At 37.1% G+C, this 144,179-nt stretch overlaps 1 protein-coding gene across 1 annotated transcript; it reads right to left on the bottom strand.

Annotated features, from left to right (window-relative positions):
- Positions 1–128,850: 128,850 nt before the first annotated feature.
- On the bottom strand, positions 128,851–129,285 carry LOC127666875 (60S ribosomal protein L27a-like). Its single transcript, XM_052159869.1, has one exon. It carries the CDS (start codon positions 129,283–129,285, stop codon positions 128,851–128,853), a length of 435 nt encoding a protein of 144 aa, XP_052015829.1.
- Between the last annotated feature and the right edge of the window lie 14,894 nt (positions 129,286–144,179).

Here is a 144,179-nt window from a genome sequence, read left to right on the forward strand (position 1 = left end):
CACAATAGCCACAAACAATATAAAGTATCTTGCTGTGACTCTAATCAAACAAGTAAAATATATATATGACAAGACCTGTATGAAGATGACTTCAGGTCTCTGAAGAAAGAAATCAAAGAAGATCTCAGAAAATGGAAAGATCTTCCATGCGCGAGGACTGGCAGGATTAATATAGTTAAAATGGCCATCTTGCCAAAAGCAATCTACAGATTCAACGCAATCCCCATCAAAAATCCAACTCAGTTCTTCATAGAGTTAGAAAGAGCAATTCTCAAATTCATCTGGAATAACAAAAAAACCAGGATAGCTAAAACTATTCTCAGCAGTAAAAGAACTTCAGGGGGAATCAGTATCCCAGACCTCAAGCAATACTACAGAGCAATAGTGTTAAAAACTGCATGGTATTGGTACAGTGACAGGCAGGTGGATCAATGGAATAGGATTGAAGACCCAGAAATGAATGCACACACCTATGGTCACTTGATCTTCAACAAAGGAGCTGAAAACATCCAGTGGAAAAAGGATAGCCTTTTCAACAAATGGTGCTGGTTCAATTGGAGATCAGCATGCAGAAGAATGCAAATTGATCCATTCTTATCTCCTTGTACTAAGCTCAACTCCAAGTGGATCAAGGACCTCCACATAAAGCCAGACCCACTGAAACTAATAGAAAAGAAACTGGGGAAGATCCTTGAGGACATGGGCACAGGGGGAAAGTTCCTGAACAGAACACCAATAGCTTACTCTCTAAGATTAAAACTTGACAAATGGGACCTCATAAAATTATAAACTTTCTGTAAAGCAAAGAACACTGTCAAAAGGACAAAACGGCAACCAACAAATTGGGAAAAGATCTTCACCAACCCTACATCCAACAGAGGGCGATTAACCCAATATATACAAAGAACTCAAGAAGTTAGGCCCCAGAAAACCAAATAACCCTATTAAAAATGGGGTGCAGAGCTAAACAAAGAATTTTCACCTGAAGAACTTCAGATGGCTGAGAAGCACCTTAAGAAATGTTCAACATCATTAGTCATTAGGGAAATGCAAATCAAAATAACCCTGAGATTTCACCTCACACCAGTCAAAATGGCAAAGATTAAAAACTCAGGAGACAGCAGGTGTTGGCAAGGATGTAGAGAAAGAGGAACACTCCTCCACTGCTTGTGGGACTGAAAGCTGGTACAACCACTCTGGAAATCAGTCTGGCAGTTCCTCAGAAAACTGGGCACGACACTTCCAGAAGACTCTGCTATACCACTCCTGGGCATATACCCAGAGGATTCTCCAGCATGTAATAAGGATCCATGCTCCATTATGTTCATAGCAGCCCGATTTATAATAGGAGAAGCTCGAAAGAATCTCAGACATCCTTTAACAGACAATCCGATCTAAGTGGTATGCAGGATAGTTTTAATTGCCATGAGAATGTAATCTAGAATCCCCAGAGAAGAGAGTCACCCAAGCACATGTGTGCACTAATCCACTGCTCTCTGCTTTAACTGTGGATGTAATGTGACCAGCTGATTCAAATCCCTGCCGTTTTGACCTCTCAGAGTGCTGGTCTGTGAGCTGGAATGTTGAAGTGCATAATCCCTTTTACCTTGCAGTTGTTTTTGTCTGGATATTCTTTTTGCAGAAACAGGAAAAGAAAGTAAATTAAAACATATGGCAACTTGGCTGCTGGTTTTCAAAACTCAGATTATATATAACATGAAGTATATTGCCTTCATTCTAGACCATGACAGAGAGCTTCCTTCTGACTGAGAAAGCGGCAACTCTGGACTTTGTTTCTGGAACTCCATGAGGATGGATCATAAGCTAATAAGGAACTAGACTGACCCAGTCAGAGAGACAGTTATACAAATAGATGAACTGCCTTTAAGTCTCTACCCACAGCTATGGGGTTTGAGATCTAGTTGTCCAGAAGAGAGTATACTGAAGTCATAATGGGTTCTATGAATTTCATAGTACATGAAGCTCTGCTCTCGACTGTTCCTCCCGCTTCCCCCCCCCCACTCTCTCTGTGTCTGTCTATCTGTTGGTCTTCACTGATATCAGAAAAAAAAAGCACTGTTCAAGATTTTCAAGAAATTCCATGCTGAAACATACTAACAGGGTGTGGTACTAATGTAGAGTCTCTGTGTTGGAACGGAGCTGAGCTCCACAAAGGGGGTAAAAGTGTCCTGTGTTCCCTAGTCTCTGGCTGTCACTTAAGAAATTGTTTGACCTGAGGCAATTCCCTTGATCTCTCCATTTCTCAATTGCCTCAAGCATGAAATAAAATAATACCCTACACCTGCATTTTTAATCTCACAGGGACTATGAAAAGTATCACATAAGAACTTGTAAGAAAGCCTTCACCTTGAAGTGGTCTATAAATGCACAGCCTTTGAGACTCCGTGCCTCTTACACTTCACTGTATTCCTCTGCTTACTTTCATCCCCCTCATAAACTCAGTGAGAGAACCCAGTGTTTAAAGCATTTTTCCCATGTAATAATAATTAACACCGCCACCATGTGCCGGAAGTCTACATTTTGTAATCTTTCACATATCTGATGGAGGATGTCACTAGACTCTACTAAACTTCTCTGGTAAACTTTTGTCACTGACTAAGGGAAGCCCAATGACTCAAAGGTCACATAAGGGTTGTCGCCTTGAGCTTTGCAGAGCCATTCTGGTCCCTTTGATAAAACTTAACAAGGCATTATACACTTGCTTCCTGGACTCAGTAATATTCTTGGTAGATCTACCTTACTTGTCTTCTGCTTCCTGTGCTCTGTCCTTCCTTAGCTAATTTCAAACTGTAGAACAGAACCACATATGTAGTACACATAGGGTAAAATGGCTCCTGAACTAGATAATGTACTCAAGCTGTATTTATATGCAAAGTTATTTTTAAGAGGTAAGGTTGGCCTGGGGCTGGAGAGATTACTTAAGGCTTGCTTCATTTGGAGAGAACTGGAATTCCATTGCCAGCATCCTCACTGGGCAAGACAAAAATCACCTCAAACTGCAGCTCAAAGGGACCAACTGCCTTAATTTGACTCACATGAGCACCTGTACACACATGGCACATACTTATACTGACACACATATGCATAAACAAAAATAAAATGTGTAGCATAGACATAGCATAGACAGGTGGATGGATTGTTGGAGACATAGATGGATGGATGAATGGATGGATAAGTGGATAGAAAGATAAATAGATATTGATAGATGATAGTAAGATACAGACATGCATATATATACATATACATACATTATGTTTTAAAATAATTTGGAAAAATAATAGTAATTAAAGAATATAAGGTCATTAATTTGGGAGATAGAACATGGGAAAAGTTGGGAGTAGACAGAAAAGACTGGGAGTAAAACAGATGCCTTGCTCATGTATGACCTTACCAACATAAAATATGTACATAAAATATGCTGCAATTTCCTTAGAAAGCACAAAATTTTCTCCAGTTTTCCTATACAAGTTATTATATGATTGATACTAAAAGCATGATTCTGCAGTAGAGAATATCTTATGTGTCTTATTTCAACTGTATTTTAGCATCTTTTATAGCCAATTTTTCTAGTGTTTTCACTCTTCAAAGCAAAAATAACACCTTAAACTTTCAGGTTCACTTTAGACTTGTATGGATTCTTGACAGATTCTTTCATACAGTGTTTCTGTTTGAGAATAGTATGTTTACTTTAACTTTCAAAATACCATGGCATTCATATTCAAATTTAAATAAAAACGAACATAAGATTGCATCAAAAATTTAAAGCTAACAGAACAGGTATACCACTTATTTTTGATAGGTTTAATGTGGCAAAATTGGCCTACTCTGGTATAGTATTTATGTTCTCTCCTGGGAACCTTCAATCCATTAAGAAATAAGAAGACTAAAATTTGTATCAGATAGTAGCACTCTCTATTCTCCTGATCATTTGCTTATTGAAACCCAATTTGAGTCTCTTTATTTGTGTCTACCAAAGATCCACAGGAAACAATGTCCACACTGTTTAGCAAGAACATAGTAGCTAAAATCTGTCATGGGAGACTTTAACTGACCATAAACATGACTTAGGATGTTCAGGGTGTTTTGTCACTCTCCTACCTACCTAACAGCAAACAGTTTTGGGCATCATCCCTTACGTTCTTCCCCACTTGAACTGCCTTTGGATAATACCCCATTGCCATATTACTAAAACACAGATGAACACACATTCTGAGTTTCTTATGTTAATACTAAGAACACTTCATGCAGTTCAAAAACAGGATCCAGAAAGTCTTGAGCAGGTTAGCATGTGAATGTCTCCTCCCTGAGGATTAGCTTTCATAGTACCAGAAATCACCATGTAAGCTTTTAAATGAGGAAGGAAACAGTCTTACTCAGGTTTAACACCTGTAAACCCCATTAATGAATGGCATGGTATGATTACCCTAAGTATGTAGTAGTAGCATATCTATTTTGGAAGTAACAAGCAACTCTTTAATTGGATGTACCCACTCGACAAGTGGGAAAAACATACCTGGCACTGGAAACCTAGCTGTACTGGTTAGTGTTATGTCTTCTTGACAGAAGATAGAGTCATCAATTGAGAAAATGGCTCCATAAGATTCAGTTGTAGGGCATATTCTTAATTATTGATTGATAGAGAGCTCCCAGCACAAATGTGGATGCTACCATCCCTACGGTGGAGATTGGCTTCTATAAGAAAGCAAGTGAAGCAAGATATGATGAAGAATTCAGTAAGCAGCTCCCATCTACTGATTCTGTATCAGCTCCTATGCCCAGGTCCCTGCCCTGTTTGAGTTCCTGTCCTAACTTCCTGATGATGTACTGTGATATGGAATTGTAAGCCAACCTTTCTCTCCAGTTTGCTTTAATCATAGTGTTTTATTACAGCAATGGTTACCTTACTAAGACACTAGCTAACTGTTCAGAGCTTACTGGAGAAGTCCTAAAACCATTAATTCACTAAACTAACATAATCCCTAACAACAGCCCATAAACATTTGCCCTCATACTCACAGATAATTGTAGCTTTCACATCTAACAAAGTAAACTTCTCTTTGCAGTAGAAAATAGTACAACAGAAAACCATAGACAATTAAAGTGCAGAGTTGGAAAGTATATTGCTAATAGATAAATATGCAAAATACTCTTTCTTTTTTTTCTTTCTTCATTTCTTTATTTCCTTTATTAATCATTTTATTCATTTACGTTTGAAATGATATCCCCCTTCCTGGATTCCCCACCACCACAATCCTCCCATCTCATTCCCCCTCTCCTGCCTCCCCTTTACCTCTATGAGAGTGGTCTTCTTCCCACTCACCCATTCCTGCCTCACCACTCTAGTATCCACCTCAGGCATACACAGGACCAAGGGCTTCCCCTCCCCTAGCTCTTCCAGTGGGGTCCCTAGGATCAGTCGGAGTGTTGGCTGTGAGTATCTACGAGCATCTGTATTGTGCAGGTGCTAGTAGAACCTCTCAGGAAACAGCTATACCAGGTTCCTGTCAGCAATTTACACATAAGGTTCAGGGGATATTGTACAAGAAGGAGGATTAAGGTTGTAAGAGTCAAAAGATTAGGAAGTTTGTTGTGAGATTGTGTCTTCTACTAATATCAGAAGCGACACCTGTAAAGTCTCATCAACATGTCTGCCTGAGTGGAGGCTGAACAAGGGTGATAACAATGAATGTGACAGATTGAGTGTGACAGCCCATAAGGCCTTAACCCTACACTAAGAACTACCGGAAAGTGAAGACATCTCAGAGTGGAAGAGGTCATCCTTGCCAGGGAACAGCATACTGATTGGTTGTCCAGTACCTTATAGTCACCTCTGAAAACATACAAGAAACATTATAAAGATCAAGTAGTTCCATATATTTAGAATTATATATGTATATAGCAGAATTATGAAGCTCATTGATAATAATTGAATCTGTAAAGCACTCATATCTAAGGTTCAGGAACATTGTAGCATCATCATCAACAACAACAACACACACACAAACACACACACATCATATATATATATATATATGCAAAAATAATTACTGAAAAGGGGGCCATATATGTGAAGGAGAAGAGAGTATGGGGGGTTTGGATGGAGTAAAGAGAAGGGAGACATGCTGTACTTATGATATAATTTCAAAAATACAATAAATGATATTTTAAAATAAAAATTGAATTCAATAAATTGCCATCTGCCACAATATTAAAGGTATAAACTATAATCAAACACAATGCTTCACACTTCTAATTTGTTCATTATCTTACTGAACATGTCTGTTGTGTACAAAGCATCCATTTGTAAAATTTAGCACTAATTCATAACCTTGCTTTAAATAGAAATAATATTCTGAAAGAAAACTATCCAACTCTGGGGTGCTGTACGCCTTCCATTCTTTATAATTTGAGAAAACACTCCTATGTAATCAGAAAAGAAAGTAGAGAATAAAAATCAATGATCAAGACTTAAACATGAGGGCATTGTTGGGCATGATCATTAGCACTGACAAGAGAGTGCCAGTTCTGATTATACCTGATTTATGATGATACAAATATGAATGAATTACTGGTGTGCCACATTCCTTTTGTTCCGTCCTGTGAACAAAAATGTGTGTGATGTACTTTAAAGTTTTATTTCACTCAGTAGTGAAAGACACTATTGTATTATTGATACTTACCTCCATGAATTTCACTCTAGCTCTGTATCTTCCAGTACTAAATGCCTTGTCAACACCTTCAAATTAGATGCACTCAAAATGCTGCATTTTTTTTTTATCAATGTCTTGTCTAGGGATTTTTTTTCAATATTTTTAACGCATACTCTATCTCTTAGGCTAAACATAGTCTCAATCCCTGACCATCAGGACCATCAGATGACAAGGTATTACTAAATATAAAAGAAAGAAAGAGATACTTAATTGAAGTATGTGTAAAAACTGGAATTTTAAACATTTAATTGATGAAAAGATAGTAAGATATGATTTTACCAGGCATTTTTTTCTTAGTTCCTATTAAGGCAGGTAAAAACAGTCATCACTTAATTCCATCTGGGACACTTTGTGTGCATAGAAAGTTCATTATTTATTGTAAACTGATACTGTCCTCTGACATTCATTCATTCATTTATTTATTTATTTATTTATTTATTTATTGTATTCCTCAAAATTATCTCTAAACTTCTGAAACATGCAGGATACTATCAGAAATAGCTTCTTCCATTTTTATATTTTGAGGGCATGATATTCAAATATAATATTCAACCAACTAAAGCTATGTTTGACACCAAAAGGGGACACACACACATCTTCTGTGACCTCCCTTTTAAAAAGAAGCAGTGGATTGTAAACAACCTTAAAAGGCTACCAAACAGAATTGGAATCTATTCTACCTTAAGCAATGGCTCACTTCTCTCCCTTCAAAATAGGAAGTTAGCATTAACCATGAAAGGTACATGACAAAGATTGTTGTGCAATTTATAATATAGTGAAATTTAAAATAAGTTTATATAACATAATTTATAATATAGTAAAACATAAAATAATTAATAATTAGTATTAGATTATAACTCTGAAAAAGGGAAGAAGAGGTTCAGAATGTCATGAGAGCAAAAGGTAGGAATTTGACTTTTACAAAATGGTTAAAGAAAACATTAAAGAATTCACCTTGGAAACAGTATAGAACAAAGAACCAATATTCATCAAATTGACAGGAGCTGTGGTGATTTTCTCTTTATATAAGAACTGGGTTTTCTGTATTCCAAATGAATTTGCACAATGCTCTTCTTAACTCTATAAAGAATTGAGTTGTAATTTTGATGGGCATTGCATTGAATCTATAGATTGCTTTCAGCAAGATGGCCATTTTTTTTCTATATTAATCCTGCCAATCCATGAGCATGGGAGATCTGTCCATCTTCTGAGATCTCCTTTAATTTCTTTCTTCAGTCACTTGAAGTTCTTGTCAAACAGATCCTTTCACTTGCTGGTTAGAGTCACACAAAATTATTTTGTATTATTTGTGACTACTGTGAAGAGTGTCGTTTCCCTAATTTCTTTCTCAATCTGTTTATCCTTTCAGTATAGGAAGGCCACTGATTTGTTTGACTTCATTTTATATCCAGCCACTTTGCTGAAGTTATTTATCAGGTTTAGGAATGTTTGGGTCACTTAAGTTTACTATCATATCATCTGCAAATAGTAATATTTTAACTTCTTCATTTCCAATTTGTATCCCTTTGACATTCTTTTGTTTTCTAGTTACTCTGGCAAGGATTTCAAGCTCTCTATTGAATAGATAGGGAAAGAATGGGCAGACTTGTCTAGTCTCTAATTTTAGTGGGATTGCTTCAAATTTTTTTCCATTTAGTTTGATGTTGGCTACTTGTTATGTGGTATATTGCTTTTATTAAATTTAGGTATGGGCCTTGAATTCCTGATCTTTACAGGACTTTTACCATGAAGCGGTGTTCAATTTTGTCAAATGTTTTCTCAGCATCTAATCTCAGCTGGTTTCTGAAGCCAGGACAGTTCTAGTGAGTATTATCATAGTAATATAAATGAACAAAATCAGGAGATGCTTAGGACATAATCCTCATGACATAGGAATGGAGAGTGAGTTCATAGTTTCCATGAAGAGGTCTTAAAAAGACTTGGGCTTCATTATAAGCTGTTATATTTGAGTTCTATTACCTGAGATAGAGGAGGAACCAAATTTGGGATTCAGCACATGGGAGAAAAATAAAGATAATAATAATAGTATTGCATAAGGTTAATTAAACATAGGTATTCAGTATTGATTGGGTATGGTAATGACATGGAAGACCCAAAAAACTCAGATAGGATATTACTGTAATAAATGATATGCTAGAGCAAGCAGGAAGAAAAGGCTACCTATGTGTTAAAACCAATGAGAAGGCCACATTTACAAGTTGAATTAAAATGTAGCTATATTTTCAAAATGGAAAGAGAGACTTTTTAGACAAAATTTATTAGAAATTAATCCTTATTTTCCCCAAGACAAGAATAATCTTTGGGATTCTAAAATGCTTTATTGTAAAATATCCAATGCAAATTTTAGTAAATTAAAAGGTTAATTAATTAGTTTTAGAGTTTGTTTGGAAGATCAAGACAGAGAATATGTTGCGCGAGGTAGTTAAGTCCCTTTCTGTGGCCTTAGATTCACTTTCCTGTGCCTCTTCCAACATCAGCTACCTGGGGCACATGATAGCTGTCTTACATAAACCAGTAGGAAGAGGAAAAATTAGCACATGCTAATATAGATCTGCTGTATATTCAATCTATCACTAAATAATATTGTATATTCATATATCACTAATATATGTATTCTTAATTTTTTATTCATAAGAAACCTATAAGAAGGGTTTTCTCTCCAATTATTAAAAAAATGGACCGAAATTTAAAATAGAGTTTAAAAACCATTTATGGTTCACATGAAATAGTGACACCTGGTAAGTATGACAGTTACTCTCCAGGCACAGGGCCAGGCTTGAGATCAATGACAGAGTACAGAGGACGGCAGACATGGAAGACATGGAAATTATTGCGTCAGACAAAGTCATGACACTGACTTTTCAAATCTGTAATTCTTATATAAGAATTACTTTTCTATGAGAAAATAAATCTGCTTTTGTTGTCGTTTATCTTCCTTTCTCAAACTAGGATTATTAGTTCATGCCACCAAGTCAGCTGGATTTACCCTTCTTCTTAGGCCCAAGAAAACACCATTGTGTATTCTATATCAAAAATTTTAATATTCCTCTGACTTAAATGTAAACAGTTTGAGAATTTCTTAGACGAGCACTGTATTTACATCCTTTATAATCCCCTTGTGACCCCAACCACCCTGTCTATGTCCTCCTACTATCACTCAAATTAATGACTTCAATGACCTCTTCTTCTTTAATCATTGTAAGACATATATGTATATATATATATATACATATATATATATATAATCATGATAAATCCACTGTGTCACTTATTTTTAAGCCATTTTAATTTGAAGCTTTCAGAAACATTTCCATGTAGGTTGATTATTAAAAAGGGTGCTTTTTATTGCCCCTCTTTTCTCTTAGTGCTATTCCTAGCAACTGACCGATGTATAAATAGTAGTGTATATATATATATATATATATATATATATATATATATATATATATATATATATAATCAATTCAGTATTGTGATTTGAATCATATACAACATTTATTTGATTTGCAAGAGAAGAATTAAACATTTATAGAAGACCTATTACAAATCCATGAACGCAGGAATTCAAAATAATTCAGTAAATTTATTTGAAATAGCCTTTAACCACTGGTGGTGAATTATTATAAAAGCATGCATCTTAATGGCACATTTTGCATACACGCCTATATCTATATTCTCTTGAGAAAAAACATTATGAATTACTTTTTTGAATTGCAGTGGTGTGTGTTTAATATCTAATGTTACTTCATGTCTTCCTGTAGCTGGAACAATGAACATAGACTTCACTGCACAATAATAGGTTTTACAAAGCATCGGGGAGAAAATACATTCAAAGAAAATGGTTTTCAATGTGTGTTAGACTACGATTCTAAAACTAATTAAGGATAGGAATGGTAACATACACCTTCATTGTCAGCACTGGGGAAGCAGAGCAGGCAGATCTTTGTAAGTTCAAGGCCAGCCTATTCTACATAATAAGTTTCAGGACAGTCAGGGCTCTGAAGAAAGACCTAATCTCAAAAATTCCAAATAAATAAGTAAGTAAACAAGCAAATAATTGAAATAAGTAGTAATTTAATGATAACTCAGAAACAATGAGAAAAATTGAACACAGAGATCCACACAAATAGAGATGGTATAGCGGTATAGAGGAAATAACAATAGAGAATCAGAATGAAACTACAGAAAACTAAAAGCAATTTAGCCAGATCTATAAAGACAAGTCACTGCACTGAACTATGACTATCTGCAACTCATTTTGAGAGTATTAACCTTAAAGAAGTGAAATTATATTATGCATTTCCCCCACTAGAAAACTAAGAAAATTCTAGTAAGCCTGTGCTATAAAATATACCAAGGAACTAGTATTTACTCTCAGAATTAAGCACATTTAGGAGTATTTCTTCTGTTATCTAAGTACTTCTACAATAATCTTGATTTTGCTTGTAGGCTCAGGGAGTATGTAGTATTTTATATAAAATTTGGTCACTCCTTTGTTTAATGATTCCTGGAATCCACTTGGTATAGCAAATAAATCAAGCAATCAAAGAAACAAAAGCCTTATTACATAAACTCCCTAACCAACCACACAAAGCATTTTTAGTTTAAGTGTTCCATAGTTTTCCTATAGTACATTCTACCAGCACCTCCATTTTGCCTTGTTCTGTATGAATACAGAGACAGTAAAAAGACTTAAGGAACCAGAGTTTAGTGTCCCTCCAGCTCCTCCTTGTTTCCCTCCACCAATCCCTTTGATATGCCCTCCTCTTCTCCAGTTGATAGCTTTTATCTTTGCTTAGTATTGTTACACATATGTTACATATGCAAGCACATGTATGCACAAATATATAAATACAATCTACTGAGTGCACTTGTGTCATTTGCTTGTATAAGGTTTTAGGGATGACCACTCCATATTAAACATTGAATAAAGAAGCTCACCCGTTGGACAGGCTAATTTTCCTCCTCTCAGCAGTCACTTTTGCCTGTAGCTCTTCCTCTAAGAGAGGGACCCTGCAAACCTTTCTTCTTTCATGTTAGTATGGTCATTGATAAGGCAATTGTTCCAGTCTTGCTTAGACATCCATATTTATGAGAGCCTATTGTAACCCAGACTTCCTGCTATTCTGGCTTACTATTTCCCATTCCCTCTTCCTTGATGCTCCCTGAGCCATAGACGCAGGGCTATGGTGTAGATGTATCCATTGAGCATGCGCTCCCCATGACATACTGATCTCTGCACTATGTCCAGTTGTGTTTTTTCTGTAATGGTCTCTGTTTACTACAAAGAGAGGCTTCTTTGATGCTGGGTGGAAGCTACACTTACTGTGGATATAAGGATAAGATTTAGAGTTAGTAAGAAATTATGCAAGTCCAACAAAATAGCACTAATAGGTTCCTTTCTAACACCTATGACCCCACTAGCTCCAGGAAGCTGTCTAGGTTTACATTACCAGACATAGTTTCCCTCCTGTTGAGTGGGACTTCAGTTCATCTGACAATGGTTGGTTACCACTGGCATGCTTCACACATTGCATCTTTCTACATATCTTGCGTTTAGGTCATTGTGCTTCGTAGATGTTACAGCTGGATATAACTATTGACTGCTTCCTTTCCTTGACTTGTGTAGTATTTCCTGGTACCATGAAGGCTGGACCGTAGGAAGAAGACTTTCATTTCAAATCCAGCTCAAATCATCTGAGTCTAGCATCCTGATTGTATGATGTCTTCAACAATATGGTCCCAACCCCAATCCCTAGAGAAGCAGCAGCAGCATTCTATATTTTGGGGGGAGGATTTGTGTGTGTGTGTGTGTGTGTGTGTGTGTGTGTGTGTGTGTGTAAGTATACTCCAACAGGAATATGGTGGGTTTTGTCTTATCTTAGAATATTTCATTTTGTTATATTTTGTCATTCTCCCTTGTTCTTTTCCAAAGACAGGCAAAAAGGGAGTTCATCCAGATAAGAAACAAGGTAGGGAAGGACTGGGAGGAGTAGAGAAAGAATAAACTCTGATCAACATACATTGTATGAAAAAATAATATATTCTAATAAAAGGGAAAATGCTTTATCCTTAATGCTTTATCAAACAACCCTGTTACAGAGTCAAAATAATTCCTAAAGTATGAGAAGAGGTTTGAATTTAGATATTTATTTAATTATTATCAAATATTTACCTTTATGTAATTATAAGGTCTGAGGGATATTCTGAAACTATTTCATCTAAATGCTTGAAATTTTAGGGAAATATGGATAATAGTATTTGGTTCAATTGCAGTATCAAATAAAATGTAAAAATTGAACCTCATATCTGAGCAGTGGGATTAAGGAATATGAGCTGTGTTGGTCACACACATTTTGAGATGTATACTATTTCTAAATCTAAACTAAATTTGATTACCATTTGATTACTAGTTACTTAAATTGGATTGCTAGTTACTAAAATATCACAATCATGCTTCATTCCTCATATGAAATATAAGGGATTTCAGGAGGAAAGGAGCCCAGGAAAAGGCAGAAGAACCACAATCACTTGCACACTTAAGAATCTCATAAAACACAAAACTGGAAGCCACTATATATATACACAAAAACCCTGCAGGGCAGAGATACATAAAAAATGAAATATACAGTTTTGTAAATAATTTAGAAACACTTAGCAATTGCCCATGATGTAAACTGGATATAATTATTAATGTTACAGAGAGATGTATATTCAGAAAGATAGCTCTTAAAATCAGTATATGCACTTAGAACATACACATACTTTTGTATTCCTATTTGTAAGTTTTTCTGCAAACATTAAATAAATGCTACTGAAATGTATCATTTTAATATTGATTCTATCTTTTTAGTATAAAACAAGGCTAGGTGAGTTTCCTTAAACTTGGAAGCAAACATCTCTGAGAATAAGATGATGCATCCTTATAAATTAAATGTGGTTTTTCTATAGGAACAAGGAAAGCCTCCATTTTACTTCTAGTATTATGTAACAAAGAGCCTATGACCATGAGAAAAGACTCAGCAATGAAGTATAAGCATTATGTAGACAGATTATCAATTGATTGGATATAACCTTTTGAAGATTTCGTGTCCTAACTAGACCTCTCAAGTTTTACCTTTGGCAGTGCATAAAACACTTGATGGTCTGTGTTCTGAACCCACTTTTGTGGACATCCATAAGCAGTTAGACCCACAGAAGGCAATCAGAAGTGCCAGGAAATTGACACTTTCTAGACGCAACCTGCAACTGACTGATAACAGCTTGAGGTTTATGTACCTTGAATCTCTTGCCTTTCTGAGGTACATTTGTGTAAATTATCAGAGGTCACAGAAAGATTGAGGTTTGTATTCATAAAGGGGATTCATCATTTTCACAAAAGGTTTCACCTACATTCTTCAATAGCTTTCTTCTCTTCCCTATCCTTTTTTCCATTCCTATTTTTCAACAAGTCTTAGGGAAAAAATTATTTGTACCTCTATGTGTCTCAGTGTCAATTTCTTGGAGAAGCCAACCTAAAAAGGTATCACATAATTTGGGCGAGAAGGAAATCACAATTTCAAAGTTTAAAGAATGATCTTTAAAAGGTCCCATTTTCAAAAGAGTGACACTGTAAAGAAAGATAAAAGAGGAGAAAGAGTAAGGAATGGGAATTAGAGTATGACAGCACTGGAGTGAAATTGAGCAAAAAATAAATTTCAGCTGAATATCAGAAAAATTGTTATGATGAGCAAGTTCTTTAGACAAAAAGAAAACGGAAAGAAAAGAAAATGTTCTTGGCACAGTGGTAGAAGTCTATCGCTTGAGGCATTTAACTGCAGATGCAACAATATGTTGTAAATATAAGAATGCCGGACAGCAGTGGATGGACATGATAACCTAATAGGAGTTTTCTGGCTCTAATATCTATGATTGTGTGATTCGATTCAAATACAGCCGTTTACTGTATCTCGAGTGTGTAATACACTTCAATTGTGAAGTGCTACAATTTCAATACTAATACATTTGAAGTGACAGACATGTCACCTTAGTACCTTGTAGAGTTTGAAATGCAACAGAAAGCATACGGTCCTTTTGCAGAATGTATTCCTAATTCTCCATTAGGCAGACAATAATAGCTATAAACAGTTGAGGTTCATTAGCAAGATAATGTCACACCCTCAATGAGCTGAGGGATACTATTTCAGAATGAATTAAAGAACCTGACTCAGGCTAGTTTCAGGAACAATACTAGTCTGTACTGGCAGTGGTCAGCACTAGACACCAGATCACAAGACATGCAGCTCCCTGCACTGTCACAGGAAGTCTGTCTCTATCAGCATCAAAACCACTGAACTGAAAAATCGACAGTGTCTAAACGATGTTGGGAGCCTCGCTCTTATGTCTCTATTTATTGATACAACAGATGTGGCTAACCTCGGATGTGTGCCAGACATTTTGTCAGTCTATTTGCAAAGAATAAGTTCCCTAGTAGTTGTTCCTCTGATCCAGGGCATGCAACGTATTCCCATACACTGTCAGCTATGAAATGTAATTAAGAAATTCACGACTGACTGGTTCCTGTTTGATTGCTAATTAGAATAAACAGGCATAAAGGGGAAATTTGCAACTACCTTTCATTTTTGAAGTCTTTAAAAATAAATATCTGCTTATTTGTTGGCTGAAAGAAGCTAGTCTTTAATTGCAGCACTCAAAGACTCAAAGAAACAAAGAGATATCTCTGCGAGTTCGAGGCCAGCATGGTCTACCTAGGGAGATCCAGGATAGCCAAGGGTACATATTGAGACACACATGGACACAGAGACACAGAGACACAGAGACACAGACACAAACACTCAAATGTGCTCACACAGACACATACACACACACACACACACACAAACCCAGACACACAGCACACATAAACATACATATACATATATACATGCATATATTTATATATATTATATATAAAGATATATGTGAATGTGTGTGTCTGTCTGTCTGTTTGTGTCTGTATGTGTGTCTGTGTATCTGTTCCCTGGTACATGTGTGCAGAGGAGAAGTTGGGGAATCAGTTCTTCCTTTCTACCATGTGTCCCAAGTGATCAACTCAGTTCATCGGGCATCATAGCAATAGCTATTTTATCCACTGACCAAACGTCCTGGCCCCAAAGTACCTGGAAAACTAAGGAAGCATGAGAAAGCATAACTGGAATATTTTCATCACTTTCCTTTCATAGCAAACCTGCTTGAGATTTACCTCCCTCAGTCAATACATTTGTTAGCCAGAAGATGGTATGGCCAGTTCAGGAGCTCCATAAAAGTTCATGAGCCTTAACTTGTAAATACCAGGACATCTATTCATTCAGTCCTGAGCCAATATGCAAGAAATCCTATCAACTTGAGGTTTCCATACTCTGATCCTAACGACAAAGAAGAAACAACTTAAGGTACCCTGTTAGCAATTCAATCCATCCTAGAAACAAGACTTGGTTCACACTCACACAGGTACTGTACAAGGCAGTGAAGAAATCTCCACATTACTATAGCTTTCATTTGTCCCAATCCTTTGACCATAATAAACATTGTAGAAATTAAACAAAAAAAAATCCATCACTATTAAGCCTTTCTGGGTTCCTGAACTAAAGTCAGAGAGGAAAAAAGAAAGGAAACGGTCAGAAAGAACAAAACAGAATGCACGAAAGCATAAGAAAAGAGAAAGAGAAGAAAGAAATGAAGGTATAAGAGGAGGGGGAGGGGATAAAAGAGAAGGAACAGAAGAAAGAGTAAACTGCAGAGGCCGAGAGAGAGAGAGAGAGAGAGAGAGAGAGAGAGAGAGAGAGAGAGAGAGAGGCTTTTTGCATGATCTGCCAAGAAACTCATGGGAAATACTACCATTACTTATTCAGTCTTACCTTCCTCAGAATTGCTCAACTGGAGTGAAGATACATATGTTAATAGAACATTTTTATTAATTATCTGTGTTTTGATCACATTCATTTCTAATCCTTCCCCTTTAATACCTTCCTGATCAGCCCCACCTCCTTAGCCCTCTCCAATGTCCTGTCTTTTTTTTTTCCGTGTTATTATCTAATAATCCATTGACTCTGATTTCTGATATTCATGTAATTGGTGTGGTACCAGCCACTGGAGCATGGTCAGCCTAACAAGGGACATACTCTTAAAGAAAACTGGTTCCCCCTCCCTCAGAAGTCACCAACTGTGTATCCAAACTGACGTTCCTGACTGCCTTCCTACATCAGGATAGAATGTAAACTGACTTGGTTTGATGCAGCTAATTACAGCTGATATATGTTTATCTGGTCCTGTAAGATCCAAAGGAAATAGTTTGGCATTGCTCCTTGATGATCTCTGACTTATACATTCATCTACTATCTCTTCCAGGGTTGTCCCTGAGCTGTAGGGAGGGGGCATAACAGATGTGACTGAGCATTCCTCAGTCCCTTTTTCTCTAGACTTCAGACCAGGTGCAAGTTCTTTCAAAAATGTGAACAAGAGAGAAAAGAACTTTCTTTAATTTATGATTACTATTTAATAATCTTGGCAAACTAGGAAGTGTGGGGGAAAACAAAAATTAAGGGCAACATTGAGTGCAAATACAATCACAAAGGGTGTTCACACTAAAAAGAACAGTGCCTAGAGCACAGGATTATAGTGATGTTCACACCATCGCAACGTGGAGGAGAAGTCATGTGACATCTGAGTGGAAAGGGGGAACACTGGGGATGGGAAACGGAGTGAAGGGAGATAAGGCAGAAGCGCAGGAAGATGGCCATCACAGGCATACTGAAGAAATGTATGGAAATACTGGGCAAACCTCCTACTTTGTATCCCAATATAAAAAAGTAAAGCATGTAATAAAGAGAAAAAAAGAAAACATTTTCTGTTGTGAACAAGCCTCTTAGTGTTTGAGAGCTGTATGTCTGGATACAATGTGTTTGGATCAAATCTAGCCCATTCCCCTACAGTCACCCCCTCTCCCATTCCTTCACAGCTTTGCTCTCCTGAATGAATGTACTTTCTTTAAACATTTGACTTTGGGTTTTTTTTGATAGTTTTATACATGGGTACTGTATTTACATCATTTCTACCCCATATTCTCTCCTCTGCAACTTCTCATGCACCTGCTACCCTATTCCTTCTCAACTGTATTGCTTCATCTGCTATAATTATTTTACACACACACACACACACACCACATGTATACATAAATAAATACAGCCTCCTGAGTTCATTTAGTCTTACTCATTTGTATATTGTATAGAACTGACCACTTGGGATTGAATAGCCTGCCAGCGGGCTCATCCCAGTGGAAGACTGATTCATCCCCCATCCTCTCTCTCACAACAGCCATTAATTTCCTGGGACTCTCTATCTGGGTGTCAGGCTTTTCAAGATTTCCCCATTGTGGGTCTCTATATCAATCACCATCTGTTGAAAAGAAGTTTCTCTGTTGAGAGTTGAGAGAGTTGTATCTTTGGGCATAACAGTAAGAATTTAGGGGACATTTCAATACCTTATCCATTTAGCAGTATTAGGACTCCCCTGGGTCCTAGTGCTGATCCAGTCATGTTGATTTTTGGCCCAGTGAATAATAACCGACATGCAGGGAACTGGGAGGGGGTGGGAGGGAGGACAGGGGAAGAGAGGGGGGCTTACGGGACTTTCGGGGAGTGGGGGGGGCTAGAAAAGGGGAAATCATTTGAAATGTAAATAAATTATATCGAATAAAAAAAATAAAAAAAATAACCGACATGCATTATACTTGAGGAATGGTCTTAAATCTTTTTTTTTTTAATTTTTTTATTCGATATAATTTATTTACATTTCAAATGATTTCCCCTTTTCTAGCCCCCCACCTCCTGAAAGTCCCGTAAGCCCCCTTCTCTTCCCCTGTCCTCCCACCCACCCCTTCCCACTTCCCCGATCTGGTTTTGCCTAATACTGTTTCACTGAGTCTTTCCAGAACCAGGGGCCACTCCTCCTTTCTTCTTGTACCTCATTTGATGTGTGGATTATGTTTTGGGTATTCCAGTTTTCTAGGTTAATAACCACTTATTAGTGAGTGCATACCATGATTCACCTTTTGAGTCTGGGTTACCTCACTTAGTATGATGTTCTCTAGCTCCATCCATTTGCCTAAGAATTTCATGAATTCATTGTTTCTAATGGCTGAATAGTACTCCATTGTGTAGATATACCACATTTTTTGCATCCACTCTTCTGTTGAGGGATATCTGGGTTCTTTCCAGCATCTGGCAATTATAAATAGGGCTGCTATGAACATAGTAGAGCATGTATCCTTATTACATGGTGGGGAATCCTCTGGCATATGGCTCCTTAGGAACAAATAGGTGCCCAACAAGACTTCTTAAAAACTACTAAGACAAGTTTATATTGAAATTGTATTTTGTCTTAAAGGTAACTAAAAGGCTGCTGAGATAGCTCAGTATAAGAGCTTGTCCTGCTCTTACAGAGGACTGAAGTTTCATTTCCAGTACCCACATCAGGTGGCTTACAATCACCTTTAATTTTTCCTTGCAGCAATTTAATTTTAACCATTTAATTCTATGCATCAGTTGATAAATATATTGATCACTCACTAATTTATTTTTCCATTAATTTATTTCTTTATTTACTTTATATCCTGATCACAGTCCCCAACTCCTCCCAGTTCCCCCCTTATAGGGCACCTCCCCCATTGCTTCATCTCTGAGAAGGGAGAAGTCCCCCTTGGGTACCAACCCACCCTAGCACCTCAAGTCACTATAAGACTAGGTACATACATTCCCACTAATGTCAGACAAGGCAACCCAGTTAGGGGAACAGGAGCCAGATGCAGGCAACAGAGTCAGAGTAAGTCTCCATTCTAATTGTTGGAGGAGCCCCATGAAGACCAATGTTCAAGGTGAGGCAGGGGGTGGGGGGCTAAGATCTGCCCTTTGTGCTCTTTGGTTGTTGTTAGGTCTTTGGGAGTTCCCAAGGGGCCAGGTGAGTTGACTCTCTTGGTCTTCTTGTGGAGTCCCTTTTCTCTTGGGGTGCCTGAGTCCTCCTCCAACTCTTCCACAAGACTTCCCAAGCTCTGTGTAATGGTTAGCTGTGGGTTCCTATATCTGTCTGAGTCAACTGCTGGGTAGAGCTTCTCAGAGGACAGTTATGCTAGACTCCTGTCTGCATCCACAACAGAGTATCATTAATAGTGTCAGGGATTGACTCTTGCTCATGGGATGGATCTCAGGTTGGGCCAGTCATCTGTTAGCCATCCCTTTGCCTGTGCTCCATAATTTTGTGTCTAAAAGAGAATCTAATGATTCTGGCCTCTATGAGCACCTATACTTACAAGCATATACCAACACATATATACAGACACAGACACAATACAAACACACACACACTCAGAGAGAGAGAGAGAGAGAGAGAAACAGAGAGACAGGGAGACAGAGAGACAGAGAAAGACAGAGAAAGACAGAGAAAGGCTGGGTGAGGGGAAAGACAGAGTGGGGGAGGTAAAAATAAAACAAAACAACCACAACATATTTTTATGTAAATAGAAAGCATTTGAGAACCAAAAATCCAAACTCTGAGCAGTCCGTCAATTTTGTTTTTCTTCTCATGTAGTATGGGAGCCGAGTTGTCTCAGTAAACTATAGAAACCTTCCAAAGCACATAATTATGTGCTTAGCTTCGTGTAACATAATGTATATTATCCTGACTAATTCAGTTTCTATTCCTTGCTCTTCCCAATTCTGGTTTACCAACTTCTTTTATAAAAGAAATAAATATATCTGTAAGTCTGTATGTAGAGATTGTTCACTTGATAATCTGTTTAGTGCTATCCTCATGGTATAGAAACCCCCAATAGAGTGCTGAAATGAAAAAGTTGTTATAAAGAGGAATAAATCTCAGAACTGGAAGGTAATTTTGATCACTTTAAAGACAAGCTATGCTAGGTCTCCAAACAATTGGTTTCCCCATGAATTATGAGGTTTGAATCTATTAATATTTTGAAACATTTCCTCTCCCTATGGGGTCACTATCATTCAATTTCTGTCTTTTCCATGATCCTGTGACTTCACTTTCTCTGATTCTTCATTTCTTTATGACACACACCACTATTTCTCATTCCATGACTAATACTCGCATTACTCTTTCCCATATCCCTCTAGCCTTCAATTAAGTTTTGTTCATCCATTAAATATTGATTTTGTAAGTCCTACCTTTCATAAATAAATTACTGATAGAACCTTTTGCTATTATTTTATATACAATGCCATAGATGTGAATATATTACCTACACACACTTCAAAATACTTTTCATACTCACATATAGTTCTTTTTTCTCATTATTTCAAGTTACTGAGTCATTTATAAATACATAGTTCTTTTCTTGTAAAAATTTCAATCCCTCAAAGGAAGAATTACACACATTCCCACATACTCTTCACTCAGCTCCAAAAGTTCTTAACATTTAACCAGACAGATAACATTTCTGAAATTTAAAAAGTATAAGCATTGTCAGTCACTTTTACTGACTTTTTTGATATTCAGGATATCCTTTTGAAAAGCAAAATTATAATTCTATAAATAAACGTTTCTCAGTAATGGTTGCCATAACCCAATTGATGTAGATAAAAGAAAAAGAATTTGCATTTTTCTTAATGCATAAGTGGAATGTAATTTGAAATGTTTGATAAATTAAATTTTAATTAAGATCAAATAAGTATATTAAGTATCATTTCCATGTTTTACACAACTCTCCTTCTAAATGGCTCCACATCTCATATTTGTATTCAACCCCAACTGATAGACCCTTTCAACATACCTGAATGTCAGAAAAAGTATTTTAATACGTTTTTAAGATGTTTATGTCTATGTGTATGTACGGATGCATGCACAAGTACATGCGAGTGCCCACAGAAGTCAGGAAACAGCACTGAACCCCTTGGAGCTACAGTTACAGGATGTCCTGTGGCCCCTGGTGTGGGTGTTCTTATTTTCTCAAGAACAATAAGCACTCTAAACCACTCAGCTTCTTAAATGTATATTTTATTAGCAGTTAAAAAGAAAAATAAAATTTAGATTTTCTAAGATAGTAGCTCCAAAATGGGGTGAAATCATGGATTTGAAGTTTTACCTAAGATAGTGTACATGCGTACATTAATGATAGTCCCTGTCCTCTGTCTGTTCAGGATGATCTGAAGTAGGGCTTCAGTAGTACAAAGGTCAGGTTTTATAAATATAAAGCTACATTTTAAAATTAAATGCATAATGTAGTCAGGTGTCATAGAACACAAATCTATAGTTCAAACTACCAAGAGGCTGAAGCAATACCACTACCTAAAGATCTAGGCCAGCCTGAACCACAGTGTAAGGCTTTGTCTCAAAAAAGAAAAAGAAAAGAAAAGGAAAAAGACAAGGACAAAGAAAAAGAAAGAAAAAGAAAAAGGGAAATTTTACTGAACATTATTTCTTCTTATATATATTGATTTCTCTGCCTCTAGTTATATATTTTTGTATGAAATAAATGTTGAACAGGCACAAACAGCCATCAACAAATCAAAATTCTGTAAGATATTTTTGTGACAAAAGCAAACAGGCCAAGAATAAGTTAGTCTTCAAGAGACTTTGGTACATATGAGAGGGCCTGTGACATTAACCATTTAAGACTTTAACAATTAGCTGGGCGTGGTGGCACACGCCTGTAATCCCAGCACTTGGGAGGTAGAGGCAGGCGGATTTTTGAGTTCGAGGCCAGCCTGGTCTACAGAGTGAGTTCCAGAACAACCAGGGCTGCAGAGATAAACCCTGTCTCAAAAAACAAACAAACAAACAAACAAACAAAAGTCTTTAACCAGTAATAAGAGTTTGTAGACTGAGGGCTTCCCATTATAAGCAGATGCCTTATGAAAGATCCCATAGACATTTTCAAAGTTTCCAAGAGACATAGACCTTTTAAAGCAAAGTAAAATACTTTATTTTAGCTTTGTTCCTCTAGAATCAAGCACCCCCTTTAAAATTAGAGAAATATCTCTGACAGTAGAAAAGAAAGGAACCAAGAGCTATCTTTCCTTACATAAAAGCAGTGAACACATAGAACTCTTAACTTCATTAACTTGTCAGTTTGCTTTAAAATTTTTTGAAAATAATCTAAATGTGTTACTTTATACCCAAAGTTAAGTGTAGCCTTCACTTCTCAACAAGGCAACTTCTCTTTGCAACACATGGAGAGACCGTTAGAGAACAACCAGTCAAAATGCAAGGTTGTGTACCCAGATACCAAAGGATACATCTACAAAACACTCACATCTTCTCATACGCCTGAAGGATCAGGGAACATCGTGGAAGGGAGGGCAGGAAGACCATGAGAGCCAGAGGATCTGGGAGTTTGACTGAGAGTGTATCACCTAGCACTGACAGAAGCAACAGCAATAAAGTCTCACCAAAGGGAATGTATAAAGAGGATCTGAACAAAGACAGCAAGAGTGGACTTGCCAAAGTGGATGAGGGAGGCCCAGCATGACTCAACCATGTACAAAGAACCCAGGCAGCTAAAGATTGCTGATTGTGGGAGGAAGCACCTTCTCCAGGGAAGACATATCATCAATTGGTGATCTGATACAAAACCGCACAGACAAGCATTGAAAACATGCATGTGTGTACCTTTATACAGACTAAGCAAGTTATTCATAGGAATATGTATGAGTGTGTGTGTGTGTGTGTGTGTGTGTGTGTGTGTAAAGAGCATTCATGCAATAAGACGCAATGAATAAGAGGGGTATATGGAAACTCTGGTGGGAATATGGGAAGGGAAAAATGATATAATTATATTGTGAATGTCGAAAAGAAAAGAAAAGCAAAACAAAAAGAATCTTGAAATCAGAAAGAAAGAGAACAACTAGAGAGCCCCGTCCTGGCTGGGCCTCCCGGCACATTGTTTATTTCTACCCTTCCCTCTCCAAACCAAATTAGAGCAAATCAGGTTATCTCTCTTTTGATAGCAACACTTTGAAAGTTATTAGACCTCATAGATTAGCCATGTCATCCACATTATAGCATGGTCTGTTTCTTATATCCACAGAGATAGTAAGCTAATATTCTAGGCCAACAGTATCAAAGTATGGTCTGGTCTTTGAGAGCATTGTTTAGGGCCATCATATCAAAGTTGTTTTATAATACTTCTAAAAAATACCTATTGTCTCACAAGTGTAGAGTGGAATAGTTTCTATAAACTGAAGCATATACCAAAACAAAGCAGCCATTATTAAGTTAGTTCTTAAAGACATTAGTAGGCTTTCAAAATTCAATTTTCTGTTTTGAGAACTTAGTTGTTTTATAAAAATGGGCCATGTTATTATGTAGTGATACATTTTGTACTTACTGAATCAATAAATTATTCTTTTCATTCTAATTTCTGAATAAATATGTTGTATCAATTAATGAGTTAAAAAGTTTTCTGGGAGTTTTGAATATAAAAAGAATTATGACCAAAGACTTTAAAAATTCATAGACTTATAAGATGTATGACTAATCATTATTTATTACGTGGAACTAATAAGTTTACTTGAAATGAAATATAATGAAATACCAGGGTTTCCTAAGTAAGTAACCGATTAAGACCAGGCAAATTTAAGCCTCTGTTTGTTTTGTTCTTTTGTTTTTTTGGTTTTTATTATTTTGTTTTTGTTTTTGTCATTCTGATTTTCTAAAAGACTTATGTCTCAAAGGATGTCTTCTCTTAATCCACAGCTGCACCCAGCATGTGGAAAGGTGCGTGTTCTTTTCAGGTACTGCCCGCAACCTACTTTCTTTCTAACCTATGACTTCCTTCCCTCAGAATATTGATAGACTGAAATTTTCCAAGTACATAAACACACTGAGAACCACATTGCTCCAACTCTCTTATCTCCGACAGGGGTAATGAATTGTTTAATTGGCTATGTCACTGTAAAATGAACTGGAAAATGGTATTTGTTGTTCTGCTAGAGGAAAAGGAGATAGAGAATAAATTTTGCTGAAAATTGTGAATGTAAATGTGTTCTTGGATAGATGAGATGTTGTAAAGTTTCTTCCTGATATGGAACAAGAGCATCACTGTAAGAAGACTTTGTATTAAATAATAAAGATACTTTAAATTTTATCATGCATTTATTTTGTTGCATGAAAGATATAAATGTAGAGATTATTGTTTGTTAAATGAATGTAATGTAATACACAAAATATTGTTTTATTTTAAGCCTAACCCCTACACAAAGAACTACCGGCAACTAAGGAATGCTGTGAACAGGAGAAATAGTCTTCCTCAAGAAAGTGCATACCAAATGGTTATCCAAAACCAAATAGTCAGCCCTGAAAACATATATAAGCAAAATTATACAGACTGAGCTTCAGGTTATATTTAGAAACATGTGTGATTCTGCATGTTTGTGTGTAGATATATATGGGAAGTACAAAAAGGAAGGAAAGACCAATTAGTTGATATTGATTACTCGACTGATTGATGGATTTGGTGACCTACCTAAAATATTACTTGTACTGACTATTTGACAAGCATGACTTCACTGCAACATAGATCAGAATGACTGGGAGACAGAGCTACAATAACTGTTCATGGCCCTTAGCAACCTGAGGACTGCCATCTGTGCTTCTCTACAGTCTTGCTAGCTTGTCTGCCCCACCTTGTGGTTTTAGATTAAAACTGGATCCAGGATCATAGCCTTTCAGGAGTTGTCCTGACTATAGTTTAGTGGTCTCCTCTCTTCCACTCTCATTTACGTTGGAGTGCTTATTGTAGAAAGGAGTCCCACGACACAGGTAAGCCCAATTAATAGAAAAAGAGACCATGAATTAGGAAGAAGAGAAGGAAGACTCATGGGGATAGAGAGGATAGGAAGAAAATTGCATAACTACATTAGAATCTCAAAGGAAAAATACCTTAAGGATGTCCTGACAGCACATGCCTTTATTCCCAGAACTCAGGAGGTAAAGGCAGGAGAATATCTGAATTCCAGGCCACCTTGTCTATGCAGCAAGCTCTAGGACTGGAATAGATCCATAGGAAGTTCCATTCTTAAGCAAAATTATATGTATTTCAGATACACATAGCTGACCTATAAATTACAAAATGCTTGCTTAAAAGTAAAATCAGCTGATCTAAAGTGTATAAAATCATTCTAAAGAAGAATAATTTCTCTCTGTAGCTTTGCTATTTCTAATATCCTGAGTGGTTTGTGTACACCTTTTGAGAGATTTTGTCCACATCCACCAAAATAAACTATACATATTTGAGATGAAAGTGGCAGAAGTGGTATACTTATTTGGCTCATACATGATAATTTACATTTCCATTTGCATTTTTCTAAAAAAGGTTGTGGACATCTTTTAGGTTAACATAAAATATAAATTATTTTGTTGAAAGTACTAAAATTCCATACATGATGATGTAATGCTCTGTATATTTTTGTTGATTGACTTAATTTCCTCAAGATAAATTTCCAAATTAAAACAGTTAGGCTTAATTGTTTTGCATATGCAATATTATGTCATACATGTAATATTGATATTAGTAAGTCAATTCACAATGATCATAGACATTTTTATTTCCACCAGAGTATGAAACCACTAATTTATCTGCTACTAGCCTGTTTTACTTTGTGTTGGGCATAGAAGGCATGAAGCCATTCATTTCCTCTTTAATAAGCCATTGTTTTATGAAAGATCTCTTATTATTCTTATTTTTTTTACTCCTGTTTGCTTGTTTTTTTAGATGAATATCTCTCCATAGCTCCTAATTTTTCTTGGGGTTATATCTATTAATTTCTTACCATAATCAGAACTTAAATGATGACAATTCTTGATTTCTTTTTAATGATAATTAAAAAAGAAATAATTCTATTAACTGAATTCACTTAAAATTCTTAGGATATGTGTGCTTCATCAATTTTCCCTTTATCTTTCTGTATTTCTGGGTTGCTCAAAGTGCCACCGCACATGCAAAATTTAAAATCACCTTTTATTATTTCATTTTAATAAATATTTTAGTTTGATTTACAATCACTGGACAGCAGTCATGCATGCCTTTAATCCTGGAATTTGGAGGCAAATACTGGTAGATCCCTGAGTTTTGGCCAGACGTGTCTACATAGTGAGTTCCACAGCAGCCAGAGAATCTATTCCCCATTCCCCCAAAAGGATTGTTCTCATTGAAATAAAATTAATGCTATGGGGGAAAGCATGTGTATAAATAAAGTTAAGAATTCAGTTAGGACTTAAAATTTGGTCTTCCCCATGGTCCTGCAGATACAGACAAGTATACAAATATGAGTTCTTCCAGAATCAGCTCTGAATATGATGCAACTCTTAGGAGTTTCAACAGCATTTGTATTTTTATGCTCTTTGCAATTTTATTCCTTGTCATGAGAAATACTTACCACAATTTAAAATTTTATGTTTCCAGGAAGTATCTCCAGAAATGTCAAATCGCCATCATAGATGATATAGCAAAGATTACTTCTTCTGTGTCACAGGAATGTTTTCCTTTTCTCACTAATACTTACCCCAGTGGGGAGATTTTTGAGGGTCGTTAATGGAGGTGTATGCTTAGGACACAAATAAATTAACAAAAGAACAAGTTGAGGGACAGCGGGGAGTGGCTGCAAGCCCTTCCATGCTCCTCTCCCCACCCGTGTTCTTGCTTTTCCTTCTGCACCCCTTCTTCTGCTCTACTTCTTTTCAGTAAGCAAGCTCTGCGTAGTCTGCTCCATGGACGGAAGCCGCGGAATTTCATTTCAAATGGCTGCTCACATATTAACATTGTTCCAGTCTCTTTCTCTCATAAATACGATGTACATGTCAATTTACAAGTTTTTATTCATGTCTCTGATTACTGCTTTCAGATATATTCCTAAAACTGGGAGGGAAAAAAAAATGAATGGATTCACAATTTAACACGTTAACCCTGGGAAAGCCAAATTATCTACTGTGGTGTCATTTTACCACTGGCCAACCCCTTCAAATCTTCCACAATGACCATGGCCATGACTTCTTTAAAATTAAGATTCAAAAATCAATAAAAACAATATATAGCTAAAAACCTTCCATGCACAAAATTGATTACTAACATTGGTGGTCTTCTGCAGTTGATAGAAGAGATAGGCTCATAGGCCTGTAAGTTCTATGAGTGCACAAACTTCACATTATTAATTAAAAATAAATTTGAAAATCTGTGTTATCTTGAGAGCTGCAATACATTGTCTTATGGCCCTTCAAGTGTGTATGCTAATCACGTGCTAGACTTGTAAGCTCCCCATACCTACTTTCAGAGTCCAAAGCATCTTTCCCAGGCTTCCCCACCCACACCCTGGAGTTCTCTTTTTTTGTACGTGGTATACATGAGTTCTTTATAAGCTAGTTTTCATTTTATCAACTATGTTTTCTAAATGTTTTACTATTTGTGGATCAGGTTTAAATATGTTATTATATTAGCTCTTATTTGTAAAGGACCAATAAAGGTTTATTTTGTCCACAGGATTGCTTTACAGAGTAGTTGTCTTTAGTACCATTTTAACACTTTAAATTTTCTTTAAAACTTGTGCTCTGTTATTCATCCATGAGACATGTTTCTTTAATATGCTAGAAAGCATATGATCTGAGGTAGGAAGCTACAGATCTGTTGTTACGATTTTATTTATGATGAGCTGTTTTAGAAACATTTATTAAATAACTTTTCTACCCAATTCTTCTTTCCAATTTTTCTCATTAAAACACCAAATCTAAACAAGTTTTAAAGATTTTAGGGTTCAGATTATATTTTAATGCTGCAACAAACCTTATTCGCTTGTAAATATATCTGAAATTTCTTTACTATCGTAATCATTCATATAAATATGTAATGATAGTCTCTATAACCCGAAATTTACTCTGACATTTCCCCCCAGCCCAGAACTGTTATTTTAATGAAACAATTCTAAAAATCTGAAGGAAAACGGTTACTTCTACACATTTATAAATTGTTTAATGGACAGCCAAGCTCATAGATAGTGTTGCAAATACAAGCCTACAACACAGTCTCATTAAGATCTTGTCATTGCCATATATTTAAGGCATTCAGTTCTGATCTTAGCAATAGCAATAATTTATTAATTCACCATATTTTGCTGTGTTTTTATGTGTTGATTTAGTCAACTCTCAAGTGTTTTTCCTATTTTAGACAAACAATGGGGCGAGATGATTTGCTGATAAAACTGACAATTTTGCACCGAAGTGATAGGAATTCTCCTTTCTGTTTTCATTTTCACAGAGCTTACATTTAATATCACAAGAAATATATACATGAGGTCCAGATGAAATTGTATTCAAGTTTAGTAGAGCTAAACACAAAAACTTGAAAACCATGTAATCTTAGACTGAAATATTTTGTTTGATGAGGTAAAAACCATAGATATAATCTTTTTATTGTTTTATTGTGGGAATTAAATTTCATACATAGATTTCAGCCATTTCCCCGAACAAATAATTCACAAAAACAAGCATTTAACTGCTTTTATTATTAATTAGCTTTTAAGGTCTCTCTGCCATGTGTCACTGGGGAGCACCACAGATCTCTCCAATTATAAAAAAGCAAGTTTATTGGTGCATGGCAAGCATAAACCTATGAAGTCCCTGGCAACAGGAAAATGGCAAATTAAACCAAAACCACACACGTAAGAAGAAGTGAATCCCTGGTCAATGCGCATTCAGGAAGGGACGCCAAGCAAATAAACAGCCGGTCCATTAGTTAGTTATTGCCAGCACTAAATGAATAAAACTATTGAGAAAAACATCCCAGCAGCATGGCGACAATCTGTGTTGGGTTTGTAGAGCCCGGTGGAAATGGCTGAAAGATGTACGTGGCTGCCGTGAAACTGAGGAATGCAGGTACAGCGGCCAGGCTAAAAGATGCCTCGCCTTGGAGGGCAGCCGATGAGCTCCACTCACTTAACGGCATCCTGAAAAACAGCTGGCTCCTGCCCTTCAAATATTGATTTAGCGTTTACAAATCTGGTCCAGTTTCTAGGCAAACAGCTTCTATAAACACAGCATACCATCTGGTTTCACGGCTCAAGGGCTACAGTGACGCTTTTCCCCAGGTGTGGGGGTCCTTGATTAATTTTAGCAATTTATAGTATGCCTTCGCTTCCTGTCAGGTAGTTAAAACCCAAGTGTACTTGGATACAAATCTGGGATCCTGAGAGCATGAGATTTTCCATATAACTGTTACTAGCAAGCGAAGCAGTCGCTGCCAGCTACGCTCGCGGTTCCAGAAGGGAGGTGATGGGTCTAAACACTCTAGAGCATAAATTTGCAGGGCAAGAAGGAAGTAGATTTTATAAGCAGTGTGTACTTTGTTATGCCACATTTACCACACATTATCAAAGGCAAACAGAGGGAGAGGAGAGGTTTTGAGGGGACAAACAGGTTTTGGACTTTAAGTAAACAGCCATCATGGTTTTAAGGGTGGTAGCCAAGCACAGACTAAAAGTGGGTGTAAGGCAAACCTTAAGAGTGTGGAATTCAGGCAATAAAAAGCACTGTCATTAAAACCACACATTCCTTCCTCACCAATCTGGCCGCTTAGGACACTGTCCTTGCACAGTGCCTTGGAAGGCTACAATTTGACACACTCTTGCTTACGTGAGCTGGCCTCTTCTTCATTAATTAAGAAAATAATTTTCAAGTTTATCAGATGAGGCTGGGAAAGATGTGACTTCACTGTGGGCTCCTCTACTGAGTTGTTAGATGGGAAAAAAAGGTTATTTATGGTGAAATCGGTTTTTTCTTATGTTTTTCATAACTCACACTTATAACACATTTGAGGTTGGTATTGCCAAAGGGCACTGTTTGTATTACTATGAGTAATGAGTGCTTCCTACATGATAAGCACACTCTGAAGTGCACCTTAATTTTTATCTTTCTCATTGATCATTTTCTGACTTAGTTCAAATTAGTTCATCATTGATCTAATTGAGCATTTACTGATATTTCCATTGCAATAATGTGAGATATAAATCAATAATTGCATTATGAGTTGCCTTCAAATATCTCTCAAAAATGACCTCAAACCTTCACGTGACTACACTGCTTGCCATTATATTTTTGATATTTGACTTCACTCCAAAAGGATTTGTTCAGTTGGTTAGTTTTGCTTTATTTCACATCAAGCCCAAGACCTTCTGTATTTCAGGTTAAACCAGTTGTTGTAACTTAGGCCTTTTTTTTTTACACTCAGGTGTTTTGGCCAACTGAATTCTCAAATCATTCAAGATAAGTGAAATTAGGCATAGAAGGTCAAATACTGCATCTCATCAATGAGTGAACTCCAAAAAAGTAGGTCTCATTGAAGTTGAGAATAAAGTGGTATTCCCAGGAGGCTAGGGAGAGCAGGAGATTCAAGATCAGGAGATTCTTTAAGGAGCACCACACTGTAGTTAGGAACAAGACGTGAGCCATGCAGTGTGAGGGGGAGACTACAGAAAACTATGATGCTGGGCGCTGTCCTGTACTGAAGGATAGGATGCTGTGCTTGTGTCTCATAGAAAATGTTTCAGGGGATAATCATGGCTATCCTGGTTGGAAAAATCAACACAAGCATCATAAAGTAACATCATGCTTAATGTGTGTGTGTGTGTGTGTGTGTGTGTGTGTGTCTGTCTGTCTGTCTGTCTGTCTGTGTGACTTCTATTCATTTATGTATCAGGGTAAATAAAAATGTAAAAGTTCTCAAGAAAGTCCATAGCTCTGCTTAAAGAGAGAAACGTTTTGTTTATATGAGTAAATGTCATCAGAATTGCCCTTAATATTTCCAAGAAATTTTCATTTCTTTTAAATATATGTATATGATAAAATAAAGAAAAAGTAGTTATATACTTTCTTTTCTTCCCAAAGGTAGAATAGTATCTCACAAGAGATTTTGATGCAACAATGCTATAAAAAAGACAATCTCTACAATTGTTATGCCACCCACAGTGTGAATGTAATTAATAAGTGACGTCATTCACTTCAGCTTTCTCCTTGTCTACTAAGTGGCACAAGAAGTGAGTGAAACTTATGTGTTTTATGACAAATCTGATGATGTATTTCTTCATTTGGACAGTCATCCAAATATTACTGTGAATTGCGACACAGAGTGTCGTCTCGCTATAATCTCAAAGATTTTCAAGTTAGGAAGGGAGAAAGAGAGCATTCAAAAATAGTGTCAAAAGTAAGAAGGCAGAGAAATGATGGGGGTGGAGGCTTGCCACTCACACTCGAGGGAGAGGCTGAAACTCATCTTTCTAGCAGAGGTAATACCTGAAATAAGTGATTCTGCATAGTGAGAGCAGCATCAGCCAAATGAGACAGACAGAGATGGGCGACCCGTCCTGGGTAAGCAGTTCCATGCACTGGCCTATGAAATTAGCTAACAGTGACCGAGAAGCACAGCACATTGAAAGATGAAGATGGTTCGGATACCATGGAAACCATGGAAAGCTTGAAGAGAATCAAACATGTGCTTGAGAAAGCATGAGTGGAGGTGGCGAGATCTGAAGTCAAATCGGGAAGTGGTGACCATAATCAACATGACCCACTTTTCCCCTTGTGTAACATTTACCAGGTTCAAAACACTATCCTAGGTTGGTATTTTTGCAATGCCGGGCTCATTCCTTCACATGTGATGTTTTCATTGAAACAAAAGAAGGAGCAAACAAAGGGAATGGAGAAAAAAAATCATGTATTGTAGGCTCAGGTGCTCTAGTGACGTGACTATTTGTTCTCAGTTTTGCACTTGCCTGTTAACCCTTCTAGTGTAGGACCCCTCACACAGTGTCCAGTCCTCAAACGTGCCATCTATCCCCAAACACTATATGACGATGTGTCCTCTAAACAGTGGTTCTCAACCCTCCTGATGCTGCGATCCTTTATGTTGTGGTGAGCCCCCAAACCAAAAAAGTACTGTTGCTACTTATATGAATTTAATGTAAATATCTTGTTGTCTGATAATTGACCTCTATGACGTTGAGATCCACAGGTTGAGAACCACTGCCTTAGACACACAATAAAGAAAAAATATCATTACATAGGATTTTCAGAAAGAAAACCTTTAAATAGTAAAGAGATGATATCAATGTTAAAAACAATGCCACAACATTACGGGCTGGAAAGATGGCACCACTGTTTAGAAGGCTCACTTTTCTTGCCGAGGACCCAGCTCACCCCCGGCATACACATGAGAGGTCATAACCATATGGAACTACAGGTTCCTCTGGCCTCTGGCATGAGCATGTAATTCATGAGCCAACATGTAGGCAAAATACTCAGATACATAAATAATAATAAACTAATAGCATTTAGACTCTGAAGACACCCTAAAGTACAGAGTTTCTACTCTGTCTTTGGTATCTATTTACAGATTACTTATGTTAGCCTAAAAGCTTGAAAAAACCTGTCTCCAATTTCCTCAGCTTGTCTCCAGCTTCTAACACCAAGAGTCTAGTTAGATACTGCCATTCAAATATCTTCATTCTAAAAGAGAAAGTACTTGATAAAATCCAGGTAGTTAGAGATGCAGGTTGTCTCAGAGACTCTGAAATAGACAGCCCACAGCTCAACCTCACTATACCCACCAACTGCTCACCACACCCACACATAAGCCAAAAATTCACTCCATTCTTTTTCTTCACTAGACAGTGGTCCCCTACCTTTTCAGGAATCCTGTAACCTTTGGTTGAAAAAGCCATTGTAATATCAGCTCACACCCGATTTTGGTTGTATTTCAGGGAAGCTTTTCACCACATTGTGATGCTCACTGCCACCATTACATTTCTCACCACCAGTTGCTTTATCCATTGGCTGTTTTTTGCCTCCTGTTTAGTATTGTGATTCGCTGGAGTTTATCTTACTAGTTCCCTCTGGTAGAGGCTGCTATTGACCTTCATATATCCCCTTTTCTCTAGATTTACTCCTTTCCAATGATTGAATATTCTTATGCCTTACCTCCTCCAAAGAACTGTCCTTACTTCATAGGAACCATTGCAACCAGGGGTACCCAGAGAATTAATCCTCTGATGTTCCATGACTGCCATGTATGGGACTCCAAATGGTTTAGTTGCCAAACTGCAACTCTCTACCCAAGTACAGTCCAACTCTAATGTTTGACTTGCATGTCACATAAGCACTATATCTTCTTACCTGAAGCTTTAATATGTTCTTTGTTTATTCTGCTTCCCTTATTTTCTAGAAAGAGCTTTTCCTCCAAATTTCATGTGCACTAAATCCCTCCTCAATCCCTACACCTGAGGAGTTCAAACGAAGATATTATCATAGACACCCTCTCTTATTTCAGCCAGAATTGTCAATGCACAAGCATGAATGGAAACGATCTTCAGATGTCTGGAAGCTGTTGCTTGCCTCACTCTGTATTGAACAATAACTCAAACTTTACATGCTCACTAGCCTCCCAGTGTCTTCCCATTCGGAAGACAGTGTGCTCCCATAAAGTTCTTCAACTCTAGGATATTTTGTAGAGCTTCCGTAGCCTATTTAATATTGATCTTCACTTGCTGGGCTCTTGTAATACTGCTCACAAACCCTGATAAGTGTTTAACCTATAGTAAAATGGCTAGCCGTAAAAAGGTCTTTCCAATGCTACACCATCATCATGAGCGATATTCCTAAGACATACATGTAGAACTCAAATTTCCAGAGTTTACAATTAAACTTGGATAGGGCTGACCTATCCAAGTCTTTTATGACCCAGCTATGTCCATTGACCAGGAACATATTAGCATGTTCTCAATATTATATTCCCTTTAGAGAATGTGCCTGTGAAATGTTCCCAATTTTATAGCCAGATAAAGCAAAACAGAATAATGTCTGATGGATAGATTAACAAACAATGCTTTGGAACACATAGAAATACAATATGGTAGGTAAAACTTATTTCATTTGATTTTAGTTGCAATTTTATGATTTGCAATGACAATTGGTGTGTCATAATCCCAGGTATCAAGTTTTTCTCAGTTGGATTTCTCATCTCTAATACGAGAATAAATGCTTGTTTGATTATGAAAATGTGACCATTAAATAAATTGATAGATCCAAAATTTACTAGCAGGAGGGATGGTATTGCAACCCATACTTAAGAGTAATCATTATTTTTTTTTTTGGATCTCTGTTTTAAATATTTTCATCATAACTTCATTCACTAGCTAAGTATTTTCATTCTGATTGAGAATATAACGAATAATGCTCTCAATTTTAGTTTAAACTTTACTCCAGTTACAAGGGAGTGTAGCCCTCATGCTACAGATTGTAAACCTTGGTCCTTGCTATATTTCTTCAGTGTCTTTTCCGTACACAGCAGCCCCATGCATTCCCTCCCCAGACAGCCATCTCCAAAACTGCTATGTGAGTCAGAGTCTGTGGTAATCCTCGCCTCCTGAGAGCCAAGCCAACTTTATTTTCAACATATGTACGCAGGCTTACATACATCTCCTGCCCACAGTGCTAACAAAACGGTTCTAAAGGCGAAAAGAAAAGCAAATTACAGTATGTTTCTCAAAATTTCCCAAATTCTCAAGGCTTCCTGTTTGAATAACCTTCTCAACTTCAGAGCCTGCCTCTCTGTGTTGCCAATGCTTTTCAGGTGCGGTCTATTGCCTAACTCGAAGTGTAGGAAATTAAAATCCCAGGGAACTGATGCAGCAGTAATATCTGTTTGCTCTCTGATTTCTCGGGGCTTCTCTCCATATTCTAAGCATTTCTGTTTAGCAGAGCACAGCGTTTGTTTTGGCCTGGACAAATCTTTCTTTCTTTTGTCTACAGCGTGAAAGATAAACAACTTAACCCGCACCCAAGGAAATAAGAGTCATGTTCTATTGTTTCCCTTGAGGATGGTTGTTTGATGGAGTCTCTTTGGTGGTGGGGTGAAAAAAAAGTATATAAATTCCTAGAAGTTTTAAAGCAAGCTTGGGCACTGTGCCTGAACTTAATTTTTCTTCTTGTCTTGAGTACCCAACAATTCCTCATCACTTTCTTCCATTCTAGCGACCACATCGTGCCAGAATCACAGGACACTTATGCATCGTATCTCCCTATTTAGGAACCCTCCCTAAGCTACCTTCTTGGTCCTTGGTTTATTTCTTATCATCTTGATGGTCCTCTGATTCACTTCTTTTGACGAATTTTCCCATGCCCTAGAGTGAAAGGAACCCCAAAGAGTTCATGCTGGGCATGCTTTCACCCTCCCAACCCTCAGGTAGGCAGGGCAGTCTGCTCCCATCCTGGACTGTTTTCTCCCTGAACCTTCTAATGTTGTTTCTCCCTATCCAGCAGCGTCTCCGAATCCTCTCCAGGAGTGTGAGTTTACATCTTATTGTCATATGTCTGGCAGCAGACCCCGCAGGTGGCAAACAAGGATGGGCTGAGGTGAGTGTGACAGCTGAGTTAATTAATAGATGGGGGTCCAGAGTCTTGTCAAACTGCCAGTGGGGAGAGAGAAGGGGCTGCGGGTAAAAGTCTGCAAAGACATTCTGTAAGGGTCAAAATATTTCTATTCCTTGCATTACTTGGATTGTATTTTCTTGACATCTAGCATTTAGGTAAACTTAACACTTAACCAGTGCATGTTATTTCTAGTCAGTGTTGAAAGGCATTTCCCACCATCTCTCAGTTGTTCCATCAGCATGTTTTCATGGTGACTGTTTACTGGAATAGAGACCGGACACCCATCCTAAGATTATCATGGTATGTAACAGGTATTAGAAGAAGGAAATGACCTTTCTTTTTCTACTCATTTTTTTTAAATTTTTTTTATTCGATATAATTTATTTACATTTCAAATGATTTCCCCTTTTCTAGCCCCCCACTCCCCGAAAGTCCCGTAAGCCCCCCTTCTCTTCCCCTGTCCTCCCACCCACCCCTTCCCACTTCCCCGTTCTGGTTTTGTGGAATACTGCTTCACTGAGTCTTTCCAGAACCAGGGGCCACTCCTCCTTTCTTCTTGTACCTCATTTGATGTGTGGATTATGTTTTGGGTATTCCAGTTTTCTAGGTTAATATCCACTTATTAGTGAGTGCTTACCATGAGTCACCTTTTGAGTCTGGGTTACCTCACTTAATATGATGTTCTCCAGCTCCATCCATTTGTCTAAGAATTTCATGAATTCATTGTTTCTAATGGCTGAATAGTACTCCATTGTGTAGATATACCACATTTTTTGCATCCACTCTTCTGTTGAGGGATACCTGGGTTCTTTCCCGCATCTGGCAATTATAAATAGGGCTGCTATGAACATAGTAGAACATGTATCCTTATTACATGGTGGGGAATCCTCTGGGTATATGCCCAGGAGTGGTATAGCAGGATCTTCTGGAAGTGAGGTGCCCAGTTTTCGGAGGAACCGCCAGACTGATTTCCAGAGTGGTTGTACCAATTTGCAACCCCACCAGCAGTGGAGGAGTGTTCCTCTTTCTCCACACCCTCTCCAACATCTGCTGTTTCCTGAATTTTTAATCTTAGCCATTCTGACTGGTGTAAGATGAAATCTCAGGGTTGTTTTGATTTGCATTTCCCTAATGACCAATGAAGTTGAGCATTTTTTAAGATGCTTCTACCCATTTTTTAAACTATAGTTTTGAGCCAAGAAATAAGTTTCTATCGAAACCTCCCAAGAGACTTTTCTTGGGAGGCGTCTCCCTCTACCCTGCCAAACCTGAGGTTCCCCCAATATTATGCATTACTGTTAAAAGAAAAGGGCACTACATTCCTATCAATAGCAAATCTACTTGGTACATGTCAATTGTTTTTATTTTGTTTTATTTTTCAGACACAATCTCACTCTGTGTTCCAAGGTGGCCTGGAACTCCTGACACTGGCCTCTTTCTGCATTCAAAGGTTACCTCTGCAGGGGTTCCAGGCTCTGCATCCTCAACTAATAACTGGACAGACGCAGGGCGATAATAGCAAGCAAAGAAAGATCATTTATCAGGAAAGGATCCACTCCCAAGGGAGGTCAAGAGCAGAGAGAGGGTCACAGTACAAATGGCACTGACACAAGGTGGATCTGGCTTTTGGTCACCTAGTCTGGACTTCCTATCTCTACTCAGTTTGAGATTTCTGTCTGATTTGTGTAAGGGCAAAATTTTTATTATGTTCTCTATCTGTTTCAGGCAGGTTTATGTACAAACAAACCCCTGAGTGGATGCTTCATTTAGGGTGTGGTTTTAGGACTATGGCGAGCCATAGGTTGCCTTTGCACACGTGGTTGTGCCTCTGCATTGGCGCCAGTGACGCAGGCTGCTTTGGGCCTCAGGAGATACACAACATTTCACTTTGCCAATTTTCATTTCATTTCAAATGAGTTGAGAAACTTTTGTGCAGAAACCTTCAAGATGCTCTCTGTTGCGTCCCCCAGCTACAGCTTCTCAAACACTGGGGTTGTGGCACAAGGATGGAAGTGACTGAATCTTTAATTAGAATAATAAAGAATGTTAGCATGTTTATTAATAAGCAGATTACTTACCAATAGTCAGATAGTATCTAGCACTTATGAACTAACAAATAAAGAAGTAAAGTTTCTACTTTCTACATCTTAAATTTAAATTGATCACTTTGTGTCTTAAAATTCAACCATGTCTCCACTAAATTATTATATGAAACACGCGTGGATTTAAGATACCGTGACACTGAAGATTTAAGGTACGAGTCATTTAAGCACATAATTAGTTTTTCTAACTAAATTGCATTACAAAATGAACAGTTTTTTTTTTAAAGATTCTGTTCTGAATACTGTAGTACTGCACCTTGACCTCTAAACCTGGGCAGCACCATCTTCTCATATAGTTTAGTATACTTAAATTGAGACAGAAAAGAAAACTGCCCATTAAAATTTGCTATAACAAATGTTATGATATAGATATATTCGGTAAGACAAAAGGATAGTAATTTAAAATGAAAGGCACAAAACTTTCCAAAGGATATGATAACAGATCTTAGCAGTCAGTTAGGGTCATAGACACAGTAACATTACTGCCAAGCTATAGAAAACATTTACTGTATGATGTATATTTTAAAAATTTGAGCCTTCTGCATAGAATTTTCTGATCTATTAATACACCAATTCTTTTAAAATGGCTCAAACCCTGAAGCTGGTCAATGGCTTGCTGCAGAAGTTTTGTTCAGAAAGTCTGCTAGTTTCCAGCTTATAGAGAGGAATTTTAATGAGATCACAAAGAGAAAGAGCAGTGAGTGTTTGGGAAACCGAGTGAGTTGAAATGAGTGGACTTGGACATAGGAGAGCATGATAGTCTGAGGAAGATGAGAAAGGACCCCGTAAGTCCAGAGACAAGGGTACAAGCTATGGTTAGAAAATTAAACTTCATCCTGCAACATGCCCTGAAGGATGGTGAATGTGGCAATCACAGTTACTTCAGAATAGTCAGACCATCAGAAGCTGTTAAGAAACCCAGGGCATGGATGACCAATTATGCTTAGGAAGAACCTAGGACAGTGTTTCTAAACTGGTGGGTCATAACTCCCTCAGTGGAGTCAAACAACACTTTCACAGGGGTCACATTTCAAATATCCTGCAGATCCAATATTTATATTATGATTCATAACAAGAGAAAGATTACAGTTGTGAAGTAAGAATGGAAATAATTTTATGGTAGGGGGTCACCACAACACAAAGAACTGTATCAAAGACTCGCAGCATTAGGAAGGTTGAGAACCACTGGCCTAGAAAGTTATCAGCCAATGTTCAGACATGAGAATGGATGCACAATCTTGGCAGTGTGGGTGTCCCACAGGAGGAACTGGGGGAACTGGGAGCTGTGGAGTTCCCTTTTTTTAGATAAAAGTGTGGGGATATCCTATTTGCCTGCCCTGATGTAAGATGACATGTAGAAAACAAATCAAGGACTTGTGTTTTAAAGAAGTAAATGCTGAAAGAACTTTAATACAGAAAGGACCCATTTGAGAGTCCTCATTACAAACAGAAACACACTGAGGGTTGAGACTGTATCTGTTCCCGAGACAGTTGCTTGTCTGAGAAGAAACAAAATGTCAGCTTGACACACCAGCTGTCTGCTTGGGATTTTTTGTTAACTTAACATTCTGTCACATCGGTGATTCTCTTCTTTGCTATTCTAGTGCGCAGACAGATACAGAGGCAGGTTTCACAAATATACAGGAACCAGTAAGGACGGGAGCAGCTAAAGCCTTTAGCATAGCTTAGTGTCAATCTTTGCTTACTTTGCTACATATCACTCTTGTTGATTGTACTAAAAGTAGAGTTGAATTATTTCTGATAAACTATATTCAAATGCATGTATATATTATATATCGCAATAAAATATAAATTACAGTCTTATTTGTGTGCCTCTTTTGTGTGTAATGTGTTTATGTAATTAAATATATATTATATGTATGTATATAATGCATATAACATTCATGCACAAATATGAAATCAGTGAATAATTTATTTTTAAGCCGAGAGATTGAAACTGGACTTCAAGTTTATCTAAGCACAGAGATTGAAACGGGATTTCAAGTTTATGTAAGTACGGTGGCTTCAATACAACATTAATGCATTGAAGTTAGACTGCCGCCTGTCCTTGGAGAACTGGCGGTGCTTTACAAATCTGTTTCTCCAATTTTAATGTATACACAATTTGCCTGAAGGTCTTATGAAGATGTGGCTCCCAAGGTAGAGTCTAAGGTCTGAGAGTCTGCCTTGCTGTTAGGATCCCAGTGTCACCGTGTATCTGAAGTAAGAGCCACCACAGGAAGCAGCTGCCAGCAGAGTGAACAAAGCACCCTGCAAGCCTGTAGCTGCAAATTGCGATGCCTGGGTCTAGACTCCAGATTTGCAACTGGAGAGTGCAGTAATTCAGGAACCGGTGAATGGCTGGGGCATGCTGTTCAATAATTTTCAGAATGTGTGTCAAAATTTAGCAAGATTATCACTCTTCCATCCCTGCCTTAAACATCTGGATTTGAATAAATCCGTCTTTTAGAAATAGGAACAGCACAGTTGGCCACCAGGGGACAAAAAAAGGACCAAAAAAAAAAAAAATCATAGAATTCAAACTTCTCCCAAGTAAATTATTTTAATTGAAATCACAGAAAGTAACAGGGCTGAATTTTAGGCTAAACTACTAGAGTGTGATGCAGGGAAGGTCCTAGGAGTTTATTCATACAGGAAATGTATCGCAATTTCAAGTTGAGTATGAAAGGTTTTCAGGACAAATATAAGGAAAGTCGTATGGCAAAGGTTTTATTCTTTTTTGTTTTTTTTTCCCCCTATAATAAACACAGGAAGATGCAAGGGGCGAGCAGAGGTTGTTTTTAAAGAGCAGACGGCAGGGTGGAAGGGGAGCCTGGAGTGTGAGCCTCGGAGGGCTCCAGGCCTGTGTTGGCTGGGGGATTGCAAGAAAGAGAATTAAAGTTAATTAACCCAGCAGTAGCTTTCACATAAGGGATAATTCAAGCAAACTGGAAATGGCTGGAAGTGGAGCCAGCTTTGCTAAACTACGTGTGGGCCTCCAGCCCTCAGATGGAAAGTAAACTTGATGTGAAATGAAGCAGCAATGGACACCGGACACTGGGCACGGGGTGAAGCGGAAGCCATTGCATCGTACCATACAATGGTATTATCTGTCCCGCGTCCTTTAATCTATTGGCTGTTTCAGTGCATTCACGATTATATAGCAACAATTCTTTAATCAGTCTTAGCAAAATCATGGGTGCTTGCCTCTGTACATGTGTGTGTGTGTGTTTGTGTGTGTGTGTGTATGTGTGTGTGTGTGTGTTCACATATCTCTGATTGATTCTATTTTTGTTTCTTCTAAACCACTGCTTTTTAAAAAGCGCCTTCATGGAGGGTCAGAAGCACAGATGCCGAGTCGGTTTAAAATGGCCTAGAAAGGAAAGCACTCGCCTTAATCTGATGTCTAGGCTGCAGTTTTAAAAATTGGATTGAAAAGGATTAGATTAGATTAGACCTTCTGGATTTAAAAATGTTAAAGCTCTATTTATGCTTTCACATAATCTCTTTCTGCTCTCTGGAGCCACCAAGCAGAACACGGTCTTGGACAGCGTTTTTATTATTATTAAATTTCAGACCCTTTCTTTAAGCAACCTCCCCCCTTTCATATCTATAATAGAAAGAAATCCTGGGAGACTGAGCTAAAAGTTCCCTTAACCTGCTGCTGAAGGGTGGGCTGGGTGTGTAAGCCTTCTGATTTTTAAGTGACTTTCCTGTCTCTGTATACAGTCACAAACCCCCATGAATATGAATGACTAATTTTATATTCAAATACCAGCACACATACCTCATAATACTAAGCATCTCCTGAAGGTATAGCTGTTTGTATAGCAATTCATCATGAAGCTTAATGAGAAAACCTTGATAAAAATTTTTATACCAGATGCCAATTTGACACACGCACCCTTTAGGTTCTATCACTGTAAATACAAAAGACAAAGAACTATACACTGCCCCAAACTACTAAGGTTCTGCATGCAAATAGAACTGCCCCGTAGCTCAGACATTTAGGTTTCAGAAAACAGAAATTTTGGTCATTTGAGATTATATATTCTGAGGTGGAAAGCTAAACATTGTATCTTTTCTTTTTTTTAATTGGATATTTTATGTATTTACATTTCAAATGTTATCCCTTTTCCTGATTTCCCCTCTGGAGCCCCTAATCCCACCCCCCTCCCTGTTTCTATGACGGTGTTCCCCTACACACCGCCCTGGCATTCCTCTCCTCTGGGGAATAAAGCCATGACAGGGCCAAGGGCCTCTCCTCCTATTGAAGCCAGACAATGCCATCCTCTGCCACATATGCAGCTGGAGCCATGGTGGTTTAGTCCCTGGGAGCTCTGGGTGAGTCTGGTTGGCTGATAGGGCAACCCCATAGGAAGAACAATCTATCTTTACATGGCCAACATTACATTGTTTGCAGATTGTATTTGCATTTGTCTACATGTAATCACTGCTTCTCAAGAACTCATCCACCTAAGGGCTTTACAAGTATCCTCAGTTGTTTACTGTTTTAGTAGGCTGTTTGGTTTTTTTAAAGGGGGGCATAAGGGTTGTTGTTGTTGTTGTTGTTGATGGTTTGTTTATTTCTGCATTTTTGTATTCCTGCTCTTGGGCTGACATGTCTTAAAATGATAGTGATTGCAGATGATCAGTTTTGTTCATGCAGCCGTCATAATGCAAGATTTCTGACTGGTCCCAGGTAAAGTGTTATCATTTGTCTTAAACACCCACATCTCCGCCATCCAACCAGAGTCTCTGGCTATTAAAAAATTACTTTTGGCCTAAGTGAATTATTTATCACTAAATTTCTTTAAACTACAAAACACACAGCCAGACATGTAAAGCTTGCCAGCCATGGAGGGATGGACACAGCTTTATGGTAGGCCTTATCTCCACATGCAGAACTGGGGAGAAAGGCTCTCCCAGGGCAGGACCATCGAGAACTGCAGCAGGATGGAAACCCTGAGTAAGTTTTCTCATCCAGGAGATAAAAAATAAATAAAAATCCACTTGGTTTCATCCTGCCCGGTTAGCTTTAAAGTTTCAGCAAAACTTTAAAAATTTTCATTTTATTTACAGGAAAATGAACACTATAGAAAATATATGTTTAATTAAAAAAAAGAAGCAATGGGTAGTTCATCAATCTAGCTTGAATTTTGACTAACAGTGAAAAATAAACTAACAATCGCGCTTCCTTTTTCCATCAAAACTGTGTCCACAAATAACCGAACAATTCCCTACAGGGAGTTTCTTCAAACAGAAATACCCCAGCTAATAAACAGAGAAAGAACTATAAACAAGAATATCTCTGTTTTTCAGTGCTTGTTGGGAAAGAAAACAGAACCACACAAAATGAAAAACAACCATATGATTTGTTGGCTTCCTGATAAAAATCAGCATCATAAATATCTTTGAAAAATTCAAACCAAAATCTGATCAAGCTTTCACACTTCCCAGGCAAGATGTCAGTGGGAAATTCTAATTAGATGGAGGCAGCAAAACTTAAGGGACAGTTTTTCATCTTTTCTTTTTCAATATGATTGGTGGTGAGGATGGTGGAGGTCTCACTGTGTAGCCCCGTCTATCTTGGAACTTACTCTATAGACCAGGTTGGCCTCAAACTCGCAGAGATAAGCCTGCCTCTTCCTCTCAAGCACTGCTTTTAAAGGCATGTACCACCACTACCTTCTTACTTGTAAAAACTTGCTTTTAAATGTGTATCTATTTTGCCTGGGTGCATTTGTATATAGCCCATGAATGTCTGGACCCAAAGAGGCCAATAAGTGCTCTTAACTGCTGAGCTATCTCTACAGGCTTGTTGGGTTTTTGTTGTTGTTGTTGTTGTTTTGTTTTGTTTTGTTTTGTTTTGTTTTCTTGGAGCATTCTTTTTTTTGGAATGCCCAACAGCTTTATTTTTTATATATTTTTTAATTTGATATATTCTTTATTTACATTTCAAGTATTTTCCTTTTCCTGGATCCCCCTCCCTGAAAGTCCCATAAGCCCTCTTCCCTCCCCCTGTTCCCCAATCCACCCCTTCCCACTTCCCTGTCCTGGTATTCCCCTACAATGCTGCACTGAGCCTTTCCAGGATGGGGGCCACTCCTTCCTTCTTCTTGGGCATCATTTGATATGTGCATTGTGTCTTGGGTATTCAAAGCTTGGCTAATATCCTTTTATCAGTGAGTGCATACCATGAGTGATCTTTTGAGACAGTTACCTCACTTAGGATGATGATCTCCAGTTCCATCCATTTGTCTAAGAATTTCATGAATTCATTGTTTCTAATGGCTGAATAGTACTCCATTGTGTATATATACCACATTTTCTGTATCCATTCCTCCGTTGAGGGACTAATGTCAATACTCTTCAAACGATTCCACAAAATAGAAACAGAAGGAACATTACCCGACTCGTCCTATGAAGCCACAATTTCGCTGATACCAAAACCACACAAAGATCCAACAAAAAAAGAGAACCTTAAACCAATTTCCCTTGTGAATATCGTTGTTTTTTAAAAATAAAACTGAAAAAAGGAGGAGACACTGGAGGAGGGAAAGAAAGAAAGAAAGAAAGAAAGAAAGAAAGAAAGAAAGAAAGAAAGAAAGAAAGAAAGAAAGAAAGAAAGAAAGAAAGAAGGAAGGAAGGAAGGAAGGAAGGAAGGAAGGAAGGAAGGAAGGAAAAAAGAAAGAAAGAAAGAAAGAAAGAAAGAAAGAAAGAAAGAAAGAAAGAAAGAAAGAAAGAAAGAAAGAAAGGGAGGTAGGGAGGGAGCGAGGGGGAGGAAAGAAGGAAGGAATAGAAGGAAGGAAGAAAGGAAGGAAGGAAGGAAGAAAGAAAGAAAGAAAGAAAGAAAGAAAGAAAGAAAGAAAGAAAGAAAGAAAGAAAGAAAGAAAGAAAGAAACATAGATGAGGGAAAGAGCAAATAAGGAAAAGAAAAGCATCTATACATGGAGGGACCCATGGCTCCAGGTGCATATGCAGCAGAAGAAGGCCTTGTTGGATATCAAAGGGAGGAGAGGCCCTTGGTCTTGAGAAGGCTCCAGTGTAGGGGAATACCAGAACAGGGAAGGGGGAGTGGGTGGGTTGGTGAGCAAGGGTAGGGTGATTAGTTAGGGGATTTTTTGGGGGGGAGGACTAGGAAAGGGGACAACATTTGAAATGTAAATCAAGAATATATCTAATAAAAACGGAGAAAAAAAAGAAAAGCATCTATAACTCAAAAGTCAAAATTTCCTTCACTTAATTGTATAGACTCCTTTAGCAGGTACACACTTTCCTCAATTGATGAATTTTAAAGTTACATAATTTATTTGATTTTGAAAAACAAAACAAAATTCACCAATTTGAAAGCTTCAGAAAGTGGAACACAGTATTTAAGAACTTCTTTTTCTCTAGAAAAAAATTAAATGTAACACATTTAATGAACTCATCCAGTAGAGATGGTTATGCCAAGTTTCAGAGGACCCCAATTCTTCTAAGCTAATGTGACAGTCACTTACACGAGGCAAATCCTCACCACTTAGCTAGCTTTGAGCAACAAACATGGGTAAGCTCGTACCATTTATCAACAAGAAGTAGCCAAAAAAATGTTGTTTAGAAATACAAATTTATTCTTTCACACAGTGATCTTTCGTCTTTTACATGTATCAGAGAATGAAGATCTAATGGTAAAACCTATAGCCAGATTCCAAATCTAAAAGGACAAAGAAAAAGAGTGAAAAAAGAAAAAAGAAAAGAAAGAGAATAAATCACCTAAATACAACTCTAAAATAAGGCACACTATTAAAGCTTCATGTTAATAAAGAAATACATGGTAGAACAATGAAGTATTAATAAGAGACAATTTGTAAAGTATGAAAAGAAAAACTCACAACAAAAACAAGAGGAGAAATCACTCAAGAGCAAAGGGAAATGAAATACTCCCACAACACATTATGCTAAAAGGTACTTATTTCATTTGCAACTTGTATTTATATTTTTAATATGGAAAAAGAACAGCAAGTGACACATTATGTTAAAAGGTACTTATTTCTTTGTTATTTCTATTTAAAGAAGTAACAGCTTGCTTGAAATGCATATGGATTGAATGTGAATCTGTATTATTAAATTGTACTTTTTTGGGTGAAACAGTTCACTTTTTAAAAGAACTTCAGTAAAAAGAGCTGCAATTATTTAGCACTTTTTATTTCAAAAATCATTAAGATCTGGGAATTTTATGTATTTTAAAAAAGTATCTGCTTCTAGTGTTTCAAGGAAGTTATTGAACATACAATTAATAATTTATCATAGTGTCATGAGTTCACTACTCCAAAAATATAGATAGATCTGTCTGTGTCTTTCCAGAATGTATTGACTAACAGTAAGTGGAGAAGTTGCATAGTATTTGTGGCTACCTACTATTTGCCAAATAACTCCTGATTTCTGGTCATACCTAGCCTGGGTGAACAAAGGTTTATTAATTTCGTTCTTAACCACTACAATTAATCCTCCAATCAGACAAATCATACAGTAAATATGTCTATACCCGTGTATATATGCAGGTGGTAGAATGGCTACAAATGGTTAAAGAGGCCACAGCAGAGTCCTAGAAATTCCAAAAAGCCCTAACTAGAGGGCAGCTGAAAGTTGATGGAATGCCAGGGCAGGGAGTTCCTCTGGAATTAAATAATGAACTACCTTCTCTTTCCTTTCTCATTATCCCCTTCCAACATGTCCCTTTGCTCTCCTGGACAATTTCACTTCTACTTTCTTGTCACAACAGCATATGTGATTTTAGATAGTCTTATAAAATCTAGAAAACAGAAACGAGGGGGAACAGGGATGTTTGACTTTCTGAGACTTCCATGGCTTCCATGACCCAAGCTCAACCTGGCAGAGACCAGTATTCTTTGCTGTCAGCACACAAATGCTTCCAATTGGATTGTTCCATTTCTCAGTTCAAAAGCTCCATTTTTTATTTTTATCTATATATTGTATTTCTTTGCTTTTTTTGTTTCAGAGGTTTTAGAGCACCATTTCTGTTCTCAGCTCTTTGCTTCTCTGCCATCCGAAGTACTTCAGGTGAGAATTCTTTGTTTAACTCTGTACCCCATTTTTTAATAGGGTTGTTTGGTTTTCTGGAGTCTAACTTCTTGAGTTCTTTATATATATTGGATATTAGCCCTCTATCTGATGTAGGATTGGTGAAGATCTTTTCCCAATTTGTTGGTTGCCGATTTGTCTTGTTGATGGTGTCCTTTGCCTTACAGAAACTTTGTAATTTTATGAGGTCCCATTTGTCAAAGCCAGACACTCTGAAGCTAATAGAAATGAAACTGGGAGAAATAGAAATAGAAAAGACCCTTGAGGACATCGGTACAGGGAGAAAGTTTATGAACAGAACACCAATAGCATATGCTCTAAGATCAAGAATTGACAAATGGGACCTCATAAAATTACAAAGCTCTTTGCAAAATAATTATCCCTATCACTTTGTTTCAAATGTCTATTGATTATCCATTCTCAATCAAGTTGAGATTTTTCTCACTCTTGGTATAACAGATAATTGATGCGTGGGATGTTTCAGTATATAAATTCTGGATATCATTTGAATCTCCTGTCTTAGTCGACTTCCTCTGACAATACTATGTGGAGAGTGATGTGTTAGGCGAGTTGCTGTCCACTTTTATGGGAACCCAGGTCCCCAGCTTTACTTTCATTCCACAACTCTCAAATACAGATGGGCTCCTGATTTCTGATGAATATACTAGAGATCAAGCAACCCACTCACTAGTGGAGACAGAAGTTTGTCTACATGGTTCCCTCTATGGCCTCCATTGCCACTGAGAGAGGATAGTATGTATCTTCATTGTTATGGTGTCATGGGGAAGTTCTGATAGGCTTTCTCTGATAAAGCATCAATAAAAAAGATAAGTGAATCTATGGCTTTGGGCTAAACTCCAGGCTGCTCACTTGGTCTATGCATCTGAGTGTAGAGCATCACAATCTCCTGGATAAAAATCAAAGTTCAGTTTCTAGCCTGAACTTGTCCATCAACACCATTAGAAGGGCCATGGTATTTTATTGCATCCTGGCAAAAGTACAAATCTAGGCTCCACATCTGGCCTTTGATGCTGAGGGTAGGGTAGAGATGAAGTGTTTTCAGTGGTGCTCGGAAAGAGTGAATCAGACACTATGAAATGTCCTCACACTGATGGGCCGGCTGGCCTGCCTGGCCCGTGCCTGGGGATACAAAGTTCTTGACTTTCCAGTTGTCCTTGTTTGTGCCAGTAGCTCCCTGACAACAAATTCCAATCTCTAGAGGGACTGAGAAGGCCTAACCCTCCCACCACCCATGGCCCTTTCAATCTCGTCAGCCATTTTCACTGTCATAAGCTACGTTTCCATTTTATATGATATCCAGAAGCTTCAGTGGCTCTATATGCAAAGAACATGAAAAGTAGATCTACACCATTTTCCCGTAATTGGCCATCACTATCATGAGTAATAGCTGATATTTAATACCATATCAACATGCTGAACATTCAAATTCAGCTTTTATTCTTGCTTTGGTTAGATCAGTTTTATACTTTGGAAAAATAATTTAGATTGGTACAAGAGACAGTACTACCAAATCATAAAATGTGCAGAATTTTTGAGCTGAGCATTTTTCTTTTAATTTGAGTCTTTGATCTTCTTGGGCTTAAATTGTACTCAATGATCAAAATAATTTGCATCTCAGAACTAATTTGACACAACTACGAAGTGGTAATGGCAATAACTACCGAATATGATGACTGAAAAATTCACTGTAACATGGCAGTGTCTGAAACTCTACACGAGAGACTTCATGATCATAACATGTGTGCTTCTCTTTAAAACCATTCTTATTTGAAATAATAAATTACTTCTTCCCAGACTACTAATTGCTTCTTTTCTGCTTTACAATATGCTGAAGTGGAATAGTTCCTTTTAAATCTTTTTTTTTTTTTTTCCTGATGTATTGTAGAATCAAGAAATAGAAAGTATCTGAATTGTTTAACAACCAGGGGTGGGCAGAAATGAGCCTACTCTAAACACAGAAAATGCATTTGAAAGTATCTTATCCTTTGGCCCATGGCTCATTCTTTGACATTAATTCTTATCTATAAGGGATTAATGTACTGAAGAATCAATATGCTTTCAGACATATTCTACATCACTGAGTTTCTTTGCTGGTCAGTTTTTCCATTATTAACAACTTATGTCAGCAATATTCCCTGTTCATCCAGCAGAATTTGAATTTATCCTTTCATTTTATTTCTGATTGTTACGCATTACTCCAAAGGTCATTTATAACTTGGTTTTCCTAGAAACCATTTAGGAGCCTGAATGAAGACCCAGAAACCTGGAAAAGAAGCAACTCTAAGAGAAGATACTCTCTGCACACATACCTATGGGGAAAATATTATGGATGGCTGTGCCCTTCAGTGATTTACATTTGACAAACAATATCCCTGAAGATTCTAATATAGTCTAATACAAATCCGTTGCATAGTGTTTTTTCATTAATGATAATATGTTTCAGCATGTTCTACTAGCATCCCATGTTTCAATAATTTTGGGCATATTGTACGAACTTATCTAATGTCCCTTTAATTACATTAGACTTAATCTTATTTTGTGTTTTCATATGCTTTCATTACTGAAGATACATGAGTGAGCTCAGATACTTACCCATTAATGAATCAGGATTCTCCTAAATAAAAGTGAATGAGTCTAGGCGTTCAGTAGGTAAAGCACAAGATAAGCCTAGAATGTATTTTCCTGAAAACAAGGAACTGCTCTGTAAATAAAGGTTTCACATTAACATGACAAAAAAGTCACCTTGAAAAGGGCTCTAGCCAACCATATCCAGAACAATTTGAACATGAAAGTTATTATAAAAACAATGATTCATAAGCTGCTTATAGATTCATATTCTTAATAATATTATGGATATATAAATGGGAATACATGAATAACAAAATTGTAAATGGGGAAAGATCTTACAATATTGACACATAGCAAATATAGAATGGGTAACAGAAGCTGCAGTATTGATTGCAACTTTTAAAAAATGAAGATGTTAAAACACCAACAACTTACAGGTTTTGGAATAGAGCTTTAGAATAGATAATCAAGTTAAAAGTAAGTTATTAAGATGGGTTCCGAGCTCCAGTGCAAGGGCTGGTGTCCCTGTTAGAAAGAGGATTAGGGAACAACAACACAGCTACTCAGTGTGTCCTCACCTCTCAAAGCCACTCCTTGCTCCAATTTTTCTAACTTCTCTCTCTTACTGAATATATATATATATATATATATATATATATATATATATATATACATCTTACTGAATATATTCCTGAAAATAATAAAGTAAGGATATCATCAACATGACACATGGGTCATCTCATAAGGTTTTCATCTACCAAAACTAGAAGTATTTGAACAAGAAAGTTTTAATAAGTAGAATATAAACTACTTGTTTATGAAGAATATGAATTTATATGGAGAATATACTTCATGTACATGCATATAAATATTATATATGTAAGGATATAAGTGGATAAATAAAATAGCCTCACAGTCCATTGCTATACAGCACTAGTATGAAACTACAACATGCCATTTTATTTTAGGATTTACACGGAGCTCACCCTTTCAATGCTTAGGAGAGATATGTAATGGAAATCAATATTTTACTAACTGTAGCTCTCAGTTATTTTGTGACAGTTATTTAGCTTATACATGAGAAGGTCACAAAACAATGCACAAGACTGAGAAAAATAGCGGGCCAGACTGATACAAAGGCCAGTAATTTTAGTTGGTTTGTTTCAAGAAAAGAGGCAGATGTTGTTTCACATTTCCCACTGTGACCAAGAGTTGGTCACTCTATTGACCTGTCCAGGTGGGCTATAAGAATCTTCAGGGTGAATCAAGTAGGGTTTATTTAACTATCTCACAGAAAAGCTACCTCTAGGAAGTTGCTGTATAAAACACCTGAAGGAATCATATTGAGGAACTATTAGGAAAAGAACCAGAAACTCTCAAGCTTAATCCAGACTTAATCCTTACAGTGTGGTTGCCAAGACAATACACTCCCTCAACTGCCAGTTTCATAAATGAAATATAAATGGTTGAAACAACTCTGGTTTTCCAGAAGATTAATTTAAAGGCTACAAAGAAATGTTTATGGATAGTAATCAAAAATTAAATTTGAAATGATATAAAATAATAGTACTAAGAGACTGTCAGAGCTACTGAAATAACCTAATGACAGCATGTTCTTCCTGAACAATAGTTTCAGCAAGATAGTAAAACATGAAATCTCAGGCCAAGTCATTCACAGAAGTAAAAATTCAAGAATTACACATGCATCAGTAATGAGAATTCATAGAAGTGACAGTGTCCTGGATTAAAACAAGTCCAAGATCTACCATATTGAAACAGACAGAAGGATTATTCATTCCATGTTGCTTACATCAACTACTTGACTAAAGCATCACAGGTCACTACAGGAGACAACACTAGGCAGGCATGAGACTCATCCCAAGAAAGGAAGATTATGCACACAGCATTCCATCCTTAGGGACTGTAGTCTGAGGAACTGGGTTCTGTATTATCTCATTTAGGAAATGAAGAAAAAAACATAGCTTAATGGTTTGGATGACTATGGACTATTTAAATGAGATGAACGTTGTGAGTGACTTTGATATCAACTGGAAGACTAAAGTAAACAATGCAGGGATTCCACCTCCAGCTGAAGAAAGGGAGGAATGGTAGGAAACAGTAGGCTATGGAATGGATCATCCTAATCAGAACATTCACAATTCAAGATTTTCATGACTAAGGAAAAAAAGGGAATGAAGTAGAAAACAAGGATTTAGGGTTTCTCTCTTTTTTTCTCTTTTTCTATTGTTGTTGTTGTTGATGTTATTGTTATCATCATCATCATCATCATCGTCATTATCATCAACATCATCATAGCTTTCTTTACCTGTATCCTACATATACCAGGACAATTGCAATCATGAACTAGGAGATGTTGAGGTTACTTACCCAAGACCTGTATAGAAATAAAAATAGAAGAAAAAGTTTGGCAACAGAAGGTTATCAGTTGTAGGGGGTGCAGAGATACAACAGAGTAATGGGTACGTAAACATGACCAAAACAAAATGTATAGCTATGTACATGAAACTGACAGACAAACTTTTAAAAATGAACTAAGAATTCATGTTTCCTCATTTACATTGTGTAGAATGAGTGTATATCCAAAATGACATAATGGAATAATCAGTTTACCTGTCAATATGTTTATTAATGGTTCAACCAAACAAATCTGTAAAAATAGAAACATAAATCTTTTTAAAACCCACTTGTTCTTTAAAAAGATCACCCACATTAACTAATTAAAATTTATCCCCAAAATGCAAGGATGATTTAAAATATAAGGATCTATAACTATGATTAATTATATTACAGAAGTAAGAATAAAAATTACATAAACCTACTAATGTATTTAGAAAAACTGGTCCTGTTTCAATAATCTCTCATAAAAGAAGTCAACACACTAGGGACAGAAGAAAATTATCTCAGCATAATGAATTATATATATATTTAAAACCCAATACTAACATTATACTCCATGGTGAAAAATTAAACCATTTCCTTTAGGTTTATGCAGGAGACCAACTCTCACCATTCAACAAAGCACTAGACATACTAGGAAGAGCAATAGAAAAATACCATCTTTACTTAGAGATTGTATAAACTTAAATGTAGTTCCCAAAAAGAAATTTCAGAGGTTAATATATTTCAGCAAAGGTTTCATTATAAGAATCTACTGCACACTTGTGCAATAACAAAAATAACTACAGGAATAAAAATCAAAGAAGCAGTAAAAATGATAACAGAATCAACATAATAGAATATTTAGAAATAAATTTGGCCAAGGAGGTAAACCTCAAAGTCTAGAAAAACAAACAAACAAGAGCTAAAGAAATAAAAAATTTCAGTATTCATGAAAGAATTATTCTTTAAATATCCATATTATCTAAAATATATTTATTTGAAATAGAATTTTATATAGATATAGGTATATGTATAGGTAGAGGTAGAGGCAGAGACAGAGACAGAGACAGAGACAGATACAGATACAGATATAAATATAGATTCCTTCAATTTAGTTGGAAACATGATGAAGGGCTCTAATTAACCTAAATAATCTTATTTGCTTGATCTTTTTGTTTTGTTTGTTTGATTCATTTTGTTCTTCAAGACAGGATTTCTCTGTGTAATCCCAACTAACCAGGAATTTGCTTTGTAAACCAGACTGGCCTCGAAACCAGAGATCCACCTGCCTCTGCCTCTCAAGTGTTTGGACTAAACGTGTGCACTACCATGCCTGGATAGCCTAAATAATCTTGAGATAGAATGAAAATTAAGTTCTTATGCTTTTTAGTTTAAAGTCTACTATGATTCTGCAGTGAGCACACCAGTTTAAACTGGAATAAGGATAGAATTACAACCAAGTGTAAGGAAATTGAATATCTAGAAATAAATCTGTGCATTTAAAGGCAAATGATTTTTCAATAACAGTGCCATAACTCCAAAATAGACAAAACAAGGATACTTTAACTCTTCTACAAATTGCAATATGAAAACTAGATGTTTCTATTCAAAGGGACAGAAAGTTGAGACTTTTTTTATTATTTTATTTTCCTTTTTCTTTTTCTTTTTTACACTCCAGATTTTATTCCCCTCCCGGTCCACCTTCAGACTTTTCCATATCACATACTTTCTCCCCAACCCCATGTCTCCTGGAGGATGTCCCCGACCCCCACCCCATCAGACCTCTAAACTCCCTGGGGCCTCTAGTTCCTTGAAGGTTAGGTGCATCTTCACTGATTGAACCCAGACCCGGGAGTCCTCTGCTGTGTATATGTTGGGGGCCTCATGCTAGCTGGTGTATGCTGCCCAGTTGGTGGTCCAATGTTTGAGAGATCCCAAGGGTCCAGATTAATTGAGACCACTGGTCCTACAGAGTCACCCTCAGCTTCATTCATCCTTCCCTAATTCAACCACAGGGGTCAGCTGCTTCTGTCCTTTCATTGGGTGCAGATATCCGCATGTGATTCTTTCAGCTGCTTGTTGGGTCTTTCGGAGTGTGGTCTTGCTAGGTCCCTTGTTGTGAGTGCTCCATAGCCTCAGTAATAGTGTCAGGCTTTGGGACCTCCCCTTGAGCTGGATCCCACAGTGGTTCTACCACTGGACTTTGTTTTCCTCAGGCTCTTCTCCATTTCCATCCCCACATTTCTTTCAGACAGGAACAATTATGGGTCAAAGTTTTGACTGTGGAATAGAAACCCCATCCCTCAGTTGATGCTCTAAATCGAGACATTTTGTTTTCTTTTGTCAGGGGCTGGACTTCATAACTCTTGCTGTTTCATCACCCAGTGTATATTTTCCCCTACACTTTTGTCTAAGAGTTTCAAATTAAGATCCACTACTAATTCTTCAAGCCATGTTAGTGGGATAAAATTAGTATACTTACCAGATGAAACAGTGTCAACATTCTTACAATAAGATAAAAATAGAACTATGGGTTCATGGTCTCAAATCTAGCTACTAGCACAAAATAATGATAATCAGGACTTCAAATATTTGAATTCCATACCCATTGCCATATGATTCACAATAGCTCAGGGAGAGTGAAAACCAACTTCATGAATGAATGGAGAAAGAGTATGTGGTGTATAAGCATATTGTAGTGCATATTTGCTATTGCAACAGAAGAAATTCTCATGTAGATTACAGCCTGGGTGAAGTGTTCAGAGACTGTCTAAAATAAATCCTAGGGAAAACAGGCAAATGGGAGCTAGAGAGCTGGCACTTGCTTTTGCAGGGAACCTAGATTCAGTTCTCAGTAGCCACGTGGCCACTGTAACTCTAGTCACATGGCTTCTGAGCTCTCTCTTGATCTCTGCCAGCACCAGGAACAACACTCAAGCAAGTGAAACACACAAATGCATAAAATAAAAAATAAAAAAAAATATTTTTTAAAAGAAGAAAGACTAATTCTGACTTTATTTCTTTAAAAAAAAAATGCCTGAGTAAACTCACAGAGACTCTGGAATGGTTTTTCCCATATGCTTGGGAGAAGAAGAAACACAGGAAATTAAGAGTGTGTGTTATGTACTATGGAGATCTTCTAGAGAAGTTCTCTACAGTATTGTACTGCAGCATGCACTAGAGAAACTGCTCAGAAAGTAAAACTCGTGGCATCTAATTAAACACACCCTTTATGTGGAGGTATATAAACAATTGTGTCGTAGTAGGAGTTTAGAGAAAAAGCCTTGTTCAGAAAGAGAAGAAATGGAGGCATAGATAAACATTACTGTTCTAGTTTCTTCAATGAAGATATCTATGATTTAGATGGAGGAGAAGACCCAATTATAATCAGAGGCGAATTTCTGAGCTGTGAGGAAATCAACAATGAAAATGGTTCATAACTAAGTAAAAGGCTGCCCCTAACCCACCAGGAGCAAACACGTGTGCTTTCTTTTGCTACTAAAAGTCAAATTTCTGGAGCTTAGAAGTACATGTCATAATATTAGCAGCCTTTCTAACACCTAGTAGGGTGCCCGACATATGTTAGGCATTAGATAAATACAGTTTGAGAGAACAAAAAGCCTTGTGGGATTTTAGAATATATAATACAGCGAGGAAGGAAATACGTTCTGTGGCTGAAGTTGACAGGGAAGACAAACTCTGCCTGGGGAAATGATTAAAGTCAGTTTCTTGATTTTAACTTCATTTTATCACTTCTTCTCATTCATGAATATGAATTTATAAAATCTCAACTGAATGCACATTTACTTTGTCTTGTATATTTCTGGCTTACGGAGGCTTAGTTTGTCCAATAACACAAAGGAAATACAATTTATGAAGGAAGTCTTTCATCACAAAACCCTCTGGAAAAATTGTACCAATATACTGTCGAACACATCATTAGTAAAAGAAATATATTCTTGTTACTATTCCTGGAGATAAGTGAATAATGTGTTTATAAATATGACTTTAAGATAGTAAAATGAGTATTCTTTCTCTTTATATAAAATATGCCATATTCATTTCAGAAATGCACTTAAATTTATTGATGTTCAACACATATGTATTTCAGTTATTAGCATCTTTTTTTCCAATTTAGACAACACTACTTTGTATTTTTAAATTTTTTAAAGTATTTTGATAAAAGCTATAACAATTTATGGCTTTCATTTCTACATTTGAAGCCAACTTCATTATTTCATACATAGTAGCTTTCAAATAATGGTAGATTACTTTATATAGTATGTGCAATTGATCTATTGTTAATGGTTTTTGGTTTTCCATTTATGCAGTATTTTAAAAGCTAAGCAGCCTCTCTGTATTAATTCACTTTGTCTTTGCATATAAACATGCAAATGAGAAAATGATATATGTATGTATTCCTATATACATTTAAATGTAAGCTGACAGATCTATTAATATTTATGTTCTTAATTTGCAATGGTCCTACACAACACTCAATCCAAGGAAAATGGTTTTTATTTTAGTCATTATAAATCTGATATTTTCTTCTTACCTTATAACTTGAGTTATTAATTCCCATGGACACTTTATCTGCTGTCTTAAAAATATTACCTTCAAATATCCATCTGGCGGTCACTGGTTTTTCTGTCAAACTGCAAAAAGCATTATAAACATAAAATAAAACATCCTGAACTTCAAAGGGTTGTCAAAAAAAAGCAGTAATCACAGAAGTGTTAAAGTTTCTTTGTTGAATTTCTTGATTATCTTCCTTATGAAGCCTATGGCAAAAAATGTCTCTAACATTTCAAAACTTCCATTTATCTTACCAATGATGCCTTTCACTGTTGGGTGGCTGTTGTTTTGACAGAACATCTCTCTGCGTAGTCCATTCTGGACTCAGAATTACCATTCATCATCCTCTTCAGTCTCCCAGAGACAGGATTACCCTTATGTGCTACCATGCTATCGATGGCACCTTTTATATGGTAAGGAATTGTGTTGATTGACAACTTCTGGTAATGTCCATTCTCTTACCCAGCATTCATCCTTTATCAATTGTTTCCACATTGTATAGTAAATCATGAGATGCTAACTGGCTTTTCTGTTTGCACTGTTGTTACCAATATTCACTGTTACTCAATCACTGTACTTAAAATTAATAAACTTAATTGTTTATATTCCTGTTTCTGGAATTTATGAGTAACAGTGATAATAACTATTGTGCTTATAAATTTCACATTGCTATATTACAAACATGTTGACATTTTTCTGCTTGTAAAATGCAGATTGTTGTATTACAGCCAGCCATTGAGTGCTTTTTCTCTTGGCTGTCTACTTACAGGGATATGGCCTATCTTTAAGAATAGTTGGACATCAAAGGGAGGAGAGGCCCTTGGTTCTGAGAAGGCTCAGTGCCCCAGTATAGGAGAATGCCAGGACAGCGAAGCAGGAGTGGGTGAATTGGTAAGCAGGGGCAGGGGACGGGGGATGGGATAGGGTGTTTTCAGAGGGGAAACCAGGAAAGGGGATAACATCCGAAATGTAAACAAAGAAAATAGCTAATAAAAAAGAATGATTGTTTGCATCCCCAGTGGAACTCCCTGGAGAAAATTATTGTTTATGTGCATGTGGGTATTACTGGAAGATAGCTTCTGGGTTAGGGATGTGAGCTAGTGTCCACTTGCCTTTTCAGCTCTCGGACCCTATCTAGTGCAGACCCATGCAGATCCTGTGCATGCTGCCTAAGTCTCTGTGAGTTCATATGTGTGTCAGTCCTGTTGTATGTAGCATTCTTTTTACCAGTAGCTTTCAGTTTCCAATATGTCCTCAGCTAGTGATGGAGTTTCATGAGGCCATCCAACTTCCATGATAGGATTTCAACTGATAGAATCTGTTATGTGCTTTGAGCATCTATCCACAGCCTCTAGAAGTTCATGTATTCAACAGACGGTCATGCCTGTAAGGTTTTTGGGAAGAAAGATCTATGTGACTCAAAACTAGGTAACCAATATCTCACACTATTTTTTTTTTATTTGATAGCCTATGCTATTTAGCAGAATCATTGTTCCATTGTTACAAGGGAACCCTATTTAAAATCCTTTCATAATTTTGTTTGTATAGTTTTTCCTTTGCACATTCCATTAGAAGTATTATTACCAGAACAATGATGTATAAAGAGAATAGACAACAAGCCTAAGTATACAACTTTCATCTCTTATCATTCTTATACATAGTAGTTGAATTCCTTTTTTTTAATTCCTTTTTCTTAAATATTCACATTAATTAAGTTATTAGCATATGTGAAAAGCTACTTAATTTCATTTGAAAAATATGCTCTTTCTGTAATATACACAAAAAGGAAGTATAAATATTTGATTGTAGATTTAATATAATGTATCCCTAAATTTTTGTTGTAATGTATATGGTACACATGGTTTCATTTTTATTTTACTGACAGAACTATATACTTCATTTAATATTATCATTTCTCTTTGAAAACTACCTTGATTCAAATTCACCCATCCCCAAAATGCGTACGACAGAACTGTTTCCCTAGCAACAGTTACCATGTTACAGTTACACAGTCTTCTCAATTCGTTTAGCTCCTTTTTTCAAACGATGCACAGCATGAAGGTAGAAAATTCAAACTCAACACAGATTGATATATCCAAAATGAAGATATAATCATAATTCAATTAGCGTTTATATCGATACCCTTAATAGTACAAGTGAACAGAACAAAAAGCATATGCCAAAGTCGCAGGGTAGTCGAACAGCTGCCAGAGGATATGCAAGATCTCATTTCCTACTTTCTTACCAGTTCACTGTGGTAGAGAAAAAAAAACAGTTCAAGTTTTTGAGACTTTCAAGTGTTTCCAAATTTTGAATAACAAACTAAATCAAAAGAGTAAAATAGTTTCTGTATTTTTGAGAGGTTTGGGGACAGAATCTCACTATATAGCCGGGACTGTCTTCAGTAAGGTTTCTCTTGACTCTGCCCCACAAGTGCCAGGATTATAGATGTGTACCACCACAACCAGATGCAGCCTATGTATTAATGCTGGCCACAATGAAAATAAAATCCCTAATCACTATGACACTCTGAGTTTCTTAATTCTGATCATCAATCATCCTCTCAAAGAAAGGCAAGCATTTTTTTTTCAGCAAAACAAAATAAAGAAATTAAGTTGGAAAGAACCCAGGTATCCCTCAACAGAAGAGTGGATACAAAAAAATGTGGTATATATACACAATGGAGTACTATTCAGCCATTAGAAACAATGAATTCATGAAATTCTTAGGCAAATGGATGGAGCTGGAGAACATCATACTAAGTGAGGTAACCCAGACTCAAAAGATAAATCATGGTATGCACTCACTAATAAGTGGATATTAACCTAGAAAACTGGAATACCCAAAACATAATCCACACATCAAATGAGGTACAAGAAGAACGGAGGAGTGGCTCCTTGTTCTGGAAAGACTCAGTGAAGCAGTATTGAACAAAATCAGAACAGGGAAGTGGGAAGGGTTGGGTGGGAAAACAGGGGGAGGGAAGGGGACTGATGGGACTTTCGGGGAGTGGGGGTCCAGAAAAGGGGAAATCATTTGAAATGTAAATAAATATATCAATAAATTTAAAAAAAAAGAAAGAAATTTCAAACTCGCCGGAAGGTGGTGGCGCACACTTTTAATCCCAGCACTTGGGAGGCAGAGGCAGGCAGATTTCTGAGTTCGAAGGCAACCCGGTCTACAGAGTGAGTTCCAAGACAGCCAGGGCTTTACAGAGAAACTCTGTCTCGAAAAAACAAAAACAAAAACAAAAACAAAAATTTCAAACTCAGTGCTTATTACAGTAGATAGGAGGAGAGACAAAGAGGCACAAGTTATTCTCTTTAGGAAAAAAGAATGTGGTTCTGTAGACCATGGAATAGTCCAATGGATGAAGATGCTAAATGTCACACTCTCAATAACATGCGTTCTAGGACATGTGTTTTGGAAAACAGCGCCCCGTGAGATACAACAATGTGAAACAAACACACCTTTTCCCACCACTGCGGGTTCCAACTCCCTCAAACATGGTGATTCGTCGCTTCCCCTTTATCCCAAATCTTCTCTGTGTCCCAAAGTCTTTTATTGTTTTGACAAACCACAAATTCTACCAAATAACATTTAGGCAACGTGCTTTTTCATCACGTGAGGTGCTCATTTTAGCTGTAATCATTGATTCCGGGTTTAAGCGCGGAATGGGAAAGAACGCCTATTTTATTCTTTTTCTGCCTCGCCCTCTGTCTGTTTCCCTTTCTTTCTTCTATTGAGATGACCTACTCCTTAAGAGTTGTAACTGAGGAAGAGGACACGAGAAGAAAGAAATCTAACTGGCAGTGCTGTGTTCTAACCCTGGACATTGAGTACTGCCCTTCGGAGCCGAGAAATGTCTCCAGTCCTTCAGAAGCCCCGCCTTGGTATAATTCTCAAGGAGGCCACTTAGTGTGGTCCTCAGCCTCTGCTTTTTCAGGTTCAATCAATATAACTGCACTTTCAGTCCCATGATGCCTCCAAACATCAGTGACCCTGTTTTATGTGATGCAATTCTGGTTCAAATACATCTCCTGGGCACAAGCCATTCCTGGCATAGCCTCATCTAATTTACTGACTGTCAGTCTAGTCTGCTATCAACAATCACACAACACAGCCTCATCATATTCATTGTGTTTATATTTTAGGGTATTTAGATCTTTACTGAAACCAGTAATAATTACCTTAATCAATAAGTTCACTGAGGTCTCCATTCCTGAGCCAGCTTATGAATAATGAATTCATTCATGACTAATGTCAAGTTTCTACATATTGATTTACGTTTTTATTATAAAAATATTATAAATCATTTATAAATCAATGAGTGCCAGTCAGTAGGATTATTGGGTGAAACACGAAACTTTTGCATTTTAAAACATCAATATATGAGAAGTAGAATTTTCTATTATTTATCTGATGTCATTTGCTGCAAAGATTGAACGGTACAAGCTATAAATGTATGCATATTGTTAATGTAAGCAAAACTTCTGGTAGTGAGGAAGTGATTTTGCTTTGTTTGTCTAGTATGTAAAAGCAGAAAATAGAATGGCATTCAAGTCTAATATCACTGCAGTAAAACTAAAAGGATTTTCTTTCAATGATAAGATGGAGACTAAACTGTCAAGTCTCATTTAATAAAAAAGAAGACATCAAAACATCTGAAATGTTTTCACCATCTGAAATGTTCATCTCAATTCATCTAAATTATAAAACTTAAACTTGACTCATATATACTTGACTCATGAAATAAAATTCCTGTTTTTACCTAACACTGTTTTAAAATAGTAGCCATTTGAAAAATAAAAGTATCTTAAGTGACATGCTATAAAATTAGCATCACACTTGACAGGAGAACATACACTTTGTCTTCACTGCCATATTCTTGAAGGCCCTTTACAAAACAACAGTAAACATATATGAATGTTTTTCTGTGTCTCTTTAACAAATAAAGTAAGCATAGTCTCATTACACAAGTGCCACCCCTGGCAGCTCTGACTTCTTTACAATAGGAAGTATTGTATTTTTCAGACAGAAGCGTGAAAGTGTCTGGTTGCATTTTTAGATTATTCTGTAGTTTGCATCTGCATTGAGTATACACAATGAAGATTCACAGAATTTAGACATGCAGCCTGGTTCCTTCCTTTTCACAGAAGGAAGAAGTAGCCAAGGCGATTTACACTGCATGATAAGTTGTTTTAAAAACTAAAAGCCACTGCAACACATGTGAAGTAGGGAGCCCTTAACAAGCAGCTCATACTATTATAATGAAAGTATGTAACCAGCTAATATTAAAAAAAATCCTTCAGAATACATAACAAAAAGGCATTTCACAAACTCTTCATTCTGAGCAAGTATCAAATTAACCAAACATCTAGAACTCAAATGAAATTTCATTATTAAAATAAATATATTTTAATTTTCATGACTAATATAAAGTTTGAACTATAAGAGAAAGTTGACATTAAATCAGCAGTTCTAATCTCTACCAGTTTAAATCAAAACAGAAAAAAAATAAACTTCAAGCATCAGCATTCTGTTCATCAGAGACCTTGGGTCATAGAGCTATGTGGAGGAGTCAGCCTTCCCCACAGTTCACTGGCAGTTACTGCTCCAAAAATGTACTCACCATAACACAGTAGGATGAAGCTCAAACACTGGAAACCATCGATGAATATATGTTCTCCCTCTAGAGGGTTCACATTTAGGGCAAAAATTAATTTACTGGAATTTAATGTAGAGAAGCCAAAACAAAATCATGATTAAACATCATTATAGGGAAAATTCTTAAATTTCAGTTCATGATAAAATTCATGAGCAACTTTAATGCTCTTAAGGATAGAGTATATATGAATATATATACTCTGTGTTATATAATCTATATGGATATGATAAAGGACAGACAAATAGGTTGATAGACAGGTAGATGATAGGTAGATAGATAGATAGATAGATAGATAGATAGATAGATACATACATACATACATACATACATAGATGATAGATGATAGATACATACATACATATATACATACATACGTAGATAGATAAACAGACAAACAGAAAGATAGATGATAGGAAAGATAGGTGGACAGACAGACAGAACATGTTAGGAATGGCAACACACAGATGACAGATTATGATTTTTGACTAAGTGCAAACTTTATAAGTGATATTTCTGCACTAAGTATAAAATGTATAAAATGTTATTAATCATTTCATTTATATAAATTTATATTGCTGGGATAATTTAATCTTAAGCCAATTATGTTTTTTATTTAAAATACAAAAAGGATGTGTAACAGTTGAGCTGAGTCTTAAAAACATGGGGAAGATGTTCGAGCAAGAGAACAGCATTCATAGGGAAAAGAAACAACAGAAGAAACAAAGGAAACAATGAGAAGAGAGCACACCACCTTGATGAGACCTAGAGTCACTCAAAGAAAATGATTTACACCATTGTCCTGTTTGAAACTCTTTCCAAAATAGATATTTTTTAAACCATAAACCTTGGCTTTCAAAACAAATTATAATCAGAGTGCTGCAGGTCACAAAGTGGCCTTGAACAGGTTCCTTGGTTTTGGTTTTGGCTTATAGCCAGATCCATTTATCTATCTGATTTCTGAATTCTCTCAGGCACTGAATAAATTGCTCTTTACACACACAATGTTGAGTTTTTAAAAGGAAATTTTAAGTTAGATTAAATTAGACTAGAAATTTTAGCTTTTATTCACCATGAAATTTAGGATCAGAAACCCAATGGACCTACACCACAGGTATCTAAGCACAGTGACCTGTCGTGGGGAATGCTATTGAAAGGGAAGATTCACAACCAGATGTCAGAATAAGACCATGTTGTGGCTATGCCACCTAAGATGTGGACATCACCACAGCCCCTTCCAAAGAACAGGGAGAAGGTGCACTTACTGGGCTCCATTCTAATCTCTCAGGACAAGTGTCACAATTAGGTAAATGACATTTCATAGTTGTGGAAAAACCTATCAAAACACACCACACTGGACAACTGACTATTGATTAATGGTTATTAATGATTGGTTTAAATGTCCAACTTTATGTATTCAACAAAAGTGAATCTGATGCAACAGTAAATCGGTATGCTTTCATACACAATCAGCTCCAGGGGCATAGCACTTATTAATATTAGTTCATAAAAGTAAAAGGAATTGTCTCTGTCCTTAGATAATCCACTAGCTCTTTTTTATTTGAGACTGAAAATATCAATTTAATAATATAATCTGATGTGTAGCCTTAAATTTTAGTACACTAAGGATTTTTTTAAAAAACTCTAGCTCTCAGCAGATAAAATTTTGATCAAAATGTATTTGGAAAAAAGCAAAGCAACCACAATTTAATTTCTTAAAAACCAAGCACTCCTCCCCCTCAAAAATTCAGAATTATAGTAAAACATACAAAAGCCCTACCAGTTAGCATTATAACATAATGAAATCGTTTTTATTATTGTGTTCGTTAAATTCTAACGATCCATTTCATCCTAAATAGAGAAGCTGTGCATTTGGAAGAAATTCTTAATTTAAGACTTTTTTTTTTTAAATATCAGAAAGAGATCGAAAGCTTGTCCTGCTTTGTGTGCACTGTGGGCCCCTCGGAGGAAGGCGATGTGGGCTTAGAGTACCAGCTGGACGACTTGGTTCTGCATGTGCACCTGCTCCGTGCTTTGAAGCGCTGGCCCACAAGTCACCTCTTCATTTCTGTCAGCCTCAAAGCTTCTGTTCTTCTCCAGTGACCTGAGGTTGATGCAACAAAAGGAAGTCATTCCAAAGTAATGTCAAAGGCCACTTGCTGCCAAAAATAACACTCTGCTCAAACTTGATAGCTAGAAAAGAGAAAAGGTATTATTTGTATTGGTTTTTATGTAGGGCGTCTTAAGGTCAACTGAAGCATTGTTAATTCGTGTTTGCTAATCCAAGGTAGAGGGTCATAGTTGCTAGACTACATGGACAAGACACAGGGGGAAAGGAATGGTAGAGCTTCTGGTTCCAGCAAGCCATAAAAAAACACTGACATTTAAGGCAAGTATTGTTTTAAAGCTCCCATTAACCCTTTCAGTACTCATGTTTCCAACACTGGGGAGACAGCAGTCATTGTGTGCAAGAATTCCTGGTGCTGTTCCTCCAATATCACTAGTTCCTGTTGTCCTTACAAAAAGTATCAAGATACGTTATACACTGGAGTGCTGATGTGTAACTTTGTTGCAGTCAATCCTACTTACAATGCTCTTATCAATGAAATGTGAATTGTGAGTACTTAATACATAAAAATTCTTTGCCTATGAATGAATAAATATTTATATATACATATATTTGTATATGGTATATATTTACATATGTGTATATATGTTTATATATAAACACACACATATATAGATATAGACATAGACATAGAGAGACAGAGAGATAGACAGCTATAAGAGAGCTTTCAGAAAAATCATTGTGATAATTACTTTATTGCACAACTTCATGAAGTAGGAAAAGGCTCCCTGATTGAAAAGAGTTAAATTCTAAACCTCATGGCCTTAGGTTTGCAGATCTAAGTTATGCTAATGCTATTTTCAGTTTTCTCTTATGCTGCTAATATATTTTTCTCTTTCTAACAATGCATGAAGAATAGGAAATGCCAGATCAAAGCTACAATTCAATCAGTTTATAGCAACTTTTTAAAATATTTATTCATTTTACTCATATGAATGTTTCATATATATATGAAACATGTGCATGACAGTTTCGCTCTGAGATAAGAGGAGGGGTGGGGGGAAGAGGGCTTATGGGACTTTGGGGGAGTGGGGAGCCAGAAAAGGGGAAATCATTTGAAATGTAAATAAAAAATATATCGAATAAAAAAATAAAAAAAAGAAAAAATAACAAGATGATAGGCATCACCAAACATAACTACAGGTCACCACGTGGCCTTGACTTTGCAGAAGATAAGCACATCCATTTCAAGTGGGAGTAAACATAATTTGTATAGGCACCTTAATGGCCAAATGCAGAGATAAATTTAAAGTAATATTTATTTTGGAAAACCAATGGGCAAGGGGAATGAAGATAATCCAGCATTAAATTGCAAGTTTTACAGCTGTACTTCCCATGGCTGTCACAGAGTGTTCCTGCACCAACGTACACGGCCTTTACCAGTTTGACTGATCTTAAGTACTGTACCTGAATAACGTATCTACAGGGATAGCCAATACCTATGAAAATTTATCTAGAAGCCACTCTAATCCGAAGCCAACTGCAGTGATTTTTTTGTGTGCTTGTTTGTTTGTTTTATTTTGGCAGTGATGTTTTTTACCTTATTCTTTTTTTCTTTATTGAAATCAGATTTTTCTTTCCTCACATAACATGTTAAGAGCATGATTTCCCTTCTCCTTACACCTCCCAGCCCCTCTCACCTCCCCACCCGCGTGGCTCCATCACGTGTTCTGTTTCCTCAGAAAACAAACAGGCTTCTATGGCATAATAATAAAATAAAATATAATGAGATAAAAAATGACACACTGGAATTGGACAAAACAAACAGAAGGAAAAGAGTCCAAGGAAAGAAAAGGAAAGACACAAGTAACAAAGACCCACCTTTTCATACACCCAGGAATCCTGTAAAACCAGTAAACCGGAAGGAATAATACAAAGCACCTGTAGAGTAAAAAAGAAGATTGATTTTATATGTATGTACCTATGTGTGTGTGTATGTGTGTGTGTGTGTGTACACATACATAGACACACACACAAACACATAGACACATAGACACACAGACACACACACACACACACACACACACATAATTCTTTTAACAAAACAAGGAAGATCCTGACATGACATTATGAGACTGTGAACCTCCAAAGATGCCATTTCATTGGTTTTCTGGTGTCCACTTACTGCTGGGCAACCAGTTTAACCTTAAGAGCAGGTTGTTTTCCCAGGAAGAACCCCTTGGAGGAATCTGAATTTTCATTTCTAACTGATTGTCAATTGGAGATAACATCTGGGCGAGGTCTAGAGCATGTCTTCACTTGTCTTTTCATCACTAAGACATGCACTAAGACTTGTGTAGAGCCATGCAGGTTCCATGTACGCATCCTAAAGTCATATGTGCATTGATTGGGTTGATTTAGAGAGCCTTGTTTTCTTTGGGTCATCCTAAAAGTTAAAGAAATGTGTTTTATAAATGAAATGAATTTATTTATTTGAAAGAAGCCATTTGTGTATTAAATCTTTTACTGTCTTTTGGTTAGGTTTTCTTCCTGTCTGTGTGTGCTATTTAGATAACTGGTGGATTTCTGAATCATGATACCATAAAAATTTATAGGTAGGCTACCTATGATAGGGTCCCATCCCCAGAGATCATAGCCTCATTGTTCTAAAATGGTACCAAGACATAGGTGCCTTGGCAGGTTCTTATGATATATTTATTGTGTAGGCTACTATATCTGTATTTTTGAGAAAATAAAAAAGTTGAACCTGAAAGAGCAATTTATTATTGACTAATGATGTGGCTACTTATATTTGAACACTGAAAATGTATCTACATAGAATTGGAACCTTAGATCTTCATTTAGCCTGTTTGGAAGTTGAAAACCATTAAGCCAGTTGATTGAAAAGTTGTATGTTGCAGATTACTTGAATACCAATAGTTAAATGGGGACGACCATGCTTTCATTTGTTTTTATACCAAATACGATAGCTTGTCTCCATACACATAGGCATGCATGCATGAAACCAGAATTGATTTTTTAATTACATAAGGAATGAGAACAGATTATCATCAGTGAAGCACTTCTTAAATTCTTCAGGTCAATACTGACCAAATATTCCAAAGTACTGAATTCTCAGTGACCCATGTCAGTCGACAAGACAACACAAGTCTTATAGTAGTAGGGGGAAAAAATCAATCTTACAGACATGAATGAATGAATGAATGAATGAACATTCTTAATGAATTTTTAAAATAGAAATTGACAAATATTGTTTATACATTCAACAGTTTCTGAAATTGAACATCCCTAACACCTAAGAACTCTTAACAAAGAATTTGTCTAAAATGCTAATAAGAAATTGCTGAGGTTGATTTGTGCTGTCACATACACAAACCATAGAAAGGAAAGGCTAGAGAGTGGAGCAGAAGGAAAAATGGTGGGTCTGTTTGTAATAAATGGTAAAAGGAAAATCTGAGACAATTTGGAAAGAATAAATTGAAATATATTGTGACTATATCACAGTGTGGGAGGGGGAGCACCCTTCTAGAGGCAGGGCAAGGGGGATGGGATAGAGGATTTCCAAAGGGGAGACATGGAAAGGGGAAAACATTTGAAATATAAATAAAGAAAATATCCAATGAAAAATTCTAATAGTGAAATTACTCCCCTAGATTTTTTTTAGGGAAAAAAGTAATTTATTAGTTCAAACACTCAAAAAAAAGGATGGAAATTTGATTTTTATCTCCTCTAACTAGAGTCAAGTCACCTTGTTGCTTGTGACTTGATCTCATATTTGGAATATTGAGTTAAAAGCTTACAAACAAAATCATGCTATGATTATTAATAGTTATTTATATTGATTATCTAATTAAAACAAGGCTATGTAATAAACTAGTAACCAACAACAAACATAGATTGAAGAAGCTGAAGTTACAATCTAAGTTTACAAAATTGAGCATTCATTTCTCAAATTTATTTATTCCATTTAAGACAATGAAAACACTTGAAAAAGTATATATCCTTCTATTGTTGATCCTTCAGAATATACTCATGAAATAATTATGTAAAAGTAGGGTTTACAATATCAACTATACACAAATAATTACTGTGTTAGAAGTAAGGCCTAATATTATGGGTTTATAGTTTAAAATAAAGGATATTGATTAAAAAATTCTTAATAATAGCCTTTTATGGCCAGGCGGTAGTGACACACGCCTGTAATCCCAGCACTCTGGGAGGCAGAGGCAGGCGGATTTCTGAGTTCAAGGCCAGCCTGGTCTACAGAGTGAGTTCCAGGACAGCCAGGGCTATACAGAGAAACCCTGTCTCCCAAAAACAAAAAGAAAAACAAAAACAACAACAAAAAAACCCTTTTATTTTCACCTTTTGAACAAAACAAAAAACATGGGTCAGTCATACATAATACCTAAATTTCTTGCACATATTTCCACTTGATAGTTGGCTATGTCACCAGAAAATGATCATTGTGACATTTCAGGTGAAATCAAAACAGAGTTTTACCTCTGATTAGCAATAAAATGCCTACTGCTTTATAGACTAACATGTGTTTCACTTTCTCAACCAATTTAAGGTCTGAAAAACATATTTCTTTTCAAGTACCCATAACAGCAGCAGCAGTTCAGGAATATGTTTATCTCCATGTCCTCTGCTTCACAACTCCAAGTCTCTCATTTAGTAACAGGGCCATATTTTCTGTAGGAAATAGGGAAATAAAGAATTCATTCTGTTTTCACAACAGTAGCAGTGCCATTAAAGGGGCACTACCCACAACCTCACTCCCAGGGAATATTAGCGAATCTCAGCTCTGTTTTAAAAAGATAAAAGTAGTTTAGGGAGAGATAGAGAATGAGTCTTAGTCCATAATTGTATACTGAGTGCCTACAGATGTGGGATATAAAATGACAGTTTCTAACTGATATCAGAAAAGTAGGTAACCCTACCTTGCTGAAAACACTTCTAACTATGCTAATTAAACAATGCTAACTAGGAAAATAAAAACACACATTACCTAATTCAGAGTGCTGCTCACTAGGAAACCTGCACAGGAGTTTGAGAAAAAGTCCCCATGTCCTCAGTATGAGCAGATGCTACTTCACAAAAACAAAACAAAACAAAACAAAACAGCAAAAATAAAAAACAAAACAAAAACCTCAGTTTCTGGAGTATTGAAATCCTGCCATTTTAAATTAATAGTCACAAATTCCCCCATTGTAAAGTTTTGTTCTCAACCCTTCCATTCATAAAAAGGCACAAAGGCATACCCTACCTTTACCACATCTATCCAATCGTGATTCTTCTAAATCCAAACGAAAACAGGATTGTTTTGTAAGTCACCTCATTATTCTTGTAAAGTAAACTCACTTAAGCCATATATTTAACATTGTTACTAGAACATATACATATGCATATACTTTGAATATAAGTGTATATTTTTTTCTTTTTTTTTCTTTTTTTAATTCAATATAATTTTTTATTTACATTTCAAATGATTTCCCCTTTTCTAGCACCCCACTCCCCGAAAGTCCCATAAGCCCCCTTCTCTTCCCCTGTCCTCTCACCCTCCCCTTCCCAGTTCCCCATTCTGGTTTTGCCGAATACTGCTTCACTGAGTCTTTCCAGAACCAGGGGCCACTCCTCCTTTCTTCTTGTACCTCATTTGATGTGTGGGTTATGTTTTGGTTATTCCAGTTCTCTAGGTTAATATCCAAATCCTTCACATTTAAAATAAATATAAACCATTTGGAAGTGTTGTTTGGAGCTTTTTCCTTTAAAGACCCTTCATTTTCACTGCCATCTCCCTCAGTCTACTGTATTATGTGGACCAATCACAAAGCCAGGTGGTTATAAGATTCAAGAAGCATACAAACCAAAGCAGAGGGACCGGAGATTATGACCTGCTTAATGCATCAAAGTCTGTCAGCAGCAGAGACAGGTGGGCTAGCACCCAGGTGTTTGGTCTATGACTCTCTCACTAAGTAACAGATTAATGGGGCTCAGGGCAAATGGTATTTTCCAGGACCTTTGAACATCAAAGATACTTATCTATTAGAAATTGAAAATTACGAAGTCTCTGCTAGCAATGATGTTTAATGTTTTTGAAAGGGATATTGAGGCTTTGGATAAACCCAAACATTAAAATTATTTGACTTGGTCTTCTTTACACATCTGACTTGCGCCATACCTCATTTGAATTTCCAATTTAAATAATGCACTCCTCTCTCCAAATTTTAAATATTCAAAGGCTACAAAGGATGATGTTATTACAGACCGCACACGTGCATGCATAAGCATGCCCTCTCTGTCTCTCTGTCTTTCTCTGTCTCCCTGTCTGTCTCTCTCTCACACACATACACACAGAGCATATATACACACTTGCACACACAGCATATCCACACACCACATGATAAGCACAGCCCTTAGTAAAATTAACAAATTTAGTGTGTACTTGCTGGATGATTCTATGTATTGTTAAACAAATGGTCAAATATTTTAAGGAATCATGTAGCTACTATATGGAACATAGATATATAGGAATACATAAAACTTTGTTCGGTGAAAAATCTTTTTCACCAAACTTTCCAGCATCATAGACTCAATTATAGGATGCTGTAAAATCTTCTTACCTGCTAGGTAAAGCATCCACCCTATACACTCATGGGACTGAGTTGAGCCACCTTGAATTAACCAAGATATGTAACAAACTGGTTCTCTACCTCTTCAAGAATAGCTCATCTTCGTCTTTGTCTCTCACTCACTACCCTTCACCAGGAATTCAGATGTGGATAGGATACATTGGACGCTAGAAGGTAAAACAAAATTTTTTTCAGTGCATATAAGAATGCTTTCTGATTGCCCCGGCTTCTCTGTCAAGAGCCAATGGCAATGAATTCTTAGAGAAACAAGAGGGAAAATCAGATCAAACCGAAAGTGGTCAGAAGTTAACTTCTGCATTATCCACATTTTCAGGAAAATTATGATGCACTGTTTAATTGTGGATCTCTTGGACAAAATGATATAGCCCTGACTCTTTCCACTACATCAACTTTCTATGTTCAATCCTATATCATCTTTCACCAGAAAAACACGCAATCTTGATATCTCATCCTCATAGATCTGTCTGTATACCCTTTAATGACAGTTTCCATCTGTTGAGCACCATGCAATCATAACAGTTTCAAATTGCAGATCATATCATCTGGCATCTTCTTTGCAAAGCAGTACTTCTTAATGCAAATTGGAAAAAGCTGTGTTTTCTAACCTTCTTCTGCAACATCATCTCCATGGTTTCTATTATCTATTGTTTCATAACAGGGCGCCCAAACCCTCTATGACTAAAATAACATAATCACTCATTTGCTTATAATTTTGAAAAACAAGTTGAGCTTGAAAGGAACTATTCGTTCTTGCTATTTGTGGTGTCAGCTAGGACCACTCAACAAGGTCTGGAAGACCCAGCTCTCTGATTTTATGTTCACATGACTCAAAGTGTGATATAATGTTGGCAAGGCACATCACTCTTCCATCATATGCTCTCCTCATTGTGGCTGGTTGGACTTTCTCAAGACAAGCCATTGAGACTTCCAAACGCAAGAAATATGATTTACATCCTTACAATGAGAAACACATACAGATGCTAAGACACAAAAACTTGCACTCACAGCCTTATTATCACTTTAGAAGAGCAAAACACAGTCTTGGTAATAGCCTGGGATGTGTTGGGGTTTTCCATGGGGAACCTGGGTCAACAACTCAAATATATGTAACCCATTCCTAGCACTGGGTATTTATTTTATGGTGAGAGAGGTTAGTTAGTTTTTCTCTCTTTTTCTTTTGGAGACATCTCATTTAGAAACTGAGTCTAGCTGAAAAGTATTAACCAGGAGGTGATGATGAGTTCAAGCTAGCTTAGGCTACAAAGTGATTGTCTCAAACAAAAATTATACTTAGAAATTGATTTATAGTACTTTTATTTAAAGATTGTACCCAACTTTTCTTAAAAATAGGTTTTAACCACGTACATTGAAGATATAAGTATAATGTTATATAAAAGACTTTATTTTCACTTTGCATTCGAGAATGATCTATCACTGGATAATATAACAAATTTAAATATAACTCTACCTTTGGACCACTCAGGGGATACCTCCTAGCATCATTTAACTGCGGGTACTGAGAAGGCCTGTAAGAAAGTGGAGTCAAAGCTAGTGAAAAGACAAAGTTCATATTTGTTTTTGTTGCTATACATAAGGTTTTAGAAATTAATCACAATAATCTTCTTAATATACCAGGAACTTAGTCCTTGTTCTATTGCTGAAGAGCCATCATGACCAAAGCAACTCTTATGAAATAAAGCATTTATTTTGGAGTTTCCTTAGAGTTTTGGAGATACTTAGTCTGCTATCATTGTGGGAGCACAGCAGCAGGTAGGCAGAGAGGGTGCGGGAGTGGTAGCTGAGAGCTCTACATCCAAATCTGCAAGCACCAGAAACATAGAGAGAGAACCTGGGCCTGATGTGCCTACCTCTAGTGGCACATTTCCTCCCATAAGGCTACACCCCCTAATCCTTCTAATCTTTTCAAACAGTCCATTCTCTGGAGACTAAGCATTCCAATATATGAGCTATGGTGGTAAGGGGGCGTTCTCATCCAAACCACCACAGCCAGAGAATTCAGCATACGAGTATATCCATATTATAAAGCCTGTTTTCTTTTTTTAAAAAATAAGAATTTGTAAACTCCATGTACACAGTATTATTTCTTTTGTCTTTTAAACTTTCTTTTGACGATAATTATATTAGAAGTGAAATGAATGCTGGTCTTTCAAACGGTACTTTTATATTTTATGTGTTAACTACAGCAATTATTTAAAATCATTTAGGGTTGTTACAACAAAGACAACAAAGAAACTCTCTCTAAACTCAGCTCCCAATGACCCTGCTCCTGGCTCTAAGAAGCCCTGTCATGGCATGTTATCTTTCCAGGAACTCAAGGAGGACTGGAGGTCCCTGGGTAACCTTGGAGAATGTATGTTTTATCGTGGTTTTTAAATGTGCAGCTGGTTCACAAGTTGTCAAACAAATATGGTTTGCTCAGTGCAGTGGATATTTATTAAATTTTTAAAAAGAAGAATCCATTTGAAGGCACACAAATGTATTAAAAGTATATCAAGAATCAACATTTAGGTTAGTAAAAATATATTTGTATTTCACAGGTGTATTGGTGAATCAGCAATCGCCTAAGCTACTTAAATTCTTAATGAATTCCATTTATATGAAAGTTTATCATTTCTAAGTACATCTTAAAGATTATAAAATGATCACACTACTAATTTGTGCTTTGTATATGGTTTTCTTGTCCTAAATAATTAATATTTTATATCATGTTACATATACATTATATATATCATATGCATTAACTTGAATTTGAATCTTTTTATGTAAAAAAATCTACAATAAGTTTGTAGAGAATTCTAAGGAAGGTATACATGAACATAGCCTGTCTTCAGTACTGTTTGAAGGTCAAGTTTTGAACATGTCATGGACAGTTGTAGCACCTTGGATTTTTACTACCTGTGACAATAGGCAGTACAGTTACCTGCAAAAGCAAACTGTATTTTCTGAGTATTTGCCTTCATAAGTCTGGCTGCTATGATGTCAGAGTGTACAGAAATCATTAGATATCACTTTTATCTTTCTCCTCTATTTATACTTCTCATTTTGTTCCTGGTTTAGGGATCAGGTTCCAAGCCTAAGTACACTCTCCCATAGAACTACAAACCCACCCACCCAACTTTACAAGTTTATAGAAGGTTCATTCTTCAAATGAATATTTTTAAAAACAAGAATGAGCTTCCGAGTGCCATCGTAGATAGAAGGAAGAAGATTAAACAGCCTGTCATGAGCCCCCATATAGGTGACAATTAGGACTGACAGTGTTAGAAGAAAACATTATACAAGGATATGGGAAACCCTAAGAAAGCCTTTATCTCTGTTACCAGATCACCATACACAAGCTTTCACCTATGACATGCTAATGAAAACCATGGTTCTGAACGCTGTGAAGTCAAACAAAAGCAAAAACCCAACTGATCAATGAATCAATGAAATAATATAAATAAATTAATAAATGACTAAAAATGATGCATGGCATGAGGGACAGAAAGCTCACCTCAAAGCGACAGCCTTTGCCCAGCAGGAGAAAGGCCATGGGTCTGACGCCTGATACTATAAGAGGAACTAAAATCATCGCCATAAAAAAACAAGCATTAGCTTGGGTGTGGTGGTAGACTCTCTGCACTCAAGAAGCTCAGGCAGGAGAACTGCTGTGACTGCAAGGAAAGCCTGTGATATGTAATGAGGGTCAGGCCAGGAGGTGATTGGAGAATGGATGGAGAGAAGAAGGTTTATGGGACATATGGGGAGAGGGGATCCGGGAAAGGGGAAATCATTTGGAATGTAAACAAAGAATATAGAAAATAAAAATATTAAAAAAAAAAAGAGACCCTATCTCAATTACCTTCCCAACTGCAAAAATAAAACCAAGTTTTGGGCCTAGTGAAAAAAAAATCAGAAGTACATTCTAAAGCTATTGCATATTGTAAATACCTATGTAGGCATATATAAATTAAACAATACACAGCAACTGCACTGGCTGAACTGATGAACTTTTTTGACTCATGATTCAAATGACTTCTAATCTAAATTATAAAAATAAAACCACAGTAGACAAATGATCACTTACACACAAGAATAATAACAACAACTCCTCACAAAGTAACAGCTCAGCCTAGTGAGCACTGACAGCACTAGCGTATGTACCATTTAGAGGAAAAACGAACAAGCTTTGGAACACAAGTCAAACAAGAGACTGTGCAATGTAATACCCAAAGGCTGACCCAGAGCACATCCGGTTGAGAAATTAAAGACTCAATTTGCCATGATCTTATGCATTAGTTTGGCTTAGTTTTCCCCTTTTATTTTATTTTATTTCTAAATCTGCTGTTGCTGAAAGAAGTATGCGGTATTTTCTATTCCGGTAAAGCAAAGCCCTGTACATCTTTGTCTCCTCTTCATTCACCCCTCCAGCTGGGTCTCAAGCTCAAGACAAGGTGCTGACTTAGCAGAAATGTCCTGCAGACTAGCACAGTGCCTTCTGCCCCTAACCAAAGACAGTTGTCATTTATATTCATCAAGGAAGTATTCCACAAACAGCGAACTGTGTACCCAGGTCTCAGTTTGTGATTTGATTATCCAGCTTAATCCCATTAGACACTGATCTTTCAGAGAGTATAGAAAACTGCTGACAAAACGCCTCTGTAAACATTCAAGATTCCCTATGCAAGGCACATCCAAAGACATAATCAGCCTTGGGAAGAGCTGGTGCGCATGCTTCTTCAGATTTAATCAAAGGAAGTCTCAAGTGAGAATATAACCACAAAGTCTTAAAGTAAAATCTTACAAGGCACTGTGGCTAAGAGGAGCCTACTTTTATTCCTCACTCAGGATCTACGGATTGTTGTGTTTTCTCCATGAGATGGTCAAATGCTTTAATCTGTCAGAAAACTTAATTTACAATGTGCAGGAAACTTCCCATTTCTGTTTATCATAATTCCTGTATCTTCAGGGGTTTGGACACTACATGTCATGCCAGTCATTGTATCAGAAGATACAAAGAAGTAAACAATATCTTTGATTATGTTTATAAACTTTATATATCTTTAAAAATATAGAATCCATCTTGTGTAAGATATCAGAGAATGGTTTCTGGATAAAAATCAGTACCTAAGAAATCATTGAGTTTTGTTGATGTCCAATAGTGGGGCTTTATGAAATGATCAATAAATGATTTATGTGGGATAAAAATTAATTTATCTGTACTTCAGTAACCATTATTAATAAAACTATGAATCAGATATAAAAATCCAGGCACCATGAATAAAATGGATTGTTTGCTCATAACATCTTTCCATCACCAATTAAATGGGCTTAATGAATAACCTCACCCAATCTTCTGTTCACATAGAATAAAGTATTGTTCAAGCATTAACATATAAGAGTGTTTACAGAAAATCAATCTTTATAAGCACAGGGCACTTTCCTTCATAATATAAATTTATCTTTTACCAAAATGGTGAAGACACAAAAGAAAATACAATGTACAGTTGCAATTTTACCTGGCAGACTTTTTAAAAATTTAACATGGTCTGTCTAAAAAAAAAATCAAAATAGCATGTGACAAATGTCATCAAACAAAATGTTTATGACTTCCTTTTGTAAACTGGTGAACTTTTAAAAGCAACCTTTCTGCAATACCAGGTAGGCTATTACCAATTAGCATAGCTTGTATACCAAGTATAGTTTCCCTAAAAGTGTGAGGGAGGGAAGCCATGAAACTTTAGGAGTGATAAAAAGATGAATTCCTTTTCCAGGAAATCAAAACAAAGCAAAGGAACCAGCATCCAGACACAAGGGAGAACGTGGCACTAAGAGAAGGATGAAAGGAAGTGTTAGCTGAGAGGCTGCGACCAGTGAGAAGATGCAGGATGAAGTCTGTCTCGTTGGGACTGACATGATGATAAAGTGTCTTTTATTATATTTATATGTTCTTTCAAATACCCAATTGCTGTTGTTGGAAGAAGTGTTTTGAGCAGAGCTTCCACGCTTAATAAGCATGTTTTGGACATTTGTGCTGTCTTAGTTACCTTTCTAGAACTGTGATATAATGTCATGGCCTAGGCATATTTTTAAAAAGTATTTAATAGGGCTTAGGTTTCCAGAAGGTTAGTAGAGTCTATGATGTCAGTAAAAGAGAGAGAGCAAAAAGTGTACGATGGCAGATACAGCTGAGAACTTACAGCTGCGACATGAATCGTGAATCTACATTGGAGGGAGGATTTTGAAACCTCAACCCCCTCTCCAACAAGGGCACATTCATTTTCTAACTCTTCCTAAAGATGTACTAGCTGTGGACCAAGTATTCAAATGTCAAAGATTTATAGGGAATATCCCATTGAAACCACTATGTGTGTGTTCTTAAAATTCATTCAAATATTTTTATGCTCTTCTCTTTTTTAGGTTTTAAATGAGAGTTTATATGAATATTTTAACAATCATAAAGACCAGAAGTTAGATGATGTCCTCAGCTACACAGTGAATTTGAGACTAACCTAGGATATAAAATATGTTCTCTCAAAAAAAGAAAAAAAAGAGGAATTGATAATCAAACAAATGTGATTGTTCAGAAGAATTAATAGCCTCAGCAACTTTGTTACTTAACACATTGATGAATAGAGAAAAATTTAAATAGGGAACATGGGAGAAAAGTATTGAAAGCCATGAAAAAATTAATTTCTGTGACTTGCTAAAGCTGAGAAGTCTTGAGAGATCTATGAGATGCTGTTATGCTGGAAATAAGGCTACCAAGTTTATACAAGGTTCAAACATATTTTTCCTACTTAGTAGGCTGTAGTCAAGGAATAAAGTGATATATTTTTCAGACAGAATTTAGGCACTGAAGATTAATGAAGGGGAGAAGAAATTTTGACAAAGAGAATAGATATAAAAAGAAAATGGGAGACACAAGAAAACATTGGCTCCCAAAGTCAGATTGAAAGCATCTGTTGTAGTCCTTCTATGTCGCTGAGCAAGTTACTAGACCCAGGACTTTAGGACTCCTTGTTGTGAAAGGGAAAGAAATTGAGAAAGCATTTAGTTGATAGGGTTAATCTCCATGTGGTCTTTCACTCTCTGGAAGATGGCCCGCATGCACATTTACCGCATTCGACAAACAATTTATAAGTCTGTAGTATAGCTCAGTAGTTGTCTCAGCCATCGCTGTATTGCTTTGAAGAGACACCATAACCATGGCAACTCTTGTAAAGGACCATTTTCTTGGGTCTGGCTTATAGATTTAGCCCATTGTCATCATGGCAGGAAGCATGCATGCTGCATGCAAGATCTGGAGAGCTAAAGTTCTGCATCTTGATTGGTAGGCAGCATCAAGAGAGAGGCACTGGGCCCGGCTTGAGCATTTGAAATCCCAAAGCCCCACCCTCAGTGACATTCCTTCATCGAGGCCATACCTACTCCAGCAAGACCACACCTCCTAACAGTGCCACTTCCTGGTGACCAAGCATTCAGAACTATGAGCCTATGAGGGCCAATTCTATTCAAACCAGCACAGTGGTAGAGAATGAACTTAGTACATATACTGGGCTCTGTCCACAACATCTAAACTGAAGCTCAACATGTGCCAAGGCCAAGGTTGCTGGGCTTAGCTGTATAAATATCTAGTTCCCTCAGAATTAATGTACATACTTTTGTTTGAAGACCCCCCCCCCAAAAATATGTTGTTCCTAAACCCACGCTGCTAAATCCTCTCAGTGTGTTTTAAGCTTTTGGCATCAGAAATACCATAATTGATGGCAAATTTTTTAAACAACAGTGCTGGATTGATCTTAAAGTATAGATTAGAGGATAATGAACCAACCCTTCAAGGAGCATGCCACAGTTTTAGTCATTCCTGAGAAAGTATATTGAACATCACGACAATAAATGAGATAGAGCATTAAGCATATGCTGTAGAGTGCATGAAAAAATGAAAGAGGATTTTTAAAGGGTGGCCCGAGATGAACATTCTTAGCTGAATCTGTAACATTCTATGTCAATTGAATTAGCAGCACTTGATTTAAAAGGTGTGGTGATCACGCTTTTCCCGTCATGACAGAGAGTCACTATTGAACCTCAGTTTTACCCCTCTAAAGATTAAATAATATGATTCAACACAACACACTGAGCACACTGCCTTCCCATGATAGGCATTCAATAAATGTCTGTTCTCCCGATGCTCCTGACTCTACAAAAAGTTTCAGCTGGACCAGTTATCCTACTTCATGCTATCTTGCTGTTGTAGCAGACAACTAGTGATCATGACTTATGGAAGCAGGTTTTTGTGATGTGGTAAAGGTGATGGTTTGAAAGCAGTAATGGTAGCAAAGGATGTGTAAGTAAGTGTGCCAGGAGTGGTCACAGCCTCACATGCAATAGTTACTGAATAAAGCATGTAATCTAAGGATTGTTTTTATCAGGTTCCAAGCTGAGACTATGGTTTGCTGTTAGGAACTGAATAATGTGAGTCTGAAAAGTTATAAAAATTGAAATTAAACTTGAGAGCAATGATTTCTTTTAATATGACAATTTGATTATATTCTTAGCAATATAAATGGTGTCTGTATAAAAAACCATTGTCATAAAGACAATATACTTCTGCATAATCTCTCTTTTTAATTATTGAATATAGATGTTTAATATAATGTATTATGATTACAGTTTCCCCTCTCCCAACTCCTCCCCAGAGCTTCCCTACTTCCCAATCCTCCCAAATCCATGCTTTTCCTTTCTCTCACTCATTAAAAAAAGTCAGAAAAATAACACAAATAGAAAATTAGCCAGAGAAAAAGCACAATACACACATACAAGTGCAGAAACACACACCTTCTCACACAGCAATCTCACAAAAGAAATCACAAAACTGAAAACCACACTATAGCAAAAGACCTGTAAGGTTAAAACAAAAAAAAACTTCAAAAATACCGGTAAGTGCATTTTGTGTTGACCATCTACTGCCGGGCATGGCCCCTGCACTTCTTTGTGGATTATAATCTACTGTCTTTTCAATCTATATTCTTTTCTATCCATTTTTATCTAAGAGTCAATGACATTAAAATTTATGTCTCTTCTCCAAACCTCAAAGGACTTGACATTTTTAAGATATTTTGCAGCTTTTGTTTTTCTACTACTCATTCATTCCAAATACAAGATTAAGAAGCTGTGTAACTGTAGGCATGATATTTTTAATATTAGCCACTGCACATAAGTATGGAAGGACACTCTTCAGGTGTGTAAAGGAGAGGAGTTTCAAGTATAGCATGTGCAAAGGGGGAAATGTGAAAAGTACCTGCTGCTTTGTCTTTTCCGGTCAGTTCAGGTCTACATTTGCTCAGAAGTTCAAGAAGGCCCAGATACCCACAGACTACAGATGTCCACACCAGGCATCTGACACACTCTGAACTGGGCTGAAATTCAGAGCTGGCTTGTCACTTTAGAAAGTTTTTTTTTTTTCGTGATAAAATTTTGCTAGAAATTATATTCACCCTGATTTTAAAAAAAAAATGCAGACCTATTTTTACAGCACATGATGTTGATTACATATAACCAGGCTATCTTTTGAGTGATTATTTATATTAAGGATATGAAAAAGGAGAAAAATGAAATCAAAGCATTTATTTCCCTTTTGATTGAATCTTATTGCTGTGTACCCCAGAAAATCTTTACACGGAGAGGATTTGTCCTTTGACACATTTATATTTCTTCTTTAGTAAGATTTTTGTTTCTTTCCCCTAAACATTTTCACAAGAGTCTGTTATTCATCATATGTTTATTTTCTTTATTTCAGTAGTGGAACGGAATGTATGATATTAAAATAGGAATGGATTAATAGAAAAAAAAAGAGGAAAAAAATACAGACCAAAAGACACAAATCCATATGAGATGTACATAAACTGGACTTGTGCTGCCCTCTTTTGGAGAAAGTAAGTGAAGCAAAGTCTTTTTTTTGACTGGGCATTTTACTGTTGTCTGTGTCTTACACTGCAGCATTGCTGAAGAAACAAAAGCATTGCTGTCAATCATTTTTTTTCTAAGAAAATAAATGGAGAATCATTTCAATTTGAGGGATTCGCACAATTAAATTAGCAGAGAATTAGTGTCATACTAAATAAAAGTACATTTGCTTCAACTACTATGATGTCCAGATTAGGTGATAGTCCAAGATATGACAATACTAATGTTCTTGTCAATGTTTGAGTTTTCATGTAATCTTTAAAATAGTTATGTAGTTGTTTAAGTGCCAATTAGTATATAAAGTGAAACAGACTTGTACATAATTGTTTCATTTTATTCAATTATGAAAAACGCATAGCAAACCTTAAATATACCATAATTAAGAGAAAGACTGAGTATATTTCCATTTCTATTATACTTATACCCATTTTGGAAATGTAAAATCTTGTCAAAATTATCACTGCCAACTAAGGTGGTAAACAAATGTTTGGTGAGTCTGTAGAGACCTCTAAGGCTAGATAATGAATCTGAGATGAACCTAGAGCTAGAATGTTATCCTTTCTTCCTACCACCAGACAAGCCAGTGCCAATAAAAATAAATAAAATGCAATTATCTGTCTATGCTTTTGCTGAGATGGACAACATCAGTAGAACACAGTGCCTGCCAGATTTCTCAGAAGCATGACCCCGCTTGGAAAGAAATTGTTTGCAACTCTGGTAAGGATAATTTATGTGGGTCATCATGAAATCCTCCCATCGTTCAGGTCTCAAGCAGCAAACAAACGCATCAGTGGATTTGAAGGAACACCAACATGACCCCAAATCTTGAGGCTGGAAACGAATTAGTGCTTAGATGACTCTGCTTTTGGACATTATTTTCAAAGAACTTTTAGGAAATCTTTTTTCACAAAATTAAACTCTTTCACTATGGGTTGCAGAAATTACTGCCTGTAACCTCCTGTGAGGGGAAAAATCACTTTAGTCACCCTCAAAATAGAGAAAAATGTTAAATTTTTGGCTTCATTAAAATATTTCAAGGGCATCTGTCAGTAATTCCCAACAACAGCAAGGATCAATAGCTTTTACTGTATACTGGATATAAATAGGTTATAGTCATTAAAATACACAACTACCTCCATACTTAATAAAAACTTAAAATGAGTATTCATCACTTGAGTATTGTTCTAAATCTGAATTTTATATTATTTCATGCTTTTTAAATATCCACATCAAAACTACTTATCATATAAATATTGATAAGTATCTTACTAATATTCAAACCTTCATCTCATATAATATTTTTACATATATATGAAAATGTATATTATATAAATGCCCACACAATTTATTCATTAATAGCTATTTCAGAGGAATAATTCAATATATTGACACAGATGTTGAGGATGTTGAGGAAAAAATATCAATTCATTTATTAAAGTTGTATTATCAAAGGTTTAATTTTTAGATAACAAAGATATTGCATAGAAGAAGGTCATTGTGACAAGCTATAAATGAAACTAAATTATCATGTGATCATGTGGAAGTCAAAACACCCAGGTGCAACTAACCATATTGGATATTTAAGAGTGAACCTAGATCTATAGATAAGTAATTTGCTTGATTTGGGGTAAGAAAATTAAATAGAGATTGTCTAGACAGAATGACCTCATTGCATATATTTGCTTCTACAGTAGTCTAGATCTAATGAAAATTCTAAATTACTTTATTGAATAAATGTTTTTAGTTATGTATATATGTTGCTTTCTATGAAAGGCTAGCAATTGTACAATAGCCATATTAAATTCTCCACTCATAATAAAAAAAAATCCATGAAATAAAGGCTAGAAAACAAAATTTCATTTATTTTATTCCTTTTTTCTGTTATTTCTTTTAAATATTCTATTATCAAATAATGACATTGAAGTGTGTATTTCAGACATTATTTTCAGAGTATTTTATAATTTAAACAATTAAGAATTGGAAAAATTAGAATCTTTTATTTTTGCATCCTTTATTTTTGATATTTCTTTGCACATTGCACTGTACAGTTTCAAGTTTAATATATTTCTGTTGTTCTTTATATTGGATTGTCTGCTCTGATTAAAGAATGGAATATTTGAATGGCAAAAGAAAAAATAGACAACAGGATTTAAGTGTTTGGGTTAAGATTAAAATTCTCCCTGATGTAGATAATGTAAAACATTACAGATGCCAAAGAAAATCAACAGTACCTGGGGAAGGGAGCTGGTAAAAAAATATTATTATTATTATCTTTTTTTTTAAAAAAAAAATAGCTTTATACCTGTATAATTTGCATTGATTTTCTATAAGAGCAACATTTTTTGTTACATATAACATAAAATAGATCTTGAAAATTCAGGGTAAGAAACAAAACCAATAGTGATTTGGAGTATTTAAAACATAAACAAACATAGCAACTGACGAATGTCTGTGGTAAATGTTCTCAAAGAAGACAGACTCAAGGAAATCTTGAAGCTGGGTGGATTAGAAGGCATCATTTTTGTAGGACAATTCCAGATTCGTACAGAAATAAAAAAGAAATCTCTACACCATTTTAGTGTGGAAAAAATAAAGTTCTGTGTGAGAGAGAGAGGTGGGGAGGGAAAGAGGGATCATCAGCATTTCAGCATTCCTCAAGGTCAGCTACTTGATTCCTCCCTTTCATCTATTATTGGCCACTATCTATAATCAATTTGCAGTAGGTAAATGTGATGTGGTGTGTCCATTTCTTAAGTCTTACAACAGGTACTGAAGAAAGGACTTTGCCAGGATTCTTATGTGAGAGACAAAATGGAAAGATAGGCATGGAGATTAAGAGGCAGAGCAGACTCCAGGAGAGGAGAGCATCTCTCACCATTTCATGAATGTAACAGCAGAGAAAACCAGGATCTATCTAATGGAAGTTTATGTGGAACGCAGAGATGGGGAAAAATGTTATGCACCCAATACACACGCAATACATGCAAGGAGCAGAGAAAATTTATATCCTTTCCTGTGAAAACAGGTTCCCTCTTTTGAGACATCAGATTCATCAAAGGAGTTAGTAATGGAAGGTAGAGGTTAGGTGAGAATAACTTTTATTTTATTTTTAATACAATGATTTTATTCCTTAAGAACTCCATACACAATATTTTTATTACATCAATCTCCCACTTCTCCGCCTAACTCCACCAAGATCCACCCTAGCTTCCCAAACCCACGCTCTACCTCTGTACACCCTTTTCTTCCTATAAACTAAAGGGTGCGTAGCTATCTACTGGAGCAGTCAACCTACCAGAGGCAAAACCTCAAAAATATACTGACTCTCTTCCCCAGAAACTATCAACCTTCTTTAGCTCCCAAGTTATGGGTGTACACACATATGTCCCCATTGCCTACATGCTAGTCTGATGACTGGTTTGATCTTGTGCAGGTCTTATATCTGCAAACATGGCTGCCATACATGTAATAACCCCAGAGAATAATCATATTTAGCAATCTTATTCTCTTTTACTTATGCATTTATGCAGACAATATATGAAATTCAATTATGGGAAACTAAACTAGAGAGAAACTTAGACCAGTAGTTGAGACCCTGAGAACAACATATTCTTGGGGTTAGGGTGAAGGTACTATAGCTAAAGCGCCTGCAGTACAGACATGAGCACCTGAGTTTTCATCCCCAACACTTAAGTAAAAGACTGGCAATGAAGTATGTGTATATAAGTAAGCAGAAGAGTGGACACAAACAGATCTTGTGGACTCACTGGCCAACTGTTTTGACAAAAAGTGTGAATCCCAGGATCAATGAAAAACTTTACCTCAAATAAAATTGTAAGGTAGAGACTGACAGAGAAAAACAGTCATCATCAACTTCTGGTCTTCACATATGCTCATGTGTGCAAACACACACACACACACACACACACACATAGAAAGAGAAAGAGAGTGAGAGTGAGAGAGAGAATTTTTCCCTAATTTTACCTTTATTCCATTGTTTTCTAGAGCACTGCTATGTAAAGCTGTGAGTCTCAGAGTTCAAGCTTCCTTGATGACCATGTTAAGGACAATACAATTTCACTAGACAGGCTCTGTCAGTGTCTAACAAATACAAAGGAGGATGCTCTCAGCCAACAAGTGGACTGAGCAAAAGATGCCCAATGGAGGAGCTACAGAAAGGACCCAAGGAGCTGAAGGGTTTTGCAGCTCCATGGGAGGAACAACAATATGAGTCACTCAGTACTCCCTGAGCTCCCAGGGAGCTAAACCACCAACCAAAGACTACACATGGAGGGATCCATGGCTCCAGCCACATATGTAGCAGAGGATATCCTTGTTGGACATCAATGGGAGGAGAGGCCCTAGGTCCTGTGAAGGCTCAGTGCCCCAGTGTAGGTGAATGACAGGACAGGGAAGCGGGAGTGGGTGGGTTGGTGAGCAGGAGGAGAAGAGATGGGGTAGGAGATTTTCAGAGGGGAAACCAGGAAAGGGGATAACATTTGAAGTGTAAATAAAGAAAATATCTAACTTTTTTTTAAAAAAAAGGAAAGTGAAAACACAAGACTGGAATCCTTGAAACATCAGTGAGCTGTTGAGAATGTTCTTACCACCCACACTTTGTTTATTTATAGAAATTCCATGGCTGCATTGTTTAAGCTGTTGGTTCTTGAAGCAAATCTCAGTCCTCAGAGTCATACTGTATCGGTTTTGAACACTTGTCAGGTAATATAAATCATTCTGTTGTATAGGATTCTAGTTCTTCACTCAATTAATGTGCAGGTAAGTTGCAATTACATTCAAAGACTGAGATGTGTTTTTCTTAATGGATCTAAAAACTGGTATGTTCCTCTAGTACCTCATTGATGTGGTCCATTTGATAACTCATACTTTATCCATTAGAATCAACGGATATAAAAGTAATGACAAGAAACTATTATTTGTTGAAAATTAATGTTTCAGACATAAGACTAAAATATTAATCCTAATAGGAATGACCACCAGGGAAACAGTATGTCAGTAAACTCTTTATGTCTATAAAAACATAAATAAATAGTGTAACATTTATTAATAATTTATTAATTTCTTCAGTTAACAATTGAAGGAACCACAGGAGAGAGTTAAAGCAAGAAGGTGGAAAGGGTGATATTTAAGACTCACTCTTCCTAATCACAAATCTACACATTTAAGAAATCTGACCAATGTGGCGTTCAGGTTTTTGCTTTTGCTTTTGCTTTTTGTTTGTTTGTTTGTTTCTGGTTGACCAATTTGAAGGGACAAAAGAAGATGATGCTTCTAGTTTGTGTGAGCTAAACTTCCTGTGTTCACACTAAATGCCTTGTCTATGGTGTTCTGAGCACCATCTCTTGCTGGTGAGTATCATCAAGTTCTACCACAATGAGACCATATAAGTCTTCTTCTTACACCATCAGAGTATATCTGCACGAGCACTATACTTAAAGAAGAGCAAGTTATCATTTCCCAAAGTGCTCTGCTGCAGTTCAGGAGAACCTCTGAGAGTCTGGGGAGCAGAAGTCTCCCCTCAGGATGCAGTCAAGAAGCTGATTCTCTGTTTCAATTGATTGAAAAAGTGTCTCAGTTTTCATTTCCTTCTTTTTTTCTTTCCTTCCTTCTTTCATTCTTTTTTCTTTCTAGTTCTCTCTTCTCTCCCCCTCTCTCTCCCTCTCCCTCTCCCTTTCCTTCTCTCTCTCTTCTTTCCTGAGACAATGCCTAATAGCCCAGGCTAACCTTGACCTCACAACCCTCCTGCCTTAATTTACCGGGGCTGGGATTATCAACCTCCACTAACCACCCTACTTGGCTATAATTTTATAAGTTTTTGCTTCAAGGTTACCACTTCCCCCAGGTGAAAAGAAAAGCTTTTCCTGTTGATTACTGACAATTTTTCTCAGCACTCTCAGTCTTGTCCACGTTGTTTACAAATCTAAGGCATCCCTGGATAAGAAGGACTTCTGGCTCTCAGTGAAGTTTTGCTGAGGCTTTCACTGATTGACTGTTATCATGGCCGCATTAAGAACAGCAATCTCTCCTATTGTCATGCCACAGTGAAAGCAAGAAAGCTATTTTTAAAGTTCTATGGCCTTCACAGTAACTTACCAGGATAAAGCCAAAGTCCCTGGCCAGCCAAGACCTGTGACCCATCTCCTCTCCAATGCACCTTCACAACTTGTAACCCAGAAGAATCTCTCTATGGTAAATGAAATGTTCTCATCCTTCAATTCCTTTGAAGCATTTCCAAGTTAATCTTCTCTTAGGAGCTTTGCTGTATCTAAATAAAAGCTGAATTCCTTTAGTTAAAAAGATTAATTCTTGGAGCAATTCATAATTACCTGTAAATTCAGCTCCAGGATTTCTCAAGTACTCAAGTATGTTAATAACTGCATATGGAATTAAAATGATATCTGGATAACTTTTTATATAAACAAAAAAGTCCCAGCTGTTCTAGTATGGACTTTAAGATATAAGAAGAACTCATTTAGTTTTGTCATTTGTTCATTTCCCCTTTCCTTCTCTTCTATATACCCCCTCCTAGTTCTTTTTTCAATTTCATTGCTGCTTTTTATTAATTTTTTGCATACATATATGTAAATGTATAGTCGTACATATTCCTAATATGCAAATTCAACCTGGTCAATCAGTATGGTGTTTCTTGTACCTGTGTTTTCAGGGCTGACCACTCAGCATTTGGTAACCAACTGGTGTGTTCTTCCCTAGCGAATATTAGTTCTCCTGCTCTCAGCAGCTCCTTGTGAGGCTTGAGACCTCATGGCCTTTCTCCCTTGTAGTAGAAATGCCCACAGTTACCATCCTTGTTTAGCTCATGTGTAGGCTGTACTATTGGCAAGACATTTTGCACATAGCTCCAGTAAATGCTAACAAGGATAGGTCCAACTGTATTAGACATTTAGAAAAAGGGATGTTTAGGAAAAGGGGACATATGGGCTATTAATATATATGCAAAGATAAACTACAGGAGTTCTCAAAGACAGTATAGAGAAGACAGCCCAGTCAGTGAAGCTTCCCATCAGTACATTTCTCACCAGTTCCTAGGAACCCACTTAGTACTCAAGGAGGGAGATGGATCTGAGTTTAATTCCCAGTATTCATGTGAGAAAACCAGGTGTGATGGACATGCTTGTAATCTCCTTTCTGTGAGGCATAGACAAGGAGATGTCCAAAACCACACCACCCCAATCTCCGAAGCCCCACATCACAAACCACCCCCTCACCCCTCCCCATGTCATTCACTGGCCAGCCAGACCTCACTGAGCTCCAAGCCAGTAAGAGATTCTTAATTAAGAAAAAAAGAGAAAGAAAGAAAGAAAGAAAGAAAGAAAGAAAGAAAGAAAGAAAGAAAGAAAGAAAGAAAGAAAGAAAGAAAGAAAGAAAGAAAGAAAGAAAATGAGAGAGGGGGAAGGAAGAGAGAAAGGGAAGGAGGGAGGGAAGACTGAGAAAAAGACAGAGACAAAGGCAGAGGTAGAGACATAATAACAGCAAGTTTGGTTGAGGGCTGACAAACACACCTGAGGAACACCACCTAGAGTTATTCTTAGGTCTCTTTGTATACCCATGCACCCTCTCAATACTCACACAAATAAAAGAAAGGAGGGAAAGAAAATATTTAAGTGAGCTAAGGTTAGCTAGTTTTGTTTTGTTCGTGTTTGTTTTGTTGGTGGTAGTGGTAATGGTTTCTTTTCCTCTTCCCCCTCCTCCTCCTTCTCTTCCTCCTCCTCTTCCTTCTCTCCTCCTCTCCTCCTCCTTCCTCCTCCTCCTCTTCTCCTCCTCCTTTCCTCTTCCTCTCCTTCTCTCCTCCTCTCCTCCTCCCTCATCCTCCTCCTCTTCTCCCCATCCTCCTCTTCCTCCTCCCCCTCCTTCTTTTGTTAAGACATCCAAGATTCTCAACTTGGATAAAATAAAAACAGATCTACAATATCTCAGTTAAACTGATAAAGGCCAGAGGCAAAAACAGAATCTGGAAGGCAGGAAAAGATATACAACTTATCACATGCCAGGGATCTTCGTAAGTAAAATGTCTTCTTAGGAATCATGGACTAAAAAGCAAGAGGCCACTTTAAAATGTTGGGGGAAAAAGAATATCAATCATTAATTCTGCAATTCAGAAAAGGCACACTGAAAAAAATTAAAAAATCATATTTCCTACTTTGTATGAAGCACATGTGTATTTCTTTAAAGTCTTTACTTTCCAACAGACCAACTCTACAAAAAGGATTATAGGTCATTCTTAGTCTAACATTAGCTATCAAGTTACCACATGATAACTAGTTTCTTTCTTTCTTTCTTCCTTTCTTCCTTTCTTTCTTTCTTTCTTTCTTTCTTTCTTTCTTTCTTTCTTTTTTTTTTTTTTTTTTTTTTTGAGACAGGGTTTCTCTGTATAGCCCTGGCTGTCCTGGAACTCACTCTGTAGCCCAGGCTGGCCTTGAACTCAGAAATCTGCCTGCCTCTGCCTCCCAGAGTGCTGGGATTACAGGCGTGTGCCACCTCCGCCCAGCTCATTTTTATTTTTAAATAGTACAATATTTTATTAGATATTTACTTTATTTACATTTCAAATGTTATCCCCTTTCCTTGTTACTCCCCCCCCAAAAAAAACCCTATCCCATGCTCCCCCCTGCTTACCAACTCCTCCCCCTACTTTCCTGGCCTGGCATTTCCCTACACTGGAGTGTCTAGCCATAACAGGACCAGATTACTTGTTTCTACATAAAAAAAAAAATGAAAGTCAGCAATAGGGCAATTTTTTAATTACATAAACATTCCTATCAATATAATTTTAGGTGGCCAGTGTCATCATTTTAATACATTAACCATTAAACATGTAATGAATGGATTTTTGTTTTGTTTAATTATAATTTAATAATGACACTTTTCTCCTTTCTCCCTCCAAATCATCTCTGCTCTCCCTCAAATTCATGGTCTTTATTTCACTGATAATGCGTGCATATGTATATACAAATATATTCTTAAGTATAACCTTCTCAGTTGTCTTGTTAGATGTATGTATGCTTTAAAGACTGAACATTTGGAACTAGACAACCAGTTGGTGAGCTTTTCCTTGATATAGTTCTTAGTGTAAGGTTAAGACCTCAGCTATGAATATAATTCGATTTATTATCTTCCTTATTTTATGTGATTTAAAAAGCACTGTGTAAAGAAGTAATTATTGAACTGTGTTATGTACATATGTAAAGGTACCCTTTGAATAATAATCACAGCAGAAGGAAGACAAGAAAGGAAAAGCCACATCAAAGAAATTTCTTTTCAATACCAGTGTTCATTTCCATCAGTTCCTAGTAGCTAATGTTAATTGTAACTCGTGAACAAAGCACTAAGAAATTTACTCAAGAAAAAGTAAAAAATGGTAATGTTAATAAAATTATACACAAGATAATATAGACTTAATTTTAAAAAAAAAGGAATTAAGGGAGGCGAGATGGTTCATCAAGAACAAGCACCTGCTGCACAAATCTAAAACCCTGGGTTCAATCCCTGGAACCACCTAAAGATTCACGGAGAAAGAATATTTCCCATAAGCTATCCTCTGACCTCCACATATGGACTGTAGCATGAGCAGCAACAAAACAAATGTATACAAGCATTATTTAACAATGATGATGATGATGATAATGGAAAAACTAATGGATAAATAGAAGATCAAAATAGACAAAAATTATAAGCAACACAGAAAAGTGTCCAATGAGAATTCTGCTTTCTCCATAATTAAGTTGAAGGTAAATATACTATATTCTCTACTGGAAAGGCAAATTGCCAAAATAAGTGTAAAAGAAGTTCCAGTTATATGCATTAAGATAAAAACATAAATCAAGGTTTTTGTTCTTGTTGTTTTATTTGTTTGTATTAACTATGAAATATCAAATGAGATCTGGAATGGCTCTTCAAATACTACACAAATTATCCTCAAGACAAAAATGTTACCTGAGCCAAAATAAATATATCTTATGATGAGGTGGATCACTCTTTAAGGAAGACTAGATACTAGTGGAAATGAAGGAAGAAGTATGCAAATTAGGGACAGGACACTTCCTGTACTCTGTGGGAAATGGTCCATAGACTATGCACCGTTGATTGACAAGCAAACAGAAGACTTAAAGATCAATGTAAGCTAACCACGTTCAGACGGACATCAGTAAGACACAGCATCTTCTTAGAAGTTCTCTAGGACAGATCCAAAATGTAAGTTTCCGCACAAGTTAAAATACTGGACACTTGTGAATAGGCTGTCAGGATTTTTGTGGGATAAAATTCTCATTGAGATCTTGCTTTCAGTTCCATCACATAAATATCCAAGAAGAGAACTACTGAATTATACAGACATTCTATATTTTTACATAGGCTCTGTCTTAATTCCGACCAACCATGAGTTCCAGAGTCTCCAAATCTATGGCACCATGTCTACTTTTTCTTTTTTATTACCTTCTTCCCTGTAGTAGTCATTTTATTGGATGTAAGGTAGTGTGACATTCTAGTTTCGATTTGCATTTCCAGAATAAATGTCAGCATATTTTTTTGAGTACTCCTGGTGAAAAGGGACACCATTCTCATGTCCCCAAACTCATGTGGAAAGCGTTCTGTAATTACTATTAAATATCATGCTTGTTGTCCTTTTAGGAATTCTGTGTGACAATTGTTATCTATCAGTTTGGTTTGTCAATGACTATTTCATGCACTTATTGAGATGACTAAGTCATTATTCTTCCATACCTCTAGAACAAGACACTGAGTCTAGATATTGCAATGACTTTAAACTCTTGGGACAATTTCCTGTTAATTGTAGTGTCATTTGCTGCTGTGTCACTGTGGTTTTTTTTTGTTTGTTTGTTTGTTTGTTTATTTAATTTATGAGATTCTAGGTTCAAGTATTCTATTTCCCATATATTTTATTGATTTCTACAAATTAGAATTATATATTTTCTTTTTCTGACCATCCTTCATTTAATCTCCTTTTAAAATGTATTTTCCATTTCTTAAAGTGGATGACTAACTTACTAATTAGGAGTCTTTTAGCTTCTTGCATATGAGTTCTCAGTGCTGTGCATAGCTGGAATATAGGCCTAGTTCTTGGGAATAGATTTTATCATGTATTTTTGTTTTCACGATAGTTACAACATTTTTAATGTTCTACACTGATTTCTTCTTTTGCCTAGGAATTTTTAGACACAGGTTTTAAAGTTATCAACCAATTATATCTTAAATTGTTTCTCTGTTTTCCTTTCTTAATGTGAAAGATATACTTCTTAATGATTTTAGTCTTTTAATCTCAAATTTACTGATTCATATTCTGTTTCCTATCAAATGTTTAACTTATTAGAAAGTTACATTTTTAAGGATATAAAACATGATGTTAAACACAATATTTCTAGAAATATCCAATTGTTCATTTGATCAATTTTTTAAAATTCCTAGATTCTTACAGATTTTATTTATAATTTTCAGAATCTTATTATTCTTTTAATTTTGCCTCGTACTTCTGAATTTGGTTTGTGTGCATACATTGACAGTTGTTACATATATCTTATATGTAGATAGTTATATTAATCTAAACTAAACGTTATCACTAGCATTTTGCATATTTACATGGTATATCTTTTCATATTATTTTCCTTCACTTCAAATTTGATTCAGGTTTTTATTTAACCTTCAACATTATATTGACACATGTGATATGTCTTCAATTTTGAATATGGCAATCCATCTATACTGTGTTATATTTTAGTACATTTACAAATAATCATAAATATGTCTAAATCTGTATCTCTCCATTTACTATTTATTTGTAATATTTTCTTTTTTTGTTTAAAATTTTTTGATTCAATATATTTTTTATTTACATTTCAAATGATTTCCCCTTTTCTAGCCCCCCACTCCCCGAAAGTCCCGTAAGCCCCCTTCTGTCCCCCTGTCCTCCCACCCACCCCTTCCCACTTCCCCGTTCTGGTTTTGCTGAATACTGCTTCACTGAGTCTTTCCAGAACAAGGGGCCACTCCTCCGTTCTTCTTGTACCTCATTTGATGTGTGGATTATGTTTTGGGTATTCCAGTTTTCTAGGTTAATATCCACTTATTAGTGAGTGCATACCATGATTCACCTTTTGAGTCTGGGTTACCTCACTTAGTATGATGTTCTCTAGCTCCATCCATTTGCCTAAGAATTTCATGAATTCATTGTTTCTAATGGCTGAATAGTACTCCATTGTGTAGATATACCACATTTTTGCATCCACTCTTCTGTTGAGGGATACCTGGGTTCTTTCCAGCATCTGGCAATTATAAATAGGGCTGCTATGAACATAGTAGAGCATGTATCCTTATTACATGGTGGGGAATCCTCTGGGTATATGCCCAGGAGTGGTATAGCAGGATCTTCTGGAAGGGAAGTGCCCAGTTTTTGGAGGAACCACCAGACTGATTTCCAGAGTGGTTGTACCAATTTGCAACCCCACCAGTAGTGGAGGAGTGTTCCTCTTTCTCCACACCCTCTCCAATACCTGCTGTCTCCTGAATTTTTAATCTTAGCCATTCTGACTGGTGTAAGGTGAAATCTCAGGGTTGTTTTGATTTGCATTTCCCTAATTACTAATGAAGTTGAGCATTTTTTAAGATGCTTCTCCACCATCCGAAGTTCTTCAGGTGAGAACTCTTTGTTTAACTCTGTACCCCATTTTTAATAGGGTTGTTTGGTTTTCTGGAGTCTAACTTCTTGAGTTCTTTATATATATTGGATATTAGCCCTCTATCTGATGTTGTACTTGAGGTACTAGCTCAGGCAATTCGACAACATAAGGAGGTCAAAGGGATACAAATTGGAAAGGAAGAAGTCAAACTATCATTATTTGCAGATGACATGATAGTCTACCTAAGTGACCCAAAAAACTCCACTAGAGAACTCCTACAGCTGATAAACAACTTCAGCAAAGTGGCAGGTTATAAAATCAACTCAAGCAAATCAGTGGCCTTCCTATACTCAAAGGATAAGCAGGCTGAAAAAGAAATTAGGGAAATGACCCCCTTCACAATAACCACAAACAGTATAAAATGTCTTGGGGTGACTCTTACCAAACATGTGAAAGATCTGTATGTCAAGAACTTCAAGACTCTGAAGAAGGAAATGGAAGAAGACCTCAAAAAATGGGAAAACCTCCCATGCTCATGGATCGGTAGAATCAATATAGTTAAAATGGCCATTTTGCCAAAAGCAATCTATAGATTCAATGCAATACCCATCAAAATCCCAACTCAATTCTTCACAGAGTTAGAAAGAGCAATTCTCAAATTCATCTGGAATAACAAAAAACCCAGGATAGCTAAAACTATTCTCAGCAACAAAAGAAATTCTGGGGGAATCAGTATCCCTGACCTCAAGCAATACTACAGAGCAATAGTGTTAAAAACTGCATGGTATTGGTACAGTGACAGGCAGGAGGATCAATGGAACAGGATTGAAGATCCAGAAATGAACCCACACACTTACGGCCACTTGATCCTCGACAAAGAGGCTGAAAACAGCCAATGGATAAAAGATAGCCTTTTCAACAAATGGTGCTGGTTCAACTGGAGGTCAGCATGCAGAAGAATGCGAATTGATCCATCCTTGTTTCCTTGTACTAAGCTCAAATCCCAATGAATCAAGGACCTCCACATAAATCCAGACACTCTGAAGCTAATAGAAAAGAAACTGGGGAAGACCCTTGAGGACATCGGTACAGGGAGAAAGTTTCTGAACAGAACACCAATAGCGTATGCTCTAAGAGCAAGAATTGACAAATGGGACCTCATAAAATTACAAAGTTTCTGTAAGGCAAAGGACACCATCAAGAGGACAAATCGGCAACCAACAAATTGGGAAAAGATCTTCACCAATCCTACATCAGATAGAGGGCTTGCAATATTTTCTTTACCCTGGAAAGGTGGTCATTATTTTATACTTTACACAGTTTTGATTTTTATTATATTTTTATATAAATAAATTAATTGAGATAATATTGTTGTATTTACTACTGCAAATGGATGACAGGTATAAAAAGAAGAAATTTGAATGTGTTTAGCTTCAAGGAAGATGGTCAAAATGTTGTATCTCTGAGTATATAATATATTTATGCTCACATATACATGTATATATATATGTATATCAAGAGAATGTTCCTTTTTATAATTAAAACAGCAACACTTTAAGTTGGTGGAAAATCAGTCTACACAAGACAAGATAGAAAAGTATTTTTAAAACTTTTCAAGGGTCGAACTATGAAAAATATCAAAGCAACTTGACCTAACAACCATGAACGTCAAGAGAAGTTCAACTCCAGACTGTATCTTCACTTGAGGGCCAGTACGTCCAACCACTCAGGTAAGATGACCTGCAGGAATGCACAGAGACAAATATTTACTTGTAAGCACTCTCTCTCTAGCTCTCTGGGAGAAATGGACCTGACCTCGGTTTACAGGGAGAGTATAGAGAGCGTTATTGGGGTGCCATGCCACTTGGCAGGAACTTGACATAGATCAATGTGAAGTTCCTCTCCCAGCCTTTGAGTGGGAACTTCTGTGTTAGCCATAATCCCCTCCACCTAGGGTGGAGTGCTCTGACCAAGGTAAAGCCCATTGTTCTTCAAGGACCTGCAGTTTCCTGAGAAACACTAGCCACCTATGGAGCAACTGAACCAGTTCTGCTGAGAAGCTTCCAGCCTTTGCCCCTGCCTACATATTTGGAGTTCTCCATTAAATTTTGAAACCTTGAATAGCAGGTCTCTGTCTCTTTTTGCCGCCTTCCCATACATCCCCAGCTTCCCATCCAGGTAACCTGTTCAATGTAACAGCGGGAAGTTACAGGAGAAGTTCTTGGAATCAACACATTCTCGCATAACCATAACTACAAGACCTTCAACCTGAAATAAAACAAGCTAATTCCTTCTCAAAAATAGAGTATTTCAAACAGAACTTCTCTGTACTGATACACCACCCTTCTTTCTCTCAAAACACAGCTTTGTTCTGGCTTTTTGTTTAGAGTAGCTAACTCATTCCTGTAGCATGTAATTTGCATGCTTGCCAGAGAATGTAGATCTCTTTGGTGTCAGTTTTTAACCATTTTATAGGGAAACGAAGGTGTAAGACTAAGTCTGAGCAATGAGTTATAGGTGGAAATTATTTGTTCATTCCAAGTAAAGCAAGGATGAGCAGAGGCATCACCAACCAACTGATCAGTGGTCCAGCGGTCCAATGGATGGGGCCAGGGGTTACAGAGAAGAGGGCGAACATTTAGCATTAGCTGATATTGTTTACCTGGTCTCCTTGCGTGCTTTGAATGCATAAAACATCATTTCTGCTGTCATAAGCAATTTAGGTCTGGAGTCTGTCTAAGCACAACCTTGCCCTGCCTGCAGCAAGAGCCAGTTGTGCAAAACGATCTTTCCAAGTGTCGGGAATTAAGTAAATCCTATGTATGACTACTAATAGCATGAAGCCCACTTTTAGGCAGGTGAAGTTTATTTAGCCCACTATACAGTAAGAAAGTTCTGAAGAATACATACCAGGGGATGACCCAATGACACTGACAAGTAGGTGAGCAGTACAAACTGGAATTTGCAGATTAGAAAGAGAGAGAAAAGTGGAATATGGGTCTGGAGGGAGTTAGGAGAAGAGGGGAGGGGGAATAAATATAAACAAAATGATGAAATTCTCGTGGAGTTAAATATTATTTTTTAAGTTCTATTGATTGGAATCTAGGAAAAATGAAAAACCAATTTCATATAAACAGATTTTAGAAAGTTTCAAACAATTTGCATCAGATCATTTAATGTTCCTTTCTTGCCAGCATTTAATGGCGGAGGGAATTTGGAGATTTTTAACTCTCTACAGTCTTTCTTATAAGAAGTGAAATATTTCCTTCATAAAAAAGAAAAGTATAGGGTGAAGGGTGGCATCTGTCATTTGGTTTAGCATCACAGATCCTTTATCTGGGAAATGTGTGCACTGGGAACTTGTCCTTCCTAACGGCCTCCCATAGCATCCCAGTGTGTGCCATATGCTCTAACTTTCTCAGGGAAAGCTCAAAAGGTCAGCGAATCAGAAAGGTGAAAGCATAAAGGCCAAGGGTGGGGGGCGTGCCCCTGCCACCAGCTACTTAGCTACCAGTTCAAGTGTCTCGTGGGTTTAAAACTGTCATTCTGATCAAAGTTTAAGCACCGCAGGATAGCCTGGAGCAGCACAGAGGACATGGAATTGCCCCTAATAGCACAGCAGCATTCGTGATGTATAATGTGCTGAATGTGTAGGGATTTTGGGTCTAATGGGACATATTTTCCTACATTCAAACATAATAACAACTCTCGGCAGGACTGCCACAGTTATGGCCTATGATTTTATATGTCTAGAAATGCTCTTTCTTTACTTCATTCCTAATGACGTCATTGGGTTTCCTTCCTTCTTTCCTTCCTTCTTTTCTTCCTTTCTTCCTCTTTTGTCTTTTGTTCTAAAAAGAAAGCATTTAAAAAATAAAATATAGTTGCATGTCTGAAGTATCTTAATGATGCTTAGAAAATTATGAAAACAGAGAAGTGCTAGCAACGAAGACACATCACATGCCCCGAGACAACTAGGAAGTTTTATACACTCTGTAAAGATACACCTTTGTTCTGTTTGACTCATCGACTATAAATTTCTATTTGAGCATAAGAATGCCTTCATAAATTGATTGCATTAAACAAACCTGCCTAAATATTCACATTTACCTTGAAGAAGTTTCACTTACAGCTGCCTTTTGCTTTTATTTAATAATTCTGTGCAGTAGGCAATAATAACATCATACTTCCTCGTTAAATCCATGTTTCCCTGACAAATAGAAATGTTAAAAAGAATGACACACATTTCCAAATTAATTATAGTTCATCTGGAAACATAGATTAAATATAAAACCATTTGGAAAAATATATGTTTCTTCAGTAATTGATGTCACCTGCATGATACAGCAGGGTGATACTACAAGTCCTCGTCTGTGAGTCTCCTAACTGTGTTTAAGTTCCAGGGAGAGAAATGTTTGTAAAGAAAGACAAGAGTTACGTAGGAATAAGATGGCATTAAGCAGAGCTTCACCATAATGATTCTTTGATGACTTCATAATGACTCCATCTCTTCTTGACAGGTGAAGTTGATGATAATGACATTAATTAAGTACTGAACATTATTTGCTATTACAAATAAAAAGTAAGGGCTGGAGATCAGTTAAGAGTGCTTGTTGCTCTGTCAGAGAATCTTAGTTCAATTCCCAGCACTCACATGGTATCTATATTCATCATTCCAGGGCAACTAATGCCATGTGCTGGCCTCATAAGTCAATAGACATGCAGACAACACACAAATATACCCACAGGCTAGACACTTATACACACAAAATAATAAAATAAAGTTTAGGTATTTAACCATTTCAAAATTTCGACATTTTTAAATTTTAAAAAGTAAATGCACAGCTCTAATTTTGTCAAATTTTAACCAATATGCTTTCAACGCAATGAACACTTCCAATGATTATTTACAAATTCAATAGCAATAAATAATATTTCACTTCAGCAAACTGTTTACTCCAGAAAATAAGAAAATTACTTTTAAACGTCCCCTAACCCTGAAAGAAAAGTCTTCTTCAGAGCATGTACCAAAGTAAATATATCCGAGAAATCGCAGAGCAAGATTTAACTAAGTAAATCCCAAAAGTCAAAAGTGTAGCCAGGAGGATACAAGCTGCTTAAGAGAATATATATATTGCAGCCACTTTCCTCACTGCATGAATCCTCTAGGATTCCTGGGAATTAGGTACCATTCACCATTGTTGACATTGCTCTTTATAATGGGTGAAGCACTGGTAAGAACACCTGTTGCTTCTTCCACACCACACAGTAGAGCATGTAACTAGGCCTTTGTGAAGCATCAAGAGTCATCTATCCAGGGTCCTTCGACTAGAGATGATCTCCAAAGCAATCCCCTTTGTTTCTTAGTCATTCTTAGTCAGTGTATAAAGAGTTCCTTGTAGCATTTTCACAGATATTCTGCCTTTATTCATCCACAGTAAGAAGAAATTCAACTCAAAAAATGGTCAAAAGATAAACAAACACACTTCACCTTAGAATGCCTGATAGGGGTATAAAACCAACCCCACTAGTGATTGGAGAAACATACACTGAAACCACAAGGAGGCACTGTTTCACATTTACTGGTTATTAAGAAAGGACTAAGAAAGCATGCTACTTGGATTACAAAGGCTGAATGAAGCCTTTTACATTACTTGCATGGCTGTGAAATGTTATAGGCACATTGCAAAAGAAGATGAGAGTTAAAATTTACCAAGAAATTGGACAAGTTTAGTCTGATAGATATGTTGTATGTATGTATGTATGTATGTATGTATGTATGTATAAATTACTATTTAAATAAAAAAGCAGTTGCATCAGTCTCTATAGTAGTAATTTTTGCCATTTGTTCACACTGTAGCTATGCTTCTGAGGTTTGTTCTTCATTTTCAATTATTCAAACATACAACATTTCGCTTCATTCTCTATTTGCCAACTGATGGCTGTTTTCTCAGCCATGCCTGCTGTTATGAATTATGCTTGTAAAACATTCTCCATATAGAAAAGGCAAAGAGTCTATCTTTGAACTCTCATATGCTGCTGTTAGGGTATGAAGATTCTTACCAGATATTACAAGGCTTCCAGAAGCGCCCCAGGATATTCTAGTGAGAGCTGTCATTTTAAAGTTTTGCGTGGTGGTTTGGATAAGAATGGGCCCCGAATGCTTGTTTCAGGACTTGGTCCCCAGTTGGAGAACTGTTTGGTTTGTTTTTTTGTTTTCGTTTTTTTTTTTTTTTTTTTTTTTTTTTTGGTTTTTTCGAGACAGGGTTTCTCTGTATAGCCCTGGCTGTCCTGGAACTCACTCTGTAGACCAGGCTGGCCTCAAACTCAGAAATCTGCCTGCCTCTGCCTCCCAGAGTGCTGGGATTACAGGTGTGCGCCACCACCGCCCGGCTGGAGAACTGTTTGGTAAGGATCAAGAAATAGGGCTTTGTTGGAGGAGTTGTGTCACTGGCTTGAGATTGTAAAGAATTCATTCCACTCCCAGTGTGCTCTCTTCCTCCTGTCTATGAATCAGAACGTGAGCTCTCAGCTGTTGCTTTGTTACATCCTGCCTTTGCAATCCAAGACTCTGTCCCTCTGAAACTGTAAACTCTAATATTTTATAAGTTGCTTTGACCATGGTTTGTCCTCAAAGTAGAAAACTGTCTAAGGCAGTCTGAATGAAGAACTCTACATGAAGTTAGATATCAGTTTTTAGTTGGTAGTAAAAGATAGTTTACGGAGAGGAAACAGGGGCCTCCACCTAGAAATGAAAGAAAGTAGAAAAGATTTTGCAGGGGAACACATTCCAAAGCAAGTTCTGGTTACACACCGCAGTGAAGCACAAGGCCTCAGCATTTCTAATTAAGATGCCACAAATAAAGTGTGCAAAGGTAAGTTCCAGGTGAATATTGCTGCCTGCAGGGAACCAGCTTCTGTCTCATAACACAGCAACCATCTTGGATCGATCATAGGTTCATGATTCACAAAAAGACCAGGACTTTGCCACATGTGTCAGGAATGTCTTGAGTGACTCTACTGCCCTCTGGGAAGAGTCTAAGACTGCAATTCCAGTTTCTATCTCAACTTCTAAATAAAGGGAGGGCTCATGGCTCTTTTTGTAATTATTACTGTTTTCAAGAACTTGGGGATTTTGCCAATAAACCAGAGAACAGGCACAGTGTTCAGAGCTAGACTCAGTAAGACTGAACTGAGTATGGTTGTTTTAGAGTGCTTAGTAATATTTTAATATTTTAGCCTCACTTCTATTAGTTTTTTTATACTTCCTCATATTTTATATGAATAAATGGTATGATTTTTAAATTTAGACAAAGAGAACCTTGTGAGCAGAGCTCCGCATACAATAGCATGTCTTGAATATTATGTATGTGACCATCCGAGTGGAATTTGTCAATCATTTCGAGGTAAGCTGCTGAGGCTCCAGGATTCTATATTCTGTTTCTGGGTTATTTGCTAAATAAGTGACATTAGCAAAAGCTAAGCCTTATGTCATTTAGCTTTTCTAATAGTCACATTGCCGTAATAATGCATCTGCTATGCCTTTTTTAGAGAGTTTGGAAGGATTACACATAACAAGAGAAGCAGAAAAGGATGGGGAATAATTTGCATGGGACACCAGGATGCCCCAGTGTACTGGTTAAGTGGGCAAAGCCCTTTACAGCAAAGATGATTACGATGCCTTAGATTCACTCAAAATCCAGTAACTATATTCTGAAATGAATGAAAACCATCATCACTATTTTTGCTACTTTGGAAAAAAAACAAAGTGTTTATGAAAATATGCAGAAAGGGTCACTAAAATGGCTCAGTGTAAAATGCTTGCCACAGAATTCTGATTGCCTGAATTCAAACCCTAGGAACGTGTAAAGGGGAAAAAGAGAACTGACTGCTTAAAGAAGTTGTCCTCTGGTTCTCTCTCTCTCTTTCTCTCTCACTCACTCTCTCTCTCTCTCTCTCTCTCTCTCTATATATATATATATATATATATATATATATCACACATACACATATACACACGCACATGCACACATGCGTGCGCACACATACACACACATATCATGGCATTGCGTTCCCATACACACATATTAATAACAAATTTTTTAAGTGGAAATATTCTGAAAACATGTTTTTAAAGCAGAGACCCAGAAGCATGAAATAATTAGAAGCAGAAAGCAGCCTTATTTTTCACTAGGTATGAACTATTCCAAAGACACGCATTAAAGAAATTACAACTCATATTTATAGCCCTGGAAGTTCAAAGAATTCCTCCCTTCAGTATTTCTAAGAAGGGAAAGTTAGGGCTGCATAGGAAATGGTGAGGAGAGAGAGAAAGAGAGAGAATTTCTCTGTGAACTAGATGGATTATTTTTTCAGCTCTTAGGAAATATCTCAAGCAGCCACCATAAAAGCCTCTGGCTGAGATGTCTACAGGGGAGCAGTCCCAGGCTTCAGCCAGGCAGTCTGGGGGAGGGGTGAGTTGCTGTGGAAGAGGACAGAGAGTCATGTGGTCCAACTGTAAAATAGAAAAATTGCATGCAATTATTTTACAAGCAGAACGCAGTGATGTGAAAGGAAGAAGCCGTGCTGGTGCTTTCAGCCTGTTAGAAGCTTTTCCTTCTGTGGAGCTTGAGGTGACGCGGAGCGCTGCTCGCCCGGCGGCTTTTCCTCCTTTCCTCTCTGTACATAATGTCACCATAAATCCTGCGCGGAGGGGGTTAATGTTGCAAGGATGTTTTTTTAAAATAATTTCTCTGACCAAAGCCAGAGATACAAGCCTGGCAATAATTCTCCCTGACTCCAAGCATCCTGTATTGATTGATTAATTATTCCACCAATGAACTAACAGGTATTGACCTTATCTGGTTGAGTAGCATTTAGCCAAAAGTCAGTAATCTACATCGACCGCTTAATGGAACATCAAAGCTCAGCATTCTGACAGGTTTATGTCATTCAGCAAAAATCTGTCTACGTTTTTGCTGATACCGTGACCTTTCGTATCAAGCCGTCTATATAGAAAACGAAAAAGCAATGACAAAATTAAATCTTGGAAATAATGCTTTGTTATGTAAAAGAAAGCTTAGTGCAAATAGCTTCAGTCAACATCCCACTGAGAGCATTGTTTGGCTTTTTCTTTCTTTTTTTTTTTTTCCTATCTGAAGAGTAGTTTTTCTGCATGTTGGTAATATATGACATTCTCAAGCAAGAAATTATCAAAACAATGAACTATGAGATAACTCACACTCCAAGGGTGGATTCACATCAAAAAGGATCTTTGGTCAAAGATGCTAAATGTCCAATAACCAAATACTATGTGCTACTGACCATCTAAGCAGCATAATTCTGATTAAAATATTCAAGAAAATCTGTACCTACATATTTCTCTCAGATTAGAAGCAATTTTTCATTAAAAACAAAACAGCAGATTTTGTGGCTAAGCTCAAACTTGTCATCCTAATAGTAATTTAGTGTTTAATATATTGACATACAATTAATATGAAAATGTACAATAAATTCTTGTTCCAATTTGCTCCTTCTCATTGAAGAATACATAATGAAACCTGGTAAACAAATCCCCAGTAATAGTTTCTGCATCACCCCATCTGAAGCCTTTATCTGTAACTCTAGGTTTACTCCTATGAGGCCTGTCTACATGAAGATGCCCAAATCTTGTTTCAGAACTCTTGTTTTTAACTTTTAATTAAACATAATTAAAGCATCATTATTTATGCTAAAACTTTTAAAAAATGTCTTCTAGGACTATGCCCCGACTTAGTAGGTTGATATTGTGGGCCCCACCCTTCATTGTGCAACTCAATGGAGAATACCTTTCACTATATATATTTTTTTGTGATGGCTAAGGATCCTCCTGTAAGCCTTCAATCACGATCAGCATTTGGCTCAATTGGATTTATTACTTTTTCAATGAGAAACAGATAGTTTTGTTCAGTCTCATGTAAAATAATTCTCAACAGTGCAAAGCAGAATCCCGATCTTCCATTTGCAATGATCAATGTGCTTTCTCCGGCCTCATTTGAATGCTCGCCCTGCACTGTAGCTCTCTTACAGCTAAATAAACTTAGCTTATGCCCATAACTCACTTAATATAAAAAGTAAAATTTCCACAACTCATTTAATATAAATGTTGAAATTTCCCTCTATAGTAATGCTTTTCAATAATAGCTTTCCATATATAAAAGAAATAATTATTGATTATAATTAAAATGGAAAACAGATCTCAGCCCAGTGGCAATTTCTCCTCATCTTCATTAGCTCAGTGTCAAACAGTAAATCAATAAGCCAAAGATAAATTCGCTTATCTGAAAAATGTGTGTGTTGGTATATATCTATTACTTACATTCTATTATCCATGATTATGTATTGATAATTTATTTTATAAATTGCTAGTGGAGAAGAACACCAAATCAGAAATGAATGTTTGGTATTTTCTTTTTCTTCTGGTCTTAAATGAATTCAGAAAAACAAAAAGAAATAAAAAATGCAAAGATACGCTTACCTTAAATTGTCAAATAGCAATTTAACTGGTCACAAGAAAATGCCATAGAACTGAAAGGTTTTTGTTTTTTGTCTTTGACTTTTGTTTTGTTTTTTGTTTTTATTTTTTTCATTAAGAAACTGATTTAGCCAAGGTCTTCTTGGTCTGTCCTCAGGGGAAGAAGATGTGCTTCATCCTCAAGAGACTTGAGGCCTCAGGGAAGAGGGTGGTCTGGAGGGGGGAGCACCCTCATTGAGTCATGGGGAGGATGAATGGGATGAGGAACTGAGGTAAAAGGGACCAGGAGGGGGAACATTGACTGCAATGTAAATAAATAAAATAATTTAGAAAAAGACACTGATTTAACAGATACAATAAGATTTTTGTATCCAGTATTTAGTAGGTACAATAATAGATACAAATCATGTCAACAGACATAGCAGATAAAGAAGAAGAGGAAGACAGGAGAAGATGCTATAAATCTTTCAGTACCTCTGTGAGAAGGAGGGGATGTGCACATTTACCTAGGGCTTTTGTGCTTCACAAGCAACGACAAAATTGAGGAAATTCATGAAAATGGAAAATGGTTAAATCTCCCACAAGAGTCGTTTGCCTTTAAATATGAAGTAAACAGAGTGAGTTGCAGAACCCAGAGAGATGTCTACCAGCCTCTGTTAAGATTTCTCAGACTGGATGACACGCTGTACGATGATTCCCCTGGCTGAAGCATCCACATTGGTGCTGTTGGTTGACATCCTACTCACTTTTTTTAACTTCATCTTTACTTTTTATGAACTGGCATATCTTGTTTCCTTATATATTTTACTGTACAGTATACACTCATTGGTTGAATTAACCATGATATGCATTGTTTTTGCACCAGATGTGTGGTATCATCTAAGCTCTGGAAAAGATAAGATATTCAGGCCAAGAAGCAAATGGTGGTTCCTCTTCCAAAAGGAATAAGGGAGTAGCTATTTGTTTGGGGTTTTTTTATTGTTGTTGTTTTTTGTTTGGTTTGTTTTTCTTTGAGAAATAGTTTCTTGGAGCTTGCTCTGCAGACCACACTCAAACTCAAAGATCCATTTGTCCACCCACCTCCCAAGCTAGTATTAAAGGCTACACCCGGTCAAAAGGTAATAATCTTGAAGTTGATGATTTGTACAATAGTGTATAACTTCTTTGACAAAACAAATGGGTAAAGGAGACAGCAATGCCGGTGAGAAGACCTTACTGTCATTGGCTTAGGAAATATTAATTGGCATACAATTGGTATATAAAATATTAAGTACATTTAGAAAAGTAAGTGAGCACAAATATTTCAGAATGGATATTTCCAGAATTTAAATGACTGAAGTAAATGAACAATCTGCCATTTCAACATGTAAAGTCCAATGAAAGAGGTACTGTACTAGACTAACACGTAAGACATGTTACCCTTGTATGGTTCTCAGATTTAAATATGTTTTAGTCTAAGAAAATGTTTATAGTCTTAACAGTTATATAAGACACAAAAGAACATTAGCTCATATCAGTTCTGTTCATTGTTCTTATAACTTCTATGAATAATGTTAAAATTTAAACATATGTTTACAATTTTGCCTCATAAACTATAATAAACACTTAATAATAGTTTTATAACTTTAATAATAGTTAAATAACACCAATAACTATACTTGTCCTAAAAATATGCAAAGAAATTACATTGTCTCCCTTCTGTTCCTCAAACTTCTTTAATGGGTTCTCGTTAAAGATAGGTACATTCCTACCTCTTCATTTAAGCTTGATCTGTTACAAAATGTTTGTGATGGAGTAATTGCAGGAAGTAAGATATCACCCAAGTATGTAGTGAGAAATGAAAGGATTTTAGACGATGAATGTTCCCTTTTTCATATCACAGCAAAATTAGTGATAGTCACCCAGTCTTGACTCCAGTATAGTAATGACAATATTGATGACATTTCTTCTCTTACTTTTATTCTTTTCTCATCAGCCCCCAGCATCTCCCCTCCCTCATCGACTTCCCTCCCTTCCTCCCAATACTCTCCACCTCCCCTCTGCCTTAGATCCACTGCTCTGCTATTTCACTTCAGAAAAGAGCAGGCATCCAAGTGATATCCACTGAATTCCCCACAACAAGCTGCAGTAAGTTAGGCATATACTCTCATATCGAGGCTGGATGAGGCAAACCAGTAAGAAGAAATAGATCCCACAAGCAAACAAGTTTCAGAGACATACCCACCAAACAAACCCAGTCTAGAGAACCACAGCACCTATGCAGAAGGTATAGTATAGAATCATACAGGCTCTGTTGTTAATGCTTCCATCTCTGTGCGATCTTATGGACCCTGCTTAATTGATTCTGTGAACCTTCCTGGTGTCCTCTATTCCTCTGGCTTCTATAATCCTTTCTGTGCCTCTTCTGCAATGTTCCCCCAACCTCTGCCTAATATTTTTGGCTGTGATGGCAAATGAACCCATCACCTGGTGGAAGCCTCTCTGATGAAAATTGGGCTAGGCACTGAACTTATGGCTATAGCAGAACATTGTTAGAAATGATTTCATTGACTTTTGTTTCCAGTTGTGTTTGGGTCTAGCATAGGTCCCTGAGCCATCTGACTTCCAGATCCTAGAAAGTGCCAGGCATGGGTTTCCTCTAGTGGTGTAGACCTCAAGTTAGACCAATCATTATTTGGGTACTAACACAAGCTCTGAGTCACCATTGTCCCAGAAAAACTTACAGGACAAGTCATAGGTCACAGATTTTTGTGGCTGGTTTGGTGTCACAGTGCAACCACTGAGAGGCTAGCTTAGTTACAGAAGATGGCCGCTTCAGGCTCCATATTATCCATAACTATGAGTTCAATTCCCAATAGCTACAATGTGTTATTCATTCTCTACAGTAAAATGGGGCCTTGGCATACAGAAAAATGAAAATCATTTAGCCTCCACTCAAAGGTGAGAACAACATTTTTACCCTGAAGAGAATCATTGATCTTCTGTATGCAGCATGAGTTATTTTATGCACATTTCTGATTGCCCATGCAGTCTAGAAAACAGAACAAACATACTAAATGGCCAGGGCTCAACTAAACAGTTAGGTGTTCCATCTCTGGTAAGGTGAGCTAGGCTTTGGAAGAGAATGTTAGCATGTGGCAGGAGAAGGAATGTTGGGTGTGGTAGCTCACATCTCACATGCTGTTCATTTGCTTTTGCTGATGACATATTAGTTTCTGGCATCATACATTTTACACTCCACACATCAAAGTATTGGTTCTCATATAGATAGACTTTGGCATTGGGTTTCTACAAAAACAAAAAGAGGTTTAGGTTTCCTTAGAATGTCATAGATCATGCTTTAAAAATTTCAGACTATAGTTACCTATCAATTATAAAAGCCTTGATGACTTGTTGACATGTTCGTATGTGGGTAGATTAACAGACACCTTTTGGGGTTTGTGAACAGCCACAAGGCCCCAGAGGACACGAATGATACTGTCAAAGGATTTTGCCCTCAGAGACACGGCTTTTATCAGGTTGCTATGCTGAAGTGGAATTTTGTGCCACCAACCTCTAAAAGGGCTTGAAGCTTGAATACATTGTTTTCAACTACACGGTTCTGTGCAGATACTATGTGTGTTACACAGGAGAAGCAAATTAGAAGAAACCAATTTTAATAAGGATGCTGTTATAAAGCAAAGGTTTAACATGTGATCTTTTATTTCATCTTGTTTTATATGAGGACAGGAGGCTTGCACTTGCCATGACGGATATGTGGTGGTCAGAGGTCAACTTTAAGAGGCCAACACACTATCTGGGTTCTAGCTCAGGTTTTTAGATTTGGCAGCCAGTATCTTTCACCAGCCCAGAAACAAGACTTTTTAAATCATTACTTCTGTTCCTTTAATGTTTTCCTTCTGTTAAGAAAACCAACCTAAATTATTAATAAAAATTATTTTAATGTAGTAGCAATTCACCTCACATAAACTGACCAGATGGCCCTTTTCTAGAAATCTCAAATTTTTTTTACCTCCACCCCCATTGGCATACGAGGAGCATAAGTGAGACCATTTTCCCTTTTAGCTTACTGCTGCCAGTTGATGAACTCAGAAGAGTGTCCCATTTAGTAGTTAGCCTAAAGTAACAAGTTTCAGAAGCATGTGTGGAAGATTAGCCAAGCCGATGTTGCCTGCCTGGACTCTGTAAAATTGTAGAGCATTACTGATATCTGAAAAATTTTAAAAACCCTCAGCATGGCACTAATCTTACTCATACAAACAGACACACATATCATACCTTAATAGATGCATTATCTAGGAAGGAGGAAGGGAGCTTTTTAGTGGCTCATTGCACGTAAACTGGGCTTTATGTACAGAAAGTTACTTTACACAGATAATGAACCTAAAGTAAAATGGTTATTTCTGGCAGCTAATTCAGCTTTATAGTATAGAGAGGTACATTCTTCGTAATGGTACCTTCTGATTCTACTTCCTCTGAGTTCAGTAATCAGTGTCAATTACTGCTGGTTTCCATAGAAACAAGACAACTAACGGTTTTTAAATCTTCATTCATGGAGTACTTTTACAAATAATGTAGACTTGGGAACGACGGCTTCCTAAGGACATAATGCCAAAGCAGATCCCAATTATTTTAACCCCTTCACATGGTGCTTAAAATTTTGTGTATGGTTCCCTAATATTGGACCCACATGGTTAAACACAGCGATCTGTATTTCTAACACTAAGAAGAGCTTAAGGCTCCCTTCCTGGAAGGGATTTTGAACAATTTGCAAGCAGTTGTTGAACAATTGGGAGACCTCTGTTGTTAGATCATTGATTACAGTAATGTAGGAACTTAGTATCATTTCCCAAGGTAAAGATGATTTAGATGTTCCTTTAAAAGATTTTTGGCATTGAAAAAGCCTGTTGTATACTCATATTACTTACATTTGTCCCCATAAGAAGCTATCTGACAGACACATTACAGGATAATTTTAGATTTCCACCCAAAGCCTTGGGCTCTGATGAGACAGGATGTTATTACGAACAGGAGCACCTGAAGGAAGGAAAACTGTCCCCACCTGAAAGGCAGGAGAACAAAGTAACTAGACAGGGAATTGGGCATAATTTTCAGTTAAACCCCAGTGATATTCCTCTAACAAATATCCATCTCCTAAATTTTCCAGAGGGTTCAGAAATATCACTGCTATCTGGGGATCAAGAATTTAACTCTTGAACTTCTGTGGGACGTTTCCTTCTCACATTACAGCAACTGTCTATCCAGTCATTAAGGACAAAGGAAAACAAGGCAGACTTGATATTTCTACCTACGTGGTTTTGAAATATATTTGAATTATTCTGCATTGATGCCTATTAGATAAGTAACAAGCCTTGTTGCTAATATAGATTTAATGTGTGGCGTTCCTTTTCCATTTGTTTTCTTTATGCATGCTGTAGTGCTACAAGGATGATGATTTCATGCTTTGTTTATAAAACTGATCATTTCATTTAGAAATTAAAATTTGACGATGAAGGATTGTACCTGCTGGAGTTCTGCTCACCAATGTGTTTCCTCGAATTGGGCATTTCTTTTCATCTCCACAATGCCTTTTAAATAATTTTTTCCCAGGTTCTGAACATCTTAGTTTTCACTGCCACTTAATGTGGAGATCCCAGAAACCATGTTTGTTATATATATAAATTTCTATAGTCTTTGTTTACATTCCAAATGATTTCCCCTTTCCCAGTTTCCCCCTTTCCATATGTCCCATAAGCCTTCTTCTCTCCACCCATTCTCCAATCACCTCCCTCCTTTTTCTCTGTCCTGGTACTCCCCTACAATGCTAGATCAAGCCTTTCCAGGATCAGGACTCTCTCCTTACTTCTTCATGGGAGCCATTTGTTATGCTAATTGTGCCTTGGGTATTCAGAGCTTCTTCGCTAATTAATATCCACTTATCCACTTATCAGTGATTGCATTCTATGTGTATTCTTTTGTGATTGGGTTTCCTCACTTAGGATGATAGGATGATGCTGTCTCTCGCATCAGTTTGAAGCAGCAACACAAGGCTGAACTTCAGAGTGTTCAGGGACTATAGGTAACATGCTTGCTGGTACTGTGAACAGGGAGAAAGCATTAGATATGTTTTACTGCAAACTCTAATCCACTTTTCTTTTTTTTGTTTGTTTGGTTTTTTTTGTTTGTTTGTTTTTTGTTTTTTGTTTTTTTGGGTTTTTTTTTTTTTTGGATTTGATTTTTTTCAAGACAGGGTTTCTCTGTATAGCCCCAGCTGTCCTGGAACTCACTTTGTAGACCAGGCTGGCCTCGAACTCAGAAATCCGCCTGCCTCTGCCTCCCAGAGTGCTGGGATTACAGGCGTGCGCCACCACTGCCCGGCTCACTTTTCTTGAAGAACAGTTGAAGTACCCATAACCCTTCTTCCTTCCTTAAGTGGATGGTATTACCTCTCCCATGTAGAACCGTACCTCCAGACGACCCTCACGCTTTGCTGACGGATATAATTTATAATCATCAAACATGATTTACCTGTGAAATGCAAGTTAAAAGTTAGTCTCCTTCCCTTAGACTGGATCACACCTCTCTCTCTCTCTCTCTCTCTCTCTCTCTCTCTCTCTCTCTCTGTGTGTGTGTGTGTGTGTGTGTGTGTGTGTGTGTGCGCACAGTGTGTGTGTGCATATGGTTTGGAATAAAATATCTGCATCGCTGTCATGTGCCTCTGTGTGGTTATCTGTCCCACATCTGTTAATGTTAGTTTGCCATAGATTGAAGTCATTGTTATGTCTCTTTCAAAAGCAACTTAAAGAAGAAAAAAAAAGAAAAACAGCAGGACCCAATTGAAATATTTCCTTTCAATACAGCCAAGCTGCAGGCATAAAACACAATAGTAAAATATACAATGGGCCAAAGTAAAAGGGCTGTAGAGTGGATCTTTGTCATGCCGCTGCAAGTACTTCATACCATCAGCAACTGCTTTTCTCAGCTGACATCATATAGGTCTCAGCTAATGAAAAGAGACATGGAGCATATTACATCGAATAGAATCTGGACAGGAAACCGAAAATGGATCATGAATCCAGGCCCCCTAGCTAAAGCAGTCAGACCTCTGAATAGCAAAAGGACTAATGTGCTTTAGCTGTTCTCCCTTCCAGCCATAAAGCCAAGAGCAGTACTAAAAGTACTTTTTTTCTAGGCTGTTCACTATCCCCTGCCACCCAACACACACACACACACACACACACACACACACACACGCATCACTGTGAAAGCCAGTCAGCAAGGATCAAAAACATTTCCTTTTAAATGAATCATGGCAATCCAATAAAGATGCAACATCCAGATTATGCTCAAATCAATGGCAGAACCATAGCCAGTATCAGCAAGCCTCAAGGAACAAAGATTGCTCACAGTCAGGGGGTGTCCATCCAATAATGAGCTATGGGGCTAAACACAAAGCTGAGCAAAATCCCTCCAGATTTGAAAGTCGCCATTTCTTTAGATAGCTTTAGATTATTGTAGTGTTGGCCTTGCTCCTATCTTCCACGGATGGGCCAAGACAGGTTAGCTTAGCTATCCTGGGGAGGGGGGTCTTCAGTGATATAGTTATATTCAGTAAGTATTACTGTAATACTGATATGTATAAATAAATGTTAAAAATAATTAGGGGACATAATTGATTTAAAAGAATAGGTTACTATACAGAGCCCTTTGGAGCTCTGAGGCTTAAATGGAGAGGCATGTTTGTTTACACATTCAAAGCACTGGCCGTTGACCCTCATGGGTTTTCTGCATGGCATTTACTTCAAATACATGAAGAAGATCTTTTTTATTACAAAGGGATATGCACACACACCCTCCATATGAAGATATAATTTGGACCCTGTTTCCTACAACGTTCTCTGCTTTTCCCCCAACTCTCCTTTGTTCCCTAGATAGCTTCGCGCCCATGCTCATGTCCATGGCCCATATATTTTTTAATGTGTCTAGAAGATCTAGGAGCCACAAATGAGAAAAAGCATGCTATCTGTCTTTCTGAAGCTGACTTAATTTCCTTAATATCATTATGGCCACTTGAATCTATTTTTCCGCAACTGACAGGAATTTTTTATTTCAATGTTTGGGAAACAGAGGTAAACAGAATTTGGTTCTTGGGTCTCGAATCTATAGTGTCCTTCTCACTCCGTTAGCTTCCATGGCTTTGCTTGTTGTTTCTTGTCTTCAGTACCTAGGCTTAGAGGGTAAGCTTTGTGCTTGGTCAAGAAGCACCCTGGCGCTGAGCTAAGTCCTCTCCTCTTTTCATCATTTTAGAATATTTAGCCTGAACCCGGCATACTGATGCATGCCAGGATTCTCATTACTGAAGCAGCCAGGAGAGAAGATCACATGTTTGAGGCTAGCCTGAAAGCATAGTGATATATTGCTTGTTTTATTTTTCTTTTTTGTTATTTTTGAGATTACTTTTAATTACAATATTTCTCTTCTCCCTTTCTTTTTCTCCACCATATATATACATACTTACATATATATTTACATATATATGTACATATATAAAACCTGAAATATATGCTACCATACATAGCATATATAATCTGATACACACACACACACACACACACAAACACACACACCTGTTGAGTCTATATAATGTTACTTGTATATATGTTTTCTGAGCTAGCATTGGCTTCGGACAAACTATTGTCTGCTCTTCCCACCTCTCTCTTCCCCTGACTACACTCAGTTGTGCATAGTTCTTTGTGTAGAGCTGAGGCGTCATAGGATTTTCTCCATCCAGGTTAACACTCTCACTGATGTCCCCCTCGTTCAGCTCAAATATGAACTGTGATGTTGTTGAGACTCTACAGATGTCCTTCAGATGGTCCTAGGACGTCTTCCATCTTTGGTAGCTGTATAGTTCCTCTCCTGGAGCACTTGCTACTGTCCATCCCATATAACACAGTCACTTTCATATTGGTTCTGCAAATCTACAAATAACAGTATGAGATTCAGTCTGCTACAGTGAGATGAGATGGAGGAAAGGTCAGACATCCATCAGTAGAATGGGAGCTCTCACTATAGAAGAGATGGGTTTTCATGCAGAGATGCACCAACTACTTGTAGGATTTCACATGACTCATTTATCCTTTTGAAGTGGGAGTTCTTCAGCATCAAAATCGTTTCATCTCCTCATTTTTAAATCTAAGAGTACATTTCCAATTAAGAGGAGGGCAATCCCGAGCCTTTCAGAGTTAATCAAAAGAAAGTTTCTAGCCTCCAGACCCTTCCAAGGGTATCTTTTGCACTGTATTAAGATTTGACAACAGTTGATCTACCATAGGCTATTTTTCTTCTTTCACATTAAAAAAATTATATGACTATGAGTCACCTCATTTAATCCATTACCTGATAATAGCCTCCTTTATGATTAGCCTAGAGGTCTAAAATAATAACTAATAATCATCTGCTTGTTAGAAAGCTATCTTAGCTGGAGACACTCCTTCATCTGAACTCAGCAGCTCATTGTATTTCATGGTCAGACCTCCAAGGTCTCCTGATCTCTGTGTGCAGTCAGGGCATATGGCATAGTTATCCTCTCTGGGAGGATAGAACCAATTTATTCCAAATAGAAAGGACTTATCAGATCTAGACAGATCTTTAAAACACCTGTAAGATAATTTGGATTAACAGCGGTAATAAAACAGCAAGCAAGTTTCCCTCCTCTTAAAATGATAAATGGCTGTGTTTCATTGAGCAGACTTTTCCTTATCTGATTTGTTTTTAAAATGATAAATAGGTTTCCATAAATCTAAAGGAAACTCTGGAGTCACCATCTACCTAATTGAATCAGAGCTTATATGATTCAAAGAGATAAGAACACATTAAACAAATGAGGAGATTTTACATGCCCAAAGTGGATATAAAATTCACCTTTGAAGAGCACAGACAGAAACCTGAATATCTAAAGCAGATAAACTATCAAAATTAAAGTGATGTTAGTTGAAACTATCCCCATTTATGGACAGTCTCTGTTTCATGTCTTAGTTTTACCATTTGCAAAGATTCTGTCCAGTTTTATTATGATACCCTCAAAAAAAAACTTTTTTTTTTTTTACCAATTTTCCAATTCTTTGCGCTTTATAGTAAACTCTTTTGTCAGTAAACTTCCCTTTCCGTTTGTGACATTGTTTCTAGTGTCAACCTTCAGGGGTTCTGTAGCCCGAATTCTCATCTCTTCAGGAAGAAATTCAGCGTGAGCGATGATTTCCTGCTCCTTGCTGTCCACTCCAGCTCACCTTCCAGTTTAGTTTGCTTTCCCTGTGATCAGTGGCTCCCCCCCTCCCCCCCCCCCCCCCCCCCCGTCACCTCCTGGCTGCAGCCTAACTGATTTCTATGCTATGCTTTAATCTTGCGTTTGTTGCTGCTGTTTGGTGTTTTGTTTTTGTTTGTTTTTTTCTTTAAACCTTTTCACCAGAAGCACCACCATCAACACATATCAGTAGCTCTGCTTCTGAGTCATTATCATTCATAAAGATAGGTGAAAATCTGAAATACTCATGGTACTTTAAGAGAAAAAGGTTTGTTTCACTAGATGGCCAGAGGGTGGGTTTCCAGTGATTTTCATGAAATGAGACATAAATATCATTTTGAATGAGGAACACTTGTCACAGTGTCTTCAGTCATGAAGACAAAACCTGCTTGGCATGAGAGTGGAAGGTAATTGTTTCAATTCATATTTGTAAATCCTTCAAAACAAAACAGAATTTATTTTTTTCTAAGATGGTTAAGTAAATACAGACTGAGATTAGTTAATGCTTTGAGGTTTATGGTTATAGACATGGAACTTTTCATATCACCAGAAAGAAGAGAAATGACAGGGTGAAATTTTTCTGAAAAATATAACTCATAAGTGATATTCTCAAACAGATAATTGTGTCACAATAGTTCAAAGTATTATGTAAATGAGATCAAATGGCTAAGCTTATGACTTACAGGTCCTATGCTAATCTCACGTTCATAAAGCATGGGATTCAATCCCTGCCACTTCAAAAATAAAAATTGAAGTAAATGATAATGCAACACTTTTTATTTAAAATCTTCAAGATATTTCATAGTATTTATTGCAAAATCCAAAACTCTTACTAAAATTCCAAAGGCACTTTATCAATTCGATTTTTCCAGTACCTCTAGCTCCTCCCTTTCTCTATTGAGCAATCAACCTCTTCATTCCCTAGGACTCTGTTCTTGAGACATTGCCATTGCAGTATGCTGACACCGGAGAATCTTTCTAAATTTCTATCTCCGAATCTAACCAAGGATCACTCTGCTTGAAGATATGTTCTACCCTTTTATTAAACAGATAGCTTTTCTTTATTGCCACTCCCTCTTTTGCATATACACATACACATAGTGGCTCTATGTGCATATATATGTGTGTGTATAGAAACATAGAAATTCTTTGAGGCACAAAATGTTTATCAAAAGTTTCTTGTGAAGCTGTGAAGATGGCCCAACCACAAAAGTGCCTGCTGTGCAAAGTCAGATTCCCAGCATGTAAAAGGCTGGCTATGGTGGCACTGATCTGCAAGCTGAATGCTGGGCATTGAGGAGCAGAGGAAAGCAGACACCCAAAGCTATATGGCCAGAGAGTCTCTCCATTCAGTGAGCTCTGGCCTCAGGGAAGGACCTAATCACCCCCAAAATAGCATCGACAGCAAGAGTAAAGGACACCTGATATCAAACTCTGGCATATACATACATCATATGCACACATTCATATGCACACATGTGCACAACATACACAGATACATGCCTACTGAGTATACATGTACACACACAAACATACACTCACACAAGCAGTACACACAGACACATACATACAAAATACATTAAACATACTTATTAGAAAGCCTCATATATGATGGGACCTCCAAAATATATACTTCTTCTATTATCGCTTTCTAAGTCTGTCTTTTCCCATATTTGTCAAGCTTCCATAAAGCTATCTACAATAGGTTGAGGGAAGGAGTGGTGATACATTTTCAGCACTGAGGACAGTTCCTGACTCCGGCAGAAGGGCTCACCTGGTCTTTCCTTGGACTTCTGGAAGAAGTAACATTGTATGTTAGACAACACAAGTGCTACAAGGAAGATCCCAATGCTGCAATGTTAATCAGCAAATGTGTGTAATTAACCAGGTATCTCTATTTCCCTCAATGAATTACATTTACTACTATACATAAAACTTGATGATAAATGTTGTAGAAGTGACAATTAATGAAGCCACTGGGAAACCTGAGATATGAATAAGAACATATTGTACTGTGTGGAAATGAGAGAACAATTAGATAAATTAACAAAATTCTTCATTTGGAAAACAATTTGCCTAAATGTGAAAGGAAAATAAAACGAATATATATTTATTCAACTGCAGTATAAATAAGTGGTTTGTAGTGGATTGCATGCAACTAAGTTTAAGGAAAACCTTTACATGGCTAATTCAGACAAATCTACAGTAACTCTATTGTTGATGGAGTCATTGTCCAATAACAACAAACAGACAATGCTGTAATTTTCACTAACGTTGTCAACATTAGATGTGTTTAAACATTTTCACCAAATCCTGTAATTAACTATGTTTACAAACATTTCCCTATCACAAAAACAGAAAATGCAAATGTTTCAATAGCAACATCATAAAGATAAACCTATGATGCAAAAGAATAAACACAAGAAGAAAATATAATTGTAATTTATTATACACAGCAACTTAATAAAAATATTATCAGAGACTTTCTTAGAGCTACAAAGAACGTTTAGCACTTTAAATATATTTTGTGATTAAAATCCTTGGAGACTAAGTCACAACATACTAACAAGATCCACCTCTCAAAATGCATGTGCTGAATTCACGGTTTTGAAGCAAGCTAAATCTGCAAAATTATTCCAAAAGTATAGGTCAGTTTTTCTTTATCTATAGTAAAAGTAAATATAACAATATTATAATTATCAGCTTTTATTTCATCAGTATACAAAAACCTAGGGAAACATTTCTGTAAGAACCATTGATTCTATTTTTTTCTTAAATCATTTTCAATTTTAACTTTATTTTGTATTCCAGACTTTTCACATAGAGTACTATAGTAGAAAGAACATACTTAATATAGCCCCAAAAGCTACAATTTTTATGACATAAAGAGCCATTTTCATTAAAAATAAAAAATGTTTTGTTCCATTTTCCCTTTGAGACATAATCTTGTAAACCTCAGAATGCCCCCAAATTTAAATAAAAATTATAAATTTCAATACGATTATAAATTTAAGTAAAAATTATATTGATGTTGTAGCTTTAATAAAACTATTTCCTGTGGATTCTAGTTAAGCTTCCATATGTGGAAAAAAATAGAAAATAGAATAAGGGGTGAGGAGATGGGGCTTTCCCTAAGTAATAATTGGTAACTAAGGACAGAAAGAATTTGCAACCACAAACTGTCAAAATCAAAGTAGGACAGCTGACATCCACATGATTTGTCGGCAGCCGGACATCTATTCTTAAAAACCATAATGCCGTGGGGCTGGAAAGAAGGCCCAACAGTTAGGAACACTTGCTTTTCTTACAGAGGAGCACGGTTCTGTTCTCCGCACCCACACAATGGCTCATAATTCCATGTTACTCTGGGTTCAGGGTGGTGCCATTGCCCTCTTCTGGCCTCCATGGGCCCTTACTGCACATGGTGTATAAACATTGCTCAGGAAATCACACACATGTACCTATTAAAAAGAAACATTGCTTTTTTTCTTTTTTTTTTATTCAATATATTTTTTATTTGTGTTTCAAATGATTTCCCCTTTTCTAGCTCCCCATTCCCTGAAAGTCCCATAAGGCCACTTCCCTCCCTCTGTTCTCCCACCCACCCCTTCCCACTTCCCTGTTCTGGGTTTGCCCTATACTGCTTCACTGAGTCTTTCCAGAATAAGGGGCCACTCCTCCGTTCTTCTTGTACCTCATTTGATATATGGATTAAGTTTTGGGTATTCCAGTTTTCTAGGCTAATATCCACTTATTAGTGAGTGCATACCATGACTGATCTTTTGAGATTGGGTTACCTCACTTAGTATGATGTTCTCCAGCTCCATCCATTTGCCTAAGAATTTCATGAATTCATTGTTTCTAATGGCTGAATAGTACTCCATTGTGTATATATACCACATTTTTTGTATCCACTCTTCTGTTGAGGGTTACCTGGGTTCTTTCCAACATCTAAACAGTCCCATAACCCCTAAAGAAATAGAAGAGGTCATAGAAAATCTTCCAACCAAAAAAAGCACAGGACCAGATGGTTTTAGTGCAGAATTCTATCAGACCTTCAAAGAAGACCTAACACCAATACTCTTCAAACTATTCCACAAAATAGAAACAGAAGGAACACTACCCAATTCCTTCTACGAAGCCACAATTACGCTGATACCAAAACCACACAAAGATCCAACAAAGAAAGAGAACTTCAGAACAATTTCCCTATGAACATCGATGCAAAAATACTCAATAAAATTCTTGCCAACTGAATCCAAGAACACATCAAAACGATCATCCACCATGATCAAGTAGGCTTTATCCCAGGGATGCAGGGTTGGTTCAATATATGGAAATCAATCAATGATATCCACTACATAAACAAACTCAAAGAAAAAAACCACATGGTCATTTCATTAGATGCTGAAAAAGCATTTGACAAAATTCAGCATCCTTTCATGCTTAAAGTCTTGGAAAGAACAGGGATTCAAGGCCCATACCTAAACATAGTAAAAGCAATATACAGCAAACCGGTAGCCAGCATCAAACTAAATGGAGAGAAACTTGAAGAACTCCCACTAAAATCAGGGACTAGACAGGGCTGCCCCCTTTCCCTTATCTTTTCAATATTGTACTTGAGGTACTAGCTCAGGCAATTCCACAACATAAGGAGGTCAAAGGGATACAAATTAGAAAGGAAGAAGTCAAACTATCATTATTTGCAGATGATATGATAGTCTACCTAAGTACCCAAAAAACAAGCATCATTTTAAAGAAACAAAAACTTCTTCCAAAATTTGTTAAACTGATTTTAAACTGCTTCCATTAAGTGATCAACTGTTCAGTACTCCGGTAAGATCTATTAGTTTATCCTTTGACCTTTTATATTAAGATATATTTATTAGGTGTATGTGACATAATTTGTTAATAGATCCACTGAGCCTAAATCTAAAACCTTCTTTGATAAGTAAGTGGCCAGAGCAGCAGACGGAGTGAATCCCTGTGGCCATCTTTGCTACCTGCCAGGGCCAAAAAGCATCACTAGGTACTGTATTATATTGAGCTTAAGATCTCTGGGGGTGCAAACCTCCAGGGGTCTGCCTGCACCCAGGACCTGAGCACAGAGGTGGTTCGTCTGCCAGCCAGCCAGTTGTGGGGCTTGTGTCCTACATAAAGAGCAGCAGAGGGAGTGACTCCCCATGGCTATCTTTGCTGCCTGTTGGGGCAGAAAAGGATCACTAGGTACTGAATTATCCCGAGCTTAAGATCTCTGGGGTTGTAAACTGCCAGGGGTCTGCCTGTACCTAGGAACTGAGCACATAGGCGGTTCATTTGCCAGCCAGCATGTCGTGGGGCCTGTGTCCTATGTGAGGATCAACAGAGGGAGTGACTTTCCGCCCCCATCTTTGCTCCATGACAGAGCAGTCGGGAACAGCTGGTTCACTGAGACAACACAAGTATAACTTGCTTGAGGCAAGCAGGGCTCCAAAGGCACAAAAGAGGAAGGCAACATATCAGCAATCTGTGCCAGAGGAAACCCAATGATCCAGTGTCACGGAAATAACTTTAATGGTCCACAGGAGGTTGAAGCACCAGCCAATGACAATAAGACCATCTAACACCAGTGAGAACCAGTTGGCTAAAGACAAACGTAGGAACATTACTAACAGAAACCAAGGCATTATGGCAGCATCTGAACCTAATTCTCCAACAACAGCTAGTCCTGGATACTCCAACACACCAGAAAAACAAGAGTTGGATTTAAAATCACTGGCCAGGATGCTGTTAGAGGAACACATGAAGGACATAAGTAAATTGCTTAAAGAAAATCAGAAGAAAAATGATCAAAAGCTAGAAGCCTGTACAAGGGAAACATAAAAATCACTTAAAGAAATTCAGGAGAATATGGGTCATAAGTTAGTAGCCAATAAGGAAAAAATGCAAAGATCACTTAAGGAAATACAGGAGAACTTTGACCAACAGGCAGAAGTCATGAAAGAGGAAACACAAAAATCTCTGAAAGAATTAGAGGAAAACACAAACAAGCAAGTGAAGGAACTAAGCAAAAACATCCAGGATGTAAAAACAGAAGTAGAAACAACTAAGAAATCACAAAGGGAGTCAACTTTGGAGATAGAAAACCTTGGGAAAAAATCAGGGGCCATAGATGCAAATATCAACAACAGAATACAAGAGATAGAAGAATCTCAGATGCTGAAGATACCATAGAAACCATAGACTCAATAGTCAAAGAAAATGCAAAATGCAAAAAGCTTGTAACCCAAAACATCCAGGAAATCCTGGACACATTGAGAAGGCCAAACCTAAGGATTATAGGCATAGATGAGAGCGAAGATTTAAAACTTAAAGGGTCAGCAAATATCTTCAACAAAATTATAGAAGAAAACTTCCCTAACCTAAAGAGAGAGATGCCCATGAATATACAAGAAGCCTACAGAACTCCAGACAAACTGGACCAGAACAGAAATACTTCCCATCACATAATAATCAAAACCCCAAATGTACTAAACAAAGAAAGAATACTTAGGGCAGTAAGAGAAAAAGGGCAAGTAACATATAAAGGAAGACCTATCAGACTTACACCAGACTTCTCACCAGAGACCATGAAAGCTAGAAGATCCTGAACAGAGCTCATGCAGACTCTAAGAGAACACAAATGCCAGCTAAGACTACTAAACCCAGCTAAACTCTCAATCACTATAGATGGAGAAACCAAGATATTCCATGACAAAATGAAATTTACACAATATCTTTCCACAAACCCAGCCCTACAAAGGATAATAGGGGGAAAACACCATTAGAACAATGAAAACTATACCCTGGAAAAAGCAGGATATTAAACTTCTTTCATCAAAGCCAAAAGAAGATAACCACACAAGTATAAAATTAACATCAAAAATGATAGGAAGCAATAACCACTACTCCTTAATATCTCTTAACATCAATGGACTCAATTTCCAATAAAAAAGACATAGACTAACAAACTGAATACATAAACAGGACCACATATTTTGCTGCATACAGGAAACACACCTCAGTGTCAAAGACAAAAACTACCTTAGAGTAAAAGTCTGGAAGAAAATTCTAAAAGCAAATAGTCTCAGGAAACAAGCCAGAGTTGCCATTCTAATATCAGATAAAATTGACATTCAACCTAATGTCATTAAAAGAGACATGGAAGAACACTTCTTGCTGGTCAAAGGAAAAATCCAACAAGAAGAACTTTCAATCCTAAACATCTATGCTCCAAATGCAAGGGCACCCTCAATCATAAAAGAAACTTTACTAAAGCTCAAAGCACACATTGCACCTAACACAATAATCGTGGGTGACTTCAACACTCCACTTTCCTCAATGGACAGATCAGGAAAACAGAAACTAAACAGGGACACAGTGAAACTAATTGAAGCTTTGAACCAATTGGATTTAACAGATATATATAGAACTTTTCATCCCAAAGCAAAAGAATATACCTTTTTCTCAGCACCTCATGGTACCTTATCCAAAATCAATCATATAGTTGGTCACAAGACAGACCTCAACAAATAAAAGAAGACTAAAATAATCCCATGCCTCCTATCAGATCACTATGGAGTAAAAGTGGTCTTTAATAACAATAAAAACAACATAAAGTCCACATACACAGGAAAACTGAACAATACTCTACTCAATGATACCTTGGTCTCATAAAGAATAAAGAAAGAAATCAAAGATTTTTTAGAATTTAATGAAAATGAAGACACAACATACCAAAATCTATGGGACACAAAGAAAGCAGTGCTAAGAGGAAAGCTCATAGCTTTGAGTGCCTCCAAAAAGAAATTGGAGAGAGCATACACTAGAAGATTAACGGAACAACTGAAAGCCCTGGAACAAAAAGAAGCTAATTCACCCAGGAGGAGTAGAAGACAGGAAATCATCAAGCTCAGGGCTGAAATCAATCAAGTAGAAACTAAGAGAACCATACAAAGAATCAACAAAACCAGGAGCTGGTTCTTTGAAAAAAAATCAACAAGATAGATAAACCCTTAGCCAGACTAACCAAAGGGCACAGAGACAGTATCCAAATTTAAAAAAAAATAGAAATGAAAAGGGAAATATAACAACAGAAAATGAGGAAATTCAAAAAATCATCAGATCCAACTACAAAAGCTTGTACTCAACACAACTGGAGAATCTGGAGGAAATGGACAATTTCTTAGACAGATACCAAATACCAAAATTAAATCAGGATCAAATAGATCATATAAACAGACCCACAACGCTAAAAGAAATAGAAGGGGTCATAGAAAGCCTTCCAACCAAAAAACAAAACAAAACAAAACAAAACAAAACAAACAAACAAACAAACAAACAAACAAAAAACAAAATGCAGGACCAGATGGTTTTAGTGCAGAATTCTATCAGACCTTCAAAGAAGATTTAACACTAATACTCTTCAAACTATTCCACCAAATAGAAACAGAACACTACCCAACTCCTTCTATGAAGCTACAATTACGCTGATACCAAACCACACAAAGATCCAACTAGGAAAGAGAATTTCAGGCGATTTTCCCTTATGAATATCAATGCAAAAATACTCAATAAAATTCTTGCCCACCGAATCCAAGAACACATAAAAACGATCATCCACCAGGATCTAGTAGGCTTCATCCCAGGGATGCAGGGATGGTTCAATATATGGAAATCCATCAATGCTATCCACTATATAAACAAACTCAAAGAAAAAAAAACACATGATCAATTCATTACATGCTGAAAAAGCATTTGACAAAATTCAGCATCCTGTCATGCTAAAAGTCTTGGAAAGGACAGGAATTCAAGGCCCATATCTAAACACAGTAAAAACCAATATACAGCAAACCGGTAGCCAACATCAAACTAAGTGGAGAGAAACTTGAAGCAATCCCACTAAAATCAGAAACTAGACAAGGCTGCCCCCTCTCTCCATATATCTTTTCAATATGGTGCTTGAAGTCCTAGCTAGAGCAATTAGACAACATAAGGAGGTCAAAGGGATACAAATTGGAAAGGAAGAAGTCAAACTATCACTATTTGCAGATGATATGATAGTATACTTAAGTGACCCAAAAAACTCTACCAGAGAACTCCTACAGCTAATAAACAACTTCAGCAAAGTGGCTGGTTACAAAATCAACTCAAGCAAATTAGTAGCCTTTCTATACTCAAAGGATAAGGAGACTGAGAAAGAAATTAGGGAAATGACACCCTTCACAATAGCCACAAACAGCATAAAGTACCTTGGGGTGACTCTAACCAAGCAAGTGAAAGACCCATATAACAAGAATTTCAGATCTCTGAAGAAGGAAATTGAAGAAGACCTCAGAAAATGGAAAAATCTTCCCTGCTCGTGGATTGGCAGGATTAATATAGTTAAAATGGCCATCTTGCCAAAAGCAGTCTACAGATTCAATGCAATCCCCATCAAAATCCTGACTCAGTTCTTCATGTAACTAGAAAGAGCAATTCTCAAATTCATCTGGAATAACAAAAAAACTAGGATAGCTAAAACTATTCTCAACAGTAAAAGAACTTCTGGGGGAATCAGTATCCCAGACCTCAAACATTACTACAGAGCAATAGTGATAAAAACTGCATGGTATTGGTACAATGTCAGGCAAGCAGATCAATGGAATAGGATTGAAGACCCAGAAATGAACCCACACACATATGGTCACTTGATCTTCGACAAAGGAGCTGAAAGCATCCAGTGGAAAAATGATAGTCTTTTCAACAAATGGTGCTGGTTCAACTGGAGGTCAGCATGCAGAAGAATGCAAATTGATCCATTCTTATCTCCTTGTACTAAGCTCAACTCCAAGTGGATCAAGGACCTCCACATAAAACCTGACACACTGAAACTAATAGAAAAGAAACTGGGGAAGACCCTTGAGGACATGGGCACAGGGGAAAAGTTCCTGAACAGAACACCACTAGCTTACACTCTAAGATCAAGAATTGATAAATGGGACCTCATAAAACTACAAAGTTTCTATAAGGCAAAGGACACTCTCAAAAGGACAAAACATCAACCAACAGATTGGGAAAGGATCTTCACCAACCCTAAATCCAACAGAGAGCTAATATCTAATATATACAAAGAACTCAAGAAGATAGAACCCAGAGAACCAAATAACCCTATTAAAAAGTCAGGTACAGAGCTAAACAAAGAATTTTCACATGAAGAACTTCAGATGGCTGAGAAGTACCTTAAGAAATGTTCAACATCATTAATCATTAGGGAAATGCAAATCAAAACAACACTAAGATTTCACCTCACACCAGTCAGAATGGCTAAGGTCAAAAACTCAGGAGACAGCAGGTGTTGGCAAGGATGTGGAGAAAGAGGAACACTCCTCCACTGCTGATGGGATTGTAAGATGGTGCAACCACTTTGGAAATCAGTCTGGAATTTCCTCAGAAATCTGGGCATGACACTTCTGGAGGACCCTGCTATACCACTCCTGGGCATACACCCAGAGGATTCCCCAGCATGCAATAAGGACACATGCTTCACTATGTTCATAGCAGCCCTATTTGTAGTAGCCAGAAGCTGGAAAGAACCCAGGTGTCCCTCAACGGAGGAATGGATACAAAAAATGTGGTATATTTACACAATGGAGTACTATTCAGCCATTAGAAACAATGAATTCATGAAATTCTTAGACAAATGGATGGAGCTGGAGAACATCATACTAAGTGAGGTAATCCAGTCTCAAAAGATCAATCATGGTATGAACTCACTGATAAGTGGATATTAGCCTAGAAACTTTGAATACCCAAGACATAATCCACATATTAAATGATGTCCAGGAAGAACAGAGGAGTGTCCCCTGGTTCTGGAAATACTCAGTGCAGCAGTATAGGGGAATACCAGAACAGGGAAGTGGGAAGGGGTAGATGGGGGAACAGGGGGAGGGAAGAGGGCTTATGGGACTTTCAGGGAGTGGGGAGTCATAAAAGGGGAAATCATTTGAAATGTAAATAAAGAATATATCGAATAATAAAAAAAAGAACAAAAGAGAAGTAAGTGGCCAAGGGTCCACCCAACTACACTGCAGAGTCCAATGGTACTGACTAATAGACCTACACAACAGAAAAATAATGAAAATATTGCATATATCTATTGAATTTAATCTGAAAAAGTGTCTTTCCTGAACCACGTGGTCATAGACAGCATGGTGCTGTGGATGTCTCCAACACTAATCACATGGACATGTTAACTATTTATTTACAGTTATGTGTTCATGAAGAAGGCTTCTAATTAAAACATTTGAAACTGAATAAATTATTCTATTGGCATTATCACATCTTTGTCAAATACCCACTATCTTTAGAAAGTTATAAAATATTGTGATTTGAACAATTTATATTTATTTTATTTTAGGTGCTGTGCATGCTTTTCTTGAGTGTGTGTATGTGTACCTGATGTGTGTCTGTCACCCAAGGAGGACAGATGAGGTCACCAGACTCCCTAGAACTGGAGTTGTGCATAGCTGTGATGACTGTGAGTGCAGACAGGAGAGCCTGGGTTCTCCACAAGAGCTGCAAGTACTGTCAACTGCTAAGCTATCTCTCCAGCCCCAACTAACTCATTTTTTAAAAAAAAGTAGACAACTCCCACTGACTTACTGAGGGACCACTATGCACATTGATAACAAATATTTTCTAACCACTCAGATGAAGGTAATTGGGATGTCCCGAATGAGACAACAATCTCTTCAGATCATATGACTAGTGAACAGTTATAAAATTAAGATGGTTCTCCCTAGTACACAGATGATGTCACTAAGTTGCAATTCACGTTTAGCAGTGTTTCTTCAATCTCAGAAATGCATGTCAGAACTATCTCGAGTTTGAATTTTGTACAGATTATCAGTTATCCTATAGCTTTTGGGGAAAAAAATAAAGAGTAACCTGATTTATTTAGCTATACTTTTGTGAACTTACTATACTTTGAATTATCTTCTTATAAGTCCCTTAACAAAACTTGCAATAATTGAAAGTTACAAACTTTTATGAAAATATATTAACCATAATTCAAATCTCAAACCTCTGTCAATTTAGTATGAAATACAACATGCAAGTGAAAAAGTACACACACACACACATGCGCGCACACACACACACACACACACACACACACACACACATTAGGGTTTTCTAGAGGAATAAAATGTAACAATACTGTAGCATATGTGTGTGTGTGTGTGTGTGTGTGTGTGTGTGTGTGTGTGTCTTCGGTATGGGTCAGAATCTTAGAGAAGCAAGCATTAATGCCAGTGAAGGAATGCATTTACCAGTGAGAGGAAGACAGAAGCCAAAGGTCAACCTTCCTTCTTTCACATCCTTTCTATAGACTACCAGCAGAAGGTGTGGCCCAAAATAAAAGTAGATCTTCTCACCTCAAAAGATCCAGTTCAAAAGTGGATCTTCCCATTTCAAATGACACAATTAAGGAAAGATCCCTCACAGGTGTGCCCCAGCTACTTATGTTTTAATTAGTAACAGCTACAGTCAAGTTGACAAGCAAGAATAACCACCACAGTATGTAATGGACCTGTAATCACAATTATTTATTTTTCTTTCCCATCCATCCATTTAAACTCTCATCAGTGATTGGAGGACTTTACCATCTCCCACAGAAACTTTCTGAAGACCCGCATATTGAGTAAATAAGCAATTCATTTTTTTCAGTTACTACATATTGAGAATATAGTTTTTTATATTCTTTATAAATTTTTTATTATATGTATTCTTTATTTACATTTCTTTTTTCTGTTTTTTTATTCGATATTTTTTATTTACATTTCAAATGATTTCCCCTTTCCTGGCTCCCCACTCCCCGAAAGTCTCATAAGCCCTCTTCCCTCCCACTGTTCCCCCATCCACCCCTTCCCACTTCCCTGGTTTGATATTCCCCTATACTGCTACACTGAGCCTTTCCAGAACCAGGAGCCACTCCTCCGTTCTTCTTGGACATCATTTGATATGTGGGATTATGTCTTGGGTATTCAAAGTTTCTAGGTTAATATCCACTTTTTAGTGAGTGCATACCATGATTGATCTTTTGAGACTGGGTTACCTCACTTAGTATGATTTTCTCCAGCTCCATCCATTTGTCTAAGAATTTCATGAATTCATTGTTTCTGATGGCTGAATAGTACTCCATTGTGTACATATACCACATTTTCTGTATCATGCCTCCGTTGGGGGACACCTGGATTCTTTCCAGCTTCCTCTCTTCTGGAGGACCCTGCTATACCACTCCTGGGCATATACCCAGAGGATTCCCCAGCATGTAATAAGGACACGTGCTCCACTATGTTCATAGCAGCCCTATTTATAATAGCCAGAAGCTGGAAAGAACCCAGGCGGCCCTCAGCAATTCTTAAACTACACAGAACTTCAAAAGACCTCAAGTCAGAATTCTGATGTTTTCATTTCTTTGTAAATACCAACGCTGATCTTAAATTATACCTCTCTGTTTCTGAAGTTTGAAACTTAGGCCTAACAGCAACATCGGGTGCCTTCCTTCCTGTATCTCACTGTTGGCTAGTGCAACTCTGCCTGCAAATGCCAGACAAGTTTGCCTTCTGTGATCTCAAGGCTTGGGTAGGTAAGGTGGTCTAGGGGAAGACCTGCTGAGCTTGCAAAGTTATACATTTCAGTTCTAGGAGTGTTCTGAGCTGAATTCACAGAGACGAACCTGTGGAGGCTCCTAACGGGTTCCCTGTTCACATGCTCTAGCATCGTCTTTGGCAAAGATGGATCTTTCACAGATTTTGACGCTCAATAAACCCAGACTTATTCTGCTGAGAGGATTGCAAACATAATGCGAAAGAACCTGAGTTAGATTCCTGATTGCTTCTGTAGTGGGACCCATAAGCTTTAAACTGTTTTAAGCATGAGAGGGCTCTTTATTATTATTATTGTTGTTGTTGTTGTTATTGTTATTATTATTAAATGTTAGCTTTTAACTAACCTCCGGAGTGGCCTTTAAGCCACCAGAACACAGGCACCTCCAACACCCTTAATCTTCTCTTCAGGTCTTCTGCCTGAGAATGTGGCCTTCACAATGACAGGTTGCTGCGGGAGCTTTCCCTTGCCCAGAACTTTGTAGCAGCCTGATCGAACAACATCCATGACAGGAGCAGCTCCACTCTTGATTTTTGCTGCATTGATCCGTGTCTGCTCGCTGACCAGCGTCCACAATTTATCCAGGGTGACAGTTGGGCAGAAGCTCTGGTTCCTCTTCAAGTGGTAATGCATCATACCAACTTTCCCAAAGTAACCTGGATGGTATTTGTCAAAGTTGATCTTGTGGTGATGCACGCCTCCAGCAACCCCACGGCCTTCTGGGTGCTTGCGGCCGCCATGGCCATGCCTCACATGACCCAGGAGTTTCCAGGTCTTCCTCAGCCTGAATGGCATGGTGGTGGCAGAAAGGAAAGAATAGAGTACACTTTTAAGATAGCACTTAAACAAACAAACAAACAAACAAACAAAAAAGATAGCACTTAAGCCAACTTTTTTTTTTTTTTTTTTGGTTTTGCAATTTCTGGTAAGGCACTATCTTCGGTACTTCCCAGATTCCTCCACGCTGAACTGCAAAGCTATCTGTGGTGAGCCGGGTATTAGGATAACCCCAGCCAATTCCTGTTTCAGATGGAGCTAGAAGGTCCTTATAGCACAGATTTTCCTTGCAAAATAGGCCAGTCTTACTGTCTTTGTCTCCCTGCCTGGAAACGTTCCTGTCTGCTTCCTTTTTTATTATGATTTTTAAAATATCTTTGTTCTTGTAAGATATATGAATTAAAGAACAAAATCTTTCTCTTCTTCTTGTTAGGTATGCATATATATGGAAGAGGTAAAGAGCAGGGCATGTTGTCAAATGTCCCAGTGCAAACTAAAAAGAAATGAAACCAGACCACAGTAATAATTTAGTTACAGCAATGGCTTAGTTACATCACAAATAATCATAAGTAGGAAAATATAAAAATCACACACACACACACACACACCTGCACATACATACTGTACTTATACTGGTCTTTGTGATGCTCACCCTTCCAATGTGAAAATCCTCTCTACAGTCTTTGTACCTCTGCATCATCTATGCAAAACAGTTTCCCAGCTCTTTCTACACCAATTTGCATTGCTGGAGAAAAGACATTAAGTATTCTAAGCCTGGGGCTGCCACTGAGGTTATTTATTTTCAATTATGTATCAAGTGACAGCACAAAGCTGTGTTGGGCATTGAACTGCTTTGATTCGCTATTAAGTGTAAATTCAAAGCTCAAACGTAGATCTAGCCAGCCATGATCAAGGTGGAATCCAACGGGGGTTCCTTTCAGTAACGTGATTTCATTCAAAGAGAGTCACTTTCAATTTGTATTCTCCCTTATTCTATACAACAAGCAATTGTCATTATGAAAAAGAATCAAATGACCTAGCAGGGGCTACAGGAGAAAAGGTTGAAGTGTCACCAACATTTTTGTGACCTATAATTATGAATTTATTGGATCCATTTTTTAAGTCTCCTGTCCATGATACTAACATGTATATGCAGACTGGATTGCTGTTTGATCCTATCATGTGTTCTCAAGTAAGTAAAAGGACACTGTCCAGTCCACAGTGTTGTTTTGATATCTGATGGCTTGAATTGTACCAAATAATGAGTGAATAGAAAATTATAATTTGAGTGAATATTGAAATTCATTCTAATATAGAAGAAGTTTGACTTTCTTTATATTTTTTAGTTAATGTGTTATTTAAGATTCTACTTCTTAGGTATAGTTATTGTAATCTTAAGATACTTCCATGTGTAGTTCACTCCCAGAGCTTTAGAGAGCCTGGGTAGCTATCTGGGACTTCAGCTTACTACAACAAACATCACAAGCAAGGCGACCCAACACAGCAGGGATGTGTCTTCTGTGAGTTCTGAATGCTAGAGATGAAACTACAAGGCACAAGAAGAGTGTTTCCTGCAATGCTGAGTCAATATGCCCAACCACCTAGACCCTGGTGCATTCCAGCAGACACTGGTGGTATTTAGCTTGTGGCTGCATAATTCTAATTTCTGCTTCTGTTGTCACAGAAGAGTGTCACATTGTATCTATACATCTCTTCACTTATAAGGACAAGTTTTCAGCTAGATTTAGGGCTTATTCAAAATGAATAATGATCTTATATTAACAGATTTATGTTATTTATATCTGCAAAGGCTATTTTCAAATAAGGTTATATTCATGGATATCAAAGACTGTTAATTAAATGTATTAATTTTTCAATGTATTCAAAACACTATGGTAACTTTTAGCCAATAGTTAATGGAAGTCTATACTAAAGAAATTCACCTGTGTTTGGGGCCTGGGGAATACAGTCCAGGACTTTGAGCTATCTCACTACACCTCACCTTGATCTTCTGTATTGTATTCTAAGTAAATAACCTCAGATTGTTCCAAATACCAAATTAATATGGCTTTGTCATTAAAAACAAAGAAGAATTAGATTCACGCCTATGAGCCCTGGCTGTGCTGGACACTTATGAGAATAACACCTTCCTTTCCGACACTCGATGCCAACGATCTCCTGAGTGCCACTGAGCAGAGCCTGACGACCCTGGGTGAGGTCCCACCCTCTCTAGAACCTTCTGTGAGTCACGACAGAAGTGTGGGCACGGATCTTTTCCACTTTAGTTTTCTCTTCTGTCTCTGAATTAGATTCTGATCCACCATGGACAACTCATTTGACTCCAGCCTATAAACTTTATCTGTCCTGTGTTATTGGGAAAGGCCAGGCTATTGCCTGTTTTACTCTATGGAAACCAAATTAGCTGAAATTCAACATTAAAATCTTAGATCCTCAATTTTTTTATTTTTTAATTTATTGATATATTTATTTGCATTTCAAATGATTTCCCCTTTTCTGGACCCCCACTCCCTGAAAGTCCTATCAGTCCCCTTCCCTCCCCCTGTTTTCCCACCCAACCCTTCCCACTTCCCTGTTCTGATTTTGCTCTATACTGCTTCACTGAGTCTTTTCAGAACAAGGGGCCACTCCTCCGTTCTTCTTGTACCTCATTTGATGTGTGGATTATGTTTTGGGTATTCCAGTTTTCTAGGTTAATATCCACTTATTAGTGAGTGCATACCATGATTCATCTTTTGAGTCTGGGTTACCTCACTTAGTATGATGTTCTCCAGCTCCATCCATTTGCCTAAGATTTTCATGAATTCATTGTTTCTAATGGCTGAATAGTACTCCATTGTGTAGATATACCACATTTTTTGCATCCACTCTTCTGTTGAGGGATACCTGGATTCTTTCCAACTTCTGGCAATTATAGATAGGGCTGCTATGAACATAGTGGAACATGTATCCTTATTACATGCTGGGGAATCTTTTGGGTATACGCCCAGGAGTGGTATAGCAGGATCTTCTGGAAGTGAGGTGCCCAGTTTTCGGAGGAACCGCCAGACTGATTTCCAGAGTGGTTGTACCAATTTGCAACCCCACCAGCAGTGGAGGAGTGTTCCTCTTTCTCCACATCCTCGCCAACACCTGCTGTCTCCTGAATTTTTAATCTTAGCCATTCTGACTGGTGTAAGATGAAATCTCAGAGTTGTTTTGATTTGCATTTCCCTAATGACTAATGAAGCTGAGCATTTTTTAAGGTGTTTCTCTGCCTTCCGAAGTTCTTCAGGTGAGAATTCTTTGTTTAACTATGTACCCCCATTTTTTAATAGGGTTGTTTGGTTTTCTGGAGTCTAACTTCTTGAGTTCTTTATATATATTGGATATTAGCCCTCTATCTGATGTAGGATTGGTGAAGATCTTTTCCCAATTTGTTGGTTGCCGATTTGTCCTTTTGATGGTGTCCTTTGCCTGACAGAAACTTTGTAATTTTATGAGGTCCCATTTGTCAATTCTTGATCTTAATAGATCCTCAAATTTTTATTAGAATTGTTTAAGCTAGACTGTGTTCTTCCATTAGAAAGAAGGGGATCTGGAAAGCTGTGAAGTGTGCTTGGAAGCAAGAAGAGCAGCCCAATCCTGGCAACAACTGTAGGTTTCTAAAGTAGAAGAAGAGGAAGAGGAGGAGCAGGATTTACTTTGTTTAAATGTATCCTACAGCTGTCCTATCTTTACCTGTAAGTCTCATTAGTAATTTGCACAGCCTTTTTCTATTTAGTTCAAGTTCAATGTAATATCACAGAGACATAATGGCATATTTTGCCCCAAATTCAATTAGCATAGTACATCAGAGATAACATTAAAAGTTCTATAAAAATTTTTAGAGTGATAATCACAGATCTTACATGTACTTGTTATGTATGTAAAAAATAATCTTTTTAAAAGATATGAAATTCCGTTGGAAATGGAAAAACCATCATTTTTCTACATAATCTAATGAGCTATATTCAAGGACCTGACTTTTTAATCTTAGAGAAATTATTATCACAGTTTTTAAGCTCAGATTTTTGGGAATTTCCTTCTTTTATCAATAGCAACAACCACAAGGATTAGATTCATTTACATTCTAGAAAGTTTATCTAGTTATATCTAGAAAGATATAGTCCTCAGACAGGTTCCATACTACACAAAGAAAGGTGAGCCTACTGTCTATTAATAGTATCAGGCATTAATGGCACATACCTATATGTTGACACTGGTACTTTTAACACACATTGTGCCACCAGAATGAAACTAGAGACTTGGATTCATTACATAGCAAATAGAAATAACAATTTCTCAGGATCTATCAGATTTTATATTAAGTCCAAATTTCCACATTTTTAAATAAAGTTTATTTGTTTTTAAAGGAATTATTTACTTATATATGAGTACATTGCAGCTGTCTTCATATACTAGTAGAGGGATCTGATCTCTTTACAAATGGTTGTAAGCCACCATGTGGTTGCTGGGAATTGAACTCAGGACCTCTGGAAGAGCAGTCAGGGCTCTTAACCACTGATCCATCTCTCCAGCCCCCTCCACATTTATTTTTAAAAACAAGAACAAGCTTCACTGAGCATGTATGCACACAATGCATAGTTCAACTTGAATTGGAAATAATGCTCACTGTCAATGGGTTTTGGAATTTTGGCATTACCTAGTTCCTACTACTTCCTGTTTCCTTTAAGCTGGAGTTGAGTATAAAGTGCTTTTCCTAAGTTATTGCTGGTATTTATGGCCAATTAAAGCATTGAAAACACAAGCCTATTCCTCTTAGAGGAACTTAAAATTTGCAGCTTATGCTTTGAGCAATCCCTGGATTCCTACTGACTGAGGGTATATCAAAATGGTTTGGGCAATTCTATGATTGATTCATAGATTGTGGAAAAAGGAAGGGACATGATTACAGCCTCTATTCTCTAGCTACTTAATCTCAGCCTTCCAGATGCCAGGAGCTTGGAAATACTAGAATCTTTTTTTTTTCCAATATTCTTCATACTATGGTCCCAACAGTGTTCTGAGAAAGACAATTCTGGTAGAGCAAAGAATAGGTATCTTGTTCTTCTTTGCTTGTGTAGCAGCCTTTTTATGCTAACCACAGCCTGTCATTGTTTTCTTCAAGATTAATGTGAGAGCTTTGGAAATACGCCTTGAGTTGTTCAGTTACCTCTGTGTTAATTTAAGGTAGGCTACCTTCTATGTCAAAGAAAACAAAAACTGCATCTTTGGGGCAAGCTCTGTCTATGAATGCACTTGTGCTCCAGCTGACTGGAAACTCAGGCAGTATTGATTTCCTTGCAATAACAATACACCCCAAGATGACCAAGGATAAAATCTCATAGAGGAAAAGAATCAAGCCACATTTCATCTAGACTTTATCAAGGGCTTGCTAAAAGCGAGCTTCATATACCTTCTCAACTCCCTCAGTTATTGTTAAGATTCTCATGCAAGGACTGAAGAAAATAAACAATTCCATAGTCATGAGGCTGACTGAAGGCCATTCTGTCTCCTAATAAGAGAAAAGATGAAAGAGAAAGGGAAACAATAAAGATATAACATATTTTGATCACTAAATGCTGCAGAAAGCATTTTACAGTAATTTACCATATTACCATCAGAATAAGGAAGTGTTTGCTCTCTTTTTGTGTGAGCATCATTGGAGAGTTAATAGACTGTGAACATTTTTTAAGCCATGAAGGCTTTCAGGCCATAGCAATAGTTAAAATCACAAGGGTTAGCTTGCACCGGCAAACTGACAAATGGGGTAAGACATTTGTTTCACTGCATTATTGTGAATGATTTAGACAATCTTTTCTTCAACCAATGGAAAGAACATGACTTTGATAACCTAATAAAAGCATAGGGGAAAGAGGACCTGAGGAGAGCTTTCAAACCAGTGGAGTTGTCTCGCTGACCTCATCATATTCTTCTAACCTTTTCTAGGAAAGCTCTAGGATTTATCACAATTTATAGTTTCCGCTAATTATTGCTCACCTTGACTTCAGACACCTGGGACAAATATGACTTTTCTAATTCTAAAGAAACATTGCTGATAGGATGACTATAAAGATGATCACTATCAGTAATGGTAAACTTTTCGTCTTGCTTTAAAACTCATCACAGGATCTTCCACTAGTTTAGTAATCATTAGGCTAACTTAATTGTTCCATTGGTCCAACTCCAAACACTAAAATATAATTTAATTGTTCCATGGATCAATCATCAAATACTAAATATATATTCAGCCTGAGCATTGTTTTTAAATGATAAGCTAATATCAAGCTCTAGTTAATGATGTAGAAATGGAAATGTTTATGGGTAAAGTCTTCCACATTTGACAGAAAAAAAGGTATAGACTGATGACTAGCTAAAGGGATGATGGGTATGCCTGTGATGACTCAAATGTGGGAACAGTTCATTGAGAACTTAATATAAGTAGAGAAAAATAGGTCTGAGTAGTATTTAAACATTTTGACTTTTTGTATATATAAAGTTTTTCATAAAAAAATTTAGAAATGTAACTCAGAGTACTTGCCAAAAGGAGCCTGTTATAGTTGTCTCCGGAGGAACCCTGCCAGAGCCTTATAGACACAGAGGCAGATGCGAGCAGCCAACCATTGGACTGAGCACGAGGTCCCAATGGAGGAGCTGGAGGGTGAACTGGAGGATCTGAAGGGGTTTGCAGCCCCATGGGAAGAACAATGATGTTGACCAACCAGACACCCCAGGGCTCCCAAGGACTAAGCCATCAGCCAACGGTTACACATGGTTCCAGCCAAAGGTTTGGCAGAGGAATGCCTTGTCTGGCATTAGTGGGAGGAGAAGCTTGGTCCTATGAAGGCTTGATAGATGCCCCAGCATGGGGTAGGTGGGAGTAGGTTGGGTGGAGGGTCATATTCTTGGAGGCAGGGAGTGCAAAGATGGGTTAAGGGTTTTCTGGGAGAAGGCAAACCGTAAAGGGTATAACATTTGAAATGTAAATGAAGAATATATCCAATAAAAAAAAGAAATGTAACTCAGCTGAGTCATAATACTACCTTTACTCTTCTTAAGATGTGATCTTAATAGTATGTAATAACCACAGGAACTTCAGGTCTTAATAATAATTTAATAATCAGCCTATTAGCTACCTGGCAGATATTGCCACTTGCAGATGGCCCCTTTTCTTTCTAGCTTGACTCCCAGAGTACAATTATTCTCCCACTCAGGAACCACCCCACCAGCCGCTGCAGGAAGCCAGAGACTGTGATAGAAAATAAAGCCCCACACGTAGCTGTCTCCCACTGAAGTTGTTACAAAGCCCTGGTACTGCTTCCCATGGACCACTGACTTCCTCTGTGCACCATTTCCTTTTAGAACTCACCAGAATCCTGATGTCTCCCTCTCAGGGAGCATCCAGCTGCCCCATGAGACCTTGAGATGCCAGAATCAGTCTATGATGTAGGGGAATTCATTCTAAGCAGTCTCATAGACTAGAGAGTAGCTGGTAACCGTGAGAAAACTTGGGACGGGGCATATAACCCTCAATACTAGACAAAATAAAGAGGTATCCCAACACTACTATGAGTTAGTTCCTCCTCCTGAACATTGTAAGCACTGAAACCAGAAAGGTAATTTGAACAAGAAAGAAAGAGTAACCTCAAATAACTAACTGCCCAAATCCCAGAATAGAAACAAAAACAGCATGAATCATTGGGGTTGGAGAAATGGATCAATGGTTAAGAACGCATGCTGCTTTTGCATTCAAAGGATCCATTCAGTTTCCAGAACCTAGGTGGAATGACTAGTAATTTCTTGTAACTCCAACTTCTGGAGATACAAAGTCCTCTTGTGACATCTATTGGTAACCACATGAATACCTATTCACACACTGACACACAGAGATGCGCGTATATAGACATAATTTTTATATACACATAAAACATGAAACAATAAAAAGACAAGGTAACATGACTCCTCCAAAAATTACAAATCCACAATAATGTGCCCTATGAAAATAAATTTTCAGACAGAAAATTAAAAGAATACTTATAACCAAACAATTCAAAGACGATGTAAATATACTCCAAAAGAACAAAAGCAAACAGGTGATATAAGAAAGTCAATCCAAGACAAGAAAATAAAATTCATCAAATGAAGTACAAGAAGAAAGGAGGAGTGGCCCCTGGTTCTGGAAAGACTCAGTGAAACAGTACTCAGCAAAACCAGAACGGGGGAGTGGGAAGGGGTGGGTGGGAGGACAGGGGAAGAGAAGGGGGCTTACGGGACTTTCGGGGAGTGGGGGGGGGCTAGAAAAGGGGAAGTCATTTGAAATGTAAATAAATTATATCGAATAAAAAAAAGAAAAGAAAAAAAAATTAAGCCCATGTAGTAAAAAAAAAAAAAAAAACAAACAAACAAAAAAAAAAATTCAACAAAAAAGAATTGGTGAAGAAACCCCAACCTAAAGTGTGTTGGAAATTACAAATGACTATTAAACAAATTTGGTAAGTTAAAAAAAATCAAGACAATTGGTACAACCACTCTGGAAATCAGTCTGGCGGTTCCTCCGAAAACTGGGCACCTTACTTCCAGAAGATCCTGCTATACCACTCCTGGGCATATACCCAGAAGACTCCCCACCATGTAATAAGGATACATGTTCTACTATGTTCATAGCAGCCCTATTTGTAATTGCCAGATGCTGGAAAGAACCCAGGTATCCCTCAACAGAAGAGTGGATGCAAAAAATGTGGTATATCTACACAATGGAGTACTATTCAGCCATTAGAAACAATGAATTCATGAAATTCTTAGGCAAATGGATGGAGCTAGAGAATATCATACTAAGTGAGGTAACCCAGACTCAAAAGGTGAATCATGGTATGCACTCACTAATAAGTGGATATTAACCTAGAAAACTGGAATACCCAAAACATAATCCACACATCAAATGAGGTACAAGAAGAAAGGAGGAGTGGCCCCTGGTTCTGGAAAGACTCAGTGAAACAGTATTCAGCAAAACCAGAACGGGGAAGTGGGAAGGGGTGGGTGGGAGGACAGGGGAAGAGAAGGGGGCTTGCGGGACTTTCGGGGAGTGGGGGGGGCTAGAAGAGGGGAAATCATTTGAAATGTAAATAAATTATATCGAATAATAAAAAAAAATCAAGACAAAATAAACAAACAAAAACTCAGAGGAAAGCCTAACAGGTAGTGTAGACCATGCTACTGGGGACAGTGTGGGGAGTAAATCAGGACTGGAGAACAGGATAGAGGAAATGGATCACACATCAGCTGTACAAGGCTTGTACACAATCAAGGCAGGCAAAAGTCCCAGCCTGAGCGTGGGAGGGACTCGTGAAGTCCCACCTTTAGTTGAGTAGCTATTAACAACTGATGGCTGTTGGCAGACAGTTTCTTCAGAGATATGACCCCTGAGAAACCCATCTTCCAGTAGATCATCCTACAGCCTTGCACAGTAGCACTTAGTATGTGAGGTTGGAGAGGGGAGGATGGGAACTGGTAGAGAGGAGGAAGAAAAAAAGATGTGCCAATGAGAAAACTGCAGCAAGGTTCTTTCCACCAGAACTTCAAGACTCTTCGTGCTAAGGTTAGGGGAGGAAACATCCAACATGCAAGAACAAGAGTCAGGGTACAGAGGCAACAGGCATCGCTTCAGGACATGTTCCAGGTTTACTGACAGTTCCAAGACTTTCCAGTAGCTCCTGGACTGCTCACATAGGCAAGTTTCCTCATATGTAGAAAGCAGTGGCACAGTGGAATTCTTTTAAAGAACACTCTGGCTCTAGGTTTCTCTATTTTCAATCTCTAAGGTTTTGTATGAAGTTGTGTGTTCTGTATCGTAAGTGCCATCCCTTTAACATTTAAAGGGATAACAAGAGGAGTCAAAGGCAAAATGCCATGAAAAATACAATATACAATATATAGTGCTGAACCACATTATATAGATATAGATATAGATATAGATATAGATATAGATATAGATATAGATATAGATATAGATATAGATATAGATATAGATATAGATATAGATATAGATATAGATATAGATATAGATATAGATATAGATATGTGTGTGTGTGTGAGTGTGTGTGTGTGTGTGCATGTGTTACACAAATTCTGGGGCACAAGTACCATCTTGAATACACACACACATGTACACACAAGTACACACACATACATACATGCATACATACATATATATGTATATACATACATGTATATATATATATGTATACATATGTGCATATATATATGGCATATTCTTCTCCTCCTGTGTGTTTAGCTATAAGCTTAATGACAGTCTAGGGAGTATTTTTAATACAACAGGATAAAGGACCAATTCAGGGCAAAATGAGCTCAGAGAAGACCTGGTCTCTTGTTTCCTACTCTGCTTGTGGATCTGAAGCAATTAGCACCCCAGGAATGGCTAACTATGGCTGCCAAATGTAAAGAAGAGAAATGAGAAGCCTTGCTGAATCCACCTCATTGTCTTCTGTCTTCCCTTTTCTGTTAAAGAAAGGGCATACATTCATCACAAGAGGGCAAATTCTGGGGCATAAGTACCATCTTGAATAATTTCTTTCATAATCTATTTTATAATATTAAAAGAATCAGGTGATATGTAGAAAAATGTGACCAATTTAGATAGCAGAGCAAAAAATGCCATTTGATCTCATTTATCTTAATAGGAATTTAAAAGCACACTCAAGAGCCATTAGGACCCATGAGTTAGGTGAGCTGAACAAGTGGTTTTACATAAGATCTATTCCTAAATCATTTAGAGCATCCTTACACCATTAAAAGCGAATACATTTTTTTTATTTTAAATTGCAAGAGTCATAACAACTGATCATGGAAATAATTTCTGTCGAGTTAGCATGCTTGCAGGGGTCAGGTAACTTCATCCTATATCTCATTCACTCTGAGATGCCTTAGTGGATTTCCCCCTCACCCATCTCATGAGTTGACACAGCTGGCTTGGTCCCCTTTCTCCTTCTTTTGTTCTATGACTGCAAATGATATTTCAAAGGGCCAAAATGAAGAAGCCACCTTAGTGCCGTTCAGAGATATATAACAAGGAACATAGAGCAAGAGCCCCAGAAGAGGGGAGTGAGGAACAGTGTGGAGGTCTGTGTGCGGCACATCTTACGAAAGAGATCTGGCCTTCTTGTGGCTGCGGTGGCATTTCCACGTATTTACCATAGGAAGAGATGACACGTCTATCCATCGTGAATATGGTTGCACTTCTATTTTCATTACCATAGAAAGAGATTCCTATCTTTCCATCATGACCTCGTCCCAGAAGACATCAGAACCCGGGCTAGCAAACGTCTTGGCTGTGAATCAGTGTGCTTTGTGAATAAGGAAATGGAGCCCTGGGATGAAGGGCCAAAATGCTTCTGTTTATTCAATGTTCAGAAATATAAGTAACCATAGACACTACTTCAAACTCTTGGGGACATAGGTGTATACACGTTTGTTTTTGGTTTTATTTAAGATGCGTCAATAATGTGGGCAGTGGTACAGTTTATAGGTGAGCCCCTGGAGCACAGGAAGGACGAGCTGTGATGAGCAGAAGATGGAGAATATGAGATAAAAAAGAGAAAACATGAATATGACTGCTTCACTCAGCAATAGCCTCCCGACCCTGTTTTACTACATCACAAAACTGCTCTTAGTGATCACAGTGAAATTATTGAAACTACTCTTAAAACAGGATATTAGAGTATAAGTAAGATGCATATTGATAACAATCAAAAACTGGAAGCAGTGCCCCATGTCTCTGAGAGTCAAACACTGTAGAGAATGTTGGTTGCCTAACCAGGATCCACGTTAAATGTCTGCCTGACTACCTCGCGTCCACCACTCACTACAGACCAGACTTTCATTTCCATGCTTCCTTGATAACTCGCTGTAACATTTAAGTTGCTTTTCTAAAATAACTATGTTCCAGAATTCTAGTCTAACTTAATTTCGCTTTTTAAACACATGCAGTTTCTTAATTTAAATAATATTTTATTTATCCTTTGGGAATTTCATACATGTATATAATGTATTTTACCATACACAGCTCTCTACTTCCCCCGACTTTCCCTGCAGCCCTCTAAAGTATCCTCTTCCAACTTAATGTCTTCTTTATTTTATTTTCTGAGGTTATAATTACACCATTTTCCCCTTTCATTTCCTCTTTTCAAGTCCTTTCATATACCTCTCCTACCTCCTTTTCAAATATATAGCCTGTTTTTGCATTAATTGTTGTTGCATATGTATATGATACATATATGTACATACATATAAGTGCCTAAGTATATACATAATAGTTCCTAAGTATATGCATATAAGTTCACAGCCTTCTCAGTCTAAATGATTTTCCTTGTGTATGTTCTCATGAATGACCATTTGGTATTGGATAACTAATTGGTGTGCTCTTCCCTGGTGAAGATTTCCCCGGCTCTCAGCCATTTCAATATGAATGAGCCTGTTTTTATTAAATGCCTTTAGAATATCTACAAAATCTAAGCCTGTACATGTTTTTGCTGATTTATATTGTCATATCTGTCTGCATAAGCTATTGAAGCTAGTGAAAACATTTCTTGTAAATGTAAAGTATTATGGCACTAAAATACAGTGTATTTTTTGACTACTAACAACAGAAGTTTGCATTAGCTCTAATCCAAAATGTTTCCAACTATGATGTTAGAGATTTTGTATTTTTAAGATTTTGTAATATTTGACTATATGTAACAACATACGTTTTGTAGGAGACAATTGATTTATTTTCATATGCATCTTATACAGAGATCCTGAAGGTATCTGCACACAGTTTTTAGTGAACCTGTGTTTTGACTGTCTCATAAAACAAGTTATGGAACTTTTGACTACAGGCACCATGTTGGAAACTCCACTATTTCTAATTTTGAGTCATTTTATATCTGGCCACTAGGAATGCCCTGAAAGTAATATCATATGACACTTGAGGTTTCAATCCTTGTGTACCTTTGTGTTTAAAAGTACATATATAAAATGAACGGAAAAGAGAGTGAACCATTATGTGGCTAAAGAGGCAATGACATAAAAACACGATATTACCCAATCACTTCATCAATAACCTTTACCATGGCAAAGATTCTTCATCAGCTCTACCTTTCATTGTTAAAAATGGAAAAGCAGTTCAGTCCCAACACTTGAATAGCACACCTCTTCAATAGGTCATAGTTAACTGGCAGTTTCTATAGCATTTGATAAGAAAATATTCTAGCATCCATCAATATCTTAAAGGATAGTTTTATTTAATTCCCAAACGTGGTTGTTATTAATTGTTTTCTGAAATGATATTGTAGTCAGTTCTTCTTGAGATGCCAAATAAATGGAATCCAGTCACCTACCACAGTCCCTGCACTCTCTAAACCAACACTCTCCTGTTTGGAAAATGGAGAAAAAGCCAGCGAAAACAGTTCATATAAATGTAAAGTATTATGGCACTAAAGTACAGTGTATTTTTTGTCTACTAACAGCAGAAGTTTGCATTAGCTCTAATGTAAAATGTTTCCAATTATGATGTTTCTGATATGTTCAGGAATATTTACATATTAGTATTTAAGTGGTAAAGCACAGAAATGTCTACACTACCTCACAATTTTCCAAGGAAATAATTGGCTATGCTCACTACTAATTGATAAGTAATTGTGAATTAGGCAAAAGCTTAATCTGGCACCTTTAATAAGTGACGAAAATTAATTTTTATCTGATCTGATATGCATCCTTGATCTCTCTCAGTGAGTGTGGCAGCGACTCTGGATACTTCTTTGGAAATGACAAATGGATCCTGCACTTCAAAGTTTTCCATTCTCAATCTACATCAACCAAGGCAAGAAAATGTTTTAGAAATAGAAATAGTTTTCTCATCGTGTCCCATTGACTCTGACTAATAGTTAGAATGGCAGGAAAGGGATACGTTGGCAGTTCAGTCACTGCAAAGAGTACAATGGAAAGAAGAGTGTTCAAACCATGGGGCTATTTAGAGATTCAGTACCTAAAGACAAAACTGAGCAATGTGTCTGTGACCTGTGGGTAACATTTCAGTGAATGATGTCAGGTAACAGTGGCAACAACAACCCGGTAAACACCCATGGGGAACATTGTAGCTAAAGAGATAACAGTCTCATGACAGTCCATAATGTACAGAATTCACTGTAATATCTATGATGTGAGCAAAAATGTGAATCATACAATTTCACATGTCTACAAATATGATTTCATGAAGGCTACTCACATACTTTCTGAATAGTATATGATATTATATATACATATATATACTATATATTTATAATATGTATATTATTCTCAAAAATTGTAATATTCAGATATACTTCAAACATTCCTTTAGGAACATGGCATCTGGAAACAGATGGTAATAATTGATTGGATACACATGGATGAATTGGCATGACTGCTCCCACAGATGGATGTAGAGAAGGATCTTATTGTAGATGTGGGGGAGAAAACTGTCAGAGTCATCTGGAAGGATCCAGACTGAACTGAGCCATCAGAGGAGAAAGGAGAGAGGAGGGGGAGAGGGAGAGAGAAAGAAAGAAGCGAGGGGACCAGGGGGACCAGGATGCTGAGCTGTGTAGTAATCAGATGCTAGCCTAGGCAAGGGGAGAGAAACCCTGTACGTGGGTTGCAGAAGTTTAGGTTACAGGGTGGGGCAGGAAGTGAAGAAAGGACCACAGGTACTGAGTGGGACTTATCTCAGGTTTCGTTGGGATCTGGCAATATACAGCCATAGGAAAAAGAAACTCAGATTCCTTGTAAGTAGGATAGAAACTTACTGCAGGTGGCAGATCTTAAGGGTACTTTCAGAG

This window comes from Apodemus sylvaticus, chromosome 16 (assembly GCF_947179515.1).
Source record: "Apodemus sylvaticus chromosome 16, mApoSyl1.1, whole genome shotgun sequence".
NCBI lineage: Eukaryota > Metazoa > Chordata > Mammalia > Rodentia > Muridae > Apodemus > Apodemus sylvaticus.

Bases quoted from the DNA above. Each gene is read 5' to 3' on its own strand.
- LOC127666875 (XM_052159869.1), bottom strand. From the start codon at position 129,285: ATGCCATTCAGGCTGAGGAAGACCTGGAAACTCCTGGGTCATGTGAGG.